General features: G+C 37.3%; 1 protein-coding gene across 1 annotated transcript; it reads right to left on the reverse strand.

The window, feature by feature from the left end:
- Positions 1-19,027: 19,027 nt before the first annotated feature.
- CCDC50 (coiled-coil domain containing 50) lies at positions 19,028-104,474 on the reverse strand (the record flags this gene model as incomplete). Its single annotated transcript, XM_080696550.1, has 13 exons — positions 19,028-19,249; positions 27,877-28,058; positions 35,476-35,582; positions 40,700-40,779; positions 41,886-41,990; positions 42,093-42,137; positions 43,355-43,470; positions 48,207-48,734; positions 54,127-54,244; positions 64,336-64,426; positions 72,316-72,442; positions 73,231-73,293; positions 104,426-104,474. The coding sequence occupies 13 exons, from the start codon at positions 104,472-104,474 to the stop codon at positions 19,028-19,030; spliced, it is 1,833 nt and encodes a 610-aa protein (XP_080552676.1).
- Between the last annotated feature and the right edge of the window lie 39,705 nt (positions 104,475-144,179).

The raw sequence follows: 144,179 nt of genomic DNA on the forward strand, positions 1-144,179 counted from the left end.
ATACATGAGTTGTCAACTCTTGCTCTGAAATTACACTGCATTGCTTCCTTCTGTTTTTTTTTATTTTCCAATTTATCTTCAATATTTGTAGTTTTGATTTAGAAAACAAAAAGCGAAGAGTGTGGGAAAGTATTATTAACTTTCAAAATGCTTGGTTTCTCTCTCCCAAGGCTGATGAAAGAAGAAACACAGGCAAACCTAAGAAAGTTTGCTTGCCTTTCCCAATCCCCTATTTTTTGTTGATTTTAAATAAAAACTCCTAATTATTAAATCATATTTTGATTGTCAATGGTTGTCCTATCTGGCTAAAATGACAACTGTTTGAGAAAGTGGCTATTGACTAAGAAAATACATAACTACTTTTATCTTTTAAACAGGAATATATAGAACATTTGTGTCGTTTTTTTTTTCCTGCATCTAATTTTCATTCTTTTTGGCATGCTTTAATATATTATATTAATAGTATATACAATGTAATATAATTAGTAGGATATATAATACATGATGAATTATTATTACACTATTACTAATAGTATACATTAACAATAATAATAGTGTACTTATTACAATATATACAGTATTACTGCACTAGTATATAAAATATATGATATTAATAGTGTGTATATAGTATATGATATTAATAAATGTGCTATTACTACACCAGTGTGTATATATATATATTATTGGTTCATTATAGTATCATATCGTACAGAGTGATGCAAACATGGACACAGTACTTCTTCAGTGGGTTCAAGGTAATTGAATATATACTTATCCAAACCATTTAGCTTATTCATTTCTAGCAGTTACAGGTAAAATTCAAGAGTTAAAGTAGACAAGACTATTGATTAAAGTTTGAAAAAGAACAAGAGATTTTTTTTTCAGTTTTTCCATGTTAACCAACAACTAAAGAAAAACAAATACAAGAGAAGCCATTAAGTTGCTGATATCAGCAAGGTTAAAATAAGACTAACATTTTGCAAATTAAAATGCAAAATAAATTCATTACTTATAATTTTAATTTCTAAGCAAGATGTAATAATTTGCAAGTATAATGATTTTATAGTTTTTTTTATTTTAACAAATAATAGTCATTTGAGTAAATTAAGAAAAAGCAATAAGAAAACATATCAAAATCACCCACTATCACCATTGCCAAGGTCTAATTATCCTCAACAGCTATATGCTTACTGTTCCAGTCTATTACCTATTCTAAATTAGATAGGTGTTTATAGCCTATATCACTTGTATTATAGTATGTCTATTATTTTATAAGATTTAGTTAATTAAAAAAGTCAAATATGGGTGGGGTGGTACATGCTTGTAATCCCAGTATTTGGAAGGCTGACATAGGAAGATCACAGGTTCAAGGACAGCCTCATCAAGTAGTGAGATTCTCATCAACCTTGTGAGACCCTGTTTCAAATTAAAAATTAAACATAGGGTTGGGGGTATAGCTAAGAGGTAGAATGTCCCTGAGTTCAATCCCTAATACCACAAAATAAAATAAAATAAAATAAAATAAGAAATGTCTTACTGAAAAGCACAGTGGCACAGTACTTGGGTGGTTGATATAGGAGGATTGAAGGTTCTAGTCAACCTCAGCAATTTAGGGAGACCCTCAACAAATTAAAAAAAGACTCTATTTCAAAACTAAAGAAAGGCTGAGAGTAGCAGAGTATGGTGGCATGCACCTAGAATCCCAGTACTTGGGAGGATGAGAAAGGAAGATCACAGGTTGGTGACCAGCCTCGGCAACTTAGTGAGACCCTGAGACCTTGTTTCAAAACAAAAAATAAAATAGGGTTGGAGGTATAGGTCAGAGGTAAAATGTTCCTGGGTTTAATCCTCAGTGCCAAAAAGAGAAAAAAAAAAAAGGGCTGGGGGGGGGGGGTTGTTCATAGAATGCTTCTAGGTTCAAACCCCAATACACAAGCTCCCCCCCCCCAGAAAAAAGAAAAGTTATGCAAATACCACATATCTCTCTCATATGCAAAAACTAAAAATGTTGAAGCTAAACATTGATTATTAGAGATTAAGAAGGATATGAGTGGGGGATGGATTTAATTAGTACGCATTGTATGCATGTATGTGTATATCACATTGAACCTCATTACTGTGCTGGTATTGGGAAAGGGCTTCAAAATGTACTTAAAAATAGCTTTGATACTAATGTGCTGGTATTGGGACATGGTTTCAAAATGTATTTGAAAAGAACTTTGGCATTAGAAAGCCAGAGCTTGGAGACTGTTGTGGTGTGAGATGATATGGTTTGGGGGAAACTGTCCCCAGAGACCCCTGTTAGGGTCCCAGACACAATTCCCCTCAAACCACAACAAAATCCAAAGAAACAGAAAAACAGAAAAACCGCGGGTTCTTGTCCTAAGCTAAGGGTAAATACACATTAGCCTGACTCTTGCTGAAGATTTAAAGAAGTTTATTAAAAAGAAATATAGAAGATAGTTATAGCCCCATGCCATTCTTGAATGGCATAAGGGGGTGGTTCGATTGAATCCCCCACCAAAGATACAACACGTGGGCCGGACTTTTCATACCCATGACCTCCATCTTGTTTATGTAATTTTGACGTAGTCCCCTTATTTCCCTGCCCAGGTGGAGCCCAGGTGTCCTTTCCACCTAGGTCTCTTTTCACGAAGGTCATGATCAAAGGTCAGGTCAACCCCCTCCTCCTATCCTAGCTAGATTATCTAATCATGTAGATCTGTCTTTAGACAGAGGAAGCCCTAGTTCTCCCCTCTCCTATAGACTTGCTAATTACTCTTAGCTAAATCAATCTAAGTTTCAATAGCTGTTTGGTTCCCGAAGAAAGCCAAGCCTTTCTCTCTCCAGGTCTGCCATTTTGACACAATCATTTCTGAAATATATCTATTAATAATCAGAGCTTTCTCAAATTTTCCTAAGCCATTCCCAATACTGGAACAGAGACAGGGCAGGCAGGGAAGGACTCTGCAGAGTTCCAGGCCCCAAGAGTGATTAGCAAGAGAGAATAGAAGAAGCCCAAGGTCTTTTACATTTCTAAAATAAGCTAAGATTTCCCAAGGATGTGGGGAGAAGCCATAAGCCTTCAAGAGATCTCAGACTCCAAAAATCAATTAACACATTTTGGGGTATAACAAAAGGCTTGGGGTCTGTTCTGGAGACAGGGCAGGCCTACAGAAAGAATCACCACATCTAAAGACCTGCTGGAGAAGGGGCAGATCTAGTCAGGTACAAAAGGTTCTGTACCCAAAAGGCTTCAGTGACTTATTGTCAAGTCACTCACCTACACCCCCCCTTTGGTGTGTATGACTTTACTATCTGCTTCTATCTTTCCATCTTTGTAATAATAAAATCACTTAATCTTACAGCTTAAGATTTGGGGCTATTGTTTTCTACACATAGTTCAGAACAAGAACCAGCAGCCACATCTCACTGTAACAGTTCAGGAGCCCAACAGGGCCCCTGTAACAGTTTTTCACCATAACAATTAATATACACAATTAATATGTTAATAAAAAGTCATAAGGAAATTTCATGGATTATTATCTTTTAATGAAAATGTAATAACGGCAGAATGATCCACATGACAATCTGACAAAAATTTATTTCATGTTTTGAAGTTTATACTCACAGAAATTCTTTCCTTAAAGTCCTCAAATGTTATTTATTTATTTATTGATTGATTGATTGATTGATTTTTATTTTTATTTTTTTTTTTGGCTAGGCCTGGTGGCACACGCTTGAACTCCCCACATTGGGAAGGTGGAGATAGGAGGACCGGGGTTTATGGATAGCCTCAGCTACTTAGTGAGGTTCTTTGCAACTCAGTGAGACCCTGTTTCAAAAATTTAATAAAAGACTAATAAAATAGGGCTGGGTATGTAGCTTGGAGGTAAAATGCCCCTGGGTTTCATCTCTGTACCACAAAAAAAAAAAAAAAAAATTGGTGCATTGTAGTCATACATCTTAAAGGGGTACAAAATGATAGAGGCATACATATACACATCATTTTATTGCATATATTTATTATTCCCATGCATGTTTTCTGTCGTAGAGAGACATTTTTGTGCTGTACTAATAGCATACCTGAAACTAGGTAATTTATAATGAACAGATTTTTTTTTTCCTCACAGTACTAGAGGTTGGAAAGTGCAGGACCAAGGCCCTGGCACCTGGCCAGGACTTTCTTGCTACATCACCACATGGTGAAAGGTGGGAAGGTAAAGATGCTAGTGGGAACCTCTGTGCAGGCTCCGCCCCTATATCAAGAAGATGCCTGAACCCCAGGCTCTCTGAGGCACCCTGTGGGATCCAGGTGGAGCGAGCCATGCCTTTGCAGCTGTGCAGGCTGCATACCTGCTGAGTCAGCACCATGGAGTCACCACCACAGTTCCCTACTTATGCCCTCCACAGCAGTGGCTGGAGCTGCAGGGGAGCCTCAGCAGAAGCTGCTGGGTTCCACTGCACTGGAACCCAGGGTGCAGAAGCCCCAAACTGCCTGGGGTCAAGCACATGGGGTGGGGCCTCAGGCCTGTCCTCCCAGACATGTCGCCCCCAAGACCCTAACACTATGGCCTGATATAGCTATGGTAGTTTTGTTGTTGTTGATTTTTTTTTTCTGTAGTACTGGGGACTAAACAACAGGTCTACTTCTGATCTACACTCCCAGCCCTATTTTTTTTTAAAGCATCTCACTAAGTTGCTGAAAGCCTTACTAAATTGTGGTAGGTGGCTTCAAACCTACAATTCTCTTGTCTCAGCTAGCTTCCCAAGTACTGGGACTAAAGGTGTGCACCACCAGGCCCAGAGGTGGTGGATCTTCTAAATGTCTTCAAGGTGTGTGTGTGTGTGTGTGTGTGTGTGTGTGTGTGTGTGTGTGTGTGTGTGATTGAACTCAGGACATTCTACTGTTGAGATAAACCCCAAGTTCTTTTTATGTTTTGTTTTAAAACAAGTCCCTCCTAGGTTGCCTAGGCCATCTTGGAATCTGCAGTCCTCCTGCCTTAGCCTCCCTAGTACTGGGATAACAGGTGTACACTATCATATCATACCTGGCCTTCTCCTTTTGTCTTAATGAGCAGCACCAGGCTTCTCTCTAGCAATGTTAATCTTCAGCAAATTATTGCTTGCCTCCAGCCTTGATTTTCTCTCCTGTTTAGGAACTTTGTCATTCTTTTCATGACCAGGCGGGGAATTTTTAAATCTGCATGATCTACTTTCCTTTGCATTAAAAATTATATCTTGAAATCACTTCTCTCTTCACATTTTACTATATGCAGTTAAAAGAAGCCACACAGGACTCTGAATATTTTCTTGGAAATTCTTGCAACAGAGAGCCTAGCTCACTGCTCTTAGGTTCTGCCTTCCTCAAAGTCATAGGACATGTATACAGTTCAGCACAGCTCTTTGCCACTGTAGAACAAGAACATCCCTCTTATCACTCCCTCCACCCCGGTAGTGGGGCTTGAACCCAGCTACATCTCTAGCCCTTTCTTTTTATTTTTATTTTGAGACAGGGTCTCATTAAGTTATTGCACACTGCTGACCTCAAACCTGCAATCCTCCAGTATCAGCCTCCCAAGTACTGAGATTACAGGTGTATACCACTGCACCTAGTCTTTTTTGTTATGGTGTGAACTGTTATGGGGGCCCTGTTGGGCTCCCAAACTGTAACAGTGAGATGTAGCCGCAGGTTCTTGTTCTGAGCTATGTGTAGAAATCAATAGCCCGAACTCTTTTGCTGTGAGCTTAAGTGATTTTATCATTACAAAGATGTAAGGATAGGACATAGCTTAGAGTAAAGCACTATGCTGTAGAGGGTGACATAGTGGGGTGACTTGAAAAGAAGTCACTCAAAGTCTTTTGGATACAGAACAATTTTATATCAAGTCTTCTGACCTGGCTAGATCTGCCCCTTCTCCAGGGAAGGTCTTTTGATGTGGGGATTCCTTCCTGTAGGCCTGCCCTGTCTCTGGTACAGACCCCAAGCCTTTTGTTACATGGAGTCTGGGGTCTCTTGAAGGCTTATGGGATCCTCCCACATGCTTGGAGAATTTTGCTTATCTTTAAAATTTAAAAGATGCTGGGCTTCCTCTATTATCTTGCTAATCACTTCTGGCTTCCCAATACCAAAGTTATTTTCAAAAACATTTTGAAGCCATTTCCCAATACCAGCATACTTTTCATCAGCTTCTTATACCTTATTCCTCATTGTTACTTGTGGTTCCATCAGACGCATCTTTACTGTCCATATTCTACCAACATTCTGGCTAGGACCACTTCAGCAACCTCTAGGAGCATTCAGTCTATCCTACAGTCCTCCTCTGAGCCCTCACCAGAATCACCCTGACTGCTCTGTTCACAGCAACACAGCCTTTTCTCAGTGCTCACTCCAAAAGTGCTACAAACTTTAGTCAATTCCCAATTCCAGAGTTGTTTCCATGTTGTTAGGAATTTGTTATGGTAACCATTCTAAACCTCTCATACCCATTTCTATGTCAGACCATCTGCGCTGCTATAACAGCATATCTGAGACCAGGAACTTCATAATACACAATTTGTTTCCGTACAGTTCTGGAAGCAGGAATTTCAAGCTGAAGGCACTGACATGTGGTGAGGACCTCTTGCAAATCACCACATGGAGGAAGGTGGATCCACAAAGGGAGGACAACTTGACCTTTTATAACACCTTTGATCTCACCCAGGAGAGCACTTCCTAAAGGCCCCACCCTAACCACCACTGCAGTCCAGTCAAATTTTTACGAGTTTCGCAGTCATTCAAGCAGCGGCACCCTGCCCTTTTTTTTCTGTGTGTGTGTGTGTGTGTGTGTGTGTGTGTGTGTGTGTCTATGTGTGTGTATAAATAATTTTTTTCTAAACAATTTAAGAGTAAGGTAGAGACAAGACATATCAAGAGTCAAGAGGTCATGGGAGAAGGTTTAATGGTTGATTCTGTGAAGGGTTTTGAGGAGAAAGGGTTTCTCCCAGAGAAAGGGAGAGGAAAATACAACTCAAGACCCACTGGCAGGGTCTTTGGCTTAATGAGGTGCAATAGAAGAAACTGGGCTCTGTTAGATTCCAGCATCCACATTCGCTAAAAAATGGCGACTGTGCCTGTGAGTCAGCAGAACTGCAGGCTGGCACGAGCCAAGATGGTGACTGCACAACTGTGTACAAAGTCACAAGATGGCGGCCAAGATGGCGAGTGTGACATCATCAGATAGCAAGTACACGCCAACACAAAATGGCCGCTGACGAGAAAATGGCAGCTGAAGGGGCAGAGCATTTGGAGGGAGGGGAGTACAGGAAAAAGAAAGCCTGGACATAAAGGACTTCCAACCATGTACTGGACCACTTAAAATAGTTGCTAACCATTCTTGGGCTACCGCATCCAATTACCCAACTGGTATGGAGGCCAGACAGGCACTAAGGGCATGAGTCTCCCGCTGACTTCCCATAATTGGTGGGTGGACGAGAACAAAAAACAGGAAACCGGCATCCCTGAAAATCCTGCATAATGTCCAGAAACAGGGAAGAATTGTGGTTGAGAAGGATGTCTCCACTCTCTTTACATGACCGAAGGGCAGCCTGGCTGCCCCGAGGGACTGTGATGACCAAACATTTGGATTTTTAACAGCCATGTGCCCAAGTCCAGGAGAGGTTAACTGCCTTGACCGCTAACCAAGGGAAGGAGAGGGAGCTGACCCTGTTTGAAAGACCTCTGCGAGGCATAGGAGCACTGAGCTGGAACAGCAGTGGCAGGTGCGCGGCTGTGGGGCGCATGGCAAGGTCTGAGCGGCTGGAGGGCCCATGCAGTGGGGTGCCAGAGCATGGTGGTGGCGGCCGGAGTGTGGAGCCTGAGCAGTGGTGGGCTGCAAGAATGTCTGCAGTAGCCCACACAAGACCGGACCTGGGCGGCAAGCTGCGTGGCGCACAGAGGCCTCAGGGCCCAAGTGGCAGATGGTGCAGATGGCTGTGGCAGTGCCGGTGGCGGCGATGGACGCAGGGTGCTCACTGCCCAGCGAGACTGGCTCAGAGTGGGCAGAGGTGTCTGTGGCAGATGGCACTGGTAGCTGGCGGCCAGGTGGCTGGTGGCGCTGCTGTGGCCGCACAGAGCCTGCACACCACAGCGAAGGCGGGAGGAGGCGTACCTGCAAGCCAAGCCCCGGCGCGGGACCTCAAGGTCAAGCTGCTGTCTGGTTGGAGAGTCTAGGGCTCAAAAAGAGAGAAAAAATGAAAAAAAAAAGGGGGAGGGAAAAACCCCAAACTCCTCCCGGGGTTGGCACCAGTTGAAAGGTTGAAAAATAGAGTTAGGGAGTTTAGGAGGGAGGTAAAAACACCAACTGGGTTATCAGAGACCGCTGCTTTATTTGGACCCAACCCAGCACCCTCCAGGGAGTCAGCCGGCCATGGGGGAAGGGACCAATGGTCCATGCATTTGAAGAGTTGGCATAGTCCTGATCACCTGGCTGAGTCACTTGGTGGATTGGAGGCACCAATTTTTATATAGGCATGCTGATTCTCTCATGAAATCTATAGTCCCGTGATCTCAAGTATGTCTCTCGCCACCTGTAATCTCACCATATCTCTGCTTCTGGCTTCCAGGGTTCTGCCTCCTGTACCTGCTGCGAGATCACATGGGGGAGGGGAGGGGCCCGACTTATCACTCACTTAAGTAGCTGAGGCTGGCTTCAAACCTGTGTGATCCTCCTGTCTTAGCCTCCCAAGTGCTGGGATTACAAGCGTGCACCACCATGCCTGGCAAAGATATGGTTTTAAAATCTGAAATCTTCAGTTTAACAGAAGTTTGTTATTCTAAAAAGCTTGGCCCACACTTTTCAATGAAAATAGGCTGGCTCCAGGAATTCCTGAGAAGATTAAAACCTGAGCTTCACTTTTGTCAAAGTTCTGTTGCCTCTAGAAAGATTCTCCAAATGTCACACCTATTTGCTAAAAAGCCCCACACCCCAGCTTCATGTGACTGCCCCCTGAGATTCTTATATAAAGGAATTCCCACCTTTTGTGCACCAGGAAGCTTCAAAGAGTAAGCCATCATCCCATGTGTCCTGGCCACCCCATCTCTAGTAAGCCACATAAAAAGGTAGAGCTCTCAGCAATTCGCAGCCATTTCGCCATTCTGGTTTTTGTTTTGTTAGCCATTTTGGGATAGCTTTTGTAACCCTTGCTCCTCTCCCTGCGACTGCTCTCATGCTTTTGGAGCTGGGCAGTGTTTCCCCTAAACCTGTATCTCTATTGAATTAAATCCTCTTCCTTTATCTCTGTCTGGTGCATGTTGATTTTTTTTTTTCTACAGAAGCCAAGAACCCACAGAAGTTACTGAGTTTTTCCATGATAGGCTTAAATGACAGAAAAGATTTTCAGCATAAGCCAGTCAGAGAAACATACAGGTTTATTTAGGGAAGTAAGAAATACACGTTTCAGGGAAAACACAGGCCACCTCTAGAGTGAGAGACACATTTGAGGTTTCACAGTTCTTCTTTTATAAAAAACTTTCATTAGAGGTGGGAAAATGGGGGAGAGCTTGCTTACTTTGATTTACTGGTCCTTTTAAGAATTTAGGCCAAGACTTAACAGTCGAACATATATTCTATAGGCTAACAAAATATATGCACCAATTAACTGGATCTATAGTGCTCTAATATTAACAGAACCTTTATTTACTGGAACTTAGGGATTTAGGTTTGAAGGATACAGAAACCTTCAGGGTGAAGGTGATGAAGGTGAAGAGCATTGTGGTGGTTTTTTTATTTAAAGCTACAGTCTCCCCTTTCCTCTCTGTCTTCTTTCTCCCTCTTACTTTTCTTTCTCCTATCCGATCTCACTCTGACCCACAGCATTGCTCATTCTTAACGGTTCTTCAGATGGATCATTGACAGTTTAAGGATTTTGTGAGTGAGTGAATTTCCTGGATGCTCTCCAGCCACCGTTCTGGGCCTTTTGTGTGGTCTCTGCCTTCTCAGTGATAGAGACCTCTTTGAGGATAGTCAACAGCATTCAGCCTAATTAGTAAAAACTTACAAATTCCTCAGAAATTTGGGGTTTGCAGGCCTGGCCAGGGAGGAGGGTGATAGGTCTGGCTTTATGAAAAGGTCACTGGGTAATGTTGGCACAGGCTTCTACATTACAGTTACTTTTGCCTTATTCTCCCTTCATGTCTTCTTCCTACCCGTTTCTTTTATTCCTTCTACCGACCTCACCTTTATGTCTAAAGACTAAAGTGCAGTTTTCCAAAACACAGGATAAACACAGTACAATTCATATAATTGGGAAGTTAAGATGATGTAATGCCTCTTGTGATATGCGTTTTATTCAAAATACGATCATTGTCCAATTAATGTCCTTTATAGAAGAGGAATCCTCATTTCTCATCCAGGACCCCAGCAAGAATGACACATTGCATTAGTGAATTGGGTTAGAGCCAAATGATGATGGACATTAAGATGGAGACTCATTCAGAAATTTTTACTTTATTATACAAATAAAAATCACTGAGGCTTTTAGGCAAGGAGGACGATTCTTGGGTTTTGTTATTTTGGTTTTGTTAAGTGGTATTTCTGTTTGCATTACAGGAAACAGTTTGGAAGAAGGCTTCTTAATAAATTCCTGGAGTAGTGAAAGTCAAGAGGAGAAGGCAGAGACTCTGTGGGCAGAGAGGAAAAATAAGAGATGAATCAAAATCTTCCATGCAAATGTAACCCCTGCCTCCATATTACACAGTGGAAATAAAGTAATTTTAAGTTTGTGATATCAGACTTTAACTCACAATTGGGAAAATTCACTTTCTGAAAGGGAGTCAGGAATTTTCCCTGCCCTCAACCTATATGTGCAAAAGATGTTTTAAGATTGAGTCTGCAATGATTGCTTACTTCTCAGAGGAAGTCAATTCTCTTTCTATTTCATTTCTAAAAATATTTTCAGAAATGTCACAGCTGGGTGTAGTGGCACACCTGTAATCTCAGTATTTGGGAGGCTGAGACAGGAGGGTCAGTGGTTCAAAGACAGTCTTGAGGTTCTCAGCCATTTAGCCAGACCCTGTATCCAAATAAATGTAGCTGAAGGTATAGCTCAAAGGTAGAATGTTCCTAGGTTCAAATTCCTTGCACTACGAGAGAGAGAGAGAGAGAGAGAGAGAGAGAGAGAGAGAGAATCACCTACCACTATACATTAAATTACGATGTCTTGAATATCAGCCCCAAAGCCTTACTTTATTCATCAGTCAACATAATGTTAGAGCTCATTTCTAGCTTTAAAGGTTATTTCAAGTTATGGCCGATTTACTGATCTATGGTTACAAACTTTTGCCATGTAACAAGCTAAATTCCGTAAGAACCAACAGCTTTATGAGTGAAAATGAAAACATGCACAGTGTGTTGTGTTAAAACCCTGTGTTGCCTAAATAACCGACCTAATGGAAAGTGCCGATCCACTAAACCCAGAAATCTCACTGAGATCTTGTGCATCTTGTACTTCAGTCTGCACACGAATCTTCTGGCAGCTTAGTTACAGTTCAAATTCTGATACCAGGGGTCTGCAGTGGGGCCTAAGACTCTCATTTTAACAAGCTGGGGGCCTGCCTGCCATGAGATGCCAGCTCTTTGACCAGACTTTGAATAACTAGAAGGTCGGAATTGCTGTCTGATTGCCAGTGGATAACAGATTTTTACTTGAGAAGGGAAGTGGGACAGCAGGTTGGAAAAGATAGCACAGTGGGAGGTGAGGGCAAGGAAGAAAGCCAAGATCTGTTTCTGCCTTTAAAACGCCTGTTACCTGGGAGCAGAGCATGTGAACACTGTGGGCCTCGGTTTCTTCAGTATGTCCTTCTGCAACACAACAGTGACCTGGTTTTCTTAGGGTCTAAGGTATGTTTTAGCAAACATTTAACAAAATTCCAGCCTTCATAAACGAACATGCTGCAGCTGGTTTAATTGAAGTGAATGTATTTATTCGAAACTGTGAAGTGTTTTCCTGCTGACAGTACATTCCAAACAGTTACTCTCTGGTTATAAAGGAAATGGAAAACAAAATTAGCTCCATGAGAAAGAGACCTTTTCTCTTTATAAAGCCACAGGACGAATAAAACAGCACACACAGAATGTGGCCAAAGAACCAGGAATCAGATGATTAAAAATATTTCTTCTTGTATGTAGAAATGGATACTCTGTTTTGCTGCCTCAGGCATGACTGTTAGCAAAATATACTCTTCTTGAATTTGTAATGAAGCAGTTTTTCCTTTCATTTCAACATCTGGCTCTCAACTGATAGGAAGCAAAGAAAAATCAAGTGTCCTGTCTCCTGTGCTCAGGTTAGTAGTAGCAGCAGCAGCAGCAGCAGCAGCAGCAGCAGCAGCAGCATTCTCCAAGAAATAAATGAGGTCTGAATGGAACATCACAATCACGCGTCTTGTCTACAATACTATTTCCTAATAATCTATATTTAGTAAGCCAAAAGGAATGAATTTTTCAAAATAGAAAAAAGAAAGAAAGAGAGAGAGAGAGAGAGAGAGAGAGAGAGAGAGAGAGAGATCATTTCATGTGGCAGAGCCTTATCACGACCACATTCAACTTGCCGTCTCACCATCTTTGGGATCAGCTGTGTTTTTGAAAGAGCCAAGCAGCCGAGGGTCACCTTTTGCCAGCTGCCTGAGCCCTCTTGCTTTTGATCACTCTCCCTGGCAGATGTGATGTGATTCTTTTTGCCAGCTCGCTCCTTTGAGTGCACTAACTTGGTGCACAGGGCTCTCATCTCACCAGCGGGGCTGCCTCTGGGTGAAAGCACTTCCTCCTGCAGACAGCCAGGACTCCCACTGCAAGGGCAGCTTCTCTCTGGTCCTGGTGTCAGGTTCAAAAGCCTGACCAGCTTCCATCAGCAAAAGCTCTCTCTTAATTTGTAGATCAAAAGTGCTGAGCATGTCGATTAGGATAGAAGAAGGCAGAGACACACAGGAAAGCTTTTGCATTAGCAAGATAACCCGATTTCTACTGAGCTGACAGCACAACCCAATTAATGAGATGGTCATTTCCCCTCCAACAACACAATGAGTTCAACAACCAATTTCTTAGGCTCTTATTTACCTCTCACCAACTTCTTGCTTTCCTATAATTTCTCTCTCTCTCTCTCTCTCTCTCTCTCTCTCTCTCTCTCTCTCTCTCTCCCTCCCTCCCTCCCTCCCTCCCTCCCTCTCTCTCTCTCTCTCTCTCTCTCTCTCTCTCTCTTGCATTGGGGATTGAACACAGGGCATTTTGCCTCTGAGCTACACCCCAGCCCTTTTTATTGTTTATTTTGAAACAGAGTCTTACTAAGTTGTTGCAAATCTGGCTAAATAACTGAGACTGACGTGCAATCTTTGATTCTCCTGTCTCAGGCTCCCAAGTACTGGGATTACAAGGATGTGCCAGCACACCATGCTGATTTGTACTCGTCTTTAGCAAAGGAGGTGTCTACCTCGATTTCCTAGTGCCATCTCATATGTCCATGTGGGGAAGCTCACACGTGGCAGTCACACCTCTCTGAGTTGCTGCGAATGTCACGATGTTAGGATTTGGAATTCTAACACACAAGGAGTTCCAGCATACTGGTAGAAATTAGTATTCATAAGAAGTAGAGTATTACTGTTTTATTCAACTTATTTACCAATCTAACAAATTAGAGACCAATAGTATCTACAAACTGAGAATTCACAGCTTTATTTTTTCAATTTGACAGATCAACAGATTGCTAATTTTTTCCAACTAAGAAAATAAAACAACTTTCTGTTTGCTAGCACCATCTACCTTATAAGATAGTTTCAAGCTAACAGAAGGACATAATTTGAAAGCTAAAAATAATCCTTTCCCCCAATAAGAAAAATGTTATGGATCAGAGTCAGTAAAATACTGTAGTTTGCAAACACTTTGTCTCTTTTTCATCTTTCCAGCACAGAAGCATGTTATTGGCATATGTAGCACTTTCTCCCATCAGAGAGACCAGGCTCAGGGGCTTTAACTGCACATTGTCTAGGAATGTCAATGAAGCAGCTGCTTATGCCGAAGCCATTGCTCATCAAATCTGTATATAAATCTAATTTGCCAGAATAAGGATCCAAAAAAATTAATCAAATGCGAACAGTAAACCAATCTAACAAAATTACTCTGGTAAAAGGGCAAGACCAGTCCCTTTCTTCAAAACTCAACTGAACTTCCTAGAAGTCAGCCAGTCGTATCTGAGAAAATAGACTAAAAGTTTAATAAAAGATAAAAGTGGGCTGTGAGTGCATGAAGTGTGTCCAAACTTAGAAGAGAAATATCCCTTCAGTTGTGCTGGAATTCAGGCCATGCCTGGAGGTGAGGTCCCCATGGGGACAGACAGACCCAAACAAGCAAAAGGAGGAAATCAGAGGTGCGAAGGTTCTGAGATGTATCATAAAAGGATGCTGAGGCTCCAGGGATATCTGTCTCAGAGAAGTGGAACATCAGGAAAGACACAGTCACTGTCTTCCAGTGCCAGGAGAGCTGCCATGGAGAAGAGAAAATAGCACTGCCAAAGGGCATAAGAAGGTCAAATGAGTGGAAACTCAAAGAGCAGAGTTATGCTGCATAAAGAAAAAGACTCTTGCTGGGCATGGTGGCACACACCTATAATCCCAGTACTTGGGAGCTTTAGACAGGAGTGTTTGAGGCCAACTGCAGCACCTCAAAAGGACTGGGAGTATAGCTAAGAGGTAGTGCACCCCTGGTTCTAATTCCCAGTAGTTCTGTTTGTTTTTGTTTGTCTTTCTGTCTGCCTGTTTGCCTGTCTGCCTGTCTGAATTTCTCTCTTATTCTCATTCTCTCTCTCTCTCTCTCTCTCTCTCTCTCTCTCTCTCTCTCTCTCTCTCTCACACACACACACACACAGAAATAAAAAAGAAAAACTCTTAACTCTTATAGCTATATCCACCTCAACTATCCTCCTTCCAAAAAAGAAAAAGAAAAAGAAAAGAAAAGATAGCATTTTTTGCTTGTTTTTGAGCAATGGTGAATTTTCTGTACTGAAACACATTCAGAGACATTGAATGAAGATTCCTTAAAAGGTTACCTGCACGAAGGGGTCAGGCCAGAGAGTCTAACAGAGAGAAAGAAGGTGATGCTATAGTTTCCAGTAAGAGCTGGAGTTCTTGATAGTGGTACCTCGTGATCTGGAATGCCACCTGGCCACTTCTACAGTCTTGCTTTGCCCACAATGGAGGCTATTACATATGATGAACTCAAGGTGTCTTTCCAGTGTGAGTACTCTCCAGTTTCTAACATTAAGCATGTCTGTTTTTTCCCTAACATTTGAGTATGGGAACTATCAATCACTTATTGAATATTTTCCTTGAAAACATAACTGTAAAATCTTGAAGTAGGTTATGTTATTATCCCCATTTTACATATAGGGTATCTACGTTTCAGAGTTTATATGTAATATATCTAAGGTCCAGATATGTCTGATGCAAGGCCCCAAGATGCAAGGCCTCACTACAGTTAAAATTCATTATTTTATCCAGGTGTAGTGGTGCACACTTGTAATCCCAAGACGTGGGAGGCTAAATTAAGAGGATTGCAGGTTTGAGGACAGCCTCAGAAATGTAGCAAGAACCTCACCAACCTAACAAGACTCTGATTCAAAACAAAAAATAAAAAGGGTTAGAAATGTAGCTCAGAGAGGAAATGCTCCTGGGTTCAAACCCCAGTACCACACACACAAAATATCATTATCTTGAAAGTATTCTTATTTTGCCCCAATTTTCTTTCATTGCCAAGTCCTATGCTCAGAAATGTACACAAATGCCTGATTACCCATAACTACCTGGAAGGTCAGCATCATGAAATTGTGACCCTTCCCAGACTTTTTTTTTAGTATCAATACAAGACTCAGTGCCTATATAAATGACTTACCATTATGTAAATGTTATTTTTGGTGACTTATGGTTACAAGTCCCCACCCTTCAACTTTGGTCCTCTTTCTTGGCACTCCTCTTCAATTATTTATTCCTTGGGCTTGGGACCTAATCCACATCTAAAATATCCTCTCCCCTAATCATGACACCATCATGACCTGCATTCTGATCATGCCCCATCTTGGAGACTCATCCCTGTTCTCCAAGAACATTACCTCCTGCTCCTTGACCTCATCTCAAGATCTCCTGGAGGCCACATCCTCTTTCTGGCCCAGGACTCGCTGCTGATGCGCCCATGTATTCCTCAATGATGGGTCATTTTCAACCATTCATATCTTCTGCTTCTACATATGGACTACTGCTGCAGCTGCTGAAAACCAAGCAGCCATGAAGATTGATGCCACCCTAAATGTGCAGAATCCAATCACAGCTGCTTTCTCAATCTACGAGCTCAGCAATTCCTCGGCCTGCCCTCCATCGATCCCCTTGGCCATCTTTCTAAGCTGTCACCATTTTTCATAAGGTTCTAAATCCCACTCTTTGGACTTCTTATATCACATGCCTTGAGTTTTTAACCTGACTCTTACATTCTTAGCCCAGGAGAATCCCATCTACTTTGTAGAATAAAACATAGAAAAAGGAAAAGGAAAAAATTGCAGCCATTTGTGATGCCATGTACCTGAATTCCTATATACTTAAAAGTCTCGCATGGAAGGATCACTGGAGATCATGAATTAAAGAATAGCCTGAGCTGGGTGTGGTGGAGCACACTTGTAATCCCAGCATTCAGCAGGCTGAGACAGGAGGATCGCCATTCACGGACAGCCTCAGCTACTTAGTGAGGCCCTTTGCAACTCAATGAGACCCTGTTTCAAAATAAAGAATAAAAATAGGGTTGGGGGTGTTTCTTGGAGCTAGAACGCCCCTGGGTTCCATCCCCAGTACCACATAAACAAACAAAAGGGTAAAAGAGAAGAAAAGTAAAGAAATTCCATCTATTTCTTACCACCAAATCTATCTGCAAATCTTTTCTTAATCACTTTGTATTACTTATACCCTACACTTTAATGCGTTATATAAGGTCAATGCCTTCTAAGTATACACATACAGATATTTGTCTATGTTGCATATGTAAGATATATGACTATGTGCCTCTAGCTTTTCCATCAAGAATTTTATTCTATCAGCAGGGTGTGGTGGCTCACACCTATAATTTCAGTACTTGGGAGGCTGAAACAGGATTGCAGGTTCAAAAAGCCTCAGGAACTTGCAGCTGAGAAAGACTTTGTTTCCAATAAAAAATAAAAACAGAGGGTAGAATGCCCCTGGGTTCAATTTCCAGTATTGCCAAATATACATATATTTTAATTCTATAAATATTGCATATATAAATATTGTACACTATATAGATTTTTCAAATTCTTTTCTCTAGTTGTTCCTTCTCATCACTTTTAAACATTCTTAATTCTCTATGAGTCCCAAATTTCTCTTAGTATCAGTACAATTACATGGAATCAAGTCCTGTGTAAAATAAAAGAACAGGGAACAGAATGTAATAAAAAAAAAAAAAAAACATTTGTGATGGTGTCTAGAGCAAACGACTGCTGCATTGTTTTCAATTCTACTAATAGATATATTAAATGTTACATAATTAATATGTTTTGCTTTTATATAATATCACTTTTGCAAAAATATGTGTTTCCCCCTTAACTGATCTAGCCAATCTAGTTGAATTGAGAGTTCAAGGTTAATGCTATCTTGCCAGCCTCGAGTGCCCTCTGCTGGCAAAATTTGAGCACAACATGCAAAGAAACGAGGTGTTAAACTTGGTATCTATCAATCACTTTTCAGTTTATAAAATGTTTACAATCTCACTATTGTATAACACTAGTGATCATGTTAAAATGTTACTCCACTTGATTCAATTTGAGTTGATGTATATAACAGCTTTCCAACACAAAGGCACTTGAAAAGTACCCAGTTCCAATTGATAATCCTTCAAATATAAAATACACAGCATATTTCTTTTTCTTTTCTTTTTCTTTTTTTTTTTTTTTTGGTGGTACTAGGGTTCCTGAAAACCTTTATATCTCTGGCTACACTCCAAGACCTATTCTTTTTAAATATTTTTATTTGGAAACAGGGTCTCTTAAGCCAGCGCGGCTGGCTTTGAACCTGCGTAAAGCTCCTGTCTCTGCCTCCCAAGCACAGGGATTACAAGCATATGCCATCACGCCTGGCATACATAGCATATTTCAAGATTCATAATGGAAGTAAGATAGAGAAAGAGAGGGGAGTGGAAGCCATCTAATCATTTTTATGTTCATTACTTGTTGAAATCATATTTTGGGTTCATGGGTTAAAATGTTGATTTCAACTCTTCTTTTTATACCTCTTTTATATAGGGTTACTAGAAAATTTTAAATTGCATATATTTGTTTTTCTATCTTACAACCTGGCATAGATACAACTTTCTAATTGATACAACTATTCAGAAATTTCAATGTGACATGATAGAAGGAACAGTTTAAATAATGCTATATACATATACGTGTGTGTGTGTGTGTGTGTGTGTGTTGTGTGTGTGTGTGTGTGTGTTTCTGGGCATTGCATTCTTCCTCCAATCTACACCTTCAGCCCTTTTGATTTTTTTTTTTCTTTGAAACAGGATTTTACTAGGTTGCTGGAAGTCTTCCTAAATTGCTGAAGCTGGCCTGCGGTCCTCCTGTTTTAGCCTCCCAAATACTGGGGTTGCAGGCAGGGCCACCACACCCAGCTCGATATAAACATTAACAACATGCACAGGGAGGGGTAGAGGGGTGGAGTGGGATCTGGATGGAAACACTAAGAGTTGTGGGCAAGGATCTTCCTATCATTCTATGGCTCATTTTGATTTATAATTACAACACAACAATAAAGATATACAAAAATGGCAACAGGACTTCCCAAATCTACATGTCATTGCAGGAATAGAAACAAGAGGGAAGTACAAATTGGGAAAGGATTTGATTTTTTGTCTATTTTGGAGAGAATCATTGATGTGTTAAGTAAAAATATCACTATCTCCCCTCCCTCACTCAGAGAAGGGAGAGGGTAGGAAGTGGCCATGTCTCACTGAACGCCCATGGAGGGGTGCCAGTGGGACCAGTGAGAGTCTGCGAGTTGGAGAGGTGCGCACGTGTCCTGTGGAAGCAGAACCAGAGGACTGTGGTTAATGGAGTGACGGTACTTCCGGGCTCTGTCGGGATGAAGAATACCTCTGCTTCCAGGCTGGATGTGGACTCCTGTGTTCCAGCCAGATCTCTGGTTCAAGAGCTTCTCAATGAGAGCCATCTAGAGGGGTATAGGATGATGGTGAATGGAAATGAGAGGCGAACTAGTGAATGCTAGGAGGATAAAATATTCTGGGAATTCAAGATGAGCTACCTCTACTGATGGAGGAGGCAGGATGATGCCCAGGGACACTCAACAGCTTAGTAAAAATGCCAACGGCCAGCTCCCAGACCCTGCCTTGGCAAAACTGCAAAGAAAACCAGGGGACCTCTTCCACAGATCTCCAAACCTGAGATGTGTAGAGTATACTTAACATGTCCATTTTTGCAAACATTATCTACAAATAATAGGTTAAACATTATTTCTAGGTGTTTTTCTCTGACCCTGTTTGTTGTTAATTTCTTGCTTCTTCCTTTTTTTTATTAATTCATTAGATCTTGCACAAAATCTTGCTTGGCAAGTGGAGATTTCCAGAATATTAAAGTTGGAGAAGATTTGGGGGACTCTTTTCTTTCCATCTATAAATTCATTCAACATAAAAACTTTTACACTGAACTCCTGCCATGTATCAGGTACTATGTTAGGCAACAGGGACAAGACCTGGTGCTAACCAAGATTGTGTTTGGTGAAAATCAACATCCCCCAGTGTTTCCTAACTAGAAAAAAAATCCACCATTAAAAAATATGTCTTAACTTTCTCATAGATATATATATCTTTTTATAAAAAATTCTATGTGTTTGGAAAAAGTGAGTTCAAAGTGGTTGAAGCAGTTATCCACCATATTGATGGATAACTTCCTTGAGAAGCCCAAGCTAGACAGCTTTCCTGTGAGATAAGTTCATTTATCCACTCGGTCAAAACCTTGAGTGGTACTCTTCTTTTCTAGTAATATATTTTCATTAAATATTGCCTTTTCTAATATTTATCACAGCCTTCTTTTTGTTAGTTTCCATGGAACAACTCTTTTTCATCCTTGACTTTCAGTATTTCTGCACCATATAAATATCTTATAAAAATTAGCGTACAGAATTGTATCATTCCAACAGTCTTGTGCCTTTCAATTGGAGCATTTAACCCACAAATATTTAAGATAATAACTTAAAAATCAGAGTTTGAATTTGCCAAGTAAGATACTGACTTTCTGTTTGTTCTTTCAGATTAGGATCCCACCTTCCTTAGTTTTAAAAACTGCAGGATGGTTTTCTGGGTGGCTTTGCGTGGACTCAGTTCTCCTGTTCTCACGTGCAGTTTTCAAAAATAACTATAGACTATGCTACAGTGGACTGGAGGGAAAATCTTGGGCTCAGTTTCCATCTTCTCCTAGTACCAGGACACCATCAGTGCTTTAGCCTAGCCACTGCTAGTTCTCTAAGGTGTAAGACCTAGTGTGAACTGCTTTCCAGGGTTCCTTTGCTGCAGTGCAAGGCTGATGTGAACAGAGGAGCTTTCATCTACCCTGGCAGTTTTTCTTTGCTTAGAGGACTGGCTTAGTTCTCTTGTCCCTTGGTGCCGATTAGTAAGGAGTAAATCTGCTTCACCTAACTTGAGCATGTGAGTGTGTTCTGTCTCAGGAGACGCTGGAAGCCAGTGCACTGTAAACCTGCTTGCTACACACATAGTTCTGCACTAATTTATACATTTGTAGTTATAATAAAACATACATATCAGAATTTAACACTATTTTTTAACTTCTTCTAAGATAGTGAAGAAAATTTCCCTTGCTACTAAAAGTGTATTTAGACAGGCAGCATAAAAATAGCCAGGAAACTTGTTAGGAATACAAAATCTCCAGCCCCACAACAGACATTCTAACCAGAATGCAAAATGTGTGTGTGTGTGTGTGTGTGTGTGTGTGTGTGTGTGTGTGTGTGTGTTGCTGAGTGCTGAGGATTGAGCCTAGGGGTATTCTACCTCTGAGCTTTACCCCATCCCTTTTGATTTTTTATTTTGAAACAAGATTTCACTAAATTGCTAAGGCTGGAATTGTACATATAATCTTCCTATATCAGCCTCTGAAAGTACTGGGATTACAGGCATGCCCCACCATGCCTGTACAATTTGACAAGATCCACAGATGATTAACATATGAAAAAGTTTGATAAATACTAACTTGTAACTTCTAAACTCCATTTATTCATAATTTATATGCCATTTTCATGCTTTTCATGCACTTAAATTTTATTTACCTTTTAAACCCACAAGGTGTCACTGTTTAAAAAGTCTCTACCATCCTATACTCCTTTGAGATGTATGACTACAATGCATCAATAAAAAATTTTTAAAGAGTCAATATTCATTCATATGTACCAACAAATATATTTTTCATTTATATTTATTTCTGCATTTTTGAAATTTCATCCAAGGAAAATTTTTCTTTTGCCTGAATAACACATACACATACTCATTTGAGTGTGTTTTTTTAATCAAGTTTTTGTTTGAAAACTTATTTCCTATTATTTAAAAACCTTATTATGGAAACTGGGAATGGTGACACATACCTGTAATCCCAATACTTGGAAAGCTGAGATAGGATTCCAGAATTTTGGCCAGCCTCAGCTTTAGTGAGGCCCTGCATAATTTAGTGATATCCTGTTTCAAAATAATAATAGTAATAATAATAACAACAATCGAGCTGGGGATGTATCTCAGGGGTAGAACACACCTGGATGCAATCCCCCATACCAAAGAAAAAAACTTTATCATGAACTTTTTCAAATATATAACAAGGGAAATAGTATAAGAAACCACTCAATCATCCTCTATGATTATATGTGGTCAATTTTTTTTTATATTTTTATTTCATACTCACTGATAGACATATTCACCCATAAAGATTTCCATGATAGCTCTAAAGTACAAAGACTTTCTCTCCTTAGTTTACAACCTAACTCTGACATTATTTATACTTGAGAGATTAATATCATCAAATATCCAAAATGTTCATGCTTCTTTAATCATCCTGCAATTTTTGTCTTCAGGATGTGTGTGTGTGTGTGTGTGTGTGTGTGTGTGGTCCTGGGGATTGAACCTGAAGGCCTTCTATCTCTGGGCTATATTCGCAGACCTGTTTTTTAATATTTTATTTGGAAACAAGATCACACCAGTTGCTGAGAGCCTAAGTAGCTGAGGCTGGCTTTGCACCTGCATAATCCTCCTGTCTCAGCCTCCCAAGAACTGGGCTTACAAGCATGTGCCACCATGCCCAGCTTCAGTTTGTTTTCAATTAAAGCATCATTTATATCTATCTCTCCTTCTCCCACTTTCCTTACAAATATTTTTGTTTTGAACATTTTTTGTCACTTTTTAAAGTTTTCCATAGCCTAAATATTGTAGATTACAACCTTATGTCGGTATTTAAATGGTTCTCAATATACTATACTTCCTATAAATCAGTACATAAATTTTGAAACTTGGTAATTTTGTTGCTAGTTATTGCTACTTTCATTGGAGGTACTGAATATCTGATTACTTTTCATTTTACATGAACTTCTTTGTGAAAATGATCATAGTCTCCTTTTTATTTAACTATCAGTTAAAATACTTCTATCAAGAGAAATTAATCCTCATCACCTCTTCGTTATTCTAAAGTATCTATCTTGTTTTGAAAACATTAGGATAAATGTTTAATTACTCCTCTTACTTTACAGTAGTTGGTCAGTAGCAAATTAAAAAAATTTTTTTTTCAGTACTGGAGATTGGTTGGAACCTAGGAGTATTCTACCACTGAGCTACCAAAGACCTTTTTATTTTATTTTGACACAGGGTCTTGCTAACTTACCATACACTGGCCTTAAACCCGCAATTTTTCTGTCTTAGTGTCCTAAATATCTGGGATCACAGGTATGTGCCACTGCATCCAGCAATAAAGATTACTTGGTGGGGATAAACATTACAAATTCATATATTTATATGTGCTTAATGTGTTTCTATCCATTTCAGTTATCTTCTCTATGATGCACAAAGGTCCCATTCTTGGCTGGTAGAGGTAGAAGGAATAAGATAGGTGGAGCCAGAAGTGGTTGCACATGCCTGCAATCTAGAGAGAGAAAGAGAGGGAGGGAGGAAGGGACGAGAGGGAGGGAGGGAAGACAGAGATAGATAAAAGAGAGAGATAGAGATGAGATAGAGAGATAGAGAGATAGAGAGAGAGAGAGAGAGAGAGAAGAGGGAAAATAAGTGAAGGATGAAGAAAGAATTATTTTAGTATGAAAGCCTTCCTCAGTACCTTCACTCCCCAAGCCAGGGCCATGACTCTTCAATTTCTGGGAAATTTGTTTAAAAATCTTTACTCATTCACTCATGATTACTACCCTGATTACTGTTAACTATCCTCAAAAGGAGTCTCTATTGATCAGATAAGACCACACAAGAAGCCGGTCATGGTGGCACCAGCTTGTAATCCCAGCCTGATACCAGAGGATCACGTTTCATGGACAGCCTCAATTACTTAGTGAGGCCCTTCGCAACTTAGTGAGACCCTGTTTCAAAAATAAAGAATAAAAAATAGGGCAGGGTTATAGCTCAGAGGTCAAATGCCTCTCGGTTCCATCTCCAGACCCTCAAAAAAAAAAAAAAAAAACACACACACACACAAAGGATTCTGAAAGATGACCATGACCACCAAACAGGAAACCCATTCACTTATGATAATTATTGTGAGCACTGTCAGCCATCCCACCCATGATTAATATAAGCAAAAGAGAGACCCATTAATCAGGCAATGAAGACCCCACTTGAACTCAAACATGACCAAAACCCCAAACCATCTTGTGATTACAGGACTGATATCCTCACATGCCCGCCTCTCATCAAGTTTCCTATCAAAGGAGACCTGTGGACCCCCAAAGGGCACTGCCGGTTTCCAGATAGTTTGCATTCTCCCTTGAATATGTTACTTCTCAAATAAAAATCTGTACATGTCTCTTGACTGGTGTGTGTGTTGAATTCTTTTCTGTCACTGTTGCAATGTGGATTTGAAATGTCCCCAGCCTGCAGATAGTAGACTAGGTAGCCATGTTGGAGGTGAGACTTGGCTGCAGGGGAAGAGTCCCTGGGGTATGGCTGGGGACACTTTCCTTGGGTGGCTCCTGCAGCTTCCTGCTCCCCCACCAACCCCTACCACCATGACAGGACAGATAGGAGTCTCACCTCGCTCTCCACTCCCCATCATGATGCACTGAGTATCTCCACCCCCAGCTCCTGCTTGGCAGCTGGTGAAACATGGACCATATACATGAACTAAAATCTCTAGGATTGTGAGCAGATCAACTTCTTTCTCTAAGTTATGTGTCAGGTGTTAGGGACAGCAGTGAGAACACCGAGTCACATAAGCCAAGGGTGTGCAGGTCCTGAGTCAAGGACCCCTTTTTCCCACACGGGGAACTCCTTGAGCCTGTCTCAGCATTATCTCATCTCCTGTGAATGTATGAACACTTTCATGTTGGGGACAGTTTGACATGACCCTAGTTGCTTGTGACTTTCCTTGCCATGGGTAGTTCAAGATTTTACAGGTTCATCTTGTACATTTAAAGCCAGACCAAAAATGAGCCATTTCTCTAAGAAGGTCTATTGTCTTTTGGTAGGGAATATTATTTCAACAGCACAATATGACCATAAAAGATATTCATTGCAATTTGGCTTTTATTTCTGGGCCTTTACAGTGGATAAAGATGGTTGAAATTGTTATTGTAAGGTTAATTTATATGTAGAGAGAAATGGGGAGAAGTACAAAGTTCCATGATACAGTCATTTTGAATAGGTCCATTCTACATGACTGAGCATTAACTGGATAGTTGTTTCATTGTACTTTTAAATTTTGCTCCTTATTCATAAAAATTTTCATATTAAAAATAATTCTAAAATAAAATAACCATATCTAAGCCGGGCGTGGTGGCTCACACTTGTAATCCCCACACTTGGGAGGTGGAGACAGGAGGATCCGGCAGGTTCGAAGCCAGCTGTGCTGGCTTAAGAGACCCTGTTTCCAAATAAAAAAGTACAAAATAGGTCTGGGAGTGTAGCCCAGTACCACCAAAAAACAAACAAACAAAAACATATCGGGCTTCTATATTTATAAACACATTTCCTCCATCTCAGTAGCTAACTCAAAAATTATTATAATCAAACATGTGCATAAAAGAGCATCACCCTCCCTTTCCTTTCCAATATAGAGAAATTTCAATATTTTCTTTTTCATTAAAAAAAATCTGACAGATTATATATATATATATATATATATATATATATATATATTTTTTTTTTTTTTTTTTTTTTTTTGTGGTACAGGGGTTCCTGGAAGACCCTTCTACCTCTGGGCTACACTCCCATACCTATTTTATATTTTTTTACCTTTGGAAACAGGGTCTCTTAAGCCAGCATGGCTGGCTTCGAACATGTGAGATCCTCCTGTCTCCGCCTCCCAAGCGCAGGGATTACAAGCGTGCGCCACCACACCCAGCTACCTTATTCCTTTTGACAGCTATAGTACCCCATAGTGTATTAATACCATAATCTTTTCATGGAGGTAAATTTTTTTGTGTGTGTGGTTCTGGGATTCCTGAAAACCCTTCTACCTCCGGGCTACACTCCCAGACCTATGACCTATATTTTTATTTGGAAACAGGGTCTCTTAAGCCAGCGCGATCTTCCTGTCTCCGCCTCCCAAGCAGGGGATCACAAGCATGCACCACCACGTCCAGCTGGAGGTAAATTTTTAAATATTAATCTACAAAATCAATAAAATACCCTAAGAAATCACCATGAGTGAGCTGGGTACAGTGACACATTCCTGTAACCCCAATACTTGTGAGGCTGAGACAGGATTCCAGGTTCCAGCCAGATTAGGCTGGGCAACTTGCTGAGAACTTTTTTCTTTTAAAAAAAAAAAAAAAAAAAAGTTGCCAGGAGTGCAGGCTTGTAATCCCCGCGACTGGGAGGCGGAGACAGGAGGATCATGCAGGTTTAAAGCCAGCCCTGATGGCTTAAGAGACCCCGTTTCCAAAAAAATATATAAAATAGGTCTGGGAGTGTAGTCCGGAGGTAGTAGAAGGGCTTCCAGGAACCCCAGTACCACCAAAAAAAAAAAAAAAAAAAAAAGTCTGGGAATACCGTAGGGGTAGAATGCCCTTTGGGTTAAATCCTCAGTTACTGCCACCACCCCAAAACAGTAACAACAACAAAAGGCTTCTTAAAAAAAAAAAAAAAAACATTAATAATATAAAATACCTAATTGGAATAGCTCTATAGCAATTTGAGACTGAATTTGTAATTTTAAAACTCTCCCCAAAGAAAATCTCCAGGCAGATGGTTTAAATGAAAACTTCTGCCAAAACTTTATAAAAAAAGACACTAATTCTATACATTCTTATCCAGAAAACAGAATGAAAAGAACAATTACTTTATGAAGCTAACATTTGTCCAATGTCAGTCAAATCTAATCAAGGATAATAAAAAAAAAAAATACAGACCAATATCCCTTACAGTAAGTGCAAAATCCCTGACCCAAAATTAACAGAGAGAGTTCCATAATAAATAAGCAATACAAGTTGACAAAGGGAGTTTTATGCAAAGCTGGCTCCATATTTTAAAATCAGCCAATATATCCCAGTTTGCTGACAATCTCAGCTACTTAGTGAGGTGTTTTGCATCTCAGTGAGACCTTGTTTCAAAATAAATAAAATATAGGACTGAAGGTGTAGCATGGAGGTATAATGCCCCGGGCTCCAACCCCATTACTGCAAATATATATCTATAGATAAATATAGATATCTGACAGATAAGATATATATTCCTTCTGACAGCTAAAATGTACACCATAGTGTATTAATCCTCTAATTTTTTCATGGAGATATTTTCAAATATTAATCTAGTGACTATGGAGACTATTTAGAGTCCCTATTATATGTGTCAAAGAAGAAAGTAAAGCCCCAAAATAAGCCCTGCTCTGAGGAAACTTAGGCCAGTTAGTAGTAACTAAATAGTGCCTTAAAGAGTCCTGCCAAAGTATCTGCAGAATCAGTTTCTACAGCATGGCTCTCCTATCTAAACCACCCATTTATCTACAGCGCATTGGATACAGTAGAGTGGGACGTCCTCCTGGAGGCTTTGGCCATTAGGATTACTGTGTGAACATCCACTCGCCCATTTCTTCCTCTCCATCAATCACCATGTTTAAACAAGGCTACTTCTGATTTATATTTGGGAGTATGTGTTGAACATTTCAATGTACTCTGGTTCATTATCATTTTATCCATGTGTACAGAAAGTAGAGGTAGAATAAAAAATTTGACTAGTATTAAAGGTATATTATGTGTTTTATATATTTTATTGGCATATTATAATTATACATCATAGTGAAATTTGCTGATATAAATATACATGCACATAGCACTTGGTGAATATATTATGGTTATTTTGCAAAGAAGAAAACAAATGATACTCTCATAACTCTCATAACCAAAGTCCTTGAATGCAGTTAAACAAAAAACATGACACAGAGATCATTGACTTAACAAATGAATAATTTTATTAAGGGAGAAGGACAAGATTGGTGTTTACCTCAGTCAAACCACTCAAGAAAACAAAGCGCACATATTATACAATACTTTGGCTTAGAACGTATTAATAATATCAATGTTAAACCTGATGTTTGAAGAAACAAATTGGACATAAGGTGTAAAATACAAACCATGAAAACAAAAGCTTGCATAGATGAATTAATGTAGATGTACAAGTGGCATTTACGGAAGGCTTGAGCACTGGAGAGTGCCTTAATGATGTTCACCACCTCAACCTTCCAAGACACATGAAAGTAACCAGCACCACATTTCTCATTTTCCTCAGTGAGGTTATGAGCAGGAACAACTTGTGCTGTATGAAGGTAAATTGAAATAGACTGCTTCCATCAGCCTCGTTCAGATGGGTTCATACATACCCACCAGGACCTACCACCGGTCACCTTTAAGGCATCCACAAAATGTCCCTCACAGTTTCACTTAATCTCTAGATAGGCATGTGGTTTGAGGTGGCCTTTGTTTTCTGTCCTCAGACAGGCAACTTATTCTATCAAGGTTCTCTTCAGCTCCAAGAAATAGCTATTTCAAAGCTGCTTTTGCCTCTGGGGCTTGGCTATACTTTGATGAGCACTTGGGATGACATCACATTTGTTTTATAAACATATCCACATTCCAAATAGCAAAAGAGCTCTTAGTAAAAAATCTGAAGTGCCAAGGTACTGTGTAGTCTTTCTCAAGAATTAATTTTTCCAAATTATAAGATAAATAATAGCATCATCTGGAATATCCTGAGCAGCCTGATTTATATGAGCAAACTTCTTTTTAATTCAGCACCTTTTCAAAATATATATTACGCTGGCATGGATTCTTCTTGGGAAACCCCATATTATAAAGAATTCTCATTTTGAAACACCAACCCTTATATGTTATTTCCCCAACATACCTTCTCATTACTTCTAATATTTCAAGAAATGAATATTGACTTGCCTGGATGAGGCAGGTGAGAGGTATCGCTATTTCTGAGAAAGGGCATTTGGCTTTCAGTTATAGCAAGAGCTAAAGTTACAGCTTATTCAAATTTCAGAGAATAATTCAATCAGAAGTGAAAAATTCTAACATCAAAAACCCTCGGGAGGCTGAGACTGGAGGATCGCAGTTCGTGGACAGCCTCAGCTACTTAGAGAGGCCCTCCGCAACTCAATGAGACCCCGTCTCAAAAATAAAGAATAAAAAAATAGGACAGGGGGTGTGGCTCGGAGTTCGAATGCCCCTGAGTTCCATCTCCAGACTTAAAAAAAAAAAAAAAAAACATTAGAAACAATTTTAGCAATTGCAGTCTGAAATTCAGCGCAACAAAAATGTATCCTAAGTATATGCCGTTATGATGTAACATGGCATCATAGATCATATTCTCTGAACTCTCTCTTCACTGTTCTCAATACTTGCTCTTTTGTGAAAGAAATGTTCACATCATGCCCTGCCTTTCAGTTCTTTTATTCTTTACACTTGAACCTAAGCATTGAATAATGGGCACCAAGTTGCACAATGAATTCTGCCCTGATCTGAAATGCTACCATCAGCACAATGCTGGCTCCCTATGCTATGAAAAGTTACTCAAAAACAGAAAACATTTTCTACCTTGCTGAGAACACACAAAAGAATATAATTCATTCAAAACATGTTATTAGGCAATATTCAGATGTATATAAGGGAAAGAGAATGGCTTTGAGAGCCAGACATTTCCACATATCAACATGATAGCTTACATGAGTGTGCTAAATTTGTGGCATCACAAAGAACCTTTAAAACACCATTTGGTGTCTTCCTTACCACAGCAAATTTTCCTGGTTAATTTTCTCATAAAAATAATAGAATACTCTTCACAATCAGAAAATCCCCATTTCAAGTAAATGTCCTTTTTCCCTCTCTACTTCTTTTTTAATGGCAAGCACTTCTATATACAAGGGCATTTTTTAATTTCTCACAATCTGACTGTTCCACTGCACACTAGTACTGTTGGAAATATCTTCCACATAGTCCCCATAAAAAAAGACAGTACATTCTCAATTATTCAGGCAGTTATCACCTGGTATAAAGCATCTGAGCAGGAAATTCTGAGCAGAAAATTCTCTGCTTTTCTTTGTGCTTTTGATCATGCTTCTGCTTACTCAGAGGACTGAGATGATGTCTACATTTTGGTGAACTGGGTTAGCCACAGCACAGTAGAGAGGAGGTCCAAAGCTCCAGATGACAAGATGCCTGGGGGTCATCTGTGAATTTTAGATCTCAGTGGAGAGCTGACTAGCATTCACATAAAGAAAGGACACTGACCTCAGTCAGAGTCAAACTAACTTAAGGCAATACTGCTCCTCACAGACTCTGCTGGCATTTTAAAGTGCAAGACACATCAGAAAAGTGACTCTGTAGTATTAATATTTTCCCAGTTTGCCCTTAACTTTTGACTTTTCTAAAATAAATTTTAATATTTCTGATGACCATTTGTTAAATGCCAGGAGCTACAAAAGACCAGTTCGTCCCTTTCATAATTTTACATACTACCAGGGATAAGAGTCTTCTACCAAGAAGCTGGATGACATTGTATCCCATACAGCATTAACAAGATAAGCCTATAGTCTGCTTCTCTTTGGCCATATTACCTACCACGAGCTAAGAAGAAAAAAACCATTGTATCAACAGATAATCAGGTATGGCTTTAATACTCACAGGCACCAACAGATACATAGAGAAAATGAGACCATTTCATAGAGTCACTTCTCTGACTATGAGCAGTAAGTAATGGACATAGTAAGTACTTTGAAAATCTCTTTTTTATTGAAAGATCAGGTTTTGACTTTTGATTGTTTCTAAAAATCCGGTATTATCAGAATATGGCACAATTGTTCAGTGAAATCTACCTGAACAGTGTTCCCTTCCAATGTTAACAATCCCTACCCAAATGGCATCCTCCCTCAAAAGGGGAAAAAAGTATTTGACCTCACACTCTCTTCTATTCTCAGTTCTTCTGTTTATACTGGAGTCTCAGTCTTTTATTAAGCTGAAGATATTAGTCAATCATCATAGTTACCTTCCAAGAAAATTACTGATCAATGAATCTTCTTGATATTTTCCAAAGTGATTTTTATATAAAGGCAACACATTAAAAATCAAGGCCCTAAGAAGTTAACCACTTTTGTGGTAAACTGAATGCACCATATTATAGTAGATGTTTCTAATTTGGCACAAAACAAATTTATAGAAGACTAGATAGTATTAAAATTATCATTTAAAAGCTAATTGTTTTTATACTGACATGTTATCTGAGAGAACAGGATGAAGAACTATCAGCAAAGAATTTATTCATTATCTAATCAAGTTTCCCATCATAGCAAAGAGGAGGAAAATGGGTTGGTTCAGAATTTTCTAGAGTAAGTTCAATGGAACTCAAAGCCCAATGTCATACATTTTGTAATATGCTAACCTAGATCCAAGATGCCAATGCCATTCTGTAAAGGTTTTCCTCCTGGGATCATTTATCGCTATTTTTATTTTCTAATTCAGAATTTTCTGTATAATTAAGAAAATAGGCAGTTTTTCTTCTATTTAGTAACTCAATATTATGCAAGGTTACTTTCTGAAAACTTGAATGTTCTTTTACAGCATGTGAACCAACTGTCCAGTTTCCCAACAAAATAATAACGTTTAACAGTGGCTTGAACACTGGAGTTATACTTTTTCAAGTCAGTACATTTAATCTGACCCTTATCTAACTTCTCTCCTGGTAATGATTTACAATAAATTAGGTGGGGGAGGAAACATGTCAAGTAGCCATAAGATAAGGCTCTATAACATATTGTGCTCATTTAGCAAATACTGGTGTTAATAGGGCCTGGCCTCCAGAGAAGATAAATTTAGAAACAAAAGTTTTCCAAGGCCAGGAACACTAGTTATATCACAACATTAAAGCATAATACACTGCCAGCCTCAAAAGTAAATTACATGTATTCCAGTAGTAGGGACAGGAATAAAATAAACACTTCCCCATTTATATAAAAAGCACAAAATAAGAAGAGAACACAGTGAAGAGTGCCTGGCAGCTCATTAACGTACAGTTGTTAGTTGCTACTATCATCATAAAGATCATCATGACATTATTTGAATGAGAAAGAATGAAGATAAAACTGGGAGAATTAGATTTCTACCTCCTTATTCACTAGTAAATAATTACAAATACTCTTAAAAAAGTGTTTGCTTTACAAAAAATAAAATAAAACATACAATATTTTTAAATCTAATCTTTTAAAAGCCTAAAAAAAAGTAACAAATTTTCAATACTGATACTGAATTGGCTATCACATGGGTAATACCACCTTTGCTTACTCACTAAAATAGCATTCTGGTTAAGTGCTAAATGGCCTGGCATGACAAGTATGTCCAGTTAACATTTTACAATAATAAATATGAGTGAATAACATACATGAGAAGCAAAATAAATGTAAAAATTTTAAAGTAAATTTTATCATTGTATGAAATAGAAAAATAAATGTTTATAAAATAAAAATGTGGCAAATGATGTTGCCCATTTGCCTACACTGATATCAAATAAAAATACAGCTGTGTTTTTCTATTTAAAATTATCATTAATTTTTTAAACATGATGCAAAACCACAGGGCAGACAAAGAAAAATATAGCATTGCTATAAGTCAGTAAGGCTAAGTTTTGGATATAGAAACCACTATAAGATTTAACTTAAGACCAGGACTTCCATTTTCCCTTTCCCTACATAACGAAAAATTTCCTATTTTCACTATAACTATTCTAAGTTCTGTTATTTTCCCTTTCCTCCATTGTTCTAAAATGACTATATCCCTTAAGGTTATGTTTCTTTCCATATTATCATTTGCCCAACACTTAACTCTTAAGTGCCACTCAAAGAATGTGTTCTAAGCAGCTTCCTGAATATTATCCAACCGTAGACTGTCTGGAAAGATAAGGCAAACAGAAGGCAGTTATCAGTGAGTGAGTGAGTGAGTGTGTGTGTGTGTGTGTGTGTGTGTGTGTGTGTGTGTAGGGGGATTAACAACTTTTTTCTCTAATCATCTATATATTTTTTCTTAAATAAACACCGTATTTAAATTCAAAAATATCAGATTCATTCAATAAAAAATAAAAGCAAGTAAAGATGAAGGAATGTGAAATGTACATACTATATATGTAAATAGCTTGAGTGCCATTTATATTAGCTAAGTAACATGGCAAATAGAAAAAAGATTGATTTCTTGAAGAGGTACTTCAAGGTCTTGTGTAAAGGAATACAATGCCCATTATACTACTCACTAAATAATATGCAAATATACTTGGATAAAGAACTACTTTGTATCAAAAATGTAATGTCATGTTGAATTAATCCAATTACCAACAGGTACACAAATCATTATTGAGAATTTGCCAACAAATACTGCTATGCATTTTAAGCAAGAAAGAGCCTTCAATCTATAGCCAGAGACTGATGGCATCACCACTCATTCACCCACCTTCCAAACTCACTTTCCTTGGCTCTGTAAGTGAACATAAAACAAAAGAGATACAAAGGTTTTCATTTTCAGTTGACTGCATAACCTGAGTTAAAATTTCAGAGCAATAAGTTTTGGCCAATAAATGGTCCACTGCTAGGAGCTTCAGAGAGTCCTGTTAGCACAGTAAGTGTTCAAGAACAGTGTCAAGGCCAATTTTTCCAAGTGGGTTTATAAGGATATAGATATTTCCAAGTCTATGCATTCACAATAACATATTTCACCTTCTCCAGGTGTCTCTTTTTTGATCCTTAGTGATTGTGAATTTTTTCTTTTCCCAGAGACTAAAAGTCAAAGGCCTATTCTTTGAAATATCATACACTAATACATCAAAAAAAAACTATTTCACATGTTCTTTTATTCTGCATTGCATCCAAATGTCATTTTTCGCTTTATCATTATCTTCATATACCTCTAATTACTAAAGAAAGCCTAGTCTTTAGATATCAAAACTCCATACCTAACAAATTAGTATTTTATAGCTCTAAGATATGATATCCCTGGAAGTATATGCAGCATACAGGTGGCCAATTCAGACACTACATTTTCTTATACTGCCCAAGTGATCAGAAATATCCAGAATATTTTAAGTGAAGTGAAATCATTTATAGTCAGAAAAACACTTGAAAATAAATCTGAGGAATGCAAACATAGGAGAAAAATAATCAATATGAAATGTATTCTGTATCATCCAGTAATATTTGCAACAGTGAGTCCATTTCCAAGGAAGTATCCTAGGCTTTTATTGCTTGTAATGAAAACCTGGAGAGGGACAAAGAAAGGAAACACAATGAAAGACACATCTCTAAAACTCGACAGTTTTTCTCCCTGCCCAAGCAAGATAATTTATCTTTATTCTGTGCATTTCAAGTGGTGCTTTTTTTGTCCTCGATTATAGAATATGTGTACACAGAGTCAAATGTGTTACTTTAATATTATACATCAAATGTATGCCAAGGATAGTCAAGCAACACATCAAAAGAGTGATGCGTGCATAATTTGAGAAAGTATGAGCAACTTCCAGGTACGTCAGATATGATAAAACTGGTGACAACCAACTGATGGAAACTAGGATGTGTGGGTTGCTCTGATTTTTGCATTTATAAAACCTAATTAATCTCATCTTTGAAATAATAGTTTTTTTTATTCTCAACACTGAATATCAGAATATGGAAAAGAAAGCTTTTAAAAAATGTGAATGTCTGGCACCCCTTATCCAGAGATACACTTGTGCAAAGGTATCTTTTAATGATAGCAGAAACAGTAATTTAGAAATATGGAAGACTTCAGTCAGCTTTGGAAAAGGATAATAAAAATATCACCTAGGAAATCTTCAGAAATCTTAATAAGCATCAATTCATAAGACCTAATGTTTGTAAAATCTACTGCAATCTTCAAGTATTTTACTGTATATGATACTGACAACTCTGAATATTTTAATTACCACTATTTTATATTAGAGGAAGTTAAGAAACCATTCTTTTATTATTTGATTTTACAACTCTTACAAAAATATATAGAAATGAATGTATATCCTTGGAAGATACAAATACACCTAACCCTTCAATTTCAGAGATTTAATCCAATGTAGATACTCCTTTTTTTCCCTTACTCCATTTTTTGTTTGCATAAAAGTGTTCTGTGGTACAACTGTGCATATGTTTTAAATCTAATTAACATAGTCATGGGTAGATCAGAAAAAACAGTCAATTCAGAATGAGGATATCATTCAAACACTTGAGATCAAAACTGTTTCAGCTTTCAGAGTTTTTCCGATTTTGTAATATCTGTACATATTTAATCACTTGAGTATCCCTAATCTGGAAATCTGAAATACTCCCCGAATCTAAAACTTCTGATCATGTTAGCACTCAAAAAGCTGTCGAATTAAGATTACAAATTCTCGACCTGTACAAAAAAAAGCAGTCCAACAGATCTAAATGGAGTTCACGATCCCCCTTTAGGTATCTCATGAAAGCTCACTCTGGAGGAAATTGTAAATACCCAGAAAAGCTTGCATTCGGTATAATGTGCATTTTTTTGTGTGTTTTCTTTGTGTTTTAATGAATAAAGAATAATATAATAGTCTACTGAGAAAAGATAACTACTTTTTCCACTCTACTGACAAGTATTTAATTTTCCACCTTAACATGAGGCTTATAAAAAAAGATTTAAAACTTGTTTATACACACTCTCCTTACCTTTATGAGAAGAGTCTGATTTTGAAAAATGGCGTGTAGAGCTATGCTGGTGTGTAAAGTGAGTGTAATCCAGATCTTCAGCTTCTGCCATGGTAGGTGGTGGCGGTCTGAAGAGAAGTTCGATTTAAATAGATATTTAAGTAATGACTATGACAATTCCCTCTCTCATTTGATTATATACAAAAACATTTTCTGGAGAAGTGAAAAGCTCCTGTGTTTTAGAATCCTCGCTTTAGTCCCCATACAGTTGCATGAATAGAGACAACTGTTCCTTGGTTTTGCTGTACATAATTAATCAAAACAATCATTTTCTCAACACTTGATATTTATGGAGAACTCTGCCGGAGAAACAACAATAAAAAAAACTGCTGCCATTTATAAATTTATTTTGTTCTGATAGAAAAAAGAGTAAGAAATGAAAGAATTTAAGAGAAGAAAGTAATAAAAGAATAAAGAGGAAAAAAGGAGAGAGAAGAGATGAAAGATAGGTAGAGAGGGAGGAAGAGAACTCTGATAAAATTTCATGAGCAAAGTTTCCTTATCCACTAGGTGGCAAAGTAGATCTTAAATACATTTGCAACTTTTTTTTTTCTTTTCCTTTTTTGCTGTACCGGGGATTGAGCCTAGAGGTGTTCTACCTCCAAGCTACAGCCTCAGCCCTATTTTTTATTCTTTATTTTGAAACAAGGTCTCACTCTGGCTGCAAACTGTCTCAGCCTCCCAAGTACTGAGATTACAAGCATGTACCACCATGCCTAGCTCACTAGCACTTTTTTATGTCAAAGAATATATAATATTTTAAAAACTAGGAGATTTTTATCACTCTAAACTTATTTTAACTACTTCATACAGATTTTTACAAATATTGGCACTGAACAATTTCTCATTCCTTATTTTTTTTTTACAAATATTGGCATTGAACAATTTCTCATTCCTTATTTTGTTATTTTATTTTTACAAATATTGACATTGAAGCAACAATTTCTTATTCCTTATTTTTTTTGTTTCCCAATGTTATACTCAAATTTTATATTAAAGCATGGTACCAGATAAGTTTAATATATATCAAATACATAATGATATTGTAGGATGTTTCATATAATTATAAGTATTCTGAGGACTGTAAAACTACAGTCACTTGATATATTTGGGCTCTCTAATATAATTATTAACAAAATTTGTACAAATTTCTTACCCTATCCCTAGCAGTGGACCCAAAGAGCAAGAGATGTTAACTTGTGTATATGGTGAGGATTGTGCTTTGGGTTCTACACAATTATCTCAATTAACTTTCAGGACGTGTTCACATAGTAGTTAGCACACATATATTTTAGAGTTAGAATAGATTAGATAAGATTAGTAATCTATCCAAGGCTATACAACTATTAACAGGGGCAAAGCCAGGACTCACATCAAATGGATTCCCAAACCAGTGTTCTGTACCACTAGAGGACATATGTGTATGTATTAGAAGCAGTTGCATCTGCACACATGACTATATATATATATATACATACACCTATTTTTTCATATGCCTACTTACATATGTATCTGTATTTTAAAACTTTCAAATACCACTTGAAAATATATTCCTATAAGATATACTTTTTTTTTCCTCTGATCTATACCCCCTGCCCTATTTTTTATTCTTTATTTTTGAGACAGGGTCTCACTGAGTTGTGGAGGGCTTCACTTAGTAGCTGAGGCTGTCCGCAAACCACAATCCTCCGGTCTCAGTCTCCTGAATGCTGGGATTACAAGTGTGCGCCACCACGCCTAGCAAGATACATGTTTTATATTTTCATTTATATATCATATACATATAATTAATGAAACATCAAATGTAACATTTTTCTTTCGTCTTTGAATCATTTGTCTGCAAAGACCAGAAATTAATGGAATAGTGTTCTTTTCCATTATTAACTGACATTTATAACCTAAAATTAACAAGACTTGGTAGAAAGAAGTGAAATAAAACACTGACTCCAAGATTAAGAAATCCAGTTTCACAAAGCAGGTGGCTAAAGAAATGACTTGGGACTAAGAAAACAGGGTTAGAAATCACCTTGGCAGAGTCTATTCTTTACCCTTTCATTAAACTCACTAGGTGATCAAAAATCAGAGAGACAAAAACTAAAGGGAACTCACAAAAAATACCCATAATTGTCTCAATAATACCAATCTGTTCTTTACATACAGCTAACTTTTCTACCATAATTAAATTAAAAGAGAAAACCAGACTCTAGCCAAAGAGCATACATTCATATATTAGTTGTGTGAGACATACAGACTTTAATTTTTAAAATATGGACATGTTTGCCGGGCGTGGTGGCGCACGCTTGTAATCCCAGCATTTGGGAGGCTGAGACCAGAGGATCACGGTTTGCAAACGACCTCAGCTACTTAGTGAGGCCCTGTGTAACTCAAGTGAGACCCTGTTTCAAGATAAAGAATAAAAAAAATAGGACAGGGGGTGTGGCTCGGAGGTAGAATGCCTCTGGGTTCCATCCCTAGATCCGCAAAGAAAAATAAAATAAAATAAAATAAAATATGGACATGTTGTATAAAATGCTTATTAGCCAGGCGTGGTGGTGCAGGCTTGTAAACCCAGCATTTGGGAGGCTGAGACTGGAGGAACATGATTCATGGACAACCTCAACTATTTAGTGAGGCCCTTCGCAACTCAGTAAGACCCTGTTTCAAAATTTTTAAAAAATTAAAAACTGGGCTGGGGATATAACTTGGAGATAGAATGCATCTGAGTTTCATCACCACTACCGCAAAAAAAGTTTATTAATTTTTACACACACACACACACACACACACACACACACACTACATTTGTATAAACACATACACACAATCTTTCAGTAAATGATATTTAAAGGCAAGTGTTCCTCTCAGGTCAACAAAAGATAAAAGTTCTACTACTCATAGTCACTTTTCACTAATTTATAATTCAGCCATTTTAATATAAGATTATATTATTACTCATCCTTTCAATATACCAGATATTTTAGAGTACCTGTTTATATTTCAGAAGTTGTTTTCAAGGTAAGAAAGCCTCTTCAGTAGCCATCCCGCACAGCTCCTTCCCTTCTGTTGTCAAAGTTACTAGTATTCTAAAAAGGTCTAGCACTTTTAAGAATGAAAAATCACTCTAAAAGGGATCTGAATTCATTTGACAGAAAAATATAATAAGCCAGACATTATTACCTACTGGGAACAGATGAGCTGCTTCTTATTTTACTTAGACTCTGTTGGGATGTACTAAACTATACAATTCTATAAGGTAACTTAAAAGATGTTCAGTATGTACTTAACCAAACACTACAATAACAAGAGATTTTATATACTTAGACTGTATTATTATTACTATCCTCAGAGCAATGCAAACACGATGTCATTCTGTTAAGGGTATTTATCTTTTGAAAGGACATGAATTTAAAAATAAAAGATGGGATTTTTATTTTATTATTATTATTATTTTATTTATTTATTTATTTATTTATTTATTTATTTATTTATTTATTTATTTTTTTGGTGGTACTGGGGTTTCTGGAAACCCTTCTACCTCCGGGCTACATTCCCAGACCTATTTTATATATATTTTTTTTATTTGGAAACGGCTTGCTTCAAACCTGCGCGATCCTCCTGTCTCTGCCTCCCAAGCACGGGGATTTTTTTTTATTCTTGATATATGTTTTTATTATGATTGAAAATTTCTTAGTTACTTGTTTTAGTTCTTGTTTATATCCTCTGAGGTCTTGGTTATGTTCATTCACAGGAGTTGATTATTGTGACACCCTAGTAGATTTATTCTTAAAATTATTATACATTATATTTCTTTTTTTTGCATTTTTTTCTCTTTTTTAAATTTTTTATTGGTGCATTATATTCATACATCACATTGAGGTAAAAAAAACTTATGTGTACATACATGTACACATCACTGATTTAACCCCTACCCAATTCCCACCCCATCCCCTCCTCGTTCCTCCTTCCCTTGCTTGGCTTAGTGGTTGACTTCCATATGTTTAAGTACAGTGTTAACTTTTGTCTTTTTTTCTATTTAAACTAAATTCATTGTAACGGATACATAAGAACATAATATTGTACATACTAACAGGGGAATAGGACATCTCAATATAAGGAATAGATTGTGTTGTGTAAAGTGCAAATCAGACTCAACTTACCTGTCTCCTCAAACGTCACATATTTATGATGAACGTTTACAATCTACTTTCTTATAGCTTTTTGAGATGCATGCTCCTTTTTTTTTATTTTTTTATTTTTGGTGGTACTGGGGGTAGAACCCAGGGGCCTTCTACCTCCAGGTTATGCTCCCAGACCTATTTTATATTTTATTTGGAAACCGGGTCTCACTAAGTTGCTGAGAGCCTCACTAAGTAGCTGAGGTTGGCTTCGAACCTGCCCAATACTCCTGTCCCAGCCTCCCAAGAGTGGGGATTACAAGCGTGCACCATCACTCCCGGCTTCTTGCTCCTTTTAAAGAGTAACTTACTGGACAACCTTTCCTTATTCCTTCCTCCCCTCTTCTCTCTCCAGCCACATTTAAATGTTCTCTTCATATTCTAATCATATTTTTTCAAAGGTAAGAAAAAGCAATAGATAAAAAGAATTTCTTCCCTGGAGATTTCAATGTGATCAACTATAAGTAAAAAGATAGCTATTGTCTGTAACTAGGGCTCAAGGCTACTTGAGAGAAGTCAGTCAGTACATTATACTACAGACACAGCGATCTGCTCCAGTGGGACTTAGAGTCTGCAATGACTCAAGTATTTGCCTCAGACATTAAGACTAAGAGAAATGAGTTCCAGGATGTTAAATATCATGCATACATCAGTGTGACTATGAAAAAAATCCAATAAAACTTTAAAACCCAAAATTTTATTTAGCAAAGTAGCTAATCTCATTTGTTCCTAGCCGAAGGCATAAATTCAATGAATAGAGAGATTAGAATTGGTCCCCCAAACACATGCTTCCCTGTATATCCTAGTTTCTCTAAAACACTCCTGATATGACTTATGTGACCCAATTTATAACTAGAAATAAAGTTTGAGAAGAATCATGAAAGACTTGCCACCACTTCACAATTGCAGACCTTTTAATCTCCTCTGGAGAACAGTCTTCTTAGGCAACTGCCTCTCCTTACTCACCCCAAAGTCAAGGTCCTCACTCTCTTTCTTAGGTGTCCTCTTACCGTGCAGGCCTGTCATTCCTGGAACGGTGTGTCTCATCACTCTCCTTTGACTTCGGGTGTGTTGACTTAGCAGTTTTTGACTATAGACAGTAAAACAAACAAATACAATGGGAAAGATGAAGTTTAGAGAATATGCATAATATGTCAAGCTCTCCTTTAGTAATCTCACATTACTTATATTTAGTTGAGCAACGATTTTAAGTTTCACTTGTGGCCTCTCAGAGGTAAAACATTATGGCTACAAAGGTAGGCTGAAGGTTGTTGGTACAACCAGATGAGTGGCAGTACACAGAGTGCACATGCTCAACACAGGCATGTCTGGCCATAGATTGCTAACAAAGAAGCGGCACAGCAACTGGTAACAGCTGGAGGACACCCAAAGCCACCGAATCTAAGTCTGGCCTCGCAAGTGCCTTTCAGTACCTGATGGTTGTCTAGCCAGGCAACTAAAGTATGTGCAAGTCAGCTTTTCCAAAAGGGGGACTGTACCAGCAGGAGTTATAAAATCTACAAATTGCAAAAGTCATGATACTTGCTGGAAATGTGGCTACCACCTTCTGACTTTTCTAATTTACAATCCATAAAATAAATACTGTTTCTTGTTCACAAAGAATCTGTGTAAACATGGCTTACTTTATGAAGCAAAAGCATTTAGGAATACTTGACGAAAATGCTGTTTAAAAAATCTTTAATTATTAAGGGGCTAAATAAACATAACAAATATGAAAATAATACTTTCATTTAAGTCTGATTCTTGGGTAATGGAGCAAGAGGAGGTGGTAGAACCATACAATCAGAATGAAAGAAAAAGAGGTAGATGGTAGAGAGGAGGACAATAGACAAAAAGAAACCAAGCAGAGATAGACTAGATCACCAAGAAAATTCTCAAAGTATGTGAAACGCTATATTCTCCTGCAAGTATATGAAAAGTAAGATTACTCATGACCAGAAGCACCTGCATCTCAGTTGGCCTTAACTTGAATATATGTTTCAATCTTAATATTTTTTACATAGTTATTTCAAGAATTCAATGACTTTCCAGTTAAGCAACTTTTACAATTAGATTCATATATGTAACACAGGTAATCTGTATATCCTAAATGTATTTGCAGAACTTAACCTAAAAGCAGAGTTCCCTTTCTATTTTTTATTTCTATTTAAAAACCCAAAGAACCCCACACTTTACCTTCCACTCAGAATCATGCTTTTTTTTATCCAAAGATGACTTCTCCCGCTCTTTGGCTTTCTTGTACGCCTTCTTTTCTTCAGCCATTAAAAGTCGAGCAATTTCCTAAATGAGATACAGCCAATACCATTAGCTACAGAGTTGTGGGTAAAAAATTACTGGGGTATTTCCAAAGAATATTGGTTAAACTCATTAATAGAAACATACCTCATCCTGGGCTACTTGAGCTGCTCTCATATCCACCTGGGTCGCCTATGGTAAAAAAAAAAAAAAAAAAAAAAAAGAAAGAAAGAAGAAAAGAGACACACACAAAAAGAAATAATTGAAATTCATGTTGACCATTAAAAAATATTTTAAAACATTCATTAGTATTTAAAACTAGTTGTGATTAGCATCCTTAAAGTTAGTCATCAGCTGGTACTATTTTACTATTGAGAGCAGGAGCTCTTTAATTCAAATTCTATAGCAATTCTGACAGCTCTTAATAATGCAACACAGGGAATATGGAGTTCTATTGCTCATGTTCACTCAAAAAGTAAAACTGAAAGCTGGGCGTGGTGGCACATGCTTGTAACCCCAGCATTTGGGAGGCTGAGACAGGAGGTACACAGTTCTCAGACAGCCTCAACTACTTAGTGAGGCACTTTGCAAATTAGTGAGGCCCTGTTTCCAAATAAAAAATAAAATGTAGGGCTGGGGGTATAGCTCAGAAGTAGAATGTCCTTGGGTTCCATTTCCAGTGCTGGAAAAAAAAAAAAAAAGGAAGAAGTAAACTGAATATAACATCCCCGCACCTGCTTATTCACTTGGAAAACATTCCAGTACCTTCAGTGGGGGCTTGAAACTGTAGATAGTTCCAAACCCTATGTATACTGTTTCCCTATATATGCATATTTATGATAAAGTTCAATTTATACATTAGGCACAGTAAGAGATACACAACAGTAAAAAAAGAACAATGCAATAAAATACTGTAACACAAGTTGTGAATTATTTATTTATTTAATTTATTTATTTTTGTGGTGCTGGGGTGGAACCCAAGGGCTTTTCTATCTCCAGTCTATACTCCCAGACCTATTTTATACTTTATTTGGAAACAGGGTCTCACTAAGTTGCTGAGAGCCTCACTCAGTAGCTGAGGCTGGCTTAGAACCTGTGCAATCCTCCTGTCTCAGCCTCCCAATCCCAGGGATTATAAGCATGTGCCACCACGTCCGGCTACACAAGTTGTGAATTATTTATTTCTGAGATTTTTCAGAAATATATTTGACTATGGGTAACTGAACCCACAGGAAGTAAACTGTAGATAAAGGGGAACTCTGTTAACATTGTCTGGATTTTTTCTACTCATCAAAAATAAGTTTCTCAAATGACAGAGAACTACAATTCCATTGTGTAATCCCAAGATTGACTGCATTCACACAAAAAACTGCTGGTTCATCTGAACTTCTGCCATAAAATGTGCTCACCAAAAGTTCTTCTTCTTGCAGTTTCCTGGCGATTTCAGCATCATACCATTCTTGATCCCTGTGCGTCCCTCGGGAGGGAGTAGAGACAGCTTCTTTCAACACCCTTGGTTTCATCCCTGAAAAAAAACTCACTGCAATAAGACAACTGAGTCCATTTTCTGAAAAGTTGAAAATTTGAAGAAAAAGAAGTCTTTCTTTATGATCGAATACCGACAATATTGCCTTCATACCAAAATTTAGTGTGTAGTAAGTACACTTGAAACAAGTTGTTTTTCCTAGGCATAAGTGGCGATGCAGATAACACATTTTAATGAGATTACCCCCCCCCCCAAAGCTGTCTGGTAAAATCTTCTTTCCCTTAGTTCTTTCAGCAGCAGAAAAATCATACAAGGAACTACAAATGACGCTTTCAACAAAATAAGCAGAAAAAAAAAATCCCTGAAAAAAAAAAAACTTTAGAGAGAAAAAAGATTACAGTATCAGGGTTTAAAGAGGCTAAGCTGAGAAGAATGAGGTGGTAAGAGGCTTCCTCTATTCACTGCAGCCTGCATATCTGAATGCAGAGGTGACTGAATCAGAATCACCTGCAAATTATATGAAGATACCTATTAGTCACCCAGTGGCCTGCCATGGCTTCTTGGATAGAAAACAAACCTACTTGATTATTCCCAAATTTGACACATCCTTTAATGTCAATGCTAAACTTTAGGAAGATGTACCAGAAGAGAAATATCACAGAGCACCTTAAGAATTCTATTACTCTGGAGAGAAATGAACGTAGGGACTAGTAGGGAAATTTTGTTTTTTAAATTTGAACTATTAGTCTATATTTCTTTTATATTAAGGCAAATGTTAATGGGTACTCCAAAACTGTGGGTATTCTCTTCATACTCTTTTATAAATTAAAATTATTTAACAGTGACTGTATTATATTCAGAAATAGTGCTGAGCATGGTAGCACATGCTTGAAATCCCAGTACTTGGGAGTCTGAGACACGAGGATCACAGGTTTGAGGACAACATGGCAACATAGCCAGGTTCTCATGAACCTAGGAAGACTCTATTTCAAAACAAAAATAAACAAATAAAAAGGGCTGGGGGTAGCTAAGAGGTAGAATGCCTTCTCTGGGTTCAGTCCCCAATACCAGAGAGAGAGAGAGAGGAGAGAAGAGGAGAGGAGAGGAGAGGGAGAGAGAGAGAGAGAGAGAGAGCGAGAGAGAGAGAACGCGAGCGAGCACGCGCGCCTGCACGCGAGAGGAGAGAGTGAGCGCTAGAGGAAGGGGAAGGAGAGGGGAGAGAGGAGAAATTTCAATTGCTGCAATGAGCAAAATCCATCATCTGAAATAGTAACTTTTAGTAGTTGGACCATGAAAGAAGAAAATATTTACTCATAATCATCTTTTTCTATCTCTTTATAATAGCAGTTGTCAAGCATGTCCACACACTAGAATCACTTGGGGATACCTTAATGAAATACAAAAGTACTTGCCCAGTCCCCAGAGATTCTAATTTGAATAGCTTGGGGGAGCCCAGGCCTTGGGTAGGTTTGATTTTGTTTTGTTTTTCCCATTGATTCTTGTTTACAAGTAACACTGCAACTACTAATTTAGAATACTACATCTATTGAGCCAGGTCTCGGGGCGCACACTTGTAATCCCAGGATTTGGGAGGCTGAGACAGGAGGACAGCCTCAGCTACTACTTAGTGAGGCCCTTTGGAACTCAGTGAGACCCTGTTTCAAAATAAAGAATAAAAGCCGGGCGTGGTGGCGCATGATTGTAAGCAGTCGGAAGGCTGAGACCAGAGGATCACAGTTTGCGGACAGCCTCAGCTACTTAGTGAGGCCCTCTGCAATTCAGTGAGACCCGATTTCAAAATAAAGAATTAAAAAAAAAAAATAGGGCAGGGGGTATAGCTCAGAGGTTGAATGCCCCTGGGTTCCATCCCCAGACCCACATACACACAAAAAAAAGAATAAAAAATAGGGCTGGGTGGGGGGGTAACTTGGAGGTTGAATGCACCTGGGTTCCATCCCAAGTACTGTATATAAAAAAAAAAAAAGAGTTAAAAGTAAAAGTAGAATACCACATTCATCGAAATAATGATTCAGATTAACATGATTTTTGGCAAAATGTCTCTCCACACTCGATTCACTTACAGATATCTCTCTCTCTCTCTCTCTCTCTCTCTCTCTCTCTCTCTCTCTCTCTCTTTCTCTCAAAAAGAAATGGAAACTTAATAATGAGAATTTAGGTTATCTTGTGAAGCTCATCCTTAGAGAGTTTTCAAGCTTTATGGTAAATTTAAAAGGAATGCACTCATATATATATCTATTCTAAAACATATCAAAGCCCATCACTACACCAGATATGAGGAGGGGAAAATGGGGTGGGAATTGGGGAAGGGCTAAATGAGTGATATATGCATGTATACCTCTACCATTTTGTACCCCACTAAGATGTATGACTACAATACACCAATAAAAATGAACAATAAATAAAAATTTAAAAAGGTGAGTAAACCTGGCTTTCTTAGCTTCAGACTTATTAGGACTTGATTACACAGACCACTTCAAATCATCTCTTTAGTTACTGAATTTTATGCTGGGCTTGGCCTGTCTTAAATGTCTGTTTGGGGACTGTAAGAAAACATCAGCATGCTCCCAAGATTGGACCATATATAAATGAAATATAAACCTCCCTGAATTATGATTAGCTTGATCATCTCTAGAAAGGCAGATTCTAGAGAAAATAAACAGAATTACCTAGGGAACTCAGTATTAGGCAAAGCCAACAGGAAACATAGGCTGCCACATCATGATCCAATCTACAGAAGAAAGATGGCTCAATAAGCAGCCCAATGTCTAGTTGATGATGATGGAGTCTGCTCAGCTTCTCCAATTTTCCATCCAGGGAAATGATAAAGTGAAAAATGTTCAAATTGCAAAACACCACAATCTCTCCACTATTACACTATCTACTCTACACAAGAGATTAGCTAGGAAAATCAAAGCTGTGGGCAAGTGAAGTCTTAATGATAAAATTAAAGCTGCTAAAAAAAAAAAGAACGACAACCTCATTAATAAGAGTAAGAATTTGAGATATCACCTCTCTTGGTCTCAAGTACTTAGATGGGAAACAGTTTATTTAAATCTTTGCTGCACTATTAGAATTTACAATTCTCATTAAGGAGAACTCTCACAGCCTGGGATATTGTCTTTCTGGACTGGCAGGGCTGCCTACTTACTATAGGATCCTCTGTACCTGAGGCAATAGAGTCTCTGTAAGTGAGCATATGAAGGAACCAAAGATGGTACAATAGACAGATGTCAATAAATAAAGGAAATACTTAAAAACTGTTTAAAACACAGTTAATTAAAGCAGATTAAGAGACTAGCTACCCTCATCTAATAGCCTAAATAGAATCAGGAAACCAAACATTCAGGTGAGCCATATTTCTAATGGTTTCATCTACTTATTTTCTGTTCATTATTCTCCAGTCTGAGAAGCCAAGAACTTCTTAAAGTGAACATAAATAAAGTATCCTCTTTAAGTTAATTCTAAGTAAAATTGCTTAAAGTACTGTTTTTCAATATTTTAAACATATAATAAGTTAAATGATGATTCACAGATTCTTTGAAATCACACAAGAATATTTACTAAGAAGCCATATGACATTTAGAAAATGTCAACATATATCTAACGATTCACAGCAGAAAAGAGATTTTATGGCCCTAAAAGGTAGAAGTTAACTTCTAAAAAAATGATAACCTGTTATAGACACATAACCCAAGAGAAAAGTTACTCTCAAAAGTTAGATATGGTTGCACTGCCCTACAAAAAAATTAACCAATCGTATGTTTAATTTAATCATTTTATTTTGCATCCCCTTCTAAGCTTATTCTATAAGTGCTGTTTTACAAATGCTCTTAGAACTAGCTTTGCCATCTTCCTAGTTTATTCATTATTAAGGAAAACTTTGGCTTATGTTAACAACTTTAAGAGCTGTGATTTTTCACAGCCATAATAAACACCAGTACTTACTTTATATATGCGTGTGTGTGTGTATATATATATATATATATATATATATATATATATATATATATATACCACAGTATTTCTAAACAAGTAGAGAACTTACCTGTATTGGTAGTGTAGAATATCAACTACAAAGACTTAGAGAAAGAGCATAAAAAGTAACTAATTTTAAAACATCGAATTCACAATAAACCTCCTATTTAAATTTGTTCAAATTGACCCAGAAATTTGATTATTTTAGGAAAATAGCCACCTAATTCTAATGAAAATTATCCGCAGCCCATAATTTGTAAATACTATACTAAAAGATTACTTTACCAATCCCTCATTTTTTATGATGAGAATGGAAAACCCTAGAAAATCAGGTGCTTCCAGTCCTACTGGTAAGCAGTACTATTACGGCGATATCGCAACATCTGGGTCCACTGAGGACAAAACCGATACTCAGCTCTGACTGGGTACTTGTTTCTGGGGTGTGACCTTGGCAAATGAAGATGTTTCTATGGGATGGCACTTGCAACCTGGACCTGGAAAAATCTTCTAAGGAAAAAGAGGAATGGTACAGATATTTTTCTTCTCCCACAGACCTGAGATTAAGTAAATATGTTTTACAGTATCTGGCTCCAGGATTTGTTTCAAAGACTTGAGTCCAAACTGGAGAGAAAGAAAGGTTGCAAAAGATGCTTATTAGATGCATTGGTTTATGTGTGTGTGTGTGTGTGTGTGTGTGTGTGTGTGTGTGTACACACACACACACACACACACACACACACACACGATACCAGGCCTTCCAACGGGCGGTCCGTTATTACCTGTGTCACGGAGGTGATGCTGCTCCTCACTCTCTGAGAAGGGAGGAGTCCTGGGCCTGTGTCTCCTTTCTTTGAGCCCACCTTGCCCACAGTCCCTCCCATATATAGCTTCCTTGCAGTGAAGCTCTGTTTCCTTTGAAGACTTGGGTGAAAGCCGGTCTTGATGTTGGGACTGTTTTCTCCGATTCCCAGTTCGATGGCTACTGTTAGCCTCCCAGTCTTCACATTCAGTGCTCAAAAACACCTCACCACTGATCTTTGGGAGTGGAGGTTTCCGGAGCCTCTCCTGACCAGACCGTTTTCTGTCATGCTGCTCACTGATAATTTGGCCATCCTCTCTCATTTCACCCCAGCTAGAGAATGGCGGGGATCGCTCCGATGAGCAACGCTCTTCCAGCTCTTCCAAGTTCTCCCGTGGATGTCTTGGTTTCTCCTTTCTCTGCTTCACAGTCTTTCCATCACTTTGGGGTTTACAATACCTTGGGTGTCCAGAACCCAATTCCCTGGCCCTCCTTGACCTTGGATGGTCTGAGTGGAGGTTACAGGGATGTAAAAAATAAAAATGCAGATTAACTTAAAAAAAAGTATGAAGTCATTACACAGAGAAAGTAAGGACCCAAGTTCAACCTATTTTAAAAATTTAATGGAGAAAGTTGTTTTCTAAATTTAACAAAATGAGAGGAAGGAATTAAACATGAAGGATTCTGGGTACAGAGCCAGAAAGATAAGAAACTAAAATGAAGTGAAATAATTTAAATCTGAAAGAACTTGACCATGATTAGGTTGAGTTAATGGAGTACTTTCATATTTGCCAATAACAAGAATTAGTCACTAACCATTAAATCCTGCCTTGAAAAAACCAATTTGGAACTAGCATAAGAAAAATATTAGAGATTAAAGAGTTTTATATGATAGAAAAAAAAAAGCTCTGTGATTTCAGTCATAGGCTTTCAAAACTTCTTATTGAAAATGACAATATATCAGAATGTTGCGGATTTCTTAGTTCAGAGAAATGATTCATAGATTGGTGTTCCTTTAGCTTTTCCTCTTACATGGCCAAAGCAAATATTCCTAGCCACTTTAGAGAATTGTAATACATTAGAGTTCAATGTAGAAGATAGAGTAATGAGAATTTTAAGTAAATAAATGGCCCTATTATCTTTTTAAATTTTTTGTGGTGCTAGAGGTTGAACCCAGGAGCATTCTACCTCCAAGCTACACCCCCAGCCCTATTTTTTTTTTTTTTTTGAAACAGAGTCTTAGTGAGTTGCAGAGAACCTCACTAAGTAGCTGAGGCTGGCTGTGAACCGGGATCCTACTGTCCCAGCCTCCCAAGTACTGGGATTACAAGCGTGTGCCACCACACTCCAGCTCCCTATTATCTTTGATAATTCTGTTCTCAATTTTAGTTGAAACTTGGCAGAGGAATATATAAAAATGGGTCGTTTTTCTAAGTATATTTCAAAAACTTTATGTGTATAAAACACAATATATGATAAATATACTAACCCTCAAAGTTTAGCACAAACTTCAGAATAGCACATACATGGGTGCTTTCTTCGTGTCATGTAGGGAAGAGCACACTATGAAAGTGTTAAAGTATGAAAGGAAAGTGAAGCAATATGCACTTTGCAAGAATATACTGATTTTTAACATTTTCTAAAATTTTCACTATATTTGGAAACAGTAAAAAGAAATCCTAATTCTATGAAAAAGCGCTAACATAGTAAGAAGTACTCCTTACTGGAATTAACCATTTGCTGAACCGCATTTGCAACAATTTAATGAGATGTATAGAAAATAAAGGACAATATGTTTTCTTAGTTTTTAGGGTTTTTTAAATTATTTTCGTTGGCTTGATACTGTTAATCTGATTAAAAAAATGGAGCAAAGGGCAGTTTTGTGCTAAATGCAACATGAGTAACATGAATACCATGGCTTCCATTAAAAAACCTCACATTATTTCCTCTTATACTTTCCAGAAGAAAAAAAAATGCTTCAAAGTTAAACCTAGATTAAAACTTATCTTCAAAGCAATCTAAGTATTTATCTCTACAATTTATAGTTAAGATTTACATTTGACATAAAATCAGAAGAGAAGCAAAACAAATACTCTCTGTGATTAATGGCATCTGCTCTTAACCAAATTATTATTTTATGTCTACTCGACAACTGGCAGAGAATCAACTGCATGCTGCAGTTAATTAAAGTCATACCAATCCATTACTAAATGCTGACCACATTTAGGGAATAACAGTTTACAGTGTTAATATCAATATTTCATAGACAGTTATGTGAATGAAGTTCAGCTTTTAACCCAAAGGAAACAAAAAGTTTTGTTCTGACATGAATTTGTGAGGTTATGTTTTATTTTTTAAATTTCTCCTAACAGTTAACTAATTGTACTGTTACTTTGGAAGAATGTGTTGAAAGAATTGCTATAAAGTTTTTACTACTGTATTTTAAGAGTTGACTGGAAATTTTTTTTCTCTAGTTCACTTATTGTGATACCTTTAAATCTGGGAAATGAAAGAGCCATAGATGGAGAATGTTTGAACCCTTTAGGACTCCTTGAAGTTGAAGATTGAGACTTGTATGTTTCTAGAGACCAAGTTATTTGGCAAATATAATTAACTCCCTCATTGCTTTTATATACACTTATATATATATGCATGACTCCATGTTTGTCATTCAAAATAAGGTGATTTTTGTTTAAATACTATATCATCTAATATGTATAAAAGTACACATATTAAATAATATTTATCACAATTAATTAATATAGAATATAATATGCTTATATTTAATACTATATTATTTAATATATACAAATTAAATAATGTTTATTTTACATATTTGTAATACGTACAATATATATAACATATATTTATAATATGCAAAAAATATTTTATATAAAAATAGAATTTGCATTTATAAAACCAAATGGGTTACATTATTTGGTTTTTTTACATCTATGAAAGATGTAATTTTATTTATTTTTATATATTTTTAATTTTTTTGGAGATCTGGGGATGGAACCCAAAGGCATTTGACCTCCGAGGTACACCCCCTACCCTACTTTTTATTCTTTATTTTGAAACAGGTCTCACTAAGTTGTGAAGGGCCTCATAAGTAGCTGAGGCTGGCCTTGAACCTGTATCCTCCTGTCTCAGCCTCCCAAATACTGGGATTACAGGGGTGTGCCACCACGCCCAGCAAAAAGAAATTTTAGAATCTCATTTTATAGATTAATACTTAGAAAAATAATAGTAAATAATTAAGTTAAAATTATAATTGTCCTAAATAAGAGACAGAACTTGAACCAGTTTTATGACTTCAAAGACCATGACTTTTTTAAAAAATTAAAATATGACCATAATGCTGGGTAAGAGGCTTTGAAAGAAAAACATGGACTCACAAGTGAATAATACATATCATTTCCACAAGTAAGTCAAATTTGACAAGTTTTAGATAATTTGAAAGTTTTAGATAATTGATAGAAAATTCATAAGCAATCGTTTAAAAAAGATTATTTAATCAAATAAATGCTGAAGGATGATCATTTCTATAAAGACATACTAGGATTGTAATGTAACCAATGCAAAAATCACACTATACAGAGATGTACAATTAAATACCCCAGATGTGTTGGGAAAGGATCACTGCAGACTTTATAAATATGAGAATCCAATTTGGTCTAGCTAAAGGAGTAAAAATTAGGATCAGATCACATGTTCTCCAATATATAATTTCCCAGGAACACCACAGCTGAGACAAGAGAAATTCCAACATCTACACACACACACACACACACACACACACACACACGCACGCACACGCATCGCGCGTCCCCATTTAGGAGTTCATCAATTCCTATTCTTCAATTCACATTCAATTCCCAAAATAAGCATACATACCACTCTCTATCCACTTACCAAAGTAGTTAAAATAAATGTAGATGTTTTTTAAGTTTCTTTCAGATGTCCCTGAAAAACCACTATCAGCTGCCCTAGAGATATGAATCAGGGTGACAGCACTCTAGTCAAAACAATAGGTTAAGTCTCAATTGAAATTAGCATTGGCTCTTTAACAGAGTTAGGTTAAAATTAGTACCTTAGACCAGCCAAGAGCAAGAGGGTCACAAGTTCCTGGGCAATACAACCAGGCACCCCTCTAAAAAATAAAACAAACAAAACACCCTCACAAACTTCACTGTACTTAATTATTCGCCAGCCTAATGATTCTAGAGATTTAAAGTTTAAAAGTTACTTTTAAAACTGGGTGTGGCTGCACACACCTACAATCCCAGTACTTGGAAAGCTCAGATAAAAAGACTGCAGATTCAAGGCTAGCCTCAGCAACACAGCGAGACCTTGTTTGAAAAATAAAAAAATAGGGCTGAGGGATATACCTCAGAAGTAGAATACCTCAGGTTCAATTCCTAGTACAAAAAAAAAAAAAGGTCAAATTTTAATAGTAAGCATGCCTCCAGGGCAAAATTTAAAAATTTGTATATGCATAGAAAATTTATAAAACTATATAAGATAAATTTTACATAATATACATATGTATGTGTATGTAGATATCTACACACACACACACACACACACACACACACACACACGCACACACACAAAACCAGACCACACTTCTAAGATTTTAAAGATAAAAAAAAGTAACTCTTAACCTCCAGGCCTCTAGTATAGCAACTAGTAACTTTTTTTTTTCTTTTTAAATGACATAATATATAAAAGTAGCAGAAGAAAAATGGTTATTTAGAAATGGCTGAACATTTCACATATGCAGGAAGAAAGCATCAGGCTTAAGTATGAAAATCAAGCTACTTACTAAATAGGCTACAGAGCTGAGCTCTACTGATTACAGTATACTTAGTGCAATAATGTGACTTGGGAAAATGATACTTAAACTATCATAATTCTATCATCTGCATGTGCATTCCTTTCATTCTACTCATTAAAGACAAACTCATATTTACCTTTTGTACTGGAATTATAGGGAAGCGGTTGATAAGTGGCTTGCAAGGTCTTTGAGATCACTGACCTTAACATTTTTACTGCCTGTAAGTTGTGTTTAGGGTTTGTTCACTGGTTTCTCTAAGTATGGTCTTCACACTAAACTTCAATAAAAAGTGGCACTTGCAACCACAGGAAATGTCTTTCATTTCAGAGATTTTTGAAATGGACTGACCTATACTTTGCAAATACTCATTTCCCAACACACTTCTAAAAGAAAGATTCAGCACCACCATAACCGCCGCCGCCACCCCATCACCCCCCATTACCACCACCACACCGCAAGCTCGGGCACGAGAGAATCAAGAATTTGAAGGGACTAATCTCCTCAGAGATTATTCTATATAGTAATCAAACAGCAAAGAAAGTATCAAAACCAAAAATCAAGCAATGCATCTCAAAATGAAGTACTGTCATTAGCAGGCTAAAGAGCTAGCCTAGGTATAAAAGGCAAGAAAACATGAAAAGAAAAGAAAAGAAAAAAAGCTTTGTTACCCAGAAACCGATGCATGGCAATACCTTCTTTATTCATGCCACTTGGCTAACTCCAACAGCACTGCCTAGACTTGTTTGAGAAACGTTAAGTCCAGAGACTCAACCACCATTTTCCACACCCTGCTGTGTGTACTTATAAGGCAATACAGCATTCCAAAAGGCTGCTTGCCAAATTTTACAAAGCCTTATTGAAGTTTGTAACAGTCTTAAAAATGACTCTGATTATCCAACTTAGGAACAGATGAATTCATTAAATTAAAATAGAATTATGCCACAAATCTAAATGTACCCAAGTATTCCCAGGTGTCTAAGGTCACTTTATAGACAAAAGGAAAGGGGTGTCTGGTGGCTGAGCCTAAGGACAAGATAGGTCATGATGTAGGCATTATTACCTCCATCTTCATAATAGTAACAATCTCCATAAGTATTGGCTCCAGAGAACTCTGGAATATGTTTCTTTCGCTTTTTCTCTTCCTTTAACTCCTTTTCTTGCAAAAGGCGGGCTATATCCTGCAAAGACAAGAGGGAATGGAAATAAACATTATGAGAGAATGAACAAACTCAATATAATGGACGTGGACATCCTATTACTAAGCTTTATGGCCTCTGTCCATGGCTCCCAGACTTTTTGGCATTAATCGTATGCTATCCAAATAGCATATATGATTATTCAACAGAAATGACACGTAATTTAGATGAGTAGAATAGGCTTTTGAAAAAATTTAAGTCTAGCCTAATCTGAAGACATTCAACCCTAGTACTATCTACTGCTGACTGTACAAAAGAATTTTAAAAGTACTTATTTGTGGGCCTTTCTTCCAAACTGAGGGATGATTCAGTAGTTCTAGATGGGGAAGGACACAGTATTCTATATAACTTTATGAAGTATAAAGGTACAATGGGGGTAGAGTAATGAGTAACATTCCAACCCTCTTCCCCAAAAGATTACCATCCCTGTATGAATATAAAGGTGCATATGAATCACTAAAATAAAATTGTGAACTTGCCTCAAAACAGGTTAAAATGTCTATGGGAGTAGAAAAGACAGAGTATTATTTCTGCTTTAAGGAATTAATGCAAAATTTTGTAACATGTTAGGTTTTGAACAAAAAACTGAAATTCAGTAGGCAGAAGGAGAGGGAGAGAACATGAGCAAAGTTCTGGATGTTTTAATGGAATCGGTACACGGAATGGCCACCACTCCAACTGGAAAACAGAATGTGAGATGTCAAAGAGAAAAGGGGAGGCCAGGAAAAGTACCAAAGGGCAATGGCAGGCGTGACACCTGAGGGAGCGCGGAGCCCACAATGGAGTGGATGAAGTTACTAAAGGTGTCCAGCTTAAAAGTAATAATGAATTGATCGAAGATTATTTCCATGAAAGCCCCAAAAAAAAGAGCATATAAACTTTTAGGCTAATGTACTTTTTTCTGAAGAGAAATTCTACAACTCTCATTGGACTCTTACAGGCTCATAATAAATATAAAAATAGTACTCAGTGGTGCAGATGGCAATAACAATCAGAGACGCTTTTTTATACTTGTAATAAGTACAAGAAGGGCTTAGATGTTGATGTAAATCTGAAGCAAAAATTATTATATTCTTCCTTTTGGAATTTTCCAAATCTGTTCATATAATAATATACTAAGACTACAAAATTACTTAAAAATAACCCATCTGAGTGAATCCAAATGTTTTTCACATCTGTGAAGAAACAACTTGGATGCTAAGGCTACATAAAATAGATACAGTTATCCACACCTTTAGATTATTTTTTAATGTTAATCAAAATAGCCTTACAAATCCAACTTTTGTTAAGTAAATGCTTAAATTCAAACGCAAAATATATTAATATGTTGACTTAACTAATATATATAGTTATATAATATATACTATTTATGTAAACTATGTCAAGTTACATATATTAATATTTCTAAATATATAAGAAGTATATATAAGTATCTATATATAAATAAATATATAATTTCTTTTTGCAGTAGTGGGGATGGGACCCAAGGGCATTCTACCTCCAAGCTACACCCCCAGTCCTATTTTTTAGTCTTTATATTTTTTGAAATAAGGTCTCATTGAGTTGCGAACCATGATCCTCCGATCTATGCCTCCCGAATGCTGGGATTACAAGCGTTCACCACCATGCCCAGCCAATAATATGTCACTTGATATATAATTTTTGGTAAATGATTTATTTAAAATATCATGCTTGCCAGGCGTGGTGGTGCACCCTTGTAATCCCCACACTTGGGAGGCTGAGATAGGAGGATCACACAGGTTCAAAGCCAGCCTCAGCTAGTTAGTGAGGCTCTCAGCAACTTAGTGAGACCCTGTTTCCAAATAAAAATATAAAATAGGTCTGGGAGTAGAGCCCGGAGGTAGAAAGCTCCTGGGTTCCACCCCCAGTACTACCAAAAAAAAAAAACCCCCAAAATGTTTTACAATGTTTGACACCTGAAAGGACATTTACAAAATAAAGGATACAATCCTACTCATCACAAATATACTCTTCGTGCATAGAACTCTGAAATTCAAGGAGAGATGCTTTAAAGAAACATTAAAGCCTGGTACGGTGGTACATACTTTGAGACAAGAGGATCGTAGGTTCACAGATAGCCTCAGAAACTTAGTGAGGGCCTCTTGCAAATTAGTGATATCCTGTTTAAAAAAATAAAATAAGCCGGGCATGGTGGCACACGCTTGTAATCCCAGCATTCAGGAGGCTGAGACAGGAGGATCAAGATTTGCAGACAGCCTCAGCTTCTACTTACTGAGGTCCTCTGCAACTCAGTGAGACACTGTTTCAAAATAAAAAATAAAATATAAGGCTGGGGGTATAATATAGGGCTGGAGTTACAATGCCCCTGGGTTCCATCCCTAGTACTGCAAAAAATTATAAACAAATAAATAAATAGGGCTGGGGGTGTAGCTCAAAAGGTAGAATGCCCCTGGGTTTAATCCCCAGTATACCACACATACATATAAAAAGGACACTGGGAAACAAACAGTAACTACTAATGTAAATTTTGGGGGCTTTTACTTCTGATCTATAATAAGGAAGACCAAACTATCCAAATCTTAGAGTGAAATGCTGTTGACTCCTTAAAGCACCGTTTAAATAAATCTGTGCATGTTTACCATGTGCAGCGCTGGTGCCAGATCCATCACCTTTGATGTTTAACAAAGGAACATAACAATCAGTTAGAAAGAGAGGTGGGGGTCAAATTATCTGTCCCACCCCTATTATTAAAGTTCCCAAATTTCTATATTGTGGGCCACTGAATTGAAAAGAAATGTAAACAAACATTCTATTTTCCTAAGTGGTGTCTTTTATACTAAAATAAATTTTCCTTGCTATAATTAAGGAAAAAAAAAAGAAAAATTATCAGGCTAAACTGTTAATGGAATTTATTAATCTATACTTCAGGGACCTTATAATTGCTTTCCTGCTACTGAATTCAGTCCTAGTGGATATTTAGTAATAAGCCACTCTGCATTATGAGGAACTAGAAAGAAAAACCATGAAATATGCTCCTTCTTTATAATTTATTAGCTAGTAAGGTCAAGAAGTGCTGGTTTTTGTTGTCTTTTTTTTGTTTCTATTAAGGATTAAACCCTAGGACATCCCACCTCTAAGCTATACCCCTAGCCCTTATTTGTTTGTTTGTGTGTTTGTTTTACGGAGGATTGAGCCCAGGGACATTCTACATTTGACCTATATCCCCAAACCTATTTTTTTTTTTTTAAAAAACAGGGTTTCACTAGGTTGATGAAAGTCTCAGTATTTGTTTAGACTATCTTTAGACCTGCAATTCTCCTGTCTTAGCCTCTCAAATACTGGGATTATAGGCAAGTGCCACCATGCCCAGCTTATTTTTTATTTTGAAAGTGGGTCTCACTAAATTGCTGAGGGCCTTGCTAAATTCCTAAGGCTGGTCTTAAACCTTTGATCCTCCTGTCTCAGCCTCCCAGGTACTGAAATTACCGGCATGTGGCACCACACTAAGAAAATGCTTTTAAAACAAGTAGAAAATAAAAAGAAAATAAAACTAACAAGTATTATTATTAAATTAATATACCTTAGCACCCAGAACTTTTTGCTCTTTGCTCAGCTGTTTTTAGAGTAATCTCCTCTCTGGGCAAGAAAAATTGATTTGCCTGTTTCAGCAAAAGAAGGATAAAGATTTAATGGAAATCTGCCACTATATTATTGGTGAGGTTTAGCGCAGATCACTTTTCCCTGTTTTCTCCTAATACTGTGCAATGAAGTTAAGTGACTTCAATATAACATGATTTCCTCTGAAACAAATTACAGATACAAACTATTAGTCACTGTACTTGAATGTAGCTAACCAACTTATATTAAAGGTGTTTATATCACCTTTGATATAAAAAAATCTCCTTAACTTTCAGCTTCCTTTCTGTTAAAGGTTAGGCTACAACAGCACTTCACAAACTCTGTCTGGAGAACACAGATCTCAAATAGCTCTCCAAAAAATTAAGTAGCATTCAATTAAAAGCATGTACCATTATCTAACTCTTTAAAATTCACATTAGCATAATTTTAAACTTTGGTAACATTTTTATATTCCTGTAACCTAGGACATTCCAAACTTATTTTATGACAGCAAATTGAAAATATGAAAATTAGTGTTCTATACAAAATGACTTAGGAAAACAAATCTATAAGAAAAAGTTCTTTTAAAGTCATTTTTAAAAATTTTTAAATTCATCAGATAAACTTATTTTGGGATATTAGGTTAAAAAACTGCTATAGAAGACTTCCCAATAAGTAATTAATTAATTGGAATTAGAATTTAGTATTGTATCTTATCTCATCTTTACTTTTCTGATACCAAGTTTATCCAACTCTGGAAAATTTGAAACTATAAATATATATATGTATATATATCAGCCAGGCATGATAGTGCACACCTGTAATCCCAGTAGTTGTGAGGCTTAGACTAGAAAACTGTTGATTAGAGGCCAGCCTCAGAAATTCAGCTAAGATACTCAGCAACTGAACAAGACCTTATTTTTTAAAAAAAATAATTTAAAAAAGGACTGGGTGTAGCCAGGCATGGTAATGAATGCTTGTAATCTCAGTACCTGGGTGTCTGAGACAGGAGGATCACTCAGGTTTGAAGCCAGCCTCAAGTATTTAATGAGGCTCTCAGCAACCTAGTGAAACCCTGTTTCCAAATATATGAAATTTGTCTAGAAGTGTAGTAACCCAAAGGTTGAAAATCCCTTGGTTCCATCCCTAATACTACAAAAAAAATGGGGGGGGGCCGCTGGGTGTATAGCTCAGAAGTAAAAAATGCACCTAGTATCACAACAAAATTTTCTAATTCCCTTAAAGAAACAAACAATGTCAGGGTATGGATCAGTAGAGAATCAGCATGTAAAATGATCAGTATAATGCAAGACATGCAAAGATGAGTGCTCTAAGACAGGAATTAATAAAGTCAGGGTGTAATGGAGGAAGGAACAAAGTTTTGAGTCATGGTATGGAGTTCCTTACAGTACTGAATGGTCTATATTAATTATATCGGGGTTATTTCTCACTTAAGGTGTTCATTTCTATAATGGTAGTAGATTTCAAAAAGAAGACATCTATTTAAAGGCAATCAAAAGAAAAATCTAAAATTGTGATTATCAAATGACTCTCAGAGCTGCGTATGGTGGCATGCATTTGTTATCCTAGTACCTGGGAGGCTGAGAGAGGAGGACTCAAGATTCAAAACCAACCTCTGCAATTTATTGAGACCCTGTTTCAAAATAAAAAATAAAATCAGGCTGGAGGGAGTGCAGCTCTGAGGTAGAATCCCCTGGGTTCAATCCCCAGCACCAGATAAAACAACAGCAACAACAAAAGGCTGTCAGAAAGAAAAAAGACACTATTTAAGACTATCAGAAAGAAAAAAATAACCCCGCTATTTCAATAGGTTGCTAACCTATTAACTAGCAATTAACATTATTCGTTTTTAATTGAAGATCTCAAAGTAGATATAATCCCCCCCCCAATTTCCCTACAAAACCAAAAAGACAGGCTAATGTCATCTCTATGGATATAAGATCATCAAAACAGTTAAGGAGACAAAAAATTTCCTCAACTAGATGACTCCCTCCCATCTCCTTTTCTGCTGATATAAGTGTAAATTTAATAACTAAAATGTATTCCTATTTGAGCTACTCTACAAATATTACCAATTTATATAAATATTATTTTAAAACATGAAATTCTAATCACCTAAGAGTGCTATGAATAAGCACCATGGTTCACACTAGATTAATTTTTAATGTGAGTTGTTACTAAGTTTATCCTTAAACAGTTCATATCACAGATGATTTCTAACTGTTGGACCAGTAACAATCTTTCATGAAATTTGGCCAGACAAATGTTTACTTAAGCCAAAAAAATTAAAAATTTATGTTCATATATATTTGGAATAAAGTTCAAGCATACAAATATAGAAAGTTTCTCTCACACTCAAACATACACGCAAAATAACTGAGTCAACTGAATATGCATTCTCTGGCTTCATTAAAAGGACAAATGTTACTGTGATTTTATCAGATCAATCCACTTTTATTAATCACAAACTTATATAGTAGAGTACATCAAAGGCAACAAGCCTTTTCAACAGGGCACTTAGAATTCAACCACTATATATGTGACACTACATAAGAAAAGTTTTAGTTGGGCATGGTGGCACATGCTTATAATCCCAGTATTTAGAAGCTGAGACAGGAAGATCAGAGGTTTGTGGCCAGCCTCAGATACTTAGTGAGGCCCTCTACAACTTAGTGAGACCTTGCTTCAAAATAAAAAGTAATAAACCAGATTGAGGGTATAGCTCAAAGGTAGAGTGCCTCTGGGTTCAATCCCCAGCACCACACACACACACACACACACACACACACACACACACACACACACACACAAAAGGCTTTATTTCAGAAGGGATGGAAGAAGAGAATGAAAGAGAAGGGAAGGAAGGGGAGAAAGAAAAGGAAGGGAGGTGCTCATACTAGTAAGAAGAAAATATTATTTATGATTTAAGTATGTAGCACAGAAATGCTACTTTCCTTACATCTGTACTCTGTTAACAAACACAATTATACCATAACAAAGGCAGAAATGCTAATTCATCTACACAAAGCTTCAGACAAACGATGCTGTTTAGGAAAAAAAAATCTCAATTCTAAAAATACAAAGACTTTAGTCTTTACAATTGGTGCTGACTCTACAGGGAAAGAGAAAAAGAGAGACAGTGAGAGAGAGCAGGAGAGGGTGAGAGAAAAAGAACACACACACACACACACACACACACACACACACACACACACACACACAGGACAGTTCATGAGTTATCAGGCAATGCTTTTCCAATACTGGCTAAACAATCACTATCATTCAATGACATGTGTTGCTGGATAACATACTAGTCAACTAAGAGACATTTTTCTATGACAAAAGAATATCTCGGCACAGCAGCCATCTTCTAATCTCAGACAAGAGTTAAAAGGTCAAAAAGTGAATGAATTTTTAAGGGCTAATCTCTTCTAGCCACGGAACAAGCACAATTGTTTTTCTCATTTAACTTATCCATTCTACTGAGAAGGGGGACATTTCAGTAGGTCAAAGGGTAGAGGGCAAGCTAGTGGGAGGCTTGTAGAGGCAGGTAAATGCTTGACGACTCCTCAAGTCACAGCATATTGGAACACACTTAAATCCATTCAATTTTCCCCTAGTTTTGCACTTATAACTTTACATGAGAAATACAGGTAGTTATATGGGGCAGAAATATAAACAAATCACCTTGCAGAAAAGGAAATGGCAATTATTAACTTCATATATACCAGATGTTTTCTATATATGATCTCACTAGGATTTGCCTATTTTGGAAAGTAAAGTTCTGCATAGTGAAGTGAGATGCTGAAAGTCACACAGGTTAAAGTTAGAGTTATAACTGATATCCAGGTCAGCCCAATTGCAAAGTCCACATGTTCTGTTGTGCCACAGTCTACTTAAGTTAATAGTCACCCAGGACACCTGAATCACACAAACATTTCTCTGACATCTTACTATATCTTGGGACTAGTTACTTCTTTAAGATTTAATTTCATCTGAAAAATGGAATGAATCACACTGCTAACTTTACATAGTATTACATGAGGCTACTTATTGTAGTTGCTATTTAGAGTTCACATGACTAAAATAAAGTGTTTGGATTTCTCTATCTTGTTTTTTCCTGAATTGGAAGCAGAGGGCATGGATCCAGAATACCAGTAACATTTACTAGAAGTCAACTCATTCCCCTGTTATTTTTTAAATAGAAGCTCTCTTGTCTACAAAGTATAATCACTTCTTTCAGTCCCTAGTTTCATCCCCAAAGCAGTCCTTACTATGGAGAGGCAGCACATCCTGTATTAAGAAAGAGCTGCCTGTGTTAATAACAAGGATCCAAAACAATCCCTAATTCTTGCTTGCAGCTCTGATTATCACATAACCACAGTTTATTAAAACAACTAAATATGCCAATATCAGGTGTCTGATACTCATCCAACATTGAAAAAGAGCACTTAGAGGAACAAGAATGGCTCAGTAGGACTAGCAACCTATGCAGCAAAATTTACTGATCATATCTATTAATAGGATGATCATATGTGCCAGTTTTCTCACTACACTCCCAGTTTACATAATAATTAATAGCACCCTCTTGGGGCCCTCAAAAGTTGTTTTTGAATGTATATGATAAATTATGGTCATCCTACTATTAAAAATTATAAATCACTTTCTTCTCCATTATCAATCAAGGCAGCATAATAGATGTGAGAAGGCAGACACAGAATAGATGTAAACTGAACTGTTTGTATTCAATACTGCAAATATGTAACATCCAAGGAAGTAAGTCAACCCGTATATTAAAGTCTTCTCACAAACCAAGAACTAATGCTAATTCCAGTCATTTTAGCTTTAAAAACAATACAACTTAAAAATATATATGGAAGAAAACAGATTAGTTATTTAAGGCAACCCATCACAGGAAAGTGAAGAAATCAAGAAAAAGACAGTAAGAATAAGGCCAGCTCTTGGACCTCAGAAGACTTAATCCCTGACTCTACTTTGAGGTCCACTCAGGTCTGCTCTCTCTAAAGGTACAAAGATAGTGCAGGCACAGAAATCTTTACTGAGCTGAGTAGTGCTCCCAGTACTTCATTTCTATCCAGAACCTTAGAATGTGACCTTATTTGGAGATAGTCCTCTTGGATTAGTTAAACTGAGATCATACTGGATACGGGTTGGTACCCAATCCAAAGATTAGTGTCCTAATAAGATGATGATAGGATACAAAGATACACACATGGAAGAAGGCTAACAACAATGGAGGCAGATGCTGAAGTGATACAGCTGTAAGCCACAGACAGCCAGGACTCACTAGGAATTAGAAAGAGACGAGGAATGATTCCTTCTCAAGAGGAAACATCACCCTGCTAAAACCTTGATTTTAGATTTCCAACTTCAAGAAATATGAAATAATTTCTGTTGCGTTAAGCCAAGACTGTGCACTTATACAACTGATCAAGAGGCTATAAACATTCATTGATCAAAAGAAAGAAGCTCGAGGCCTTTGCAATCAATCTGAACTAGAGCGGTCACAGTCCCTTCAGTACAGGACAGTTCTTTCTCTGTGTGTGTGCTTGTCGTAGTATGAATTGAACTCAGGGGCAGTCTATCTCTGTGCCACACCCCCAAACACCGTTTTATTTTTATTCTGGAACACAACCTTGCTAGGCTGATGAGTCTTGCTACTTGCTGAGGCTGTCCTTGAACCTTTGCTGTGATTCTCCATCTCAGCCTCCCAAGTACTGGGATCATAAGCATGCAAAACCACATCACGCCATGATAGTTCTTAATAGGACACAACCCTAACCCTAACCCTCCTTCCCTCGTTCTAATGATAAGCTCCAAGTTGTTGCTACTTATTGGACAACTTTTAATGTGTTTTCTTCACATCTTTTATTCTTAATAAGAATACTACAAATACTTCCTTTGTCTGTTCTCAAGCTTTAGCTGTCGTTCTGACATTTTAAATGTGGATTTAGTCTTATTTGCTTGAACACACTGATCAACTACTGGACTGCCGTCCTCCACTGTCCTGCACCACTGTCCTGCAGTGACATAAGGATTATGTTTTGTGTATTTGGCTTTCATAGTTGGGATTTCAGAGCACTGAAACCAGACATTTTGTTTGTTCTATGGAATTTCATTCGCATCTACGTTTTTAGCTCTCTGTGATAACTTGTTAAATATTAAGAAGATATTTTGCTTCTACTGGAACATTTGTATACTTGCAACTATATTTCTGTAAACAGCTGCAGTCAAAATAAAACATTAAAAGTTTTAATTAAAAAAAGATACTATAAACAGTGGTCCATGGAGAAAAATGCTTGAACTACTAGACTCCAAGTAAGGAGTTCTGCTATCCATCTACAAGCCGACACTAAGTCTGTGACCACAAGAAACTTTGAGTCAGCACCCCTTTCTCCATGGGGTAAAGGAGGTCATTACATAATTCATACCTCATCCTTCTTCTCCTGAATGCGCCGTCTCTCTGCCTCAATAGCCAGCTTCTCCTGAATTTCCTGAGCAATTTCACAGTCTTGTTGTTCACTAAAAGACAAAGGTAAAAACAGTTAATAATTTTCCCTAAAAATAACAATTTGTTGAATACTCACAATGAGCCATTGCATATACATATTTTACTTGATTCAATCCTTATGACAATGACTTAAAGCAGCTGATATTGCCATGCTTTAAAGATGAGAAAACTGAGGTCCTAAGAAGCAATATCATTTCTTCAAGATCACGAAGAAAGTGTGGCAGAATCAGAATCTGATCTGCAGACACTGTAATGGAAAGTGTCATGGTTCCCTGTCACTTCCCCTACTGGGTATATTCTATAGGAAGGTAGACATATTTTATTTAGATAGTCTCCGAAAAGCCAAATACAGAAAGAACAAAAGAGTTTTAAAGAAAATTCACTAAAATTTCAATGAAACTGTGATCATGTAGAGGTGATGGTATGGCTTTGAAATTATTTTATAAATGTTTTAATAATCCCGTTTTTCAGTTTCAACAATTAACACTAAGAATTTATGCTTATAGAAAAAGAAGTATATTCCTCAAGCTTCAGTTTCTAGTAGAAACTTAATTGGCAGACAACAGTTTTTTCAAGACAACAAAATGTTTCAATTGCATGCCTAGCAGTGTGAGGCCCTGTGTTCAATCCCCAACACTATCAAAAAACAAAAACAAGCCGGGCGTGGTGGCGCACGCTTGTAATCCCCGCGCTTGGGAGGCGGAGACAGGAGGATCGCGCAGGTTCGAAGCCAGCCGTGCTGGCGTAAGAGACCCTGTTTCAAAAATATAAAATAGGTCTGGGAGTGTAGCCCGGAGGAAGGAGGGCTTCCAGGAACCCCAGTACCACCAAAAAAAAAAAAAAAAAACAAACAAACAAACACAAAATGACAAAGAAAATCAAATGTTGTAATATGGCTGTTAACAACAGTTTCTTGGTTTAGGTTTCTTGTATGCATGTTTGATTTTGGAACCTATGTATTTGACAAAAATTTAAATACCTACTATGGACCAGGCACTATATTCAACATTGCGGATATAAAAATGAGTAAATCTTTCTCTTGCCTTTTATTTATTTTTTTTTTTTTTGTGGTACTGGGGGTGGAACCCAGAGGCTTTCTAACCTCCGGACTATACTCCCAGACCTTTTTTATATTTTATTTGGAAACAGGGTCTCACTAAGTTGCTGAGAGCCTCACTAAGCAGCTGAGGCTGGCTTCAAACCCGTGTGATCCTCCTGTCTCAGCCTCCCAAGTGCAGGGATTACAAGCGTGCACCACCACGCCCGGCATTCTCTTGCCTTTTAAAGCTAAAAATACATTCTGGTTGGAGAAGAAGGAAAATCATTTTGATAAGAGAAACAGATCCTTTCAAAAACCCTCAAGAATAGTAGTTCCTATAGAAAGTGGAGTTTGGTCCTCTCAGAAATCATTACAAGACTAGATGCATAAGTTTTCTGGTTTCAGGTTTCACATAAAATCAGTAAAAGGACTTCTGGGAAGATGGCGAACAAGAAAAGCAGCATTTACGAGTCCTGCTAAAACTCGATCTCTGTTGCCACAAAATCAGCTCTTTTTATAGCCAGAAAACACCATCAGCAGAGAAATAAAAAATGTAAACACAAGGGACAGAAAAAAAGCATAGAAGAACAACCAGATACCAGAAATCAAGCCCGCAATTCAGCGGCAGGGCCGCACCGGCACCATCTTCCCTCACAGCACCAGGCTCCAGAGAAAGGTAAACAAGGAGCTGAAGTGAACAGCTGCGGGTCATTCGGGTGTAATTCAGCAGTTCATTCAGCGCAATGAACATCTAAAACTCCCAGTGGCCAAGCTCATCACGCCTTCCAGGGACTAAGAACAGAGCTCAAAACCAAAAAAGAAATGGGCCAGCCTCACAGCCGAGGGCATGTCAGTGGCGCCATATTGCCAGCAGCGCCAGCCTCATGGCCAAGGGTGTGGCAGCAGCTCCATATTGCCAGCAGCAACAGCGATTTCACCACACCCGGCCACAGCTCCAGATCTGCGTGCACAATAACCGTGAGTGTAATTGCGGCCCCTAAAGAAGAAATCTCTGTACTGCACTCTCAGGGACTTGCGTAGCTTTGATAATCTCCTTGGGTCAGATATATTGCATTCCAACCCAGTGAAAGAGTAGCAGTGGCAGAGTTATCATACCCTAGCCGCAGCTCCCCATGGGAAAACGCCAGGCTGGCACCCCCACGGTCTCCCACAGCCTCGATTAACTTCATGGGTATGAGACTTTGCGATACTACCCAGTAAAGGAGTAGTGGCAGCTGAGATTACAACAGACTCAAGATACAGAGCACCCTAAGTGAAGTTGTAGTGACCCAGGGAAGGCACAAAATTCTGAAATCATGGGAAAGAGGAACAACAAACAATAGAGCAACGAATGCCCACAACCCCATATTATCAGAACCTGATAACACGATAACACAGAAATTCAGAGATCTCCAGAAAATCAAATCAGGAATATAATTGTAGAAATACAGGACTTTCGAAAAGAATTTAGAGAAAGTCTAAAAGAAATAAAGGAAGCGATAATTGAGGTAAAGGCCTCAATTCAAAGTAAAAACAATCGATTAGACCACATGGAGAATAGAATCTCGCTCCTAGAAGATGATCACTCCAAAAACAAATGCATAATTTATAACTTAGAAAAAAATCAGACAGCAGGAATCTGACACTGAAGAAATATGGGCCCATTTTAAGAGAGCCAACCTAAGAATAATCGGAATAGAGAAGGGAAAAGAAGGTGAAACCAAAGGGATCAATGATATCTTCAAAGAAATAATAGCAGAAAATTTTCCAAAGATAGAGCACAAGATCAATACACAGGTCCAGGAAAACTTATAGAACTCCCTTTAGATAGGATCAGAGAAGAGGTTCCCCACACCACATAATTGTCAAAATGACCAATGTGGAAGCCAAGCAGAGAATCTTAAAGGCAACAAAAACAAAGGGCCAAGTGACATTCAGAGGCAAACGAATTAGAATCACTCCAGACTTCCCAAACCAAGTCATGAAAGCCAGAAGGGCTGGGAGTAACATATTCCAAACTCTGAAAGAAAACAACTTCCAGCCAAAAATTTCCTACCCAGCAAAACTATCTATCAAATTAGATGGGGAACTGAGAAGCTTCCATAACAAACAGAAACAGAAGGAATTTATGTCTTCAAAATCAGCGCTAGAGAAAATACTCAAAGAGATTAACTACAAAGAAGAAATAGGTAATACACACCAGAACCAGTGAAACAAGATTTTCCATCCAGCAGACAACTAAGCAAAGAAGAATATATTCATGTGTTTATAGGTTAAAATCTTTGGAGATTCATTATTTATTTCAGTCTTTTACCTATTTCTAAATTGTATTGTTTGATTTTACTATTGCTAATTTTTAGGATTTCTATTTGGAATATTAATATACCTTCAGATAGAGCATTTGGAAATATTTTATCCCATTCTATCAGTAACTTTTAACTCTGTTTACATTGTCTTGGAATGTACAATTTTTTTTAGGAAGTTTATTCTTTTGTTGCCTGTGCCTTTGAAATCATATCCAAGAAATCACTGCCAATTTCAATGCTGTGAAGTGTTATGACCCAGGTTTTCTTCTAAAAGTTTATAGTCTTAAGATCTGCATTTAGGTCTTTTATCTATTTTGAGTTAATATTTATATATGTTGTTAGGTAAGGGTCCAATTTTATTCTTTTTCATGTAATTATTATTTTTTAACAATATTTACTGAAAAGATTATTATTGTTCTTGGAAACTTTATTATATGTTCTTGGAAACTTTGTCAAAAATAACTTGACCATATATGGAAGAATTTATTTCTAGGCTTTTTATTTTACTCCACCAGTTTATGTATCTGCCTTTATAGCAGTATTATACTGTTTCAATTATTGTAGCTCTATAAGATTTGAAATCAGAAAATGTACATCTTCTAGCTTTGTTCTTTTTCGAGATTGTTTTGGGTGTTTAGAATTCATATTTCATGTTAGGATAGATTTTTTTCCTGAAAAAAAATAAATGTACGATAGTTTTACCTTAAAAAAAAGAAATAAATATCCTCTGGTAAGAAAGAAAGCAAAAAGAAATACTGAAATGTTATCTCTAAGTAATCAAAAGTTTGATATGAGACAAATGAATTTGTTATGTGAGATTATCATTGTTAATTTTGAATAAATTGCTATAATATTAGATGTCAACCACTAAGCCAAGCATGGGAAGGAGGGATGGTGAAGGAATGTGGTGGGGATTGTATAGGGGCTAACTGGGTGATGTGTGCATGTATGTCTACACAAGTTTTTATCCCATTATGATGTATGAATACAGTGTACCAATAAAAAAATTTAAAAAAAAATCAGTAAGAAGCATAAATTTCTAGAACATAATCTAGAGACTGGGAAACCATCCTGTAGACAATGCTGTTACCTAGGAAAGATGAATAAAACTGCTTAGACTACCTAAAAAGTTATAGAAGCAGCCAGCAGTGGTAGTGCACACTTGTAATCCCAGTACCTGAGAGGCTGAGACAGGAGGATCACAGGTTTGAGGCCAGCTTCAACAATTTAGGCCCTTTTCAACTCAGTGAGATGCTATTTCAAAGTAAAATAATAAAATACAGCTGGGGGTTGTAGCTCAGAGGTAGAAGGCTTATGGGTTCTATCCTCAGCACTATACACATACAAAAAAAATAAATGGAATAAAGTTCCAATTGTGATTTATATATGCAGGCCATTTGCTAAATAAAATTATCCCCTTTTTCTCCCACTGCCAAGTACACTTAAAATACTCAGAGAGTGCTGGACTTCATCGTATATCCACGTGTAATGGCAGTCTTTTATAAAATTAGAAGAACTCGGGTGATGAAAGAGGAATATCTTTAACTTCTCTGGAGGAATAACACCCAAATATTCTATTTTTGAAAAACTGAGGGAATGAAAATTCTTATTTGTATAAGAAAATGCTCATTTTAAATCTACTTAGAAGTAGATGCAGGTAAAACCAGATGTATGCACACATGCTAGGTGGATGCACACACATCCCAGAGACAACAAGACAATGAAGACAGAGCACAAGCTAGAAAGAGCTAGACATTTCCTTCTTTCTTTCTCTCTCTTTCTTTCTCTTTCTTTCTTTCTTTTCAGAATCAGTGGAAAAATCACTGGGCAAGAAATCTATAAACTGATTTCAGGATCTACTTATAGCCCTGATAATTGTGAATCATGCCTTCTTCAGTCATTTTATCCCAACAAAAACCTTAGACTTAAAGGCTGTATTGCAGGTCATATAATGCAGGAATTTAATCTAGTCAAACCAAAAATGAAAATAAATTTCAGAGAAATTTATATTTCCTCTTCTACTTCACTCATTTACTATAATAAAGAATCATATATAAGATCATAGTTTTAGTTTTCACAGATGTAACTACCCAGACTTCCCAATGAACATAAAATCTGTATAGCTTTGAAACCAAGTGTGGTGGTTTATGCCTGTAATTCCAATACTTGGGAGGCTGAGAGAGAAGAAATGCAGGTTGGAGGACAGCCTCAGCAAGTAGTGAGACTCATTACCCTAGCCAGACCCAGTTTCAAAATAAAAATAAAACAAGGCTAGAGATTTAGCTTGGAGATGGATGCTCCTGGGTTCAACCCCCAGTACCAACAAACAAACAAAAACAAAACAAAATCTAAGCAGCTACTAACTACATGCAAGAAAATAATGAATGACAAGAAAGCAGAAGCACAGCAGAAAAAGCAAATGTAAATAAAGCCTTTAAGGTCCTATCTTCTACCTGCTATAGAAGACACATCTATTGGGACAGGAAATAAAAGTAAAGTTTTGTCTGAGCTTAATGATTTCACAAACTCTTTTTCCAAGGACCAGCTAATTATACAGTACCATGAGGAAGTAAAACTAAGTAAAAAAAAAAAAAAAAAAAAAAGAATTAATATGCCTGACTAGACAGTGGCCCCAGGACCCAAAGTGAGTCAAAGGTTCCAGTTCATTAAAATCTGCAGCATTTCTCCCTTCCCATGATGTCCAGCTGCCAAGACTGCCAGGGAGGAAAAGCTGTAGGACTTCCTTTTTCACTTACCACATACATCCATAGCCTTAAAGTCCTAGGCAAAAAACAAAACAGGAAAAACCCAAAACACTATTCTCTTATTTATGACCTAGAATCTATCCTTCTTCAACTCCTGATTTTTATTTTAAAGCGATTTATCTTAATAATTTCTGAACAACGTCATCACACTCCCTATCATCTCCCGAGTTCAGGATTTTAAACTTCTCCATCTACCTCAGAACTGGCCATACTAAACGAGAATTGTGAATAATGTAAGGAGAGATCATTTAGGAATTGGAACATCCAGCTCTGGCTCTCACCTCACCTCCTGATGTGACACTGACCATCAAAACAACTCGAATCTCTCTCCTCTTTCTACCTCCATAGTACTGCCCTCATTTCAAGCCTCTTCATGTCTCAATTTGACCACTGCTCATTACCTGCTTCAATCTCTTCCTCTCCAATCTTTTATGTACCCAATCTGCTGAGTAGGCCCCCAAATGCTAACCCCAAACTCAGTGGTTCTTTATTCCTTAGGATAAAAAAATCTATAAAATAAATTCCTTAACATAATTTACATGACCTCATAGTCCAGCTTTTGACTAACATATATATATATTTTTGGTCTCATCTCCTACCCCTAACCATATTCTCAGCTGTAGCAACACTCAATTCATTATAGGTACCATGAGATGTCAAAGCCTTTAACCTCCTCCCCTATGCATACTCCTTCTAGCTAGAATGATTTTCTCTAATTATCACTATAAACTAATGAATAATCAAAGCTCAGATTAAACATTTCATTTGTCTTGTGAAGCTTCTCCCAATCTCTTTTATCTTCACAAATAAAATTTATAATTAAGTTCTGTGACACATGTATGCGTCTCTAGATATAGAATGCATAGGGTATTTTCCTGAGGCCCTCAAATGCAACATCATTTCTGGTCTTAGTACCTTTCATGGTGCCAAGTTTGACAAGTCAATACAGGTGTTTACCTGCAAAATAAGAAAGCATAATATAATGTAGAATAAAATCCTATCTACAAATAATAAAAAAATCCTTCCTCCAAAGCAGCAAAAATGTTATTCTATTTTATTTGAACATGATACCAAAATAAATGAGAAATTTCTTTAGTCTTCACTCTTTCCTCCTCAACATTATAACTCAGGGTTAAATCTACTATTAGAAGGGTAAGCTGTAAGAATACTCTCAGAGAAGTACTACCCTGTGAGCTTTAAACATTACAGGAGTAAAAAGTCACCCTGCTAGAAGGACCTCAGAAATGATCATTTCCATTTATCTACCCATTAAGGGAAGAGATTAAGAGTCTGATCAGATGCTGAAGTTGTAAAAAGAATTGAGTGTGCCACTTAGATCCTTCCAGAACATTCTGTTTCTTGAAATCAAGGCACTCAAGGAAAAAAAGAATGGCAAACACATCTAGGAAATAGTAAAGGAACCCAATACAACTCATAAAGTTCTCTGATATTATTTTATGGTTCCTCCAAACAGATAGAGGAGAGAGAGATTACATTCCTAAGTTATTCATAAGAAAAATAAAGTCAAATAAGTCAACCAATTGGCTCAAAGTCACAGAGCTACAAGATAGTATTCACACTATGATCCACATATCCCAAAACCTAGTCAAGTTTTCCAATAACAAAGAACAAATTTCAAGTCAAAGAAAGCTACTACTGGACAGTCACTAAAGGATCTGTAACCCAACAGTGAAAGGAGTCAGGGGACCAGAGGTGGCTCCTCTGCTGCCCTGGTTACTGGCTCCACAGACACTGCGCACATCATTCCCTCCCACTCCCTGAGTCCTCACAGGTCTTTGTAGCGCTTCTGGAGCTGAGCCTGGGCCTTCAGATCTTCCTCTTGGAGCTGCTTTGCCACCTGGAGATCATGCTGGACCAAACGGTTCCGCTGAATGTTCGATGCTAAATGATGCTCAACTGGAATAGAATGATTGGAGAATTATGATGCTTTGTCAGTAATTAACCTCATAATAATTTACAAAGAGCTTTACCATTATAAAAAGAGCTTCATATCCACCACCTCGTTTTATGTTACAATACTGTATAACAGGCAGTACAAGAAATTGGTATTCCACTTAAGAAGAGGATCAAAAAGATTAAGTCATCTGCTTTTGGTCACATGACAAGAAGGTGGCAGTGTTGGGAATCTACACAAATATTCTAAGCCAGGGCCAGTGTTTCTTCTGTTACCATATATAGCCACTCTTTACGTGAGACATGAATTAATGACTCATATATCATGACCTCACAAATACATACATAACTTAGATTTACTTTCCATCAGAACACTATAAATATTCAGAGAATTCCATAATGTGACCTAATTTAGACAGTACTCTTGCCTGGAAAAGATATTTAGGACCCTATTCTAAAGGACAAGAATAAATTCTTATGCCAGTCTCTGACATAACCTAGACACATTTATAATCACTGCTTTTTCCTCTTACAACAAGGGAAGGTAAAAGTTCAAGTCTCTGTTTTTCTACCATACCATCAGCAGTCTTTTTATTCCTAAAAGACTGTCTCACTTCAAAACACTAAAAAATTCATTCTTTACCCAGGTGACATTTGCCTAGACAAATATTTCAGGATGAATGTAAGGTGTAACCTAATAACTGTGTTCTCTACCTACCTCACCCTAAGAAATCAGCCTCAAGCTACCACTAGATGAAAACTGGGGGACATGAATGAGGGCCATTACTCACTCTCTTGCTCCTGCAGGCTGTGAGCCAGGGTGTGGTCCTCCAGCACAGCAAAATCTCGGCACACTGCAGAGGATAAAGAAGGAAGAACAGGCAGAAAGGCCCATTAACAGAACTTTAACATACAACAAATTTTATTTACTTCAAAAGAAAAAAAATCAGATTCTGATATTTTGAGATAAATGTTCCATAGCGCCTAGTCAATGCCAAGCACTGGGTGTCACAAAATATGATTAGCTCTTGTCCAAGGTAAGAATATTAACCACAGCATCAGAACCCAGAAGTCTATAAATTCCAACCTCCCTCTATAGGGGAAGGTTTAAGTATTGCTGAAATAACAGAAGATTCAGCAATGCTTGTATATTGCTGCTCAGAAAGAAAACTGCTTGCATGATCAGAGGGGTCAAAAGACATCTAGCTAAAGCCTCTGCCATTTGTGGTTCAAGGGATCCTCTCTCAGGAGAACTATATCTATTCCAGTTTCCTTAAGGAAAAGCACCAACTTTTTTGTCCCTTGGGTAGGAACAGATCTTTACTTCAAGAATAATTAGATTCTTTAACAGGTATGCTCTCTAGTACATGAGTTAGAACTTGGTCTTTAGGTATGGCTACACAGAGAATCTATAAGCCCAAAGAAAATGAGAATCTAGGACACCAGGAATCTTCCCTTAACTTTGCCTCCCTTTGAAAATCCAGGAGAGATCACTTGCTGGCCAGTTTTCTTGAAAGCAAAGTAGGAAGAGATGGTATTCAAAGCCATTTACTTCAAAATGCAATTTAAACTCCTATTTCTTAAACACACAAATAAAACATGAAGGACTCATTATGAAAAGTATTCTTTTTTTTTTTTTTTAAATGGTACTGGGGATGGAACCCAGGGGCATTGCACCTTTGAGCTACACCCCCCAGTCCTATTTTTAGTCTTTTTATTCTTTGAAACGGGGTCTCACTGATTCGTGAAGGGTCTTGCTAAGTAGCTGAGGCTGTCTGGAAACCACCTCCTGAATGCTGAGATCACAAAGCCGGCACCACCACACCCAGATGAAAAGTGCTATGTTAAGGACATGCAGTTCAGGTGATAAGTCCTTACTCTTTCCAAATATACAATCCATGTAAAACAAAAAAGAAAAAAAAATTCCTGAAAACCTCAGATTACTACAATGTATGGGACTCAAAAAATTGCCCCCTAGGGATTATGAGAAGTTAGAGAATTTGCTTCAGCAATGCCAAATTTGCCTATGAAGATAAGTAACTGAAACAAAATGAATACTTCTTGCTATCTCAGCACTTAGGTATGTTCATATACATATCATGTAGTCTTGTCCCTCACTGAGATAATGCAATAAAAAAACTAGAGAGATGCTGGGAATCATGCTTGTTCTGAAATGCTTTTATGCTAGAGAAATAATTCCTGCTCATATTTACTGACTATGACCTGCTGGTCCCTTGTTCAAAATAACTGAAAAAACCAGCAATTTCAATAAAAAATTCCGTTCTTTTCATTAGATATATTCTCAGAAAAAAACTTAAGGACTTGAGATTAAGAGCCACGGCATTCTACGTGAAAGTGCTTTTGAGACGAGCTACTTGAATGAAAAACCCGAGGAACAGAAGGAAGAAAGGTCTTATTGAGGGGATATATCCTACAATTTGGTGATATGGCTAAAAGTCGTGGTATAAGCTAGCAAGAGCTCTTCCCTTCCGTGACAATCTGACAGTCTTCCCTGATTCCAGGTAACACATGGTCAGAACAGACTGAGAGAAGAAATTCTAACCATAATGCACTCCCTAAACACTTCATTTGGTTAATATCTAATTTTTAAATGGATAAGCTGGGTATGAATGTGATTTATAGAAAGCAAATACTTGGAATAGATTAACCAAATAACATCATCAAACTGTATATAAAATAAAGTTAATATATTACCTTATTACTTGGAGTACCCTTATTAAACTATAAATGCTATCTTCTTTTATAGAAGACCAAGTATTTCAGATTAATCTTTTTTTCTTCTTTTTTCTTTTTGCAATGCTACACATCAAACTCAGGGCCCCACATATGCCAGAAGGCAAGCTTTCTACCATTGAACTACATCCCAAGTCTTTTTATTTTATTTTGAGATAAGAGTTTCACAAAAGTGCCCAGGCTGGCCTCACACTTGCAATGTTCCTGCTTCAGCTTCTTGAGTAGCTGCGATTACAGGCTTGCACCACCATGCCTGGTGTAGTAATGTTCTTCAAATTATGTACGCCAAGCTATAATTAAGTCATAAAAACAATTTACTAAGTCTGAGACAAGCATTTCAAAGTGAAAATAGACTAGAAAATAACAGAGTATATCACACACAGTACCAGACCCTATCGTTTGGAGAAACTATTTTTCAATGTTACATCCATACCACAAAAATAAACAGGCACAGAAATATATACCAGGTCAAAATGCATAACATTTATCATTCTGTAGATTAGTCAAAAGATGCACAGGCTACTTCACTTGTGTTATTAGATTAGGAAACTATGCCAAAAGTATATTTAACATGTCTTAAGTGTCATATTGACTTTAATAAAACATTTTAAATGACTGCAGTTTTCCAAGTAAAGAATCTTATGAATAACTGCAAAGATTTACATTTTAAACTTTAGTACAACATTAAAAATACAAATTATATTGTTTGTGGATAGACACACCCGTGGTTAAAAAAATGCATTTTAAATATATATTAGCACAAATAGAATTCAAAATAATGGTTATCTCCAGAAAGAGAAGGAAAGGCATGAGTGCCTTAGCTATATATGATGTTCTACTGCTTTAAAAAAAAAAATGAGCCAGGCATGGTGGTATATGGCTATAATACCTGTATTTGGGAGGCGGAGATAGGAGGATGACAGATTTGAAGCCAGACTCAGCAATTTAGCAAGGTTCTCAGCAACTTGTTGAGACCTTGTTTCCAAGTAAAAAATTAAATTGGGTTGAGGATGTATCTCTGAGGTAGAATGTCCCTAGGTTCATTTTTTAGCACAATAGTAAGAGAAACAAACAAAATTTGTGAAACACACACACACACACACACACACACACACACACACACACATACACACACGATTGAACCCAGGGGCATTCTACCTCTGAACTACACCTCCAGGCTTTTTTAAAAATTTGAAATAGGGTCCCACTATGTTGATGAGACTGTCCTTGAACCTACTATCCTTTGTTTCAGCCTCCCTCCCAAGTACTGGGATTAAAGGTATATGCCACCACACTGAGCTTAAAGCAAAATATTAATGTCTTTAATTTAGGTTGCAGTTTCTGGGTCTTATTTTTCGTTTTTGTTTCTTTGCAGGGATAGGGATCAAACTCAAGACTCCATGTAAGCCTTCTATCACTGAGCTACACCCTTAGACCATAGCTCAGGTTCTTGAGTTTCTCTATCTCCTGTGCTTTTGATAATGTTTTATATACCCTTTTAAATTTTGTAATTAAGTATAATATTTTTTATTTATTTCACTGTACTAGGGATCAAACCTAGGGGCATTCTACCTCTGAGTTACACTCCCAGCCTGATTTTAAATTCTCCATTTTGAAACAGGGCCTAAGTTACAGAGGGTCTCACTAAGTAGCTGAGGCTGTCCAAACCCACGGTCCTGTCCCAGCCTCAATCTCATGTATTGGGATTATAAGTATGTGTTACCATGCCTAGCTAAATATAATTTTTAAAAACCTATGTCTTTCATCAACAGCATATGTTGCTAAAGCACAAACATGAAAACACAGTGTGGCCTGTCATAGCAGGTGTAAGAATTACTGATTACCTTAACAGCCACACTTAGTAATTGTTTAATATCTAGACAGCAAGATTGAAGTATATTTTTATTGTGAATTTAGCCTTAATATTCTTAGCAGAAGCTGAACCAGTGCCCACAAGTATGAGCGCGGGTGGAGCTTAGAAGACAATCTAGTAAGACTTTCAATAAGAAGGCACATATCCATACATAGAGGAGAGCTATAGTCAAATACACTCAAGTAGCACTTCAGTCTCCTAGGAGCCTCCAAATAATCGCATGTACACCGAAATACTACTTGCCCAATATACAGCTTCTTCCACATCCATTCTGCTTTCTTTTAAGGTCTTTCTCTGTTTTCAGTGTTTCATTATTCTAACACAAGCTGGGAAAGTTACAGATCCGTAAATGAGTAACGCGACTGAGATGACAAAGAACACCTCAAAATCAGGCCAAGTTTCAAGCCTGGATGGAACTTTGCTCCTTCCCTAACCTACTGTACTTGGATGTGAACAGCAGAAATAGTTCAAAGGATAAACATCCCGAACTACTCTCCCACCTTTCCCTGCAAGTATGCTTAAGGTAAAGAATTGGAAAGTTGGTTTTTATCCTTCCACTTCTCAAAAATTGTTTTTCTCAAGCCCATTTCACTCTCCCGAACTCGGGGCTAATCTTGCTACAACCCAACCATCACTGTCTCCTACTCTCCTACCATGTTGCTAGAAAATGAGCTTCTTTACCATAAACAATTTCACAACTGCTCTTGTTCCCACCCAGAGCTTGATGGTCCCTTCGCCCCAGACATCTCCCCAAAGATAGGGTGCAGAAGCTTAGTCTCTTGAATACTAAAACCCATGCAACTTTGCCTCCTGGCTTAGAGAAGCATCAACAAAAACAATGCATTTTGTTCTTTGACTGCAGCACAGAGCTGCCTCCTCGTCCAGTGCACTCCTCAGGACAGAGGCTTTGTGGAAGTACTCTCTGTACCTTCTCCACAATGAGCACTGGATTTACACACAGTAATATTTCAGGAAATGCTCATAAATCTGGACATGTACACAATGGAATTTTACTCAGCCATAAGGAAAAACAAATCATTTACAGGGAAATGGACGGAACTGGAGGACATTATGCTAAGTGAGATTAGTCAGTCACAAAAAAATAAGAAATAAGATGTTTTCCCTAATATTGTGAAAGCTAGGGAGAAATGGGTAACAGGAGGAACTCTAGATGAATAAAAAGATTCAATAGATGAGCAAATAAGGTGACCTAACTGAGGGGATGGGGAGGGAGGGAAACTCTCTAAAGTATGATGTACTTAAACATATCAAAGTCAATCACTAAGCCAAGCATGGAAAGGAGGGAGGGGAAAGGAATGGGGCAGAAATTGGGTAAGTGCTAATTGGGAGACGCGTGCATGTATGTCTCCACCATCTTTTATCTCATTAAGATGTATGAATACAATGCACCAAAAATTTTTAAAAATACTAAATTACATATAAACTATAAATTTCTTCTATTTCCATTAAGTTCTGACAGTTTTTAATCTAAATATGTACATGTAAATGTATTTACATTAAGCCAAGCAAGTCTCAAAAATGACAAATATATTTATACATAGGTACCCCACCTATTTTCCTTGAAAGGACAATTCTCATTCAGTTGTAGATTTTGCCAAAGTACACAAGTGGTATAATATGCACTTAACAGACACTGACGTAGTCAATAAACATGAGCTGAGCTCTATTTTAAGATGAGTAAGTCACTTGCAAACCATCACAGAGGTAGAAGTGGTGGACAAAGAAAGGCAAATAGCATAATATAATGTGATAGAGGTTACACTGAACCCTTGAAGGAAATTCTTAGAAAGCATAAAGTAGGGAGTTATGATAGTTTTCAGATATTTCTAAGAAGTGAGAATGACTTGGATACACTGTATCAAGAAACCTTAAATAATTAACATGCAAACGATTTCAACAGAAGTTAAACTTCTCATGGACAAAACTGGTAGGCAGTGCTGGGCGTGGTGGTGCACGCTTGTAATCCCAGCATTCAGGAGGCTGAGACAAGAGGATCACAGTTTGCGGACAGCCTCAGCTACTTGGTGAGGCCCTTTGCAACTCAGTGAGATCCTGTTTCAAAATAACAAATAAAAAATAGGGCTGGGGGTGTAGCTCAGAGGTAGAATCCCCCTGCTTTCCATCCCCAGACGCACCAAAAAAAAAAAAAAAAGATAAGCAGTTATGGAAAACATAATTATGAAAAATTATGACAAAAAATGAGCAGGAAATCTTGAAGCATTGCATCCTGGAAGCACCCAAAGGATTCTTCAAAGAGAATCGCAGCAATAGATGAGATAACAAGGCCCTATGCTTCAGCTGAAAAATACATTCTTTATCCCACAGGCATTCCTGGTACACAAGCTACATGGCATGCATCAAATTTAGTTGTACCATCACACTCTACCATAGGCCAACCAAAAACTACTCTCCATACGCTTTCTTTTCTCATCATTTCTTTCCCCACACACATCTGCTTGCGAACTTTATCCTTCCATTTCCAGACACAGCCCAGTCCCCAATTCTCCCTACTAGTAATTGTGGGATTTTCCATTTACATAGTTGCAGAACTACTTCTTTATAGATTACCACCCTCATCTGCCCTCTCTTAGAACTTAGTAGGAAAATAGAAGCAAAATTTATATGCTCTAATAACCAACAGGTTAAAGGAAAATAGAAAACTATCAATGATTTCAATGTATCCTAAAATTCCAGTCCAATGAAAACAAATTTAGAGTCCTAAATTGTATATCAAAAAATGTATTGTTAGTCACTAAAATAGCAGATTCTGATCTCCTCAGCTTTCTACTAATAAGGAGAAAGTAAATTGTATTTTTCATTAAAAAATTTAAAACTTATTTTAGAAAGCTCATAAAGCAAGTTTCTCAAGTTTTTCTCACTCATAAATGAAATATTCTCCTTAAAACTTGAGAGAGCTGATTTAAATTTTAGAGGGGTGAACTTGAGAGAGCTGATTTAAATTTTAGAGGGGTGAAATAAAACAGTTTTTGTATCCTTATTATTTCTTTTTTTAAAATGAAGAAATAGAAATACATCCTTAGTATATCCTGTTACTCATAGCACAAATGTCCATACATACACAGGGACAGAAATGCGCGCGTGCACGTGCGCACGCGCGCACACACACACACACACACACACACACATACACACACACATTCTCTCTCACTAATGGTAGTGAGGAATTTTGTTTACTCTTGCACTAAATTAATATATTCTCATATGTAACCATGAATCAAGCTCATAACCTGTATTTATACTGACAGCTCTGGTGGGGAAAAAATTTAGTGGGGAGGATATTTTGATGAAGTAATTCTCAAAATTTACTTCTTTTGAGAAGTTACAAAAAACTTTTTTAAAAAGTTCTAAATGAGAATTAAAATTTCCCCATTTGCAAGAACTCCTTCCACTGCAGTCAGGCTCAGATACTTTGTATACATCATCTAATCGCCCCATACAACAGAACCCAGACATTTTCTTCCTCAGGAATGACTATGTAATAATTCTCATACATTGACCAAGCAATGTGCATATCTCCACTTCTTTCTCATTTAACTCCATACAAGGTAGAGTAGAAGTTAAAAAGTTTTTTCCCATGCACCATTCTTTTATACACACCCAACGCTTTTTGAAAAGACAGTATCTATGACTCAACCTTTAGAAGCTTCCACCCACACAAAAATGCCTAGATTGATAAGCTATTCACCAGAAACTACTTTCAACTGTGTCTGTTTTCCCTCCTATGGAATGGTGGAATGTTATGAATTTCCTTCTGTTTTTGTATATGCTATTAGTAGCAGATGGACTATTCACTCACTGCCATGAAAGCAGGGATTGTGCTTGCTTTTGTTATATACCTGAAAATATCAACTAGGAAGATATTCCAAAAACATTTTTTGTTTTGAGAAAATCTGACGGGCAGCCACAACTGACATTCATGTACCGTTCTATGGATTACAATACAATGTACTTTTACATTTATTCCTCCTAACCACCAGAAAAGGAGTTTATGAATATTCTCATGTCATTTATGAAGAAACTAAAGCACAAAGAAGTTAAGTAGTTTGACTAAGATCACCCCAAAAATAATGATAGAGACTGAAAATTAAATTCACCTATTCTGGCCTCAAATAGTTCTGCTATAAGAACTGGAAGAAACTGGTATGTTTGAGTGTGTCACCAAACGGTATTATTAATTACTAATTAAAATAAGATGAATGTATATTAAGCTCTTTGAAATGAAAAGTTAAATTGTGGTACATGTATTCAAAAAGTGGGTTCTAGGTCCCAAAGAGAAATGGGAGATTGTTTACTTTTCTCACTATCTCCAAAGATTAGACCTCAGCAATGACAGTTGTTCTACCTCACTCCTGAAAAACAAGTACAATAAAATATTCCTTTCATTTGCAGTGGACAGACAATCTACAGGAAAAACTGTATGGCTGGCCATGGGAAATTTCAAGAAAAATCTCCCTTTGGGACCATACAACCTGTCCCCATCTATCTAGCCCTCCAACTAGCATCTATGAGACTCCCTCCTTTTGGAAAGAGGGCATTAAATTTTAGACTATCATATCTAACAGATAGTAAAGCCAATTTAAACTAGCTGGAACTGGTGGCATAGCCAGTAATCCAAGTACTTAGGAGGCTGAGATAGGAGGATCCCAGGGTCAAGAGCACTGTCAGCAACTTAGGCTCTCAGAAACTTAATGAGATCCTGATTCCAAATAAAAAATAAAATAAGGCTGGGGATATAGATGAACTAAGATAAAATAGCATATGTAAATCCCTTTGCCTTTGTTTGCTGTCCCACAAAGGAAATGTCTCCCTAATCTAACAAGGGAGAGGCTCTTCTCTTTACTTAAAATTCTAAAAACACTGCCAGGGTAGAAGAAAAACAGGATATAGGGAAACTGTGAACAGATCTCATTCTAATGATAAATTCTCTACATTATCAGTCCCAGCAAAAGTATATATATTTAGGAATGAAGACACCAAAATCACCACCACCAACATCAGCACCAAAACCAGCTGCCCCTCTCCCACCTCCATGAGGGCTAAAGGATGGAGAGGAGCTTCTTGGCCTTTGTTTTTCTCAGCCCCCCACCCTCTATACCAAGGATCGAATTCAGGGTCTTATGTATGCTAGGCAAGTGCTTTAACATTGAGCTATATTCCCCACCTATAGGGAGCATCTTAAAGATGCTGAGCGATATACTACAGATATTCTCCATCTGCTCAATTACAACACTCAAAATAGTAAACAGGTACTGAGTTGGTGGTCAAATTGAAAAAAATTTCCCACTTTCAGAGAGAAGGTTGAAAACAAAAAGAATAAATACTGTTAGGGAATTTAATTTACAATGAAGTAAAGCGTAAATGGAACCTTTGGTCTTGAAGTTAATGAAATCAGAGCATAGTATGGCAGAGGTAAAAAGTGGCATGTAATTTTGGCAGATGCTAAGCAGATAAACTGCAGAGGTGTCCCACCTTCATTCATTTTGTTCTTAGTCAAAGTAGTCTATGGCAAGATTACTTTTCTGATCATGTCTTCAAATCTCATGCTTTTCAATACACCATGGTTACTCCATCTGTCCCAGAGACAGATAGTCCTCCAAGCTGAGATCCACAAAGTAAATCAGACTTACCTTCCTGTAGTTTTAGTTCTTAGTGTAATTCTTCCTCTTACTAAAGTACTTACAAAGTGCACAAAAGTTTCTGCAATTCCCTTGTGAAAAACAGTATTTCAACCATTTGGAAATTTTGTACAGTTGTTATGGGTGTGGAATACAGACAATGGGAGGCCTTGAAAGTCTGCACCAGGCTTTTGGGGCTGGTGGGGGTTGGGGGTAGCTCAGTGAGCACTTGTCTAGTATGCAAAATGCCCTGGGTTGGTGGTCCCTAGCACCAAAATTTACACACACACACACACACACACACACACACACACACACACATTTTTGTTTTACTCATCTGTTTTACCAGTCTATATTCAAAACCCTGAAAGGCAGGTAAAATCTTTCAGGGTTGGATGATTTTATTTTTAACATCCTGTAATAGCGACTTTCAAATAAACATTTGTGAAAAGGATGGCTCCTGAGAACAATTTTGGCAATATACATTATATACCATAAGATACTGCATTTTCCATCCACATCTACACAACATGTTGATTCATCCATATCCTCCAGCTTATTCAAACAAGTCTAAGGGGCTACATGTCTATGGATACTACCTCAAATGGCAAATTCCATCACCCCAAATTTCAGAAGCATTCTAATAGAGAGGTATGATTACCTAGAAACATGCTCTATGCAGCAGGTGGTCAACTGCTGGTCCCTATGAACCACAATTAAACAGATCACTCAATTTACAAAGAAATGATGGCTTTAAAATTTTGAATAATATGCACAAGCTCAAATTGGAGTCCATATTTTTAAAAAGTACATATATGGACATGTTTGGTAAGCTAAGCAACAAAGATGCTTAGAACACACACAGCATTTTGAAGCAGAGAGGATGTGTGCTGTGGTGCTGGTAAGAATCTGCATTATTTGGAGCTAGTTTTTTGAGTCATTGGTTTGAGAAAACTGCCCATATCCTCAGAAGTCCTTTGAGACTGCAGGTTGCAAAATTGTCCTAAAAATTAGAAAATGTTAATAAATTAAGTAGAATGTAAATGGCAAAAAACATAACTAGGTAAACAGGAGAAGGAAGGAAAGAATGAACATCGATTGGTCATGAGAAATCCTGGCAAAGAAAAGACATTTTCAGGGTTCATTATACTATAATCAACATTATAGATAGAAAACTACCTTTTTCATTAAAAGTTCTACAAGCACCAGAAGAGCATAATTTAGGATCCTCTACAAAGTTCTTCCAAATATCTAACCTGCTAAAGTCACCATTTTGGCTAGAGCATCAACCTGCCAGATCTCTTAATCTCAAATAAATATTTCCAAGAATTAAAAAAGGTATTAAATAATAGATTAAGGGTTTTTTTTTTTCTATTTTCTCTTTCATTTTGAAAAAGGGTCTTGCTAGGTTGATGAGTGTCACTACTTGCTGAGGCTGTCTTCAAACCTGCGATCCTTCTGTCTCAGTCTCCCAAGTACTGGGATTACAGGTGTGCACCACCACTCCTGGCTCACAAATTGAGTTTTTACATTTCCTCAAATATTCATAAATTTCAATCAATGTTCATAAAAAGATGTTTGGTCCATCATTTCCTTACAATTATTCCTTAAAATCTGTATATTATCAATGGAGGGATTTTAGCAGATGTCAAATCTAGTCTTACCAAATTCAGTCTTGTCCAATCATTTCAACTCCTCTTAACGATTTTAGCAACAGGAAATTGGCTTCCTTTCAACACAGACCTTTTCAGTAACTAGGTAAAATGATCTTCAGAAAGACAAAATCTTTGGGATACCACATTCTATAGAGTGTATGTGGGTGTTGTATATAAACCATTGACACTCTGGAGTCTGTTGTTATATATCCTATAGATGACCAATCCATGAAACATAACCTAGCCTATGGTAGTCTAAAAGTACTCTCTATGTTATAAGCAGTGCCTAGCGTTGATTTCATGAGCCTCTACAGTTTATTCTGACTATAACTGAAATATCTGACTTTTCAACTTTATTTTATAAATTATCAAAAAATGATAAACATGAAAATTCTAATATTAAAAATATATTGTGAGATAAAATGTAGTTTTTTAAACCATTTTTATATTTTCTAATTTTATTTTCCATGAAGGGGAATCTTATTCTTTTCAAAATGTTTTATAATAAAAAAGCAAGGTATATTGTTATTCTAATGTAAGTATCTAAACAGTGAAGTGATAAATATTTACAAGAAAAATCAGTGGTAATAATAATGATTCAATTTACATTGATCTTTTAAGGCTTGAGAATAGAGATTTTATATTTTTATGGAAAAACTAGGCATATAAAAACGTCTACATAAGGCCCCACATTTATCTGTGATCTTTCTGACCAAACAAATCAAGAAGGAAACTGAAAAGTTGTTCATTTCTCATTATCAGAAAGGTCAGTTCTTCAATGCAAAATGATTATTAGTTATCAAATGATAGTTACCATATTGAAATTTATACAAAAAATACTGAATTATTCCAGGAAAAAGGCAATAAATAAGCAAATAAATGAGTATGCCTAGACACCCACTCTTATTTTCAACAAACACTTGTGGACAAACACAGTAAAGAGTAATTTTAAAATGTGAAACAACTGACTTAATCCCAACATTTCACTGTGATGAAATTTATCAATAAAGGTTTCTTTAGTCCTCCGCCCCCCCCCCCAATTCCCCATATTCAAAGTTAAGTAAAAACTCCAGTAACCTGAACGGTTGGTTTGGCAAGTAGAAATATTGTAGCTAACCACAGTCAAACCAGATTGCAAGCAAATGGGTTTTGAAAATGCTGAGATAATATAAGTCATCAAATCAGATGTAGTACTTTAATATCACAGACCATCTACATCATTATCAGAGACCACAGAGTGACAGGGTAACTTATTGGAAAAGAGAAAAAGGTTGAGTCAGAAGTTTCCATCTGACAGGCTAAATGACTGGGGATAAGAGGAGCTATAATTGAAAGAGGGGTAAAGGTAGCAGGGTAGAAACAGAGCATTCTTACTCATACTAGTAGCACTGGCAGAAAGAAATAAAACTTTGCATAAGGAACTACCTGAAGTTGCCACAAATAATTATAAAAAAAATACAAAGAACTTCATAAACTTTCTGTTTCACAACATAACTTTACAAATTTGGGGGTTTTTTTGTTTTTGTTTTGTTTTGTGGTATTGGAGATGGAACCAAGGGCATTCTTCCTCTGAGCTACACCCCCACCCTATTTTTTAGTCTTTATTTTGAAACAGGGTCTCACTGAGTTGCAAAGGGCCTAAGTAGTGAGGCTGGCCGAGAATCGCAATCCTTCTGTCTCAGCCTCCCAAATGCTGGGATTACAAGAAGTGTGTACCACCATGCCCAACTGGATGGATCTGGTTTTTGTGAAGCCATAGTCTTTTTTATTTTAATTTTTTAGCAACTGTAACAAAACAAAAAACTGCCCACAAAAAGTTATGGCTCAGATCTTGTCTATTCTCAAGCATCTTCAGTTTATTGTTGTTTTTCTGATAACCACCAATTTGTCTTCAAAGTACTTACATACTGAGATTTTTCCTGTGCTTCCTTTTACTCAACCCTAAAGTGATGGTAGTTCTGCTAAGCCCAGCAGGGTGAAACAGTCAAGTCATTATCTACATTTATTAGGCAACCACTCTGCAGATATGACGGCCAGAGACAAAATTTCTTAAGCAAAGAAATCTCTACTTGGAAAGAAAAGCGACTCAGATATTTAACATAGTTAAAGTAATTCAGTTCTTGAAATAAACTGCTATAGAGTAAACCCACCAAATCTCTTAATACTTTACCAAGCAAGTACTGAAGGACTTGGAATCTGATTAGCAAATGTGTATATTTGTGAATTTTAATTGGCCTTGAAAAATTAAACTGATCACAATTGGTGAGGCATTCTCCTAAATGTTTCTTCTATGAATTCTTTAAAGAACAATGACACTTTACATGGGTGATCTACTTTAGGACAATTCATGAATATTTGAACTCATAAAGCAACTTCTCTAAATATTTATTCAAAAATGAGTAAAAAGAAAGGACAACTATTTTAAAAGTTCTGTTTATTTTAAATAGATTTAGAAAATTTTGTAATGAAAGAGATAGCTATCTAAACTATATTCAGGAAAAGAAACTCTCAGGCAGTATAAATTCTGCAGGACATGGCACAGAACACTGGTTCAATGAGCTACTCTGTGAATAAATACTGCACAAGGCAACAGAAAAGTGGAACCAATCCTGGTTCTATCCTTCACTGATTGAATATCACTAAACTTATAACACTTATGTGTACACTTGTCATTTAAAAGAACTAATAACCATTATAAGTACTTGGGAACTCTAGGGAAATCTACATTTTTTAAAGGAACTCACTCAAAAATTTTTCTGAGAAAGACAGTCATACCTTTTTATATAATAAACAATAGATCACTGATAACCACAGGGTATGCCCAAAAAAGTAAATAGCATTATATTTATAAAGCATGGCAGATAATTATTTTCATGACAGTTTTTCTTTATAAATATTCTGCTAGTAAGAATTTAGTCTATTTTGATTCCATGTATCAAACCTTCTGTTACTTCATTATTTGGATTGGCACTTTTCCTGGCACTTAAAAAACCCTCAAATGGTCTGGCAGCCATTCCTCTGTTTGCCTTAGCCTAGAAAGAAAGCCACCCATCTCCTTAAACCTCTGTAGAATAAACCCAGCGGTACCAATTAAAACCCAAAAGATCACATCCAACCCAACTTAAGTATAAGTTTACACCAGAGGAAGAAAAAACATGTTGGTTTATTGGCTTCATATGACAAGAGAGTTTCCTTAAGTATTAGCTACATTAAATTCTATTTATCATCGAGTTAGATAGTTCCACTTTCAACTTTTCTTCTGCTAGCATTTTCTTTCCTACTAGAATTATTAAGTTGATTTCAACTTCAAACAATCTTAAGACATACTAAAAATTCCCAAACAACTTCATGAGAGGCAAGGTGAAACATTCTTCAAATCTTGTGCCCATAAAGCAAACTGTTAACACAATTCCATTCTGGTATCATTCTTCAGAACTCTACATACATTTCCACTAGCCCTGGATTATGGAACTAGTTGGGCATGGTGGCATGTGCCTGTGATCCCAGTACTTGGGAGGCCAGGACAGGAGGACTGCTGCTTCAAGGACAACCTCGGCAACTTAGGCATGCCCTGTTCAACTTAGACCATATTTTTAAAATGAAAAATAAAATAGGACTGGGGGTACAGCTTGGAGGTAGAATGTCCCTGGATTCAATCCTCAGTAACACACACACACACACACACACACACACACACACACACACAGAAAATCTTGAGATTTCTGAAATTTCACCATGATATGTCACCATATGCTCAGGAATTGTTAGCTAACTAAAACTGTATTTGTCTAAAAGGTATTTTGAGACCCTGGGCTTGTTCCTAAAATCAACTCAGTGGTATCTCCAAAAACTATCTAAAGACTTATTTTTCTAATTATCATATGTTCAAATCAGATTTCTTCCTCTAGAAATAGCAGAATAAGGAGGCAACCTCCACAGTAAATTCAAAGAAGCTAACCTAAGTTTCAAAGTACCCCATAAACACAGATAATCAGGAGTTGCACGTTATTTTAAGAAATTCTATCCAATCCAAGTCACTGCAGCTCTCATTAGAGAGATAATTTTTTTCTCTGAGGAAGAAATTTGTATTCACTTTACTGGTACTTAAGTTACATGTGAACTTTTGATATTTTTCCATTCCCAACAAAGGCTGTCAACTCAGCAAACACTGAGAGGAGAGAATCAAAAACCATAATGAGCTACTCTAACAAGAATGCTAAGACCAAGAGTAGAATACAAGGGTGGCAATATGGATATATTAAGCATTTTGCTTAGTGTTTAAGATTTGTTTCAGAGAATGAAAAATATAAATTTTGGAGCTTTATAGAGTAGGATCCAAATATTGCTTACTTATAAGCTAAAATATCTTAAATTATTTAATCCCTTTGAGCCAGGCTTCTCATCTGTAAAATAAGGATAAATAAGGGGACTGTGAGCTGGAAAAAGGTTGGTCAATAAGATAAGTACAAAGTTACAATTGGATGGGAGTAAGAAGTTTTCATGTGCTCCTGCACACCCGGGCAATTATAGCCTAATAATATGCTGTATATTTCAAAAAGCTAAAAGAAAGGGCTTGTGTTTAGATGGTGATAGAAATAGATTTAACATATATGAAGAGGTATATTTACCCTAATTTAAATATCATACAATATATATGTATGTATTAAAACATCACATTACCTGATAAGTATGTATAATTTTTGTTTTACTATATAATTTTTTTTGTATGGTACTGGGGGTGGAACTCAGGGGCCTTTCTACCTCGCCTATACTCCTAGACCTATTTTATATTTTATTTGGAAACAGGGTCTAAGTTGAGGAGAGCCTCACTAAGTAGCTGAGGCTGGCTTTGAATCTGTGTAAGCCTCCTGTCTCAGCTTCCCAAGCGCTGGGATTACAAATGTGTGCCACCATGGCTGGCTCTCTATTTTTTAAAAAAATCAATTTAAATTTAAAAGAATATGGATGTCATGGGGACCAAATGAGATAGAGTATATGGGAGTCAAAGAAAGTATCTGTCAATAAGAAGTTCAATAAGTGAAGCATAGTACTATTGACAACATCAAAATTAACAGGTTCTTATTAGTTATTTTTCTTATTTCTTGTCAGGTCTCATTAAATTAATGATTAACATAAATCTTTTTCTGTACAGAATCTATAGTAGGGTATGCAAACACTACCTGCTATTAATAATCTATAGAAATGCTTTCTGATGATAGAATTGGTAGACCAAGCCTGTATCCCACAGTACTTTTGGAGGCCGACTGAGACAGGAGGATCTCAGGTTCAAAACCAAACTCAGCAACTTAGGCTCTCAGCAACCTAACAAGACCCTGTTTCCAAATAAAAAATAAAATCACACTGAAGGTCAAGTTCAGAGGTAGAATGCCTCTGAGTTTAATTCCAGTACCCCCCCAACACACACAAAAAAAATACTGACAAGAAACAGTTTACAGCATTTCTTTCTGTGTATGTGTGTGACTGTGGTGGTGGTAGTAGTAGTAGTAGTAGTAGTGGTGGTGGTGGTGGTGGTGGTAGTAGTGGGGATTGAACCCAGTGGCATTCTACCTATGATTCTCACATTTCAATATCCTAAATACTGGGATTATATGGTGTATCCAACTTCATAATGCATTGCTAACTTCATTTGTACAACCGAGGAAAAACATTTACTATATACATTGTGGGCCTGAGTTAAGGAGAAATCAGAACATCTAGAACATTTAATAAGCTCCACCACTCCAAACATTTTTCAGCTGAATACTCAGAATAAGAAAACAAATTAAAATTCTATATGAAAATTATGTAATTATGATTTACTAAAACGTAAGAATTATTTAAATATCACAATCAAGAACAGTATGAGAATGGAATAGTATGTAGAAAAGTGTACCCATTCACAATTTAACATATCAATATGCGGATTTTAGAAATTTGGCATGACTAGATAGATTTTTCCCAATTTCTATATGCTGAGTTGCTTTTGAAAATCTTTATAACAAACCTGCATGACATTTTGGCAATTTTGCAATAAGAAATGTGGATATTTTTTGCCCAACATAAAGAAATAACACATTTCTTTACTGTAACATAATTCTTTATATTTTTACTGAACATATAAGGTACAGACACACTGAAGTACAAGAGCCCTCTTCTTAATCCAGATTCAGTCCTGAATCTATCAGTCATTTCTTTTTAATTTTTTTATTGGTGCATTGTAGTCATACACCTTAATGGACCAAGTGAATTTTGACAAATCATTTTCCAAATCAGAGCCTCAAGTCCTGTCCTGTGAGAAGACAATCTAATCTTTAAGAACTCACAAACTTAGACATAGGGTTGTATGATTCATTTTCAGCCATACACATTTCTCTTTTATATAGAAACACATTATCTAAAAATGTAGTAACTGGAGTCTATATGAAGCCTACCCACAAAGGATGACTGGCATGCTAACCTACTGCACTGAATATGCCTTTCTTCATTGTTGATGCTGATTTCACTATTTCTAGCAAATGAATTGAGAAAAATCCATGTTTAGTCACCTGTGCAGTAGCTCTAACAACAGTAAATTCTGAAAAAACCTTTCAGTCAATCTAGTACTTTATAAAAAGGTAAGTTTTTTCTATTTCAACTGGGGGTTCTCACAACACCTTCTTTATTGGGGTAAAAGGAGGCCATGTTATCAGATACTTAACTGAAAACAAATGTGGGCTATGCCATTTACGAAAAGGTTTTCCTGGGACCAGATACTAGAATACTGCCTGGGAAAGCTAATACCCTCCCTTCTTGAAGATCACCAATTTTAAGTTCATCTGTGGTGTGTTCTGAATGGCCTGGAATCCTCTATGTAGTGCTGCTGAAACTGGCTTCAGCTATAATATTTGGTTATAATGTCATTCCCTGCAGAGGACATGAAAGAGTCAGGAACAGCCTGCACCTGTCAGCAGAAAGGCAATACCTTTTTGCTAGAGGATCTGCCTCACTTGTTTTTATAAGGAGTCAAAATTATTTAGATGACTTAGAAAACAATATTATCTATACTTAGAATTATACATTTATTTTCTATAGCATTGTATAAGGTTGGGTTAAATTCCCATATACCATATGAATCTGAAAGAGATCATCCTAAAATAAGTAAAATTAGACATATCCAAAGCAAAAACTCTAGAGTTGCACTTTGCTCATATTTTCTCCCTCTTTTCATCATAAGCCATTCCAAATTTGGAGTCTATACATCATTTTAGTTCCCAGCCCAAAGCTTTGAGATACTCTCTTTCCTTATTGTCAAGAGCTTTAAAAATAACATACTTGGCCTGTTTACTTCAAACTTTGTAAGAACATTATCCCCTTTATCTAAAAATAAACCTAAAAGATAAAATGTTGTACATAAAAATTCTGAAATGAAACCCATACTATCTAAGAAACTAACTGGATTGTCTAGTAACAGCAACAAAATGGCACATAATTTTACTGGTAAATGCCATAATTAGCTAAATATGAATAAAAGAAACCCAAATAATTTCTACTACATTCTATATATCTTTAAAGAACCTCAAGACAGTCTAAGGGCGACTGGTAGCCTTCAGTTTTTAAAAATCAATAAAAATTACATTTACATAGCAAGAATTTTTTTAAATATATTTTTATTGGTACATTGTAGTCAAACAGCACAATGAAATACAAGACTTGAGGATATACAAGCACACATCATCCAATTAGCCTTTATCAAATCCCCATCCCACTCCCACCCCCTCCCTCAATCCCATGCTTAATTTAGTGATTAACTTTGATATATTTGTTTATGTACATCATGTTTTTTAAAGAGATTCCATCTTCCCCCATCCCATCCCCTCTGATTGGTCACCTTCATTGTTCCTCCATAAAGCCCTTTCTTCCATTAGATTTCCTCCTATTACCCATTTCTTCCTAGTTTTTGAATATTAGGGAAAGCATCTGATTTTTTATTTTCTGTGATATTTCTCTGTGTATGCCGCATTGCAAGTTCCGATCCAACTCTTAAAGGCCCCGGCACTGGCCTGGCCACCTAGCAGACTCTAATCCCAGCCTCGCTGGCTCCAGCATTGGCCTTTCCTCATGGCAGGCTCTGATCCCGGCCTTGGAGGCCCCAGCACCAGCCTTGCCTAAGGCAAGCTCCTATCCAGGCCTCACTGGCTCAAGATATGGTCTCAATGCATGGCAAGCTCTGGCCTCTTTGGCCGGATCCGATCCCAGCCTCCGAGGCCCCTGCACAGGCCTTGCCTCAAGGCAGGCCCCAATCCTGGCCTCACTGGCCCCAGCACCGGCCTCACCCCTCGGCAGGCTTCAATCCCAGCGTTGGAGGCCCAAGCACCAGACTTGCCTCACAGCAGGCTCCAATCCTGGCCTCGGTGGCCACGACGCTGGCCTCACCCCTCGGCAGGCTCCAATCCTGGGATCACTAGCCCTGAGACTGGGCTCACCCCTTGGCATGCTCTGATCCTGGCCTTGGAGTCCACAGCACTAGCCTTGCCTCATGGCAGGCTCCGATCCCAGCCTCGCTGGCCCCAGCACCAGCCTTGCTATCTTGCTGTGCATCAGGCTCTGGTTTCTGTCACTATGAGCAGGTAGTCTACAGATGTTCCCTTTTTTCTTCCTTTTTTTAAAGTTTTGATGGTATTGGGGTTCCTGGACCTATTTTTTTATATATATTTTTATTTGGAAACAGGGTCTCTTAAGCCAGTGAGGCTGTCCTCGATCCTGCGCGATCCTGTCTCCGCCTCCCAAACACGGGGATTACAAGCGTGTGCCACCACACAAAGTGTTCTTCAATTTTTAAAATGAGAGAGCAGTACATGTCTTTTGCAAAAGCTGGGACCCCAAATACCTAGTGGCAATGAATTTTGTATTCTTTCCAAAGGCAAAGGTCCACAGGTTCACTTCGGAGAGCAAGCTCTGCTGCTCCATGTGTACCCTGGCCTCCGGCTCTGCGCAGAGGAGCGCAGTGGCCATAAGGGCTGATGACTCCCAGAACACGCAGTGTGGCGGCCCATCCCAGCTATGCAGGGCTCCCTCTAAAACCCCCCAAACCCTTTTAGCACTTAGCATGTTGTCCAAAATTTCCAAGGAGGTATTGGCAGAAGCAGTCTACTTTTGGGGAGATTTCCTCAAAAGTTCAAGGTGGACTGTACTGGATCTGTCTGCCCCTCCAAATTCCGCTCACCACCATCACTGCTGCCGCCACTGCCATCTCGGTTCTCTCCTGAACACCTTTCCCACACAATTTGTTTTCCAGAATTCCTGAGCATATGTGGCAGTATACCTTTGAGGATATTTCTTTAAAATTATGAGGTGGATTGGATTGAATCTCTGCCTCTACCAAATACTGACCACCGCTGCTGCTGCCACAGCCATCTCGGTTCTCTTCCAAGAACCTTATTCACACAGCATGTTGTCCCAAATTCCCAAGCATGTGCGGTGGTAACATTCTACCTTTGGGGAGATTTCTTCAAAAGATCAAGGTGGATTGAATCAGATCTCTGCCTCTCTTGAATACTGGCCGCTGCCATCGCCGCTGCCTCCACCATCTCAATTCTCTCCCAAACACTTTTCCCACACTGCATGTTGTCCAGAATTCCTGAGCATGCCCGGCGGTAGCATTCTACCTTTGGGCAATTTCTTCAGAAGATCAGGGTGGGTTGGATCAGATCTCTGCCTCTCCCAAATACTAGCCTCCTCAGCCACCGCTGCTGCTGCCACCGCCTTCCTCCTGGTTCTCCACTGAGCTCCTTTCTTACATGATATGATGTCCAGAATTTGTAAGGATGTGCGGCAGGAGCAGTCCCCCTTTGTGGGTATTGGGTATTTTTTATCCAAAAGTTCCAGGTGAATTGGATAGGATTTGTTTGCATCTCCTGAATCCTGGCTGCTGCCGCCGCCGCCATCTTAACCCCTCTCCAATATATTTTTAAATAAGAGAAGATAGTATGTGTGTTTTGAAAAGGTTGTGAGATCAAGCACTCAGCAGCAATGAATTTTATCTCCCCTCCAAGAGCGGAAGCCACAGCCTCACTGCTTAGAGCAGGATCTGCTGTTCTGAGCACAACACGAACCCCAGCGCAGCATAGAGGAGCACGGCAGCCAGGCGCACTGAGCTGCCCGGGACACGCAGCTGGGCTTCCCGCACAGCATTGTTGAGCCCCCTCTACCATGCCCGGATCATTTTTCTTACAAGGTATGTTGTTAAGAGTCCCCGACATGCGCTGCTGAAGTGGTCTTTTCTCTAATCTCTTCTGGGATGTTCTTCCAAAACTCATTTTTCTTGCGTGGCGGGTACCTCCTTGTCATCTTGCTTCTAATTCTGCTGTTATCCACTCTCTCTCCTGTATTCTAGATAGGAAGTCACGGCTAGAAATGTCTCCTTAAGTTGTCCCAATCAGATATTAAACCAAAATCTGGTGTCCAGGGCTTCTCCGAGGAATGCATGTTGTGGACCTTCCAGAAAGAATTTTCTCAATCATCATACCCAACTTATGGTATTTCAGCAATGTCCCCTACAACCCATGTTTCTAAGATCAGTTTTATGGAGCACTATTGGGGAAACAATAAACAAAAGAAATGAAACAATCTAAGGATACACTAAAGCCCAATTTAAAATAATGAGGTCTGGCCGTGGAAGCCTGGGAAAAGAGAAGACAAGTCCACTTAGAATCCAGCAATCACTGACTGAAATGGAACATTCTGCAGGCAAAGCCAGAAACTGATTTGTAAATGCAAGCATTGTGGTGGAGCAGGCCTTTCTAAGTGAGCTACTGGCCCAGAGGTTAGGGCCTCCCTCTATCTCCACTTCATGTCTCCCACTACTCAATATTAGTGATTGATACTTATAAGTAAGTCATAGGCTCCTCTATAGTCAATAAAACAAATTTTGTTGCTGATGAGAAGGCAGTAAAGAGGAAAAGACAAATCTATTCAAACTTTTATTTTAGGTACTTAAAAGTACTAGAGTAAAATAAAGGGAAACTGACTAGGCTTTATGACTCATTAGAAGAGCAAAAGCCAAAAAAGTCCAGTGGAGACTCCCCTGGTATTTAGTCACTGAGAAGTTTGTGTCAGAACTGGAAATGTTCATCAGAAACAAAGCTCTCAAAGTGTGGTGAAAAATGAGTGTAGCATACCTCTCAATCAAGTTTCTAAGAAGAAATGATACTTCATTTATACAAATACACCTAACAAGTTTAGAAAAGAGCCAACTAATTATTAAGTAATAAGCTAAAAAAAATAATCATTTTCTTAAAATTAAATCTGGTTGGGGATTGTGGCTCAGGGGTAGAACATCTGCCTAGCAAGTAAAAATTTTGGAGATGGATTCCCAGCACCACAGCAAAAAAAAAAAAAAAAAAAGTTAGACTATCTGAATATTCATGCATTTTACTCTAAAAAGCCTCCACAGACCTGAACTAGGGGCTAAATTAGGGCATACTCTTACTTTATGTAAGGTCTCTACCTTGATTCAATTTTGAAGACCCTAGAAATTTAAAAGTATAAATATTTTTGTATATATGTATATGTGTATATGTGTACATATATACTTGCTTATAAATGTCTATATTTTTTAAAGTTACCACAAAAAAGTAAATATCCTGTCATAAGAGTTCAGTCAACAATTCTCCCCAAGAGCACCATCATATTAATACAAAGTTATGATAATTAGCATCCATTCCAGCTGAAATATCAAAAAAAGGCTAAGGACATTTTTTAAAAGCTTCATTAAAATTAGTTTAAAAATAACTCTTCTTCTGTAAATATCAGATAATGAAAATTTTAAGCTTTGCCAAATCTGTGGTCTCAGCCATTAACTCCTCCATCTCTACCTCTGAAGAACAAAAGTAGCCACAAACAATGTATAAATGGATGAGCATTGCTGTGTTTCAACAGAACTTTAAGACACGAATTCAAAATTCATATAACTTATACATGGTCCAAAACACTTGTTTTAAACAATTAAAAAGTGCAAGTTCTTAGCCAGGTGTGGTGGCACATGCTTGTAATCCCAGCATTTGGGAGGCTTAGACAAAAGGAACACGGTTCTCAGACAGCTCAGCTTCTTAGTGAGGCCCTCTGCACCTTAGTGAGACCATGTTTCAAAATAAAGAATAAAAAATCTGGCTCGGGGTATAGTTTGAAGGTAGAATGCCCCTGGGTTCAATCTCCACCACCACAAAAAAAAGTGCAAGTTGTGTGCATGTATGTTTATATCACACTGACCCTCACTATGTATGTTGCAATGTACTAATAAAAGTACTTTTAAAATGCAAAGTACATTCTCAGCTCACTTGCTGTGGAAAAACATTTAAGCCAGTCTGCCTAAGGCCATAGTTTGCAAGTCCTTGTAACAAATTTCAGTTACTATGGAAAATTACTACTCACTCTTTAATACAGTCAGATAAATGAGCTATCACCGCAAAAACGTAGGAAATCAAGTAGGGGAGAATCCTGGTGTTGGAGCTGGCACAGTATTCTCACTCTCCATTTTCCAAATGTTCCTTTCATTTCTAGTCTAGTTTTCTGAGACAATCTCCAGGAGATTCAGCTAGTACCAAGTAAGGTTAGAACAGGTTTTTAATAATGCCCTCCACATTATTCCAATATTGAACCAAGATTTTAAAGCCACTGACATTTATAAACTACATATCTAGTAAGATTTGTATCTAGAATATATAAAGAATTCTCCAAGGGCAATAATAAGAAAACAGTCTAATTATAAAAAATTGGCAAAAGTTTAGAACAGACAATATAACTTAACACAAGAAAAAAAAATTTGACAAGGCAAAACTTTAGGGACAGAAAACAAATCAGTGTCTGACAGGAGTGGGAAAACAATGTCAAGAATTTGGAGGTTGTGAAATGCTCTATGTCTTGACTATTATCATTACAAGGCTACATATTTGAAAATGTTCAGAACTATATACAAAAAATAAACTTTAAAGTATGTAAATCATATCTCAATGAACTTGTCTGAAAATGAAAAAAGAGAAGAAAAAAACTATATGTGTATATATGTATCACAAGGCTTGATATGTAGATATAACAAACTAGATCTCAACAGGTTTTAGTTGACAGAAAATTTTCACTGTTTTTATGATAGCATTTGGTTACCAACTATCCTATACATACATGCATTTTCTGTGTACATGTGTATGCACAGGTGTACGTGTGCTTCTACATGAAATTGTTGCAAAAGAAACATTTCTTATTTTTTGTAATGCCCTTTAAAAAGTAATACATAAGAACTCTTCTGCACTGGTTTCTAAAATCAAACATGTAGAACATTCTAGATTCAAACATCTAAATAATCCCCAAAGTCTTCTGAATATAAAACCAATTATCCTTTGTAGGTCTTACCAAGACCCAGAGTATCCTAATTTTACATTCTTGAAGCATAAGACACCTTTAAATGGGTCATCAGTTAAAAACATAAATCCAAAGGCACTTTCAGGTGCTATCTCTAAATTTACTTTTTACATTAAGGCAAAATTCATTTATCTCAATAAAACAGTTTCGTCCCTTTGAAGTAAGAAAAGACCAGGATTATGGGGTTTTTTTTTTTTCAGTTTATTTTCCTAATAAGTTTAATTTTAGAGAGTTCAAATCCTTAAACATTAGCTCATTTGTTAAGATTAAGTATACCAAAGAAATGCATTTGTGTGATTTTTCAGGTAGAAAAACAGACAGGAGTGTGATTTTTTTGTAGTTCATCCGACAATTCATTTGCTAAATAAAAAATAAAGCTCAAAAATATTTAATTAAAAAACAAAACAAGCCAGGCATGGTAACACATGCCTGTAATCCCAGTACTTAGGAGGCTGACACAGGAAGATAGCAGGTTCAAAGCCAACCTCAGCAACTTAAGTGAGACCCTGTTTCAAACTAAAAAAAAATAATTAAAAAGGCTGTAAGTGTAGCTTGGAGATAGAATGCCCCTGGATCCAAACCCCAGTACGACACACACACAAAAAGAAAACAACAACAACAAAAATAAAACATGTTAATTCATTAGAATCTATATGAAATACTATCCCCAAAATAAATAACTTGAGAAAGATCTCTGGAATAGCCTTGGCATTCACCATATTCACTCTACTATTTTAACTGACAATATCATTTCAAAATTAATTTTATTTATAGAACAATTTTTTAAAAAGAGGAAGGAAAGGGAGAAAAAGGAAGAAGGCAAGGAAAGAGGAAGACTAAACTGGATAAATAGTCACAATTCTAAAGTTTTCTAATTCTAGGCTCAATGTATCAATCCCTGGTTACCTAACTTCAGTGGTATAGTACAACTCACTTTCCCTTTTTGGCCCACACATTTTCATCTGGAATATGAAGAGGTCAGCCTGGATCAGTAGTTTTCAATGCTTTCTACTGGGAGATCCCTTTTTAATATATCAGTTAACTCTGTACAATTTCCTACATGGGAATTGTCCTTTCAATACCTGTTAAGTTAAAAACAAAGATTGTTTTAGCTACTCCTTCAAGAAAGTATTGTATGTCTAAATATAGCAATACACTGGAAGATTTTTCCCCCCCTTGGACAAGAGGTATTTTGATACATATATGAATTTAAATGTAAAGAGCACTTTGTAACAACTCCATTTCAACTTACAAGGCATTTTTATAATTGAATTATCCTTACACAATATGTTGCACCCAGCAGAAATTAATCATTACCCTTAAAATCTATATTGAAGATTCCTTTATCTCCCAAATTGTGTGAAATTACTTTGCACTTAAGAAAAAAATAAAGTTTTTATTATAATTATATTCTAAATTGTTACTTCCAAAACCAGAAGAAAAAGCAAATAATTACTTTTTAAATTTTCTATGCTTAACATATCTACATTGGATAAATCCTATTTATAAAGCAACCAATGAAAATAAATATTGGAAAAATTCAGTATAAATTTAATGCTGACATTAATGATATGTGAGTCACATGGATAAAAGGCATTATCTCTGCTCTTTAAGAGCTTATACTGAGAAGGAATATTAAATAATTATGTTAAGAGACAGAATTTCCAAACCAACGGGAAATATCTAATAATAATCCACTCATTCATTCATGAGTTCAAATATTTACTGAATACATGGCTGGCTACATAAAAGATCTGAGCCAGATGAGAAGAATCTTGCTTTAAGTAAGTAAGACAGAGCTCAAGGAGATTAGTCAGTTTCATTAAAAATAACAAAAACTACTGTGCAGTTCTGAAGAAAAGAGCAAGTTTGCCCTGGAGCCAGATAATGCACATCTCACAAATACTGCCTAAAGTGCAGATAAGCTTTAGATTGCTGGGACTACTGGGTTAACTTATTGTACCAGACATAATTTTGTATCTTTCCCCTGAAGTTGTAGATTTTTGCTATTAATTTTTTTTTTTTTTTTTTTTTTTTTTTGTGAGTGTGTGGTACTGGGGTTCCTGGTAACCCTTCTACCTCCGGGCTACACTCCCAGACACCTATTTTTTATATTTTTATTTGGAAACAGGGTCTCTTACACCAGCGAGGCTGGTTTCAAACCTGCGAGATCCTCCTGTCTCCTCCGCCACACAGCACGGGGATTACAAGCGTGCGCCACCATGCCCAGCAGATTTTTGCTATTAATGTAATTTGCTCCATTTTGTCAATGAGATGTCCAGGACCTAAAATTAATCACTGCTTTCTAGGTATGTTTCCTGTTACAGAACTTTTTTTTTTAAAAAAATGCAATCAATTTTATTTTTCACTAAAGAAAATAATTTACTTGCAGAATAGCTAGATACCTGTGCATCAAGAAATAAGTTGTCAAGCATGGTGGTGCACACTTGTAACCCCAGCATTTGGGAGGCTGAGACAGGAAGATTGTGGTTCGAGGACAGCCTCAGCAACTTGGTGAGGCCCTTTGCAACTCAGTGAGACCCTGTTTCAAAATAAAGACTAAAAAGTAGGGTTGGGGTTGTAGCTCGGAGGTAGAATGCCCCTGGGTTCCATCCCCAGTACCACCAAAAAAAAAAAAAAAAAGATAAAAGAAGTCATTCCTACTGTACTGATTTTAGATATTAAGCATCTTTTGCATACAGAGCTCACCAACTTTAGGAATGGTGAAACTCACCATTTGGAGAACAAAAATACAAAATAAGAAACAGAAATTGGAGAACTGCTAAAACAAAGAAAAGAGGTCGACACTGGGAGAAAATGGAAGGATTGGAATGCAAATGCTACGTGGTTCTAAGTGGAAAAACTAACACTTAAAAATTATAAAGAAAGTGATAAAATATGAAAGGGTTCAGAATGGCTTTGAAGGATAAGCTAATGCTCTCAGACCAAAACTGCAATGGTTCAATGTGAGAAATGGCAAAATTACAATAAGTGAGCAAGTCAAATTAAGTAATCATAGGGAAATGTGACTGAAGAGAATAAAATGGAAAGTAGAAAATCATGAATGCTGTTTCTGAAAGAAAATTGAGGAAAGAAACTAAAATTGCACCCAAATATCTAAGTTTGTTAGCTAAAGAGTACTTTTTAGAAAATATATGGTAGGCTCTCAACTCTAAACTAATAAACTTGCAGAATATTGTTGGAACCTGTATAATATTTTGCCTAATATTTCTAAATTGCATTTCAGCTGGGTCTGGTGGTGCACTCCTGTAATCCCAGCGCTTGGGAGGCTGAGACAGGAGGATCACACAGGTTCGAAGCCAGCCTCAGCTACTTAGGCTCTCAGCAACTTAGTAAGATCCTGTTTTCAAATAAAATATAAAAACAGGTCTGTATATCCTGGAGGTAGAAAGCCCCTGAGTTCCACCCCAGTGCCACCAATAAATAAATAAATAAATAAATAAATAAAAATAAATAAATATTGCATTTCATTATACATCTAATATTAAAAATTGCTGGAAATTATTTCAAATTTTGTTGCAGAGATTCTCAAATGTTTCAGAGGAAACACAGCATTATTTCTAGACATTAGCAAAAGTATTTTCCATTACACAAAGTACCCAAATGTTCCAAATATACTTTAGCCAGAAAATGACATGTTGACCTATATATGAACTCACATGTCTCTCCTTTGGCTCCTAGTTAAAAAGAGATTTGCCAAGGTATAAATACTGTCAGAGTTTGTGTGTGTTTTTAAAAAGGTCTGTCTAAATGATGAATATTTCTGACCTCCTTAATAACTACTAGGCACGTACTAGATTGGAATTTAGGAAAGAAGATTCTCAAATATTCCCTTACCCTGAGGTCAGCTGCTACCCATAACCTCTGTTGAGATGTTCACTACAAAGGTCAGAGGGTACCTCACCCCCTGGGAAAGAAATGGTAGGGCGAAGGGTCACACATTCACTACATTAACATTCCAAATCTCAAATCTCTACTGGAATCTGCCTATGATGCCAAATACAATTGGATATAAATGGACCAAAGATTTAAGTTTAAAAATGGAGGAAAGATAAGAGATTTAATGGGGTACAAAAATCTGAGCCAGAATAAGCAAAGTACTACTAAACCCTCTCAAACTTAAGAGTTTCAATATTACAATAGTCTCAATGTTTATGTATGCTTTAACCGATCGTGGGACCAACTTTATTCTCTTTAATTAGGCTTAAAAAGCATTGTGAGAGACTGAGTGAGCCATAATTAAGAGGCATATTAGAGAAAGAATTTATTAGACTTGAATGCTTCCCAGACCAAAAACTGCACCACTATTAAGATGTTCCTAAAATACATCATTTTTTCTGATGATGTTAGAACCAGAAAAGTCAGATGCTTATAAATGATTTTCTCAACAATTTGACTCATTCAAAATCAATAAATATTAAATTCTAAGATAACAAAGACATACGAAAGAGCTACACTAAATTCTCTTAGCACTTTATCAGATTATGTAAACTGGATTGCCAAACACAATATGTAAAACAAAAGCCAACTTGAAATGTCTGAAGATGGGAAAATCTTGCATTTTCAGAAGGGAAGAGTTTGTGGAACTCTTAAGAAATAATATGCCAGCCTAAATCATTGTCTTAGTAAGAAATCAGAAGACCTAATGGTAATTTAAATGCATCTACAGATGCTTTTTGTTGGTGGTGGTGGTGATGGTGCCGGGGATTGAAACCAAGGGCTTTCTCAATCTGAGCTACACCCCAACCCTCTTTTATTTTTTATTTTGAAAAAAGGTCTCAGTAAGTTGTGGAGGCCTCACTAAATTGTTCAGGGTGGCTGTGACCCTGTGATCCTCATGTCTCAACCTCTGAAGTCCTAGGATTACAGGCATGTGCCAACACGCCTGGCTTATAAGGTGAATTTTAAGTATGTGGTCACGGATATAAATAAAGGATTGGATAAAAATCACATCAATATATTTTATGTGTCAGGTTTGGGGTTGGTTTTGTTGTTTCTAGTACTTCGGATTGAATCCATGGGCACTGCAGCTGTAATCTACATCCTCAGCTGTTTTTATTTTTTGTTCTGAATCAGGGTCTGGATGAGATGCTTCGGCTTCAAATTTGCAATCCTCCTGCCTTAGCCTCCTGAATAGCTGGGCTTCCAGGTATGAGTCACTTCAGCTGGCTACATTATCAGGTTGTTTGAACTCTAAATTTCATCTAACTCATAACTTCCTCCCAAAGAAGCACTATATCAGGATCACTGCTTTGTTTGCAGTACTGTCACTATTATTATTATTTATTTTTTAATGAAACAAAGCCTTGCTAACCAACCATGTTCCTGTCTCAGGCTCCCTAATACTGGGACTGCAGGCATGGGCCAAGATGCCCAGCAGGAACACTTTCTATAAGAGATGCAACCAACACACATAAAATATTCAAAACAAGTACAACTAGACAATATTAGGGAAAAAACTAGGACTCTCAAGATAAAGTACTGATCTGCCTTTCCTATGGCTCTTGCTCCTTAGTCTTAACTGGGAATTGAAAACGATAATACGCAAATGCCAGAGTCTTCACCAAAGCCATTCTAGTAACAGGAAAATAGAAAAAACACTAATGTTAGGATGGTAGGCCTAGAGTGTTAGAACACCCTTCAGGGACAACAAGACAAACCCAATCCCACTAAAATTCTACATAAAAGCTGATGACTAGTAGCCAAGAAGTCTCCTAGTGTTTGGAACTCTTAGATAGAAAGCAGCCATGCAGTTACTGACTTCTTTGGGGTTTCTGGGTGACATGGGCAAGGCAAATTAAGCTGACAATGAAACAGTTATAAGAAAGCAAATGCTTATTTTCAATTCCACGTTCCCAAGACACTGCAGGTCACAATGTTTAGATGAAACAAATTCCATTCCCAACAAAGGCAGTCTTAGCATGCAGCAGCACTCTGGAAGTTTGGTGCTGCCAAGGACTGAAGAAGAGCCAAACACAAGTAAAGGTTGAGGTGATCCAGCATCCAAGATAATAAAAACGCTAGGCCCTGGGCATCTAATGAAGACCAGGGAAGCCAAAGGCAACCTGCAGTAACTCAGCCAGACCAGAACTATCCAAGCTTTATTCTCGTAGACACCAGCATAGGGAGCGGTTGAAAAGCAGCATCAGCAGGCCTCTGCTCCCCTCGCGATCAGTTTTTTTTTTTTTTTTTTTTTTTTTTTGGTAAGAAAATGCATATAACAGCTTCCTGTCTGCCCGTGCAGGGAAGAGCCAGGCCTAAACTTTTAAACCTGGAGGAAGGTGGGAAAGCCAGAAAGTCAGCCAGCCAGGCTCCAGGGCTGGGAAAAGTCTGGGGCTAAGGAGGGAGAGTCATGTTTCAAAACAAAGGCTCCACCAGGAGCTGAACGTCAACCCCTCCCCACTTCCCCGTCTTTTAAGCCAACGAGGCTGAGCTTTGATTTTTAAGAAAAATAAGGCGGCAGATGTACCCAGCCCCTGGGCACTCAGTGACGGCCCTGCCATTCACGGGAGCTTTTGCACAGCCCCTCGCCGGGCGCTGCCCCGCGTCCCCTTCTCTAGAAGACCCGGCTCGGGGCGCAGGGGCCGGCGAGCCCGGGAGGGCCGGGGAGGGGGAAAGGCCGCCGCCGCCTCACCTTCCTTCACTCCGGGCAGCTTGGACTGGTCGATGCTGACTTCGGCCATGTTGGCCCAGGGTCCCAGGTCCCGGGCCCGCGGGCGCAGAGTCCGGCGGGCAGAGGCGCGGGCCGCGGAGGAGGAGCTGGAGCAGGAGCAGGAGGAGGAGGAAGAGGAAGAGGAGGAGGAAGAGGAGGAGGAGGAGCGGCGAGGCGGGCTACAAAGGCGGCGGGGACGGCCAGACAACCGCCCGCTGCAGCACCTGCTCCGCGCCCCCGGCCCAGGCAGATCCCAAACAACCAGAGCCCGGAAATGGCCCGGGGCGTCCAGTACGGAGGGAGAGAGGAGACAGAAAGGCCCGGCGGCCGGGCCGGGGAGGAGGGAGGAGGGAGGGAGGGAAGAAGGAGGAGGGAGGGGGAGGAGGAAGAGGAGAAGGGAAAAGGGAGGAGGGGTGACGAAGAGGAGGAGGGAGGAGGGGAGGCGGGAGGGAGCCGCAGGTCAGAGCCCAGTCTCAAGTGGCTGGCGGGCGCCTGTCCGCCTCCGTGCTCCAGCCGGGGCCCCTGCCCGCCCGCCTCCTCCCGTTTTCTGGGAGGAGTCGCTGTGCCCCAAGGGCTGCACCCCAGGCCACAAGGTCGCCCCTGCCAGCCCGGCCTCCCTCCTGCTCTCGGAGGGGCCTATGTGCCCCAAAGGGCTCCCAGGCCACAGGGTCACCCAGGGTATGACCGCTCCTGGTAGCGGTGTAATCCGCATCCAATCCTCTGGTTCTAGGATTAAGATTTATTTTGATTGGAAGCTAAGGACCTAGCTGTGTCTCAGACTTTTTTTTTTTTTTTTTTTTTTTTTGCACCTGGTATTAGAAGGGAGAGAATTATATGGGCATAAACGCTTCTCATGCAACATAAGAATAAAGAGCAGCTGATAACAATTCTGGCCCAGTTTAGAGAAGAGAGTATTCACAACCAGCTGGGGGAACTGAGTCATTCATTCATTAAAAACACATGAATGTCTGCCAAGTTTGATGTTAGGTATTGTGGGTGATTAAAAAAAAACATGTCAGACTTACCACGGTTAGAGCATACCACACATGGGACTATAATTATAACACGCCCATCTCAATGAAATAGACAGCCTCTACAGTTTCATCTCCAGACAACAGAATTCTTCCTTTGGAAGAACTGCCTCTTATCCCCTCCTTAAGCATGTGCTCCTATCCTAAATCTGTGCAAAGGTAGAACCTCACCATCACCCTCAATCTTTCCCCACCCACACACTTCCACCAAAAGGGTAGCCCTATAACCAAGACAGGTTAAGTAGAGTACTCTCTTGAGCAGCCAGGCATGGTGGCACAGGCCTGTAATCCAGTACTTAAAAGACTGAGACAAGGAAATCACAGGTTCAAAGCCGGCCTCAGCAACTTAGCAGGAAAGACCCAGTTTCAAAACTTTAAAAATAAAAAAGAGGGCTGGGGTATTGTCGCTCAGGGGTAGAATACTCCTGGGTTCAATCCCCATTTTATATATATATGACTAGATCTTTGACCTTATTACCTACAGAGGAACAGTAAGTAAGTATACCATTTCCTGTGGAAAGATCTCACTCACTTGTAGACAATGAAACCAAATAGAAAATGACAGAAGCAAAGATAAGAAAAAGGGAGATGAAGAGGCCCTGACTAGTGGATAATGAAGCCCAACAGAGAACAGAAACAGAGATAAGAACAAGAGAGATGAAGAGGGCATGTCCTGATGGTGGCACAGTAGCAAGCCAGGATATCCACAGAGCAGCTGGCCTTTCTGTAGCTTCTGGATTCTGACATCTCTCTACCTACAACACCCTCTCAGTTTACCCCCAATTTCATTTAAGTCAGTAAAAGTTGATTTTCTGTCGCTCAAAGAGTCTCAGTATGAGAAGCAAAAAACAGATTTTTTTTTTAACTCGACACTGAAAAAATAGGCAGACCTTTCGTTAGCAAAAATTTAGAAGATTTTCTAGGCTAGGGAGTGGCAAATTATGGCCTACAAGCCCAAGCTAGCCCCCTGAATTTGAATCACTGTGTTAAGATGATTAGAATGTAAATGATTACATAAATCTGGCATAGTTTAAATTTTTCCTCTTACGCCCAAAGTCTAAAATGCTAAACTATTAAACCCTTTGCAGAAAAACTTTGGCCACCTATGTGATAAGCACAGAGGACTCACAGTCCATTAAAAGTGTGTCTAAAAAGGTAATATTAGATATGTTTGTGAGAATTTTAATTGTCTTGTCATCCACTGATTTCTTTTAACCTCCTGTAGTTATTAAGAATATTTAAAATAGCTGGATTCCCTGTTTTCTTCCCTAAATCTACTTTCTACCAAACTCTGCTCTGGATGGCTGACATTTATGGATAAATTGCCAGGGCCCCCTTATCTTGCTTCCTGTTGAATTTGACCAATGAGAAGCATGAAGGGAGAGAGATCTCAGGATATATACAACACATTCTTCTACCTCTAACCTAAAACCAAATTTGGCCGTGCTTGTGGCCCGTACTTCTATAGAGGCCTCTTCCAATGGCTTCTGCTCTCACAGGTCTCTAGCAGTGACATTTCCTTCAGTGCCCTTTTAGATGTAGGTAGTAGTGGTTTCCTATTGAGGTAGGATAGAAGAAATAACAGGTGGAAAAGAGATAGAAAAGTAGGAAAAAGGAAAATATGATTTGAATTTTAAAAATCTAGTTCTTCATACTTTTACTCCCCAAACCAGCTCTCTCTCCTAGGCCTGTCTCTCCCAAATTTCTGGGAAATCTGTAAATCTTAAAGTCACCCCCCAAAAATACCCATAATTACTCTTTTCCCTGAGATATAATATCTTGAGAAACCTATCATTGAAGAGACTTTCCACTTGATATATAAATTAGATTATGGAGACCACCATGGGCCTACGGGTTTGGTAGATGACCAGACCACCATAAACTGGCTTGTGACCACCAGACTGATATCATCTTCACATTTCTCCCCCTCCCCACCCTTCACCAAGTTTCCTTTGAAAGAAGAGATACGAACACTCAAAAGTTGTCTCCCATTCCCTCTTGAATGTGTGTTTTTTGTTTGTTTGTTTGTTTGTTTTACTACATAAATCTGTCTGTGGCTCTCACTGGCTTGTGCTGGAATTCTTTTTGATCATGTAAGCCAGGGATCCCACCTGTCCTGAGTTGGGTTCCCTTCTCTCTGCTACTGGGAACACCTCAGGACCTATCTTGAAATCAATTATTTTTCCATGATAGTACTGTTGCTAGTTCTCTTGACCCTGTTAACACCTCTGTAAATAGTCTCTTGGTTACATGTTTTTCAGTTAAACAATTTTGATTGTGACTTGTTTCCTGCCCAGACTTTTACTAATAGAGTAAATATGCCAAAGTCACCATTTTGCCTTCCTTAAAAAAGTACACATTTTGGCCTAGAGAAAAATGAAAACATAGATAAGAGTAATGCCTATTGTTTAGGGAATCAGCTGCCTCCAACAGAAAAAATAAGGGGAAGGAACCAGGAATTCCAGTCAATCTCTAGAGCCAAAGATTGGAAATCCCCTTCAGAGTTGGGCTTACCTTCTCCAACTCCACACTCAGCCTACATCAGCCCCCAAACTTAGCAAACAATTACAATTCAGGGTTGTAGGTGTGGATGCTTTTCAGCAATGTAGATAAGAAATACATGTTTTTTTGAGAATTTATATAATAGAAAATGAATATATGGTGAACTCCTATAACATTTAGGTAGTTTAGTATCAAGAAATGTCAATCCTGCAATTAAAAAAAAAAAATCAAAAAACAGGCTTCCCAGAGGAACTACAAATTCCTAATTTGAGCTAAATCCCAAACAAGTAATTAAGAACCAAAGCACACCTTGAATTTCATAGTAAGAATTAAGAATTTTTATATATAAAAAATATGACTTTTAAAGATATGCATTTTCTACATTAAAATTAATTCTGGAATACTAAACAATGTGGATTGAAGTACAGGGAGTTTGGTTATAAGAACTCCAGTTTGAAAACATAAAATTCCACAGAGACAACTCCAAGTTGGATCTACTGGACAGTTAGTTCCATGAGGATAGAGGCTTTGATATGTTTCCTTCACCACTAACCCTAATGCCTAGAATAATACTTGACATATAATAGGCACTCAAAAAATATTTGCTAAGTAAGTGAATATAATTATCCAATTTTTATCCGTAAAAATTCCAAACTGGCTAGGGATGTGGCTCAATGGTAGAGCACTTGCCTAGTAGGCAAAAGGCTCTGGATTCAATCTCCAACAACACATACAAACACACACACAGAGGGTTAAAACAAAACAATACAGGCAAATAAATAAATGATTCTAATAACTCTGGACCTTGGCAACATAGGAATGAGGACACAGACTTAAGCACACACCAAGGAAGAATTTTTCTCTCCTTGGCGACCAATCTTCCTTAATTCATCAACACAATATATCTAAGAGAGAAAGGAAAGAAAGAAAGAAAGAAAGAAAGAAAGAAAGAAAGAAAGAAAGAAAGAAAGAGTAATTAAAACTGCTATCTAGCAATTATTTAAGGAGACCACAGTATTTTGCTGGGGCTGCCATGACCAAATACCACAGAATAGATAGATATTGGCTAAATACAGACAGACATTTAGGTTCTGGAGACTAGAATTCTAAAATGTCAGCAGATTCAGTTCTTCTGAAGCCTCCTGTGTCCTTGGCTTGCAGATGCCTGCCTTCCTGCTGGTTTTCACAGGGTCTTTTCTCTGGCTGTATGAACTCAACATGTCTCTCTGTGTGTTCGAATTTTTTCTTCTTTTAAGGATAGCAGTTATATTTAAATTAGGGCCCACCCTAATATCCTCATTTTAACTTAATCTTCTCTTGAAAGACCCTATCTCCAAATACAGTTCCATTCAGAAATGCTTGGGATTAAGGTTTCAGCATGACTTTAACATAATTCGGCTGATGTAATCCAGCTCTCAACAGAAACTATCAGGGCAAATGATAACACCCTCAGATTAGGTGGAAGTTCAGTAACCTTAATCAGTCTTTCCAAATTTCCCAGCTTTCTTGGCTCTTTTATTCTGTCCAATGAAATTCATGGTTGGTTCTTTATCCACAAAATTTCTGCTATCTTCTCTGCAAATGTTCCCTTTTTCTGGTTTTGCCTGAAGACTTTGCTTCTCCATCAGCCCTCTAATTTAATGGCTGTCGTTTTGCATACGTAATACCTCACTGGACATAAAGGTGGCTTGGTTATCTTTTTATCTTACACTTCTAAACTATATTTCTCCTCTATTCTAAAATATTTTCAGCTTTTAAAACACATACCCTCCCTTTTGTCAATCACTATAATTCGGCTGATGTAATCAGCCGAATTATAATCCTTATGACAAGTGTCTGTATTTCTGAGTACCTCCAACAATTTCTAGTTGTTCCACGGTCAGAAAACTCGTGATGATTTCAATGTCTTCAGAGACATTCCTGAGAACATGGTATCTCTTTCCTTGACTTCCTTATGGCTGGTTTTAGAACACTTTCTGCTGCTAAAAACACAACACCACAAACTTTATAAATTACAACAACAACAAAAAAAGAGATGCATCCTTATTCACAGTTCTAGTCCAGGGTTGAGGGGCTACATCTGGTAAGCACACTCATGCTGGCAGAGTTCCAGCGTGCTGTGGGGTATTATGTGGCAAGAGATAAGGAGTGTGTGTGTTTTGGTGTCTCTCCCTGTTCTTATAAAGTTGCCAGTGCTCAGTCATGAGAGCTCCATCCTGATGACTTTATCTAATCTTAATCATTCACAATAAATTCTCCTATAAACATGGTAGCCAGGTAGTAGGATTAATTTTCCACCCTCTTAATATTTCAGAATAAAGTATTAAATTCCAACATGAATTTCAGAGGGGTCAAATTATAGCACTTTCATTGATTGTATAATTGACCCCATCTTAGCCAAACACTACCAGGGTCATTCACTAGACTCTGTCACTATTAAACTATCATGCGTCCATTTTTCCAGATACCACTTCTATATCCTCAATAATCCCTACTATTATCCTAACTCTAATGATTCTACAACCACATCAGAACAAATAACCCAAATGTCTTCCCACCTTAGCATTGACTCTCAAATAGCCCTATACCCCATTTTCTTCCAAACTTGTTTAAATCTTACGCCGTGTTTGACAATTACTTTATACTAGATAACCTTAATTCCATTACATGTCTTTCTTAGTTCTACTTGTGTAGCAATATCAAAATCATGATTGATCTGCTTTGAATTACATATATTGTCCTAATCAATTAATTTCCTATTTCAAGTGGCACTAATTGAACACTGTCTTCTCTTAAACTTAAAAGTCCCTTGCCCCTCTTTACTATTAGTCTCTTAGATTTCTGTGAAAATTAAGCACAAAGAAAAGAGAGTTTTTGCATCTTACACTTTTCAAGTCCATTAACCCATTTCTTTTAAAATGGACACTTCCACTTGTGCACTACGTCCTTGGGTGATATTTAAAGCATTTAGAAGATAAAAGATGGCAGAATAGAGGAAGGCAGCATATTTCTGTTGCTTCGAGACTCAGAACTTGAGATCTGGGTCTTGGAGCAACAGATGACTGCTTCTTGACAAGAGAAGAAAACAGTCAGAACTCAACAAAAGATAGTCAAAATGTGGTTGAACTGGAAGGAACACAGACAGCAGAGGACTAATGAAAGCTCCATTCATCTCATCTGGTGAGTGGAGAGCACTGATAGGCTCTGTCTTAGTGAGCCCTAATGGGAGCTGGTGACTTCAGGAACCTGGCAGATCTCAGACACTAATTCTAGCAAAGAAGAAGATAAATCCTACTGAACTAGTGATTACAGAGAATCAAATTCCAAAAGCAATCCCATGCTTCTTTCCACACTCAAATACCTCAGGATTCGATTTCCCAGGCTACCCAGCCAAACTGCTGACCAGGGAACTCCTCTGGCTGCAGCTGAACTACCCTGGACCAAGAAATAACAGGTCCTTCCTGCAGGGAACTCAGTGGTTGCAACCCACCTCCTCCAGACCACCGAGAATCTGCAGACCAAACAACCAAACTGTACAGTGAACTCTTGTAGCTGCAGCTGAATTTTTCAGGACCAAGAACTATAGATACTTCCTGCAGGGACCTGAACAGCACTCATCAAGACTGTTAATTTACAAGCCATCCCAACAGGAGCCTATGTGGCTGCAAGTACTTGCATAACAATGAACAAGGCTGTAGTCAGACACAGCATAAATCTGAATTAGCAGATAGTCCACAGGGACACTTAGGAAGGTAGGACCTAGTTTATGTAGTTTGCAGGGGTCTCCAACAATCATTCTAGGAATGCCAGCAGTGATGTCTTCAGGGTGAAATACCTCAGGCAATTGTGCTACAGGCTTTAAAGGCTATTATAAACTCTTACCTGGCAGTGTTTGGGTGCCATAACTACCTAGGCCAGTAGCCAGCAAGGTCTCACATGATCACAGCTACCCAGAGCAACAGCAGTATTCCTGGGGATAAATAATTCAGCTGCCCAGGCACCAGTGTTAGAATACAGACAATCTCTCCCTACAGAATAGCAGCAGCATCTCTCAATCAATTAGACTCAGACAACCATGCTTCAGGCTCAGAATATGACACTCTGTCTTTGAGCAGAGCTTTTAAATGGTGATCACAAATGCCAATGATTAGTAGCATTCCATGTGATCACAACCAGCATTCCAACGTTGGTGTCCCTAGGCCATGAAAGCTCAGCCAGCCAGGCTATAAGTTCAGAACATCACAATATCTCTGCCTTGCTGGGCTTGAGCCCAGTAACAACAGAGACAGGTGGTCAATACTCCACAGTGTTTCACATTTTCACAACCAGCAAAGAAGCAGTGGTGTTAGTGATGCATTAAATCTCACCCAGTAAGCTGGAGGCTCTGAACAGAACATAGCCTTTGGCTTGTTGAGTTTAGGACTAGAGAGCTGGGAGGCCTGGAACCAAACAGAGATTCCTGTTTGCCTGCGCTGACTAAAAACTATATTCTATTAAAGAGGTTCAGAATATGAACTCAAACTTCTGATTATATTAGACAGATTTGTTGATGCAAATATATACTTCCAGCATAGGACTTATTATAAGGTAGTAACAAACAGATGTAAAAGACTCCTATACAAAGAGGAAGAAAGTGCCAAGATAAAAGAGACACAAACCTGATAATTATGGAAACATGTGAGTGAAGACCAATAAGTAAACAAATTCCCACAACTGAACAACAAGGGAGATCACCAATAATAAGCTGTAGAAATGCTATGGGAATGCATAATATGATTTCCAATATGATTAAAGGCCTTAAAAATAAAATCAGAAAATTTACAAGATCTGAAAGAATATATCAGTAAAGTAATTGAGGCTTTAAATGAGAATAAAAAGAGACTCTGAGAGAAATGAAGGCTCTGAAACAATAAATTAAAGACCTCAATAAAAGCCACCTCTCGCAAAGTAAACCATATTGAAAATACTGTGTCACTAATAGAAGACAGCTCATTCCAAACTGACCACACAAAGCTGGGTATGGTGGTGCATGGGTGTAATCCCCACACTTGGGAGGCTGAGATAAGATCGCACAGGTTCAAAACCAGCCTCAGCTACGTAGTGAGGCTCTCAGCAACTTAGTGAGATTCTGTTTCCAAATAAAATATAAAATAGATCTGGGAGTATAGCCCGGAGATAGAGAGCCCCTGGGTTCCACCCCCAGTACCACCAAAACCAAAGACAAAAAAAAAAAAAAAAAAAACCAAAAAACTGACCAGTTTTATTTATTTATTTATTTTTCAAGGTTTATTTATTTATTTATTTATTTATTTTAACAATTTTTTATTGAACATAAATAGTATACATTTAAACTATATTTGGTGCCCTCTCCCCCCGCCTCCATTTTCCCTTCCCCCCTCCCACCAATGGTTGTCCAGGTTAACCATGTCTTATTCATAATTTTTACACATGTTCAGGTGTAGACCCTCATTAATCAAGATCGGCCTTTCTCCTCTCCTATCTTTCCATTCAAACTTAACTAGTATTTCCCCTCTAATATCTGGAGTCCCACTGGTATCCTTTGTGTTTCCAAGTTTGGGCATATTAGAGGAAACATATGTATCTTCTCCTTCTGTGCTTGGCTGATCTCACTTAACATAATGTTCTCCAGGGTTTTCCATCTTCTTGCAAATGATATAATTTTGTTCTTCTTTATGGCTGAATAGAATTCCATTGTGTGTATTTCCCACAGTTTTGCAATCCATTCATCTGTTGATGGTGATCTGGGTTGGTTCCATATTTTGGCTATTACAAATTGTGCTGCTATGAACATAGGTATGCATATGTTGCTATATTTCTCTGAATTCAACCCCTTTGGAAAGATACCTAGGAGTGGTATAGCTGGATCATATGGTGGATCTATTCCCACCTTTCTTAGGAATCTCCACACAGATCTCCATAGTGGTTGAACTAGTTTGCATTCTCACCAACAGTGTAAAAGACTTCCTCTTTCCCCACATCCTCGCCAGCATTTGTTATTTGATTTCTTTATGCTTGCCACTCTGACTGGGGTTAGATGGAATCTCAGTGTAGTTTTGATTTGCATCTCCCTGATGGCCAGTGATGAAGAGCATCTTTTCATGTATCTATTGGCCCTTTGTATCTCTTCTTTTGTGAAGTGTCTATTTAGTTCATTTGCCCATTTCTTGATTGGGTTGTTTGTTTTGCTAGTGTAGAGTCTTTTGAGCTCTTTGTATACTCTGGATATTAGCCCCCTATCAGAATGGTGGCTGGTAAAGATCCTTTCCCATTCTGTAGGCTTCCTCTTTAGGTTATTGATAGTTTCCTTTGATGAGAAGAAACTTTTTAGTTTGATGTTATCCCACATGTTTATTCTTGCTTTAATTTCCTGAGCTTTGGATGTTTTGTTGAGAAAGTTACTGCCTGTGCCAATATGTTGTAGTGTTGAACCTATACTCTCCTCTACTAACTTCACAGTCTCAGGTCTAATTTCTAAGTCTTTGATCCATCTTGAGTTGATTCCTGGGCATGGTGAGATATAGGGGTTTAGATTCATCTTTTTACAAATGGTTAGCCAGTTCTCCCAGCACCACTTGTTGAAAAGGCTGTCTTTTCTCCAGCGTATGGGTTTTGCCCCTTTGTCAAAGATTAATTGACTAAAGATGTGTGGGTTTGTTTCTGTATCTTTTATTCTAATCCAGTGGTCAGTATATCTGTTTTTGTGCCAGTACCATGCTGTTTTTACTACTATTGCTCTATAGTATAGTTTGAAGTCTGGGATTGTAATGCCTCCTGCATGTTTCTTATTATTGAGAATTGCTTTGGCTATTCTAGGTCTTTTCTTTCTCCATATGAAGTTCATGATTGATTTTTCTAGGTCTCTGAAGAATGTCACTGGTATTTTAATGGGAATTGCATTGAACCTATAGATCAGTTTTGGCAGAATGGCCATTTTGATGATATTTATTCCGCCTATCCATGAGCACAGGAGATCTTTCCATCTTCCAAGGTCTTCTTCAATTTCTTTCTTTAATGTTTTATAGTTTTTGTTGTAGAGGTCTTTTACATCTTGGGTTAGGTTTATTCTTAGGTATTTTATTGGTTTTGAGGTTATAGTGAATGGAATTGTTTTCTTTGTTTCTTTCATTGTGGATTCGTTGTTGGCATAAAATAAAGCCACTGATTTCTTTAGGTTGATTTTGTAACCTGCGACTTTGCTGAATTTGTCAATCAGCTCCAGAAGTCTTTTGGTTGAGTTCTTTGGGTCTTCCAGATAAAGGATCATGCCATCTGCGAATAAGGATAATTTTAATTTCTCTCTTCCTATGTGAATTCCTTTGATTTCCTTCTCTTGTCTGATTGCTGCAGCAAGAGTCTCAAGGACTATATTGAAAAGGAGTGGTGATAGTGGGCATCCTTGTCTTGTTCCTGACTGTAGCGGAAATTCTTGCAGTTTTTCCCCCATTCAATATAATGTTGGCCTTGGGTTTACAGTATATTGCCTTAATGATGTTGAAGTACTTTCCTTCTATCCCAATTTTTTGCAGTGTTTTTAACATAAATGGGTGTTGGATTTTGTCGAATGCTTTTTCAGCATCTATTGCTATGATGATGTGGTTTTTGTTCTTGGTTCTATTTATGTGGTGAATAACATGTATTGATTTGCATATGTTGAACCAGCCTTGTTTTTCTGGGATGAAACCGACTTGGTCATGATGTATTATTTTCTTGATATAGTTTTGAATGCGTATAGCTAATATTTTGTTTACAAATTTTGCATCTATGTTCATTAAGGATATTGGTCTGTAGTTTTCCTTTCTTGAGGTGTCTTTATTTGGTTTGGGGATTAATGTGATACTGGCCTCATAGAAGGAATTTGGGAGACTTCCATCTCTTTCAATTTCCCGGAACATGTTGTGAAGTATTGGCATTAATTGTTCACTGAAGGTTTTGTAGAATTCAGCTGGGAACCCATCTGGGCCTGGGATTTTCTTTGGTGAAAGAATTTTTATTGCCATTTCTATTTCTTTGATTGTTATTTGTTGGTTTAGGCTTGCTATGTCCTCTTGGCTAAGTGTAGGAAGGTTAACTGTGCTTAGAAATCTATCAATTTCTTCCAGGTTTTCATGTCTATTGGAGTATAAATTTTTAAAATAGTTTCTGATAATCTTTTGAATTTCTTCACTATCTGTGGTGATATCTCCTTTTTCATTTCTAATTTTGATAATTTGAGTTGATTCTCTTTTTCTTTTGGTTAGGTTGTCCAGGGGTTTATCAATTCTATTAATCTTTTCAAAGAACCAACTTTTTGTTTTATTGATTCTTTGAAATTTTTTTTGTTCTCTATTTCATTTATTTCTGCTCTAATTTTGATGATTTCTTGCCTTCTGCTGGGTTTGGGAATAGACTGTTGCAGAATTTCTAGATCCTTGAGTTGTGTTATTAGGTTCTTTACTTGGTGGTTCTCCTTCCTTTTTATGTGGGCACTCAATGCAATAAACTTTCCTCTTAGTACTGCCTTCATGGTGTCCCATAGATTTTGGTAGGTTGTGTCTCTGTTTTCGTTTGTTCCCATAAATTTCTTTATTTCTTCCCTAATTTCTGCTCTTACCCATTTGTCATTCAATAGTGTATCATTCATTCTCCATGAATTTGAATTCTTTCTTTCGAGTTTCCTGTTGTTGATTTCTACTTTTATTCCACTGTGGTCTGAAAAGATGCAAGGCATTATATTACATTTTTTGAATTTGCTGGTATTTTCTTTGTGTCCCAGGATGTAATCTATTTTGGAGAAGGTTCCATGGGCTGCTGAGAAGAAAGTGTATTCTGTAGTTCTTGGTTGAAATAATCTGAAAATGTCTATTAGGTCCATTTGGTTTATGGTTTCCTTTAGTTCTAAAGTGTCTTTACTCATCTTTTGCCTTGAAGATCGATCCAGTGGTGTGAGAGGCGTATTAAAGTCTCCCAGAATTATTGTATTTGGGTCTATTTGGGATCTAATGTCCAGAAGGGTTTGTTTTACAAATGTGGTTGCACCCACATTTGGGGAATAAATATTAACTATCATTATATCTTCTTGGTGTATTGTTCCTTTTAATAAAAGGAAGTGCCCTGATTTGTTTCTTTTGATGTGTTTTAGTTTAAAGTCTGTTTTGTTGGATATCAGGGTTGCTACCCCTGCTCTTTTTTGGTCACTGGTGGCATGGTATATCTTTTTCCATCCTTTCACCTTCAGTCTGTGAATGTCTTTGGCTGTGAGGTGAGTTTCTTGCAGACAGCATGTATTTGGATTATGTTTCCTAATCCACATTGCCAGTCTATGTCTTTTGATTGGTGATTTAAGTCCTTTGACATTAAGAGATATTATTGAAATATGATTTTTGTTTTCTGCCATTTTGTATTCTGTCTACTCTTGGGTGGTGTGATCTTTCTTCTTTACTTAAATGGCCCACTTATTAACTTCCTCTCTTCTCTGATTCTGAAGTCTGCTTCTTTTTTCTTCCTAATGGTTTATTTCTTTAAGAATTTTCTCTAGTGTTGGCTTTGAATTCATGAATTTTTTGAGATTCTGTTTATCTTGAAAGACTTTGGTTTCACCATTGATCTTGAATAGTAGTTTTGCTGGATACATGAGCTTTGGTTGGAAGTTATTTTCTTCCAGGGTCTGAATCATGTCGTACCAGTCTCTCCTAGCATTCCTGACCTGGGTTGTATAGTCTGGGGTGATTCTTATTGTTTTGCCTCTATATGTCACCCATCCTTTTGTTCTCACTGCTTTTAAGATTCCTTCCTTAGCCTCTATATTGGTCATTTTGGTTATTATGTGGCAAGGAGTGGTCTTTCTTTGGTCCTGTCTCAGTGGAGTTCTGTATGCCTCCTGGACTTGAAGGTCCAAGTCTCTTTTCATATTTGGAAAATTCTCTGAGATTATTTCCTTGAAGATATTACAGATGCCCTTGGTCTGTACCTCTATCCCTTCCTCAATGCCTATTATCTGTAAATTAGGACGCTTCATATTATCACATAATTGCTGGATGTTTAGGTTTTGTTGCTGTAAAGATTTCTGTATATCGCTGACTGTGTTTTCGGTTTGGGATGTACTGTCTTCTAATATTGATATTATGTTTTCCATTTCATCTAATCTTCCAGAATTTCTTTCTATTGCTGTCTTCATTTCACTTATTGCCTCTTTCATTTTATTCCAGACCTCTTTCTGATTCTTTTTTAGTGTTTCTAATTCACCTTTAACCTCCTCTATACTTGTTTTAAATCCTTTCATCATATTGAACATCAAGATTCTTAACTCCCCTTCTTGCATTTCTAGTAGGTCAGTATTCGTGATTTCTGCAGTCTCTTCATAATTCCTGGTTCTCATATTTATAGCGTGCACTAGAGTCTTACATCATAATGTGGATCATGTTGACAGTGGCATATATTCACACAGTTCTTGGTGACCCTCACTACTTTCCCTTTTTCCTCCCTCCCAGTACTGAGTGTTCAGGTTAACAATGTTATATTCACATGTATACACATATTCAAATGCATCTTTTCCATTATTTAATCTCAGCATTCTTCCTCCCCTATCCTTCCTTTCTGGCTTTGCTGAGGTTTCGCCTCCATTATCTGGAGTCCCTCTGGTATCCCTAATACTCTCTAGCTTCAGCATATTAGAGAAAACATATGTCTCTTCTCTTTCTGTGCTTGGCTAATCTCACTTAACATAATGTTCTCCATGTCTTTCCATCTTCTTGCAAATGACATGATCTTGTTCTTTATTGCTGAATAGAATTCCATTGTATTTTCCATAATTTTTCAGTCCATTCATCTGTTGATGAAGACCTAGATTGGTTCCATATTTTGGCTACTGCAAATTGCCACAGTTTAGATGTAGAGAAGATAATACAACAACACAACCAGAATATTCAAGAAATTTGGGATAATATGAAATTACCTAACTTATGGATAATAGACATTGAAGAAGATCTATAAGCACAAACCAAGGGCATTATAACCTTCTTCAGAGAAATAATATTAGAGAATTTCCCAAGCACAGAGAATGTGTTGTACATCTATATACAGGAATTATTCAGAACACCAATAAACAAAATCAAAGAAGACATTTTCCATAGCACATAAATGCATTGAGAGCAAAAGATAGATGACATTCAGGGAAAAACAGTAAGAATCACTCCCAACTTCTCAACATAAATCATGAAAGCATAAATCCAAAGGGACTGGTATTATGTATTCTAGACCTTGGGAAAAAATATAACTCAAAATGATAGAAAAAAATCATCTCTCAGTTATTGCACTGCATTTTAAAGGTCTAAACTCTTCACTTAAAAGTCATAGTCTGTTGATGAGGACTAAGGACATAATCCAACTATATGCTGTGTGCAAGAAACTCATTTAACAGGCAACACTATAATAGTGTAAGTGAGAAAGGATGGGAAAAGATATCCCATGCAAATGGAGACTGAAAGCAAGCAGGGATAGACATTAGGTCTCAGACCCAAATAAAATTATAATGGGAGACTTCAACACACCACTGACACTACTAGCTCTGTTTTCCAAATAAGAGATGAGAAAAGACTCTTCAGACCTAAAGAACACTATAAACCAAATGAACCTAATAGACATATTCAGAATATTCCAATGAACAACTGAATACACATTCTTCTCAGGTTCTCTTGAAACCTTTTGCAAAATAGGCCATATTCTTGATCACAAAGCAAGTGCCCACAAATTTAAAAAAGATAATATAATTATTTTCATCTCTTCAGATGATAATAAAATGAAAATAGAAATCATCAATAAAAGACCAAAAGAAATTACATAAGTATGTGGAGGCTGAATGATTCACTGTTGAATGAGAACTGGTTATAGAAAAAATAAGAGAGGAAAAAATTTCTGAATTAAATGAAGAGACATAACATGCCAAAAGTCTAGGGACACTTTAAAAGCAATTTTACGAAGAAAATTTATAGTACTGAGTGCTGACATTAAAAAAGGAAGAAAGTCACCAAACAACCTAATGAGACACCTCAAACCCCTTGAAAAACATGAACAGACTAATCCCAAAGCCACTAGAAGGCAGGAGACAATTAAAATCAGGTCAGAAATAAATTACATCTAGAACAAAAAACAGTAAAAAAGATCTACAGAACAAAAGGCTGATTATCTGAAAATATTGACAGTATTGATAAGCTCTTAGCCAACCTAGCCAAGAGAGAGAATCGACCCAAATTATTAAAATAAGAAATAAAAAAGGAGACATTATCATAGACTGTAGAGAAATCTAGAGGAGCATTAGAAACTATTTTGAAAATTTATACTCCAATAAACTAGAAAGCAGAAAAAATAAAACAGGTTTTTAGACAGATACAACCTACATAAATAGAACCAAGAAGATATAAAATAACTAAATTACCCATAGCAAGAAAAGTGATAGAAACAACAATAAAAAGCCTTCCATCAAAGAAAAGCCTAGATCCATATGGATTTTCAGTTCAATTTTACAAAACTTTTTTTTTGTTGTTTGTTTTTGCCAGTTTTGGGATGAAACCCAGGGGCATTCGACCTCTGAGCTACACCTCCTGCCCTATTTTTTTTATTCTTTATTTCAAAACAGGGTCTCAGTAAGTTGCAGAGAGCCTCAGTAGCTGAAGCTGTCTGAAAACCGTGATCCTCCAGTCTCAGCCTCTTGAATGCTGGGATTATAAGCATGCGCCACCGCCCAGCTACAAAACCTTTACAAGGGAACTAAATGCAATATATCCAAAGTTATTCTGCAAAGTTATAAAGAGATAAAATCCTAGCTGGGCGTGGTGGTGCACGCTTGTAAGCCCCGTGCTTGGGAGGCAGAGACAGAAGGATCACACAGGTTCGAAGACAGCCTTGCTGGCTTAAGAGACCCTGTTTCCAAATAAAAATATAAAAAATAGGTCTGGGAGTGTATCCCAGAGGTAGAAGGGTTTCCAGGAATCCCAGTACCACACACACAAAAAAAGAGATGAAATCCTTATAAACTTCTGTGAGGCCAGTATTATCTTAATACTAAAACCAAATAAAGATCCCTCAAGAAAAGAAAATTATAGAACAATAACCTTGATGAACATAGATGCAAAAATTCTAAACAAAATACTAGTGATACACATTCAAAACCATATCAAGAAAATTGTACATTATGACCAAGTTGGTTTCATTCCAGTGACACAAGGCTTGTTCAACAAATACAAATCACTGCATGTCATTCACCACGTAAATAGAACTAAGGACAGAATTACATGATCATCTCAAAGGATACTGAAAAGTCATTTGACAAAATGCAACACCCATTTATGTTAAAAAAAAACTACAGAAAATTGGAATAAAAGGACTTTACCTCAACATAATAAAGGCAATATACAAGAATCTCAAAGCCAGCATCATATTGAGTGGGGATAACCTGCAGAAATTCTCCTTAAAATCAGGAACAAGACAAGAATGCCCACTACTACCACTTCTCTTCAGTACAGTACTCAAGACTCTAGGCGAAGCAATGAGGAAAGAGAAGGAAATCAAAGAAACATAAAGAAAAGAAGTGAAATTATCTCTATTTGCAGATGGCTTGATTCTATAATCCTATACTTAGAAGACAAAAAAATACCTCAACCAAAAGGTTTCTAAACTGATTAACAAATTTAACAAAGTAGCAGGATACAAAATCAATAAAATAGTCACTTTTCTATATGCCAACCATGAATCCACTGAAAAAGAAACACAATAAACAATTCCATTCACAATAACCTCAAAAATAAAATAAAATATCTAGGAATAAATCTAACCAAGGAGGTAAAAGACCTTTATAATTACAATTACAAAACACTAAAGAAGGAAATTGAAGAAAATCTTAGAAGAAGAAAATATTTCCCATATTCTCGGACAGGCAGAATAAATATTATCAAAATGTTCATTGTACCAAAATGATCTATAGACTCAATGCAATCTCTATAAAAATACCAATGCCATTCTTTATAAGCATAGAAAAATCAGTGCTAAATTTCATTTAGAAACCAAAAGATGTGGGATAACCAAAGCAATTTGTAGCAACAAAAATCACACAGGAGGCATCAAAATTTCTGACATTAAATTATACTACAGAGCTATAGCAAAATAATAGCATGATATTGACGCAAAAATAGACACATATGCCAATGGAACAGAAGATACAGTGCAAATCTTATAAACATTTATATCCAGTTGATTTTTGACAAAAGTGCCAAAAACTTATGTTGGAGGAAACATCATTTTCAAGAAATGGTATTATTCATTTGTAAATAAATGAAATTAAATACCTATCTCTAACCCTACACAAAAGTCAACTCAAGAGGGATCAAGAAATTAGACCATAGATTTAAGTTATCAAAGGAGGGTATAGGTCCAATACTCCAACATATAGGCACAGGTAGAACTTCCTCTGTAAGACTTCCCCAAAATCTTAGGAAATTAAAGTAAGACTTAATAAATGGAATGGCAATAACCTAAAGAGTTTGTGTTCAAGCAATAGCATCAAGGGTAGAAAAAGGAAGATTACAGAATGGGAGATCTTTGCCAACTATTCTTCTGAGAGAAGACTAATATCTAAAATATACAAAGTAAGCCGGGCGTGGTGGCGCACACTTGTAATCCCCGTGCTTGGGAGGCAGAGACAGGTGGATCGCGCTGGTTTAGAGCCAGCCTAGCTGGCTTAAGAGACCCTATTTCCAAATAAAAAAAATATAAAATAGGTCTGGAAGTTTATCCCGGGGGTAGAAGGGCTTCCAGGAACCCCAGTACCACCAAAAATAAATAAATAAATAAATAAAAAATATAAATAGTATTTAAAAGACCATTAAAAACCAAACAACCCAATCAAGAAATGAGCAATTGAACTAAATAGATATTTCACAAAAGAAGAAATTCAACTGGGCAATAAATATATGAAAAAATGTTAAACATCATTAGCAATCAGGGAGATGTAAATCAAAAGTACACTGAGATTCTTTCCATCCACAATTAGAATGACAATCATCAAGAATTCAAACAACAACAAATGCTGGTAAGGATGTGGGGAAATAGAAACTCTTGTACGCTGTTGGTGGGACTGCAAATTTGTACAGGCTGTATGGAGATCAGTGTAGAATTCCTCAAAATCGGGAATATATCCACCATATGATTCAAATATTCTGCTCCTGAATATCTTTCTAAAGGAACTGAAATCAGAATATTATAGTAATATATTTATATCCATGTTTATAGCAACACAATTCATAATAGCCAAATTATGGAACCAACCCAGGTGTCTATCAACAGATGAATGTATTACAAAATGATGGAATAAACACACAATGCAATTCTATTCAGCAATATAATATAAAAGAACAAAATTATGTCATTTGCAGGAGAATGGATGGATCTGGGGAGCATTATGTTAAGTGAGATTAGCAGTCAAAGAAAGTTAAGGGTCATATATTTTCTCTCATATATGGAACATAGGAAGTAATCAGGGTACAAGAAGGACTCCAAATAATGGAAGAGAAACTCCAGTAGAGAAAGGAAGATGGTCTTAGTGAAAGTGGTGGAAGGAGGGAGGATTAAGTGTCAGAACACTTGCCTAGCATGTATGAGACCTTAGGTTTAATTTCCACTGAACACTTCCACTGACTGTGTGTGTGTGTGTGTGTGTGTGTGTGTGTGTGTGTAAGAATACCAGTGCCAATCTCAATAGGGCAGGAAGGAGTGGGGAAGGAGCTGACTGAAAGCTCATCAGTGCTGTGTGTATGTATGCCACTACCACTGTGAACCACATTATGATGTGAGATTACAATGCATCAGTAAAAGTATTTTGTAAAAATTCATCAGTAAAATTATTTTGTAAAAGTGATATTTTTAGGTAAGTAAACATTCAAAAAAGTTGTAATAAGAGACCTAGAATATACAAAAAGATGTTCAAGAGAACAAGGCTTCCTGATGCGCCCTTTGTAGGTTCAGCTACATGGGAGGCTGAGAAGATTGCTTGAGCACAGGCATTCCAGGTTAGCCTGGGCAACATTTTTTGAGGGAGAATTCCTCTAAAAAAAAATGTTGGGCTGGGTGGCTCCTGACTGTAATCCAAGGATCACAGATTTGAGGCCAGCTTCAGCAATTTAAGGAGACCCTCAGCAACAATAGTGCAACATGTATTAAAATAAAAAGGTAGGGGGTCTACCTCAGTGGAAATCTCTGGGCTTGATCCCCAGTACCAAGGAAAAAAGGGGGGGGGGAACAGGGGCTGAAAGAAAAGATAACAAATAAAACTTTATGTTTAAAGGAGTAAATTAGAATGTTTTTTTTCTTTTTCTTTTTTCCATACTGGGGATGGAACCCAGGGGCACTCTACCTCCAAGCTATACACCCGTCCTATTTTTTTAGTCTATTTATTTATTTATTTATTTATTTATTTAATTTTTTGGTGGTACTGGGGTTCCTGGAAGCCCTTCTACCTCCGGGCTACACTCCCAGACCCATGTATGTACATATATATATATATATATATATATATATATATATATTTTTTTTTTTTTTTTTTTTTTTTTTTTTAAACAGGGTCTCTTACGCCAGCGCGGCTGGCTTCGAACCTGCAGGATCCTCCTGTCTCTGCCTCCCAAGTGTGGGGATTACAAGCGTGCTCCACCACGCCCAGCTAGTCTTTTTATTTTGAAACAGGGTCTCACTGAGTTGCAAAGGGCCTCATTAAGTAGCTGAGGCTGGCCGTGAACCCGTGAACCTCTATCTTCCTGTCTCAGCCTTCCAAATGCTGCAATTACAAGCGTGTGCCACCATGCCCAGCTTGAGAATAAGTTTGGAAAACATTATATTGATTAGATTATTTTATCTTTATTTTCTTAAATAATGATGCATTGTTTAAGGTGAATAATAAATTGTTAGGTAATGATTATAAAGAATGTAGAAATCTATGTGTGGTGGTCCAGTCCTGTAATTCCAGTACTTTGGAGGCTGAGACAGAAGGATTGTAGGCTCAAAGAAAGTCTCACCGATTTAGGTAGAAAAAGTTAAATTGTTTCAAAATAAAAAATAAAATAGGGCTGGGGGTGTAATTAAGAGGTGTAATGCCCTGGTTTCAATCCCTAGTAACACAGTAACACACACACACACACACACACACACACACACAAAGAATACAGAAGTAAAGTTTGTGATAACAAAAGCACAAAATAATAAGTGAATGAATGAAATGAAATTATTATGAGGATAAAGTGTGATATTCTCAAAAATTAGGAGAGAACATGATCCAGTTCATTTTATGCGTAGTATTGTACTAAATATAAAGCCTAGCAGATATTTTATAAAAATAGCAATGTCATGAAGATAGATGCAAAAATCTCCAACAAAATACTAGCAAATCAATTCTAGAAATATACAACAGGGATAATAGATACATAAAAAGTTGGACTATCCCAAGAAATGCAAAACCATGTTAACATTAGAAAATCAGTCAGTGTAAATCAACATAATAATTATCTCAACAAGTCTTATCAAAACCAGTTCTGGAGCCGGGCGTGGTGGTGCACGCTTTTAATCCCCCCCCCCCCCCCCCCCCCCCGTTTGGGAGGCATAGACAAGAGGATTGCGCAAGTCCGAAACCAGCTGAGCGCTGGATTAGGAGACCCTGTTTCCAAATTAAAAAAAAAAAATGTAAAAATAGGTCTGGGAGTGTAGCCTAGAGGTAGAAGGGCTTCCAGGAACCCCAGTACCACCAAAAAACAAAAAACAAAAAACAAAAAACAAAAAACAAAAAAAAAAACAAAAAAAAAACCCAAAAAGCAACAACAACAACAAAAAATAGTTCTGACAAATGTGCACTGTCAATTAATAATTTTAAAAAATCTCAGCAGATGGAGAATGAAATGAAGTTTGTTCAATATCATAAAAAGTTCCTATCAAAAACATAGTTGTTAATATTCAGTGGTAAAATATTTGTCTTTTTCTGAAGATCGAGAAATGGCAAGTATATCAACTTTCTCTATTATTAAACATTTTACACTGTACATTCAAAGGAAGAAAACTTTTATTATATATGTGATATGATTGTCTAAATAAAAAATCCTAAAATATAAAATAGAAACCACTAGAAACAATAAAGCAAGAGTTCAATGTACTAGGTTAAAACACAAAAATCAATTGTACTCCTACCTAGTCATAACAAGCAATTAGAAAAATAAAATTTTTAGAGGTGAGGATACAGCTCCTATTAGAACACTTGCCTAGCATATATGAGACCTTAGGTTTAATTTCCAGCACTTCAAAAAATAACAAATTAAAAAGTAGGATTAATTTAAACAAATATATGCAAGAATTTTAGTCTGAACATTATAAGATATTGCTTGTGAAAATTGAAGACAATGAAATTGGAGAGTCCTTTTGTGTTCCTGGATTGAAAGAACAAATATGTTTAAGAGGTCAATTTCCTCACAATTGTTTTACACATATAGTACAATTTGATTTAAAAATACCAACAAACTTTTTTGATAGAAATTGACAAGGTAAGCCAGGCGTGATGGTGCATGCTTGTAATCCCAGCATTTAGGAGGCTGAGACTGAAGGATTGCGGTTCACAGTCAGCCTCAGCTACTTAGTGAGGCCCTCCACAACTTAGTGAGACAGTTTCAAATAAAGAATAAAAAATAGGGCAGGGGGTGTAGCTCAGAGGTCAAATGTCCCTGGGTTCTATCCCCATACCTGGAAAAAAAAAATTGGCAAGATAATTTGAAATCTAATCTAGATACACAAATACTAGAATGGTCAAAACAATTTGAACAAAAACAAAGATGATAAACTCATACTATCTCTTTTTATATCTTACTATGGAACTACAGTAGTCGACATTGCAATAATGGCAAAAAAATAATTCAGTAAAATAAAAAGGAGAATTTGGAAATTATGTGTATTCATTTAATTTATTATTTCATAAAGATGCTGAGGTAATTCAATGAGAGAAGGATTGTGTTTTCAACAACGGAAGGAATTACCACTTTAGAAAACGGACAGTTTTTAGTATTAAATACACTCATCCTGTGGTTCTGTACTGTCTGTAAAAATGTGATCAGCAAAGAACGCCACTTTCTCTTCTTTATGCCCTCACATTTCTCAGTGAAATGTTGGTATGTAGAAAGTTTTGCCACAGGTTCCTCACACAAAGATAATTGATACGAGTGGCCCTCAAGGGTTAATCTCCCGATAATATTTTGAGTTTGAATCAAACACATTCTGGGAGCCATAGGACTCACTCTGTTGCTATTCTTGAGAGGAGTTGCAAAAATTCCTGACATGTAATGAAATCACAAGTGTTAAAGCTTTCATTTAAAATAAATTCAGGTAGAAAAGGATCGTTAGGAGGTGAAGTGGTTATTATAACTGATTAGTAAAAAGACATTTATAATTACCAAGTATCAAGAGCTGCAAAAAAAATGCAAATTTGATTGGTATCCCATAATAAAGGAAAAGAATGGGTCCTGGATCCTGGGAAGAAGATCTTTGGGGATTTAAACCTAAATTCCCTAAACTGTCATGACCAACAGAATCAGTTTCACCACTTGCCAGAAGAAAAAAAGACCAACATAAAGGCCATGCAATATCCTGCCTTATAGCAGATGACTTGCAATAGGACCATTGGTCTTCTTGGAATCTATGATTTCAGACCCAGTTGCCTCTCTAGCTGATATTCAGAACTCATATTAAAACAAATTAGTAAAGAATCACACACCTAAGTATTGCTGTTTTGATTTCTTAATCTGGCAAGGGTGATATGTTACAGTAAATGAAATAGAGATGCCAGGACTTTCATGCCATTTTACTAAAGAACATTTCAGAAGGCTCAAAGAAGTGGAAATGTTAGAAAGAACTTGTAAAAAAAAAAAAGGAAAATAAAGATTATGTGACATTTCAAACTATCACCTAGATCCTAGAGGACACTACATTACTAAAGCAAAAATCAATGCACAGGTGTAGACAGCATCAAAATGACTGACCATCTCAATGGCAGCTGCCTTTGTCATTGGGAAGGAGGTGCTGTCATGGAACTGGGCTTGTACTTCCTTCGTATCTGACAGCGTTTTAAAAAGCACCCAGGACAAGTTATCTTGTCAAATCACTACAAGTCCTTTTGAAGAAGTTGGAGGAATATATTGTATATATCTACAGGTATTCAGGCTCCTTTTCAATAAATAGAAGCTAAACTTATGAATAGACCTGACAGGACCGGGATTTTCCAATGTTGTAATTGATGCCCGACATGTCTTGCCAGATAGACAGATATCCTCCCCTTCATCATGCTGCTATAGAACTAAGCTACTGAATAACTGTGAAAAGTAGGATTTTGTAATGGTTCAGACTAAATGGAAAGTTATTGTGCAGAAATGCTGAAGTGGCAAGCCCATTTCTCAATGGACTCACTGTGTCTATATAATAATAACCTTATGGCTAATTCCATAGTCAAACAAATATATAATCAAGGTGGACATATTTTAGAAGTTGCTAGACTCTTGCCATTAACATGGTGATGAAAACCCAACGAATTCTTCTTGTCTCGCAAATGCAAATGAAAAGAATCCCTACCTAAGTGACTAAGGAAGAAAACTACTGCGATGGCTTATTGAGGGAATAAAGCTGAGGAGGTTCCAGCTCCCCTGCTGAGAGCCTTAGAAGCAGTGAGGGAAGTAATACAGTCTGAAAGAGGAGGAAGGTTAACAGGACATGGGGCAGACCAATGAGATGCAAGAGATGAGATGGAGAGAAGGGAGAATCTCCTATGCTTCCCACCCACCATGGATAGTTTTGAATTGGAATGAGCCCTTGTAGCCAGTGTAGATTTATCCTGCTGGATTCAGGGATTTGCTGTGCTTTCATGTCTCAGTGTGACCAGCTCAGGAACATATTATATTTGCTTTATTCCATGCCTCACTTTTCTCTTTCCTCCTGTGCTCCTTTGTACTCTTTGATATATCATTTGCATGTATTTTGCCTCAATTACCAGAATATGAAGGGCATGTGGAAATATGGTTGGTGAGGAGCTTATACAGTTGGGTTGAGACTTAATTATGGAGAATACTCAATGTTAAGCTAAGTAAAATATGCTTTGGTTGCAACAATGGAGGATTCTGTATTCACATAGATTAGCAGTAGCAGGACTCTGCATTAATAAGAGGACCCAGAGCCTGTCCAGGCATTCATTAGTCAATTAAACTGGGAGAGAATATTGCTGATTCTTTCTCTTCATATAATTCCTATGAATCCATCTCCCATTTAATTACATGGCTATTCTTTCCTTCCTGCCAGTAACCTATCTCTTGTGTGTGGGAGAAAAGTTCTTCCAGAGGTTAACCAAATTTTTGCAGGAAATTAATTAGTACAAACTTCAGCAACCTCATTCATGAAAACTTTTACCATTCCTCTTCTTTACAGAAAAGACAGATCTTCACTTTTCTTAAGAACTCCAAAGCCGGCCTTCAGTGCCTTGGCTCTCCCTATGTGTCCATTGTGTGTTGGGCAATTGTTGAAACTAACAGGAAAACTGGTTAGTATTGTATGTGTCTGACTTACATTTTGGGGGAGAGGGACAGTAGAACAAAGATAGATATAAACTAATAAAACAAATGATAAACCAATTATGTGCAAATTATAAAACATGTTAGGGTTTAATGATCAGTATGGCTAATTTTAAGTGATAAAATCAATGAGCCAGTTATATCTCTTTAAGTTTACTTGTACCTTCATGTATTCGAAGCAATAAAGTCCTTCTGTATGTTACATGGTGACAAAGAAGAAAAACAATATAAAAATACCTAGTGTTTGTGAGTTGCTATAAAATGAAGTTTTGAGGTTAAAAAGATATACAAATATTGCATTGAGGAAGAACAATATTTTGAATTGTTTGTACAGAGAAATCACAATTTTGGGCCGAGGGTAAACCTACCAAGAACTGTGCATGTATGTCACTATCACTGTGAACTATACTATAATGTGAGGCTGTAATGTACCAATAAAAGTTATAAAAAACAAAATTAAGAGACATCACAATTTTCTATAGGCATAGGGGTGGCTCTGAAAGGCTGCCCTTTCATAAAAGACGTTTGCATTTATAAAGGAAATATACATTAGTAAATAGCCATGGGATGTAAAAAAGCTTCAGTATCTTATGTTTCCCTTTCTGCATAGGAAAGATGTTTCCATAGGAAGAAGAAACTGAGGTTTGATGCTTGGTCCAAACATATTACTGTAGGTGGCTGTTTCCTGGGAGACTTTATCTGCCTAACAAGATAACCCTTGCTCTGGGAGCACTGCCCCCCTCATCTTTTCCAATCTGCACCTTTTTTTTTTGCCCCTAGAAGTCCAAGTCCCCACCCCTTTGTTGAGCTCCTAAGAAGTTTCAGCTGTCCAATGAACCTTTGAGTCTCATGTTGTATATGTTTTCTATATGTTGCTTCATGTTTACGTGCAACAATATATTCATTACCATCTTACTTCCCTATTAATCTGTACATTGCCAGTTTATGTACAGACAGAAATGATAAAACCTTCAGAGAGAAATGAGCAATTTTAAGGTTTTTCTGCAGTGCTTAAATCATATTAGATTCTTAATTTGCTTTCTGCAGAAACATATGCTTAAGCAAGGATATAAGAAGCCAGTTATTTAGAGCCAGGCAGGGTGGTGAATGCCTGTAATTCCAGTACTTGGGAGGCTGAGACAGCCAGTGAGTGGTAACTTAGTGAGACTCTGTGTAAAAAAAAAAATAATAATTAAAAAGGGCTGAGGTTTGTTCAGTGGTAGAACTACTATGGATTTAATTCCCCGTGTGTGTGAATGCACACACACACACACACACACACACACACACACACAGAGGAATGGAAAAGAAAAAGAAGTCATTATTTAGGAGGAAATATCAGGAGAGACTGGGGAGAGGAGAGGAGCACATGGGAAAGGAAGAAAGCCACAAAAGTAAGCTACCCAGCTCTTTCCCACTGTGGCCAATGAGAGCATGGCCCCAGGGAAAGCTGGGCAAAGGTGAGCAGCCTTCTTCTGTGTGTTTCTCTCAAGGCGAGACGTCTGTGTATTTGTTTTCCAAGTCCTGGTCTTTCACAGGATAAAATCTGCTCTACCAAATCTTTAAAAGTGGTCAACAAGGTCTCCTTTCTATAGTGCATCTTTCCCTTGGGAAGGTCTGATACAAAGCTGGACCTAAGCAAGGGAGCCGCCATCCTATTCTATACCTGACCACACAGAAAACTATAAACCCAAATGGCATCACCCATGGGTCAAAAATTATATGTCACTCTGTAGACAACTATGCATTGTACTGCCAACCTGAAATACTAAAAAGACTATTGGAAGGGGAGGAAGAAAATAAAGAAGTCGGCACTTAAAGTCATAATGTTCAGAAGTAGCACATCATACATCGAATAGGCTTTCTGAATCCTAGTAATGGATTCTTTCCAATATGGAACTCAGCTTTCTGAATAACTCTTCTCATGACACTTCACTCAGAGATGAGCAGGTACTTAAGAATTGACTTTGATATTTTCTTTTTAAGGTAATATTAAATATCTATCTATATGTCTAGGTTTATGTATCTAATATCTATAATATTAGATAATATACTAGATATTACTGCCCAAATTTTAATCTTAAATTTTCCTTTCTAGAGGAAATATCTGTGGGGAGGCCTGATAGTGACATCTCATACCAGAATTATGAGTTGAGTTGAACTTCAGATGCCAACAAAATTGATTGTTTTTACATCTTCTGCCTTCCAGGGATGAGTTCTCAAACCCCACCTCTTAACAAAGCTCTCAGTAGTTTTAATAAGTCTGAATTCATTCCGCTATAGTAGTTAATGTACTTAGGAACAGCAGAGCTGAATAGTCGCACCCAGGCAGGAGAAACAAAATAGACAAGTCAGAGTGAAAGCTCCATAACTAGTGACTTTATCTAATGGTTTCTCTCAGAGGAAGAAATCTCACTGTGGTATGGCAATTTGTCCCTAAAGCACTGCTCTTTGAACAGGGGTTCTGCAGATGTATTAGTATTACCAAGAATTCAGTTACTAAAAGTCATTTGAATTGTTCAGTATATAACTTCATCTCTTTTTTACTATACTGATGACAGAGCAGGTTTTTTTTTTTTTATCAGTGAAACCATTAAAAATATTGTGGTTAAAAAAACAGTGAAATTTCTGGAAGACACGGTGGCATTGTGGATCATTTAGGACAGAGAACAACTGCATTATGTAAAGCCAAAGATCCTTGAACTGCTCTTGTTTTTCATTCAGATCTTTAGCCTATAATCCTAGTAGTTGGGAGGCTGAGACAGGAGAACCATAGGTTTGAGGACAGCCTCAGCAAGTAGGGAGACTCTAGGCAACCTAGGACCCTGTTTAAAATTAAATTTTAAAATAGGGCTGGGGGTATAACTGGAAGGTAGAATACACCTGAGTTCAATCCCCAGAACCAGAAAAAGAAAAACAAACAAACAATTTTAGGCTACCAGCTAGAAGGAGATGAATTATTTTCTCCTTTGATTAAGGCTTATATAAATTTCTGATTCTGTTTGGCCACCTTGAAAAATAGCGGGACTCTACTTAGAAAAGAGGAAATGATTTAATTAGTCAGAACGAAGGTGATATATTGTGGTTAGGGTAGTAAGTCACTCCTATAAATGAAAGAAAAGAAAGTAAGAAAATGGAGTGGCCCCCAAAAATAGATTAGAAGGAAAAGAGTAATCATACAGCATTACAAAAAAGGGGGCTTTTTAGGAAGTCAATTCATGAAACTTTTACAAGGCTACTGTGAGTTTATCATTGTGCTCAGTGCTGTATTGGGTGTTAAGATTAATAAGAGACATGAATTAACTTTTCTCCTCTAAAATGAATATGCAACTAGAGAATAATAAATAAGAAAGTGTTCACTAGAATACTGCTACAGGATGTTTGAAGGGAAATGATCTCAGACATAATTAACCTCAAACCTATGTGTGAGCGACCAAAGTTCAAAGCTCAGAAGCCCCGATGTTATATAAAACTGGTGGAAAGTGTTATTCTCTAAAGTAGGTGACCAAAAAGCATTTAACCTTCTAGGATGACAATGTAAATATTTAAGTGCATTATTACAAGGAGTAAGGTTTCCTTAAAATTAATTTTTAGTAAACATAAATCATTTAAATTATCATAGTCAATGGTGGAATATTGTGCACACTAACAATTTTTCAGTTGCTATGTTAAATATTGTATATTTATTTTCTTCCTTAATCCCTATACAAGCTAGAAGGAAAGTAGGAAAATAAAAATAAGGAATTACTATCTTTGTTCTCAAGCAATTCAGAATTTAGAGAGGGGCCCAAATTGACTTAAGTACTAATAGAATGCAACAGGTTTAATAACACATTTATTAGGACACAAGAATATGAAAAATGAAAGCAATTCATTTTGCTCTAAGAAAAGATATGGTAATTTTTTATTGTAAAATATGATCTTGGACCCCTGGTTTTTAAAGTAGTAGAATTTTCAGGTGGAATGAATGGGGGATAAGGATCTTCTAGACAAGGGGAATTGTGTGAACAAAAGAATATTCTCTTGAAAGCCTTCTCTTAGCTCCACTGAACAATGAAGCAATCTAAGCCAGCTCTCAGGGTCATAGAAAAAAAACTGCAATAAAGGTCAAAGAAGAGCAAATGAGACTCTAGAGAGCAGAAACTGACAGAGCCAGGAAAGTAGCTAAGGACAGATGTCTTGTCCTGAGTCTGACACATCTAAGGGACAAAGCTTTAAGAGTAATCACTGTCCAAATCCAAAAGGCACAAAGAAACAGAAAAGGCCCAGAAGTTACAGGGAGGCCCATTCATTTGAAGACATTCTCATAGAAAAAAAGTTGTTTTGCACTCAAGCTCCTCTGGAAAGATTCTTGACTTCAGATCCTAAGTGAATCTGTGGACTTGCCTTTTTTCCTTTTTGGCATCTCTTAGCTTCAACACTCTTCTTCCTCAGAGATACTACATTATTTCCCAAGCATCTTTACAGCTTATTGCCTGGTCTATACACACGTGAAAGGGTTTGCATATTTTAACACATCTATCAGGTAATCAAAGTCATGCTTGGTTTCCCTACAACTCACGCACACAACACCAGCTATTTCCTCCACTTAGGAGAATAGTGAATATACATGCCTTTTCTTATTCATCTTTTCTTTCATGTACAAAGACTGAATTGTAATGTCACAGCACTGCCTGTTTTGGAGACAGCCACCCTTTTGCTTTTTTTGGAATGACCCTGTTCTGTGTCTCAAATAGTTGAGACTTCTTCCCTCCAGCAGTGGGTTTGAAGCAAACTAATGTAGAGGCAGCAAAGCACAAAAAAAACCCCTACAAATTAACTCCTATTCTTTTATTCATTTTTAATCCCAATATATTTCTGGGGGATATATATGAACTAGGAATTATGGTTGTTGGAGATAGATACAGTTATGAGCAATGCAAATATATACCATCTTGTATTGAACCTTAGACTGCAATGGAGATAGACACTGCACAAAAATATACATAAGTCTTGGAGGGAATGGTTTAAATAATACTCTGGCTCTGTATGAAAGCATCTCTTCTAACTTTGCTAATGTGTATCTGTAGGGAGGAGTGGGGAGTAGGGTATGATGTGGAGGGAAATACATCAAGAGCTGCATGTATGTTTTCATCATATTACACCTCACTGTGATATATAAGTGCCAAACCTAATAAAATAATTTAAAACTCTAGTTTTAACAAGGAAACCATGGGATACTGACATATTCCAGACTGTGATGACAGTATTGGAAGATGATTGCTCTGAATTTTATAGAAAAGACATGATACATAGAACATAGAACAACTGGACGTTCAGAAAATGTATACAGTACAGTGAGAGGATATAGCAGGATGATCTGCTTAATTTGGAAAAAAATCAACAGAGGTTTTGCTGAGGAAGTACCAATTTTAACTGAAGCTTACCATGGAGTGTGTGTGTGTGTGTGTGTGTGTGTGTGTGTGTGTGTGAGTAGGGGAAAGGAATTATGCATCCTTGCAAAGTTCCTTTGGTACAAAGTAGCTTGATGTTTTGGGGGGGTGAAGGATTACTAGGGATCAAAACCAAGGTCTTTTCATGCAAGGCTAGTACTCTACCTCTGAGCCACACCCCTAGCTCTTTTCTAGAGTCTTTGTGAGAGAGGATTTGCTAACTTGCCCTGGCTCGTCTTTAATGTACAATTCTTCTGCCCTGGCCTGGGATTCTAGGAGCACACCACCAGGCCAGGCTAGCTAGCTTGACACTTGAAGAACTGAAAGAAGGCTGTGATGGCAGAATTATGGGAAGGGGAACATAGTTCTGGTTGAGATTGGAGACCTAGAGAGTGGAGATATAGGTGAAGGTAGGTAATGCAGAACCTTCTAGACCATGTTATGACTTTCCAAATTTCCCTAAGGGGTAGTAAAAACATTTGAATATTTTAAGCAGGAGTATTATGCACAGATATTTACATTTCCAAAAGATTATTCTAACACCTCTGTGCAGAATGGGTTGAAGGAGAACAGTGGTTGTGAGGAGACATTTTAATGAGGGTATTTCAGTAGTACAAATATAAGATTAAAATCTTCTTGGTCTAGAAAGTTGGTCAGAAAAACAGAAGAAAATGGATAGATTCAAGAAGTAGTTAGAAGGTTTAATTAAAAAGTTTGTGATTGGCCAGGTACAGTGGTACATACTTGTAATTTCAGCTGAGGCAAAAAGAGCTTAAGGATGAGTCAGGAGAATCACAAGTTCAAGGCTAACCTCAGCAATTTAGTGAAACCCTATCTCAAGATAAAAAATAAAATGGACTGGGAAAATACTGTAGCAAAATCCACAATACCCAAATTATGGAACTAACCCAAGTGTTCATCAACCGATGAATAAATAAAGAAAATGTGGTATATCCAACAAAATGGAATTCTTCTTAGCCATAAAGAACAAAATTATGTTGTTTTCAAGAAACCAGATGGAACTGGAGAATATTATGAAAAGTGAGATCATTCAGTATCAGAAAGTCAAGAGTTGTATGTTTTCTATGGAAGCTTGAGAGAAAACAGGAAATATAGAGGACTTTAAATAATGTGGAGAAGGCAGGTGTGGTGGCTCAAGTTTGTCATCCCAGTACTTGGGAGGTTGAGACAGAATCGCAGGTTTATGGTCAGCCTAAACTACTTAGGTCTTCTGCAACATAGTAAAACTCTGTTTCAAAATAAAGAATAAAATATAGGGCTGTAGGTGTAGCTTGGAAGTAGAGTGCCCCTGGTTTCCATCCTCACTACAGGGGGAAGGTGTGTGTGTGTGGAGAGAGACCTGTTGGGGGAGGGGGAAGGAGAGAAAGAGAGAAGATTGAAGGGAATGGTTTAAATAGTACTCTGGCACTATGTGAAGGTATAACTACCAACTTCACTATTATGTGTCTGGAGGTAGGAGTAGGGAGCAGGGTATGACATGGAGGAAAATATACCAAGAGCTATGTGCACAGAATTGAATCAAGTTGTGTTATATAAGTGCCAACACTATAAAGTAATTAAATTTTTAGTTTTAGTTTATTTTTTTTCGGGTCTGGTGATGGAACCCAGGGGGCATTTGACCTCCGAGCTACACTCCCTGCCCTATTTTTTAATTCTTTATTTTGAAACAGGGCCTCACTAAATTGTGGTGGGCTTCACTAAGTAGCTGAGGCTGGCCATGAACCATGATCCTCTGGTCTCAGCCTCCCGAATGTTGGGATTATAAACATGCGCCACCACGCCCCACTAAAGTTTTAGTTTTAAAAAAGAAATTATGAGACATTGACATATACTAGACAGTGCTGGCAGTATGGGAAGCTCACTCTGAAATTTATTTATGGAAAAACTTGATGCAGATAGCAGAGTTCATTTGGCCGCTCCACAACAACAGTCTGTACATACTGCTTTGTGCCAGAATCATAAAGATCTAATACAATTATCATATTCAACTCCTTATCTTAAGTGATTGAAACAATAACCAAATTGGTGTTTTAGATTTGATTTTTTTTTAAAGGACTGGGAATGTAAATCAGTAGTAGAGAGCACTCCAAGGTTCAACACTCCGTACAATAAATGAATACAACTTTGTGATTGATTAGAAAATTTAGAGCATCAGAAAACAAAGAGGGGTTTTGGATGGGTGTTAATTGCCAGGACATTTTTCTAGATACTAAATACTGAAAATGAAGTGACATGTCAGGATAAAGATGAACAGCTTAAGCCAGGCGTGGTGGCACATGCCTATAATCCCAGTCCTTGGGAGGCTGAGACAGGAGGATCAAAGGTTGGATTGAGGACAGCCTCAGCAATGAATGAGACTCTCAGTAACCTAGTGAGATGATGTTTCAAAACAAACAATAAAAAAGAACCGAGGGTGTAGCTTGGAGGTAAAGTGCCCTTAGATTTAATCCCTAGTAACACACACACACACACACACACACACACACACACACACACGAGAATAGCTCTGACATGATTGAGAAGCTTATAAGATATCAAGATGCTGCTTGAAAACAAACTTATCTTCTGCATTGCAATGTGTTTGTGCTTGTTAAGTCCTGATAACACGCTCATGCACTGGAGGAAAGCTCCTTCTGGATGTTAGTGCTGGTTAGTATTTAATAACTGGTGTCTATAAATATGGATACAAAGTTCCTCAGAATGCTAGCAAACTGAATCTAGCCCTATATAAAAATGATTTTGTATAATGACCAAATAGGATTTATCTCAGGAATAGGACTGTTTATTGTCCAGTACTGAGGATTGAACTAAGGCATTCTACCTCTGAACTGTACCCCCAGCCCTTTTTTAAATTTTTTTTTGTTTTAAAATAGGATCTTGCTAGATTGCTGGGTGTCACACTAAGTTGTAGAGATTGATCTTGAACCTTTGATCTTCCTGTTTCAACCTCCCAAGAACTAGAATTACAGGCATGGGCCACCATGCCCCCCTAGAAGCCTTAAGAAAAAAATCAAAGCTATGCATGGTATTGTGTGCATGTAATCCCAGATAAAGCGTCCCTCCCAAAGCTGCGTGCTCTGTCGAAGAGGACAACCTTCCACGAATAGAAAAGGACTGGTCTTCGGTCAAGGGTGAGTAGCTGCACTCCCCTGCTAGAACCTCCAAACAAGCTCTCAAGGTCCATTTGTAGGAGAATGTAGGGTGGTCAAGCTTCCAAGACTCCAGACACATTCAAATGAGGTGCCGCATGTGGCAGTCTGCCTTTCTTTAAAAAAAAAAAAAATTAAAAAAGCTTGCATTCATGATTAGAAGGCTTAATGCTGTTAAAATGGCAATATTTTTCAAAATTCCTTCCTTACTTCCCTCCTCCCTTTTTCTTCTTTTCCTTTTCTTTTTCACATATCAGAAGATGAGAAGCCATTGCTAAAATTTATATGGAAATACAAGAGATCACGAAAAAGAGAAGTCAGTGTTGCAGAAGAAGGACAAAGTTGGAAGTCTTAAACTTCTCAATTTCAAAGTTCTCTACAAAGCTACATTAATCAAGAAAAATAGAAAATTTGGCCAATGGATGAAATTGAGAATCTAAAAATAAAATCATATATCTATACTAGTTTATTTTGACAGGCTGCTGAAAGCCTTCAATCAAAGAAAGGATAGTGTTTTAAATATATGGTGCTAAGACACTAGAGATATCTATTTGCAAAATAAAAAAAGTCAGAACCCTACCTGACATCATATATATATATAACCACTTAGAATGGACCAATATGCTACATTTTAGGGTTTAACTATAAAAATCTTGTAAGAAACCATAGGAATAAGTACTTATGATTTTGAATTACATAATGGTTTCTGAGACATGTTACTAAAACACAAGATACAAAGAAAATAAATAACTAGACTTAATAAAAATATTTTGTACTTTAAAAATGCTATTAAGAAAATGAAACAGTAACCCATACACTATAAAATGTGTGCAAATCCTATATATTTTAGTGACCGGAATTCATAATTTAAGAAATTTTTTTTCTATTGGTGCACTATAGTCTCACATCATAATGTGGATCATGTTGACAATGGCATATATTCACACAGTACTTGGTACCCTGCCACTTCCCCTTTACCCTCCCTCCCAATACTGAGTGTCCAGGTAAACACTGTTATATTCATATGTATACACATATTCGAATATAGCTTTTCCATTAATTAACTTCAGCCTTCTTCCTCCTCTACTCTTCCTTTCTGGCTTTGCTGCAGTTTCCCCTCCATTATCTGGAGTCCCTCTGGTATCCCTAATACTCTCTAGCTTGAGCATATCAGAATAAACTTACATCTCTTCTCTTTCTGTTCTTGGCTAATATCACTTAACATAATGTTCTCCAGGTCTTTCCATCTTCTTGAAAATGACATGATTTTCTTCTTCTTTATTGCTGAGTAAAATTCCATTGTGTGTATTTTCCATAATGGATTTTGCAATCCATTCATCTGTTGATGGAGACCTAGGTTGGTTCCATATTTTGGCTACTATGAATTGTGCTGCTATGAACATGGGTATGCATATGTTACTGTAGTTCTTTGATTTCAACACCTTTGGAAAGATACCCAGGAGTGGTATAGCCAGATCATATGGTGGATCCATTCTCAGTTTTCTAAGGAATCTCCACACTGATCTCCATAGTGGCTGAACTAGTTTGCACTCCTAACAACAGTGTAAAAGAATTCCCATTTACCCACAACCTTGCCAGCATTTGTTGTTATTTGACTTCTTTATACTTGCCAGTTGGATTGGAGTTAGATGGAATCTTGGCATAGTATTGATTTGCATCTCCCTGATGGCTAATGATGTCGAACATTTTTTTCATGTATCTATTGGCCATTTATATCTCTTTTTTTGTGAGGTGTATATTCAATTCAGTTGTCCATTTCTTAATTGGGTTATTTGTTTTGCTAGTGTAGAGTCTTTTGAGCTCTTTGTATATTCTGAATATTAGCCCTCTATCAGAGTGGTAGCTGGTAAAGATCTCCCATTCTGTAAGCTTTCTCTTTAGATTCTTGCTGGTTTCCTGAACTCTTACAACGTAGCAGAAAGACAACTCAATTTAAAAATATTCAAAGGTTTTAATAGATATTTCTACTGTTTTGACAAATACAGGCCATTCTGAATTCTTTTAGATAAATATTCCAAGTGCTGTCTCGTGAGAATATGCCAGAACCTCTCTTTTGGCTTTCTTTCTTTTGCATATTATTTTTATTCATTTGATTAACTATATATTAGAAACTCTGCAAATAACAGAGAGGTCAAAATAAAATTATTCAATTTTTCTGCTTACTAAGAAAGCCAAAGTATTTAATAGTTTAGTAGAATTTGAAAGTAATTATTTAAATTATTTTGAATCGCCACAGGGGCACTCATTATCTTGGCTTTTCTTGTCACTGTGAGAAATAGTTAAGATCTCAGTGAAACTTAGAGAGCTATGTACTATGAATTATAATATCACTTGATAAACTGGAAATGTTACTTGTGTGTCATAATTGATATATGGACTAAGGCATCAGGAAATTGAAAATACAAAGTGAAACTGCTTATGAATTTTTGTTTTGTTTTGTTTTAATGGGATATCCTGCTGTTGGATCAATCAACTGCTTTCTATCCTGATTGTGATATGTGAGCAAGAGACCGTGCTGGTTAGACATGTGGCTGTGAAGTTGGGTAGATGGAGCTTTCACTTTTGGATCCACAACTTTCTTTCTTTGATATATAAGGTGAAAGATCATAATTTTATAATTTTTGAGATGCTGCTCTGGAAATTTAGGTACTTTTTTAATTGCTTAGAATAGTGCCTAGAATGAATAATTGCTCAATAAACGACAATGATACTATTGATAGTATTACTACTACATATAGTATTACTATTATGCTAGTACTATAGTAATACCATATACTATTATTATACTGTAGTATAATAATATTATAATGTAGTATAATAATAGTATACTGTAGTATAATAATAGTATATAGTATACTATAGTAATACTACATACTATATAATATTAAATAATATTATATAATATTATTACTATATACACCAAGGGCCCCAGAAACAAATATTTTAACTTTATTCGATACATTCAATACAATAAACTAAAATTTTAAATAATTTAAATATGAAGTGATGACAGAAATTTATAGAGATGAAAGATTTAACAAAATTTTTTTGCAGATTTTTCCCCTAAAGTAAATAGAAATGATCATGAATAAAAAACTTACCTTTTTACTTAAAATGATTATTTTAAGTTGACAAAATTCTGTATGTTTATTTTGTATTACTTTATTTATTAAAAATATTTACATTGTGAAATGCTTAAATCAGGTTAGTCAGCATATATATTACCTTACAGACATTTTACTTTTGGTATGGTGATAACAGTTAAAATCAACTAACTCGTGCCGGATGTGGTGGTGCACACTTGTAATCCCAGTATTTGGGAGGCTGAGACTGGAGGATCACAGTTCATGGTCAACCTCAGCTACTTAGTGAGGCCCTTTGCAACTCAGTGAGACTCTGTTTCAAAATAAAGAATAAAAAAAAATAGGAGAGGGGATACAGCTTGGAGGTCAAATGCCCCTGGTTTCTATCTCCAGACCCGCAAAAAAAAAAAAAAAAAAAAAAAAAAAAAAAAAACTCTCAGTGATTTTGAAAATGAAATGTGTTATTATTAACTATGTATCAACAATAAATCTCTTGAAGTCTTTGCTTTTGAGAGAATATAAAAAATATTTACTGCCCAGACCAGTGGCAGTAGTCATGGAGTATTTGTACTGTATTTTTTTCTGGTGGTTTCAAAGTTGTAGATCTTACATTTAAATGTAAGTCTTTAGTTCATTTTGAGTTGATTTTTAATATGTGAGATAAGAATTTAATTACATTCTTTTGCATATCCAGTTTTCCAAAAACACTATTGAAGAAACTCACCATTTCCTATTGTGCATTCTTAGCATCTTGGTTGAAAAACAATGGACCTTAAATATATCAATTTATTTCTGGGCTTCCTATCTTGTTCCATTGGTCAATGTGTCTGTTTTTATGCCATTATCCATCTATTTTTGTTACTACAGTTTTACAGTATATTTTGAGTCAGGTAGTGTGATTACTGCAACTTTGCTCTTTGTTTCCCTCAAGATTGCTTTGTATATTTAGGTTCTTTGAGTTTCCATGTGAATTTTAGGATCTTTCTTTCTTTCTCTTTTTCTTTTTCCTTTTCCTTTTATTGTCATATTGAAATTGAATGTAGAGCCTACTGCATCCTAAGCAGGTGCTCTACCACTGGTCTACATCCCCATCCTCAGCCCTGCCCTATTTTATCTGATCCTGTGAGTATATCATTGGGATTTGAATAGGGATTGCATTGAATTGGCAGATTGCTTTGGGTAATGTGAAGGACATTTTAACTTTTTCTTTTGCAGTATGGATGCCCTTTATACCTTACTCTAATACCCATATTTGTTTGATTTTACATTTTTAACTTAAAGCTCATTTTATCTGCTACAAATTTGATTACCCTGATTTTGTTGGTTTCCAATTGCATGAAAAATATTTTTTCATCTTTTCAATTTGAATCTATGTATGTCCTTTATATTAGGCATCTTTTTTGTTACTATGACAAAACACTTGATAAAATCCCAGTGAAAGAGGAATGATTTATTTTAACTGGTGGCATCATAGGTTTAAGTCCATTAATTCTGGGCCTGTGGTGAAGCAGAACATCATGCCAGGAAAGAAATGGCGGAGAAACATTGCTCATCTCAAAGCAAGTAGGAACCAGAGAGAGTATATAAAATATGAAAGGGTTGAGGGACAAAATAAAGGGTTGAGGCACATTCCTAGTGATCCAATTTCTCCAACTAGATACTACCTTCTATAGATTTTACCACCTCCTAATAGTCTACTCAACTAAAAACCCATCAGTTTATTAATCCATTGATGGTACCAAAATCCTCTTGATTCAATCATTGCCCAAATGTCCCATGTCTGAACCTTGCTGCATTGGAACCATGACTTCAACACAAGAACCTCTGGTGGACATTTCATATCCAAACCATAAATCCATAATGGTGAAATAAGTCTCCTGGAGGTAGCATATACTTGGGTCTTATTTTAACCTATTAGTCCATGTCTTTTGATCAAAGGATTTAATCTGCTTATATTCAAGTTAATCATTGGTAGATAAAACTTGCCACTGCCATTTTGTTGATTGTGTTCTGGTCACTTTGTAGATTCTTACTTCATTTCTTGTTGTCTTTATTTGTGATTAAAATTTTTTTTCTACCCAGGCAATGGTGGCACATGCTTGTAATCCCAGTACTTGGGAGGCGGAGACAGAAGGATTATGGTTCATGGGCAGCCTCAGCTATTTAGTGAGGCTTGTTGCAACTCAGTGTGACCCTGTTTCAAAATAAAGAATAAAAAATAGGGCTGGCTGTGTAGCTTGTAGGTAGAATGCCCCTGGCTTCAATTCCCAGTACCACAAAATTTTTTTTCTAATGATATGTTTTGTATCCTTACTCTTTGTCTTTTGTGCATCTATGATAGATTTTTGTTTTGTGGTTATAATGTTTACATAAAATATCTAATAATTTTGACAGGCTATTCTAAGATAATAACATTTAACTTTCATTGGCTACAACAAAAATTTATTTTTATTCTATACAATTCATATTTTATGGTTTTTGGCATCAATTTATATCTTTTATATTATGTTAGCTAATTATTGTAGCTGTTATTGTTATTTTTTGCGGTACTGGGGATGGAACCCAGGGGTATTTTACCTTTGAAATACACCCCCCAGACCTATTTTTTATTCTTTATTTTGATACAGGGTCTCACTGAGTTGCAAAGAGCCTCACTAAGTAGCTGAGGCTGCCTGTGAACCATGATCCTCCTGTCTCAGTCTCCCAAATGCTGGAATTACAAGCACCACATCCAGCTTGTAGCTGTTATTATTTTAAATAATTTTATATTTTAGCCTTTATAGTAAACATATAAGAAATTTACACACTGCCATTATGGTATTAGTATATTCTGATCTTGTCTGCATACTGACTTTTAACAGTGAGTTTTATATT

The sequence above is a fragment of the Muscardinus avellanarius genome, assembly GCF_963383645.1.
Source record: "Muscardinus avellanarius genome assembly, chromosome: 5".
Lineage (NCBI taxonomy): Eukaryota > Metazoa > Chordata > Mammalia > Rodentia > Gliridae > Muscardinus > Muscardinus avellanarius.